Source organism: Coregonus clupeaformis, chromosome 13, assembly GCF_020615455.1.
Source record: "Coregonus clupeaformis isolate EN_2021a chromosome 13, ASM2061545v1, whole genome shotgun sequence".
NCBI lineage: Eukaryota > Metazoa > Chordata > Actinopteri > Salmoniformes > Salmonidae > Coregonus > Coregonus clupeaformis.
The window spans coordinates 42,995,970-43,140,148 of NC_059204.1; the positions used below are offsets into that span (position 1 = coordinate 42,995,970).

Below are 144,179 nucleotides of genomic sequence, written 5' to 3' on the forward strand. Positions count from 1 at the left end.
TTGTTTTCATACAGTGTAACCAGCATGAAAAGACCCCAGTTCAGGAATGGCAGAACGTCTCGGTCTACCATAGCAAAGGCCAGTTGCAGTAGAGCAGTAGAGCAACTGTCTTTAGCCAGATAAAGAAAAGTGGAGCACACAGGTCAGGTTCTGAGAGTATTCAGCACTACTGAGTGAGAACAAACAGTTAAACTAGCATGAAACTAAATTAATGAAAGGAGGGCTTGCTTTATATAGCATTTTTGAAATGCTTGTTTTTTCAAGTTGCCCATTGAAGGGATGTTTGATACAATAACCAGGAGAAGAAGGAGGAGTCATACAAAGCCGGAGGGAGAAGGAGGGCAGCAGTCTTTCGTAGCGGGAGGCAGACTGAACCCGCCATAACCCCACTCTAAACTCTTTCTCTCCTGCATTCAGTTAGAGGGGTCATGCCAGGCTCTAGTCTGGCTGTACGTCTGCCTCAGTCTCAACTGGCAGTGGGAGAGACAAAGCACTGACTGCACAGGCACTGACTGTCTATCACCTTACGAAGCTGCAATATCACACACATACACACACACACACACACAGTGCGTGGAGCAGCTGTGATTCACCAGATGTGATGATGATGTGATGATAAGTATCTTTGAAGGAGAGAAAGCACACTACTTCCACACACACATGACATTATCCTCTAGTCTTCTATTGTTCACCATGATGTCCTGGCAGTGTGAATGACTGAGCTCATCCCTAACCCTGGGCCTCTGGATGTAAACCTCTTATGGCTCCTCAGAGCATAAATGGGGTCACATTAGACACACAGTTTAATGGAGGGGTCGTCATCTTAGTGACACTGTCATCACTACCAAACCCTCCCTTTCCAACCAGTCTTCCTTTCTCTGTGGCAACAAACTTCAACCACCTTGGACCCTCTAACCCTTTTGACTTACTTGCCTGTCTGTTTGAGTCAGGGCTGCAGGTCGGGTTGGTGTGATGATGCCCTGTCATGCGTCCTGCTGGTCAGCCTCTTACTGATGATGTCACTGAGTGCTCCAGCAGAGTGCTGACTGAGCTGGGCAGAAGCAGGAAGAGGCAGACTGATGGATCCATTCAGACTGCTGCTGTGATAAAAAGCACTAATCAGTTTCCCAGAGTCACATTAGCTCATCCACTCGATCCACAATGAATTTAAAGAGATTCTCCGGTACATTTGTATACTTTTTAGCCAGTAGTTGTGAAAGTAGCTCTCACTAGCCAAAAGTGGTCCCTGAAAAATTGCGTACTACGCCACATATGTGCAAATATGTGCACCACGTCATTGCTCTCTTGCCCACGTGGGGGAAAATGTAGGGAAAATGGCGCAACACAGCTTCCAGAAAAACAGTCGCTTTCAAACTATTGATTTTGTGGCTAATTGAGGTAAAACAGTAATTCTGCTCAGAGATTATGCATGTATGAACATTGACACATCCAGCCCAAAGCGGGAGATTTAAAAAACACTTAGTAGTCACCAAAGTTCCGGAGCATGTCTTTAACATAAAGTATGAATGAGATGCTGAAATATAATCAATAAAGAGAAAGGGAAAGGGGGATACCTAGTCAGTTGTACAACTGAGTACATTCAACTGAAATGTGTCTTCCGCATTTAACCCAACCCCTCTGAATCAGAGAGGTGCGGAGGGCTGCCTTAATCGACATCAATAAAAGTAACATCAAAGCGATCTTGCTGATGACTTTTATCATGATGAGATTCATTATCAGTGTATTCGGACTGAAACCTGTGATGCATGATGGGTAATTGTATTAACATGTCCATGGTTGATGGACTGACTGACTGACTGTCAGACTTTACACTGGAGACCATGATAATATCAGCCTGATACACATGCAGGCACTCATTCCAAACCCACTGTGAAAGAGGAGTGACCAGACTATATCTATGCTATCTCAAAACGCAGCAGTCTCACCAAACATTTAAATACAACACAGTTGAAATTTACATCACTTAACATTTATGAAGAGAAATATGTACAGTATATATGTAATAATATGCATCATTAACTTTTTGTATGATCGGATCCTTTGTGACATAATAGAGGGAAGCATCTGGTGGTTTTCTAGAAACACACACCACCAGGGTAAAAAAATGAAATTTAGCACAAACTTAATTGTGGGATCCATTTCCAGGATAGAATCCTTATTTGATCACGGCTGAAACCAAAATAAATGTTTTCATGAGTATGGTTTCATTGACAGCATGGTGGATGATGAGACACAACAGCTATAGTTGTCACGGTTCACTACGACAGAACCCAGAAGCAGACCAGGACGAGGTGAGTTGAACGAAGGTGAGTATTTATTAACAGATTCAAAAAAGATGCAGAGTAATCCAGGAGACGGAGCGGGCGGCGGAGATGAGTTGGTGGAGGTGAAGTGGCAGATCCAATGATGGCACGGCAGCCGCCGACAACCAGGCAGGGGTTGGGTGAAGGTCCCGGGAGAATGACTGTAGACAGAAAAAAACGGAGGTAAGTACACGGCAGGCCAACAAGGTGCAAAACAACAAAACTAACGCTAGTAACTCAGAGGCTGATACGCTGACAAAACATACTGTTCATGGCTAACGATCCGGCAGGGAATGGATGTCAGGTCAGAGCTTATGAAGGGGTGATGATCAGGACCAGGTGTGCCGAAGCTGATGAGAAGCAGGTGCGGGTAATCGAGAGATCACCCGCCTAGCACGTCGCCCGGCAACCGGACAGGGTGCGTTCAGGAACCTTCAGGAAACAGGAGATTCAGAGCAGAAAAACGGCAACACAGGCAGGAACAGACTCAGGACGCAGGGTTCATGACAGTACCCCCCTCCGACGAACGCCACCGGGCGGACTACCCGGAGCGGTAGAAGTCACGAAGGAGGTCAGCATCAAGGATCTGACGCCGAGGAATCCAACTCCTCTCCTCAGGACCATACCCCTCCCAGTCCACGAGATACTGGAAACCCCGGCCCCGCCGTCTGGAATCCATGATGCGGCGCACCGTGTAGACAGGACCACCTCCGATCATCCGAGGAGGAGGAGGAGGAGGCGGAGGGGGCAACAGAGGGCTGAGGAGAACAGGCTTGAGGCAGGAGACATGGAAGGTGGGATGGACTCTGAGCGTACTAGGCAACTTGAGTCGAACCACAACAGGATTAATCACTCTCTCCACCACAAACGGACCAATGAACCTTGGCGACTGTTTCCTTGACTCAGTCCGCAGAGGAAGGTCCCGTGTAGCCAACCAGACCCTATCTCCGATGGCATAAGCGGGGGCTGGAATACGGCGACGATTCGCCTGGAGCTGATACCGGTCAGAAACTCTAAGGAGGGCCTTTCTGGCCCGATGCCAGGTCCGGTGGCAACGACGAATGTGGGCCTGGACAGAGGGAACCGAGAGATCCTTCTCCTGAGAAGGAAACAAGGGGGTTGGTAGCCGTATAGGCACTGGAAGGGAGACATCCCAGTGGCAGAAGTAGGGAGAGTATTGTGGGCATACTCAACCCAAGGCAACTGAGAGACCCAAGAGGTGGGGTTGGAGGAAACAAGGCAGCGCAGCGTGGATTCCATCTTCTGGTTGGCTCTCTCCGCCTGTCCATTAGATTGGGGGTGAAATCCAGATGTGAGACTGACTGTAGCTCCAATGGCCAAACAGAAGGATTTCCAGACAGCAGAGGTGAACTGAGGGCCACGGTCGGAAACAATGTCACTGGGCAATCCGTGGACCCTGAAAACCTCCCTAACCAGGATCTTGGACATCTCAGAGGCAGAGGGAAGCTTGGAGATGGGCACAAAGTGGGCGAACTTGCTGAATCTGTCCACAATAGTCAGAATGACCGTGTTCCCCTCAGAAGAGGGCAACCCAGTGACAAAGTCCAGGGCCAGATGCGACCATGGTCACCGGGGGATCGGTAAGGGGTGAAGAAGTCCAGAGCTGGGCCGATTGGCACTCTTGTTCTGCGCACAAACTGGACAGGCAGCAACAAACCTCCGAGTATCCTCTCCCATGGCAGGCCACCAAAATCGTCTGCGTAGAAGCGCCATCGTCCGAGCCACGCCAGGGTGACAAGCCATCTTGCTGGCGTGGGACCATTGGAGGACAGCCGAACGGACCGACTCAGGCACAAACAACCGACCGGGTGGACCGTTACCGGGGCCGGGCTGCGTCCGAAGGGCCGCCATAACCTCCTCCTCAATCCTCCACATAACGGCTCCCACGACAAGGTTCCGGGGAAGAATCGTCTCAGTCTTGGCCCCACTCTCCTCCGTCTTGGAGAACATCTGGGACAAGGCGTCCGCCTTGCCGTTCTTAGACCCCGGTTGGAACGTCAAGGAAAAATTTAAGACCGATCATATCTCTCAGGACGTCATTCACCAAACTCTGGAACACGGCTGGGGCATTGGTCAGTCCAAACGGCATCACCTGATACTCGAAATGACCCATCGGTGTATTGAAACCAGTCAACCACTCGTCCCCCTCTCTGATCCGGACCAGATGATACGCATTGCTTAGGTCCAGCTTGGTGAACACAGTAGCACCCTGTAAGGAGTCGAAAGCAGAGCTCATCAAGGGCAGGGGATACTTGATCTTGACCGTGATATCATTCAACCCCCGATAATCAATACAAGGTCGAAGAGAGCCATCCTTTTTACTCACAAAGAAGAATCCTGCCCCCAGGGGTGATGACGAGGGACGAATGAGACCAGCAGCTAGGGACTCCTTTATGTAGGTCTCCAAAGCCTCACGTTCAGGTCAGGAGATGCGGCAACCGGACAGGGTGCGTTCAGGAACCTTCAGGAAACAGGAGATTCAGAGCAGAAAAACGGCAACACAGGCAGGAACAGACTCAGGACGCAGGGTTCATGACAATAATATTGGATATAGTCTAGTATCAACCATTCCTTCTGTTTCCCCTGTCTTATAGAATAATTGTGGGTGAGTTTCTGTGGGCATATGTGGATCCTGATGTCAGGAATACCCTGCTGGGTCTCACATTCACTATGTGGTCTAAGCAGTACCCTCTTCCACCTGTCTACTATAGCTTTACCAGCCTGGGCCTTGCCTTTTTCTGACAGCCTGTTGGACATCTGCCTCCATGACCCATCGTCTGTTTACATCCTCGTTCATTCGTCGTCATAGCAGCCCCCCTCACCAAGATAACATGCCCCTCCCCATTGCAAGCCCTCCTCCTTTTTATCATGTTTCCCAAAAACACCAGCTGTGAGTTACTCAGTCTCAGTCATGTCCCACTCACCCCTGTCAGAGAAGCAGTACCTCCATCTGAAGAGCTGCTCCCTACTATTTGGTGTTTATTAAAGTGTCTACTATTCCTACTAGGCACAATAACATCTAGTTCACTGTAAATAATATGTTCATCATTTGAACAAATTGCTAATTGACTCATGCTGAAATAGTATGTGTACAATAAGCCAGGAGTCAAAGGAAAACACATACAGTAAACTTAGTTTGATTTAGGTTCTCTGTGATGGTAAACTTAGTCAAAATTATTTTGAAGTGAAGCCCAAAGAAGATTAATCCACAACAGCTTTTGAATGAGGCACAGCACGTGTTCAGTTTGCCCAAAGCATTATGTGACACAGCACCCCACTGAGTGGCTAATGTCCAAATCTGCCCCTCTTCCTGTGCCCGCCCCCCAACCAAATGTACCCGCTGCCCCTCCTGTCTGTGGATCGGCGGTCTGCAGGCAAGAGGCAGCCCCTCTCAGACAGCTGAGGGAGGTGCTGAGGAGGCAGCGGTCAGACTGAATTAGAGTTATGTGTGACATGCATAGGAGAGGCTCCAGAATGCAGCAACAGCTGAGTCCGAAAGTGTATTTTACGCCTGAGGGGAGGGGGGGCAGTCAAAACCACAGTGACCCCTCTAGAAAGGGCCAATCATGTTAGCTTTCTAAGGCGACCAGTCTTATCCTTGTATTATCCCTCTAAAACAACCAACTGTGGTTAAGTCATTTCACAGAGTTAAATAGGATGAACATTTGTAGAGAAGAAGTTAGGTGTTCTATTTTCAGGGCTTTTGAACTCCATGGGATTTACATACAAACTATTCTCTGTATCTACCAAAGAAACACAATGGATAGGGAAACAAATGAAAGCATACAAAATAACGGCCCTCCACCCTTCCTGTGTTCTGGGCACCAACATTAAACAGTAGTACTGCTCTCTCTTGTCACAGTGGCAGAGCTTGGGGGTTTCTGTGGTATGAAAATGGGCACAGGTCATTTCTTATTGTGAACTACAAGATCAATTAGAAACTATTTCCTGAAAAGGTTGTTGGTGGCAGTTTCTTTGAAAATATATTGGAAACTCATATCCAACTGAAATAGTTTCACAAATGGAGAAAATCAACATTCACTTTGCTCCAGCGGTCCACATGGTCCCACGAAGTCCCCACCCACTGTTTCAGTGTTCATACCTGGCTGGGTAGGTGTTTTTGTGTTTTTTTCCTCCTTGACACACTTTGGCCTGTTGATGGGTCATAGGAGAAGCAGGGATCAAGTGCCCTGGAGTAGCGTTCTAAAGATTTAGGTTGCGAGTTCGAAACTCATCACTGACTATTTTAGCAAATGTTCAACTACTTGCTACTTTGCAACTACTTAGCATGTTAGCTAACCCTTCACCTAACCCTAACCTTAACCCATTTAAGCTAACCCTTCCCCTAGCCCAAACCCTAACATTTTAACCTAACTCCTAAACTTAACCCTAACCTTAACCCTAACCCCTAACCCCTAGCCACCTAGCTAGAATTCTTAACATATCATACGCTTTGCAAATTCGTAACATATTGTAATATATAATACTAATTATAATTCGTAACATATCATACAAAATGGGAAATGGACATCCACAAATGAATACATACCATACAAAACGGAACATATCAAACTAAATGGCTTGTCTCAGATTTACGTACAGAATAATACGAAACGCTCTGAGACTGGGTTGGACCTTGTCTACACTTTATGCCTGCACTGCCATGTCAGATGATGCCACTAACATCAATAATACATTACACCATACTCTTATTTTATGATACATCGTACATAGCCAATAGGTGAGAAATACGTTGACAGTACAGCCTGTTAACTCAGTATGACATCAGCTAGATCAAATTATATAGGGACTCTATTGGACAGAGTCCAATGGATCCTTTATCTGATGGAGAGCTGTATTGTTATTGATGGTGACAGGAGCCTTATAAAGAGGTGTTGGTGTTTATTTGATACCATGTCAGCACAGGGTGATGTAGTGTGTGTTGTTGACTGGGCCAAGACACAGATTTTATTTAAAGGGCCTGTTTTTCTTCAAACCTGAACTCCACAGAAGGAAAGCAGATTGGACAGATGTATTAAGGTGTTTAGGCTTTTATTCATACTCCCCATAGAGGCCCAGCATCACAACGTCATTACTGATTAGTCTCAAAGAGATGCACTCTGATGACTTTGTCTCAGTTCACTACACACAAGACAGGATTGTATGATAAGTTAATAAAAACACACACTCGCAGACACATCTAAACACAGATTCTCATAAACGCCTCCACTTGCACCTGATACACATGCCAGATGCAACCCATATACAGAGGGTGGGGGTCTGCAGTCCTGATTTGTCATGTCATAGTCTCTTATCTGGAAGGACATCAGCTCTTAGAGCTATCCTCTCTCCTCTATCTCTGGCAGTGGTGTACATAATGGGCTTAACCTTCTGAAGCAAGCTCACGCAAACACACAAATACACACACACACACGCACACATGCATGCACACGCAAACACACACACACACACACACACTCAAGTGCAAATGTATCAATTTATAATCCTGCTGTTTCTGCCTCTGGAAATATACAGTAACATGTATGGTGTGAATAGAGGCGCAACATCCAATCTGTTGGAAGGGATTATCAACACAACATTACTTTACCAATAGAAGTGGTAAAAGAGTGGAAAGAAACTGAGGCATGATTTTCTCAAAACACAGGGATCAAATAAACTCAGCAGATTTCTTTCTTCAAATTAGTATTTATAATTCAATAGGCAGCATTATAGCCCATGGATATTTCAATTAATGAAAAATTTTTAATCATGACACAGTAAGATTGCGAAAGTAAACCTTTTACAGCGTTGAAAAGGTTTACGTCATCCTTTTGAGAGAAATACCCCAAAATACCGGTCTGTGCCATTGCCATACTAGGGCGGTTTCAGCAGTCGGCTTTAGGACCCAGCAGTGCAGCCGGTCAGGTAGGCGCAGCTCATGGACTTGAGAGAGGCAGACAAAGGCAAAAAGAGCTCGTGCAGCTTTCCTGCAGCATCCACACCCACCCACTTCACTCCATACACTCCAGCGCGGGTGAGTACCGTTAGTGGGAGACTTTATATCTGGGTTAAACATAATTAAATGGCAAAAAATATGATGTCAGTATTTTACTTCTGTTTCTGACGATGTGTTGATTTGTTGATTTTAGTATTTAACATTTTTGAGGATTGCTCTAATTGTAAGCTATTTAGGCAGTTAGCTGAGCAGGTGGTTGTAGGTGTGCGCGTACCCGTTAGTACACTACTAACACAGCTCATCTGTATGCAGGGTACTACGCCCACCGCACTTTTCTAAGATAATGTGGACAACTGATGCGTTTTCTTGTTATTGTAATGAGAGAGGGAGTACAGATCAACTTTGTTCTTTTTTTGAAAATGACTGATTAAAACCAGCGAAGACAGGCTTAGTGTTACACAGATCAGCTGTGGTGAGGATACAGGACGCTGGTGGTGGTGGGAATGGTGGTGGCACAGACCTAGGCTCACATCTCTGTAGTGCAGTTAAGACATGTCACCTTCACACAATATAACTGTCTATCTGCTGCAATGTTAGGGAAGCCTGGTGAGAGCATGCATTATTATACACATTCATAGTTTTTTTTTTATATTCAGGGTTTGAATGACATTAACTGTCCTATGAGTAAGGGTCTGGACCTTATGGGGATGGCAATATAAATATTTCAATAGCTAGGGGCCACTCCTGTAATTTAAGCCCTGCTGATGGGAATGCACTGGGGTGAGTCATTAGTCTAGTAATAACACTAGTATTGATACATTATATTAGTGTGCTCATGTTTGAATGCAGTTTTACTAATAGTGCAGTTCTATGTGCAGTTGTAGTTGTATCTGTGTGTGGTGTAGTGTAGTACTACAGTAGTAGTAGTAGTAGTAGTAGTGATAGAGTAGTACTACAGTAGTAGTAGTAGTGGAAGTGATGAGGAGAGGGTCAGTGATTTACCTCTCGGTCCATTATGGGAGCAGATGGATTGGGAGCCAGGCCCTTGTCTGTCAGGAGGAGTACCACTACCCATAACCCATCCCACTCTGGTCCCTCCCTCGGTCCCACCCCCATCCCCGTCCCATGCATCCCAGGGCCTGGCTGTCATAAAACCCCAGTCAGACTCCGGGCTCTGCAGGTCGAGGGTGGGCGGGGGATGGGTGGTCCCAGACACATCCCTGGGTGGGGACAATGTGGTCCTCTCTGTTTGTCTCCATGAAGGGCACATATGTGATCGGGCTATGGAGAGATTAGGGGAGGAGGACATATAAATCACAATCAGTATTTCACCATTAAAAGCAGTGAGTTTCATGGCCTTTGCCATTGGGGCGTTGCCAGTTCCACACAATCACTGTTTAAGCAGAAATGAGTTAACACATCCCTGTTAAATCATGGAGTCTAAATGTGGTTACCATCACCCAGCAGCTGAGCCATGTGTGGGCATTGTATGTGGAGAGAGTTGGGGGATAGAAGTGTGGAGATGTTGAGGGGTTAGACTGCCTGCATGTCTTTGTCTGAGCCCATCGAGGTGTGGTCACTGTTCACAGCCACTAGGTGAGGATTTGGCAGGAAGTGGACAGGCTTTAATTGGTAAAGCTGTTTCAATTCTTGGCCCAGCCCTGGACTCTGTCTGTCTGTCTGTCCGTCCATCCCCCTGGCACAGATCAGAGCTTTAAATGTCACAGGGAGCAGCCTCCAGTCTATACACTAATGGCCTAGATGGACTGAATGTGTTGACATAACAATGTGTGCCAACTCCTGTGTTGGTCAGTGGTCAGATATAAACTAACCTCATCTCCCTCCCCACATGTGGGTCTGTGTTTTTGTACAAAGTGGAAACTGTGTTGGGTAGGGGCATGGTGAATAGGGCTGCTGCAGTGCTACTCTCAGGAGGTGGCTGTTTTTTTTAGATAGGGGATTTCAGTCCTACCGATAATCAAACTGACAACCCCAGATCTAACCCCTAGAAATCCAATAATTGTCCAGCTAAATATAGCTAGAACACAGGGTTTATGTGCTATTTAAAAGTTGATTCAACCACATGGTGCATTGAGGTGTACTATAAGGTGCTACCTTAGAATGTGACATTGTTACACATTTCATCCAAGACTCACTCTGTATCAATGAATTACTGAATCGTTGATCATCTACATATCAATCAGTGTTCACAAATGATAGTCTTAAAAATCTATTTGTGCAGTTCATTGTACCTGATAATCTTGTGTATCAGAGTGAAGCAGGCCGCAGCAGCAGCTCTGTGAGGGTGTCAGTTAGTCACCAGTGAATCAGTTGTGATTCTCCTCCTCTAATCCTATTCTTAAACACAGGCCTGGTTCTGCTACATTTCCCCAGAGAGCAGCACCTCCAGCCTCGCTCTAATAGTAATACTGCATTAAGAATTTAGCAGACAAATCAAATTCTCGACAGGATATCGAAGTGCCCCAGGGGGCTCACAACAGGAACAATATATTTTTAAGGGGGGATTTTTTTTTAGGTGGGATGAGTTAAGGTCACATGAAAAGGGCTTGTCCTGGGATGTCACCAGGCAGGGGGATGTGGTGTTAGTAGGGGGGTATAGGGGGTGCTGTTATGTTTCTTGTTCCCTCTGGCATCTGTTCTGTTGTGTCCACTCCAGGAAGGGGATGTGGTCTCTGTGGGGCTCCAGAGGACGGGGCTCAGTGGGCTGTGGGGAGGAGGTCAGGCTGTCAAAGATGACTGTCATTTATCACACATCACCAGCTCCTGCCTCCTGTAGCCGCCACACCTCCTGCCCACTTTAACACACTACTGGCCCGTATCTTGGGACTTAGACTGTGGGGCGATATTGACAAATGCTTTGTTTGTGAACAATGGGCCTGAAAGCCTATAGGATTATTGACGAGTAGTTATTGATCAGCATTGTTTAGAAGAGGCCATTTTGGGCAACTGAGTGTGAGGGGCTATTGATGATGGTTGAAAGATGTAGGAAAATGCATCATGGCGTTGAGTAGGACTAGGCCTGGAGCTAGACAGAGCACACTAGCCTATTGGGTGACACAGTGTATCCCATATTGTCCCTAGAGTGGTGAGGCTGTTTTACGTGATAGTTACTGGACTTCGATAGAAGACGTTGAAGGAGAAAAAGATGACAGACCTGGTAACTTGCATTGTTAAAAACAAAGCCACTAGTTCATGTTGTCTGCTGTGTGTCTTTACAGAGAAGCCTGATACAAATACAGCCAGACAGCCCAGACATGGGTGTCAGCACATTCTAGGCAGGTGTGGATGAGGTTCGTCCCGCTGCAGCTAACCTCATTCACAGGTCATGGACAGTACAGTATGGCTGCTGTGTCTGTGTCTGTGTTTATGTCTGTGTTTATGTCTGTGTTTATGTCTGTGTTTATGTCTGTGTTTATGTCTGTGTTTATGTCTGTGTCTGTGTCTGTGTCTGTATTTGTATTTGTGTCTGTGCTGGACCATGTGGATACCGCTATAGTATTGCAGTGAGTCTTTGTTCTGTCATAGAGCAGCTAGCAGAAAGCTCTACTGTGCGGTCATCATAACTGCACATTTTCCATCTCATACAGAGGAATTCTATTCATTTTGATTAGATCACACAGAGATGGCTAATGAGATTCATTAGAAAGGGGGTTTTGTGTGTCGCTGTTTCGACGCAACCTGCCCCACTGGAGTAGAACGACTCTGACGTGTTTCTTTGTCTGCTCTGCAGTCGGCTAGTTTCACTGAAACGCTCGTTCCACTCCGGAATGCCCGCCATCGAAAGGTTTGTCGGAACAAACAGACAGACTATCAGTCTGACCAGGGCAGGGCAGGTCTCCCAGCATGCACCAGGGTAGGGCGTGGCACCAATGACCTTCCCGGTGTCCTCTTTCCTCCTACGGCGGAGAGACTCATGACTGGGATAAGATGTGAGACATAGCAGAGAGGGTGGCTGCTGAGTGCCCATTCAGAGTGGCACAGTAATGGGTGCTCTCTGCCCTTTCAGTGGCTGATCTCCTCATTATTCAAACTGCCTATTGCAAAGTTCCAGTACAAACTGGGTAGCAGCAGACACTTCTCTGGTCAGCCAGCCAGCCGGTCAGCCAGCCAGCCAGCCAGCCGGTCAGCCAGCCAGCCAGCCAGCCTGCCAGCTCCTCCCACCATGCTTTCTTTTCTTCTGTCTTTTTGCGGAGGGGATAAAAAGGTCTGTTTGCGTTTAAAAAGAGCAGATGTTAGTGGAGAGTTTTGGCACAGCGTGCTGTGCTTGCTACCCCTCGCAGCATCTAGCTGAATGCTGTATATTCACTACAGATTGTACAGAGAGGTGAGACCCTGAAAGAGACCTGCTCATGTCTTTACACTAGTTATCCTATCTATCAATAACCAAATAAAAACCTTAAAAAAAAGAAATTGAATCGTTTTTTACCCTCAACCTTAGTACTGTTCTCTCTTTCAGTGACTTGCTGTTATTTTTAGACAGGGTTCAGTTGCACATTGGATAATGCAAACTTGTGGGTGAGTCACGCCTGTACCTTTACCCTGTAGTGTAGAGGATGAGTAACCATTGAAAAGTGTGAATACACCCTCGCACATGGTGCTCAGCACCACAGAGAAGACTGTGATACCATCTACTTTACATCAGTGAATAACGCTCCAAATGTTCAGCTCAGTTCTAGTCTGTCTTGTCCAAGAGCCCTTAGCTGACGGTGCGGAGGTGGATGATGATGCTACAGGAGCTACATATCCGTCCCAGTCTGCCTGCTCATAGCTCAGACTCTGGTGTGTGGGATGATCCTCTGATTCGGATGCTCCTAGGCTTATTTCTGCCATATCTGTCTTTAAAAAGACAGATGAGGTGAAACACTTTTCATGTAAGATATACGACACATCACAAACAGAAACCAGAATCACACTTTTTCACGCATCCTGGAGCCTGAGGAAAAGTGTCTTGTTTCCCAGCCTGTGAAACATCCTGGTCAGACCACAGACAGCAGCTCACTCTGATGAAAGACCTTTTCTCCAAAATATCACACATCCACCGGGGCTTCTTAATAATAGCCCCTTACTGGCCACGCTTCCATTCAATGTAGGTCAGGACACAGGCAGACTTACAGGCGGAGCAGCCCCAGCTCTACATAAGACATGTGTACAACTGATGTAAATGTTTAGTCCATTTGGTCCATAATTGTATGTATGTTCAGAGCTAATGGCCTTAGTTTTAGGATCACTAAAGGGTTGTAGGGCCTACATAGGACATGTACTACTGAGTATACAGCAGAGTGATTCTGTTCACTGGACATAAAATATTGATCCCCTGTTCAACTAGGAAACTTCCCAAATGAGGCTTGTGTTTCTGTCGCAGCTCCGTCATGGCAGAGTGTTCTCCAGTTGCTTCACACACTTAACGCACGCGCACACACACACACACACACACACACACACACACACACACACACACACACACACACACACACACACGCACATGCACATAGGGGCGGGAGGTTAACACACCTCTGTGTGTGTCTGTAAGGGGGTGGGCTAATCGATAGTGAGGGCTGTAATTGATTGGGCTGGCCCGGAATCTCTTCATCCTGCAGAAACCAAACACCCTCTGGAGAGACGGGGGAGGGCTGGCTCGGTTTACTGCATGTGAACCCCAGCACACCCGTGGTGCATGGTACACTACTGTATTAGAGGGATGGAGATGGAAAGTGATACCCACTGCAAGGGAATTTCACAGTAGCTAGATGGTGGAATGTTGAGGGATTTATTTACCACTTTGGTATTCTGTCATTGAGAGTCTATGAGTTAATCCATGAAAATATATTTACCAATTCACCTTTTCTATACTGTATATAACATAATTATAACTCTGTTGTTTTATTTATCTCAATGCTAGACTCCCCAGAGCTCTCCACATCCAGCACCCATCTACCACGGACCCTCCCGGACCTCTGTTGCCATGGAGCTGGACTTCGGCCATTTTGACGAGCGAGACAAGCCCCGTACCCCACGGGGCGGGCGCATGAACGGGCTGCCCAGCCCCACCCACAGCGCCCATTGCAGCTTCTACCGCACGCGCACCCTGCAGGCCCTCACCAACGAGAAGAAGGCCAAGAAGGTGCGCTTCTACCGCAACGGAGACCGCTACTTCAAGGGCATCGTGTACGCCGTGGCCGTCGAACGCTTCCGCACCTTCGACGCCCTCCTGGCCGACCTGACGCGCTCCCTCTCCGACCACATCAACCTGCCCCAGGGGGTCCGCTTCATATTCTCCATCGACGGAACACGCAAGATAACCACCATGGACGAGCTGGAGGAAGGTGAGCTCACATGGGGGCTGGGTGGTAGGTAGGGAGTGGGGGTTATTATACTTTAGTGTTATTACATGTTTATACTCATTGTAGGATGTTTTTGTGATTAGTTTCCTCAGTAAGTGAACCTTATCATTCTAAGGTATGTTAATGTGATTATGAAAGGTTACACAGCAGTAGTCTGATGGGGATCACCAACTGTGTGTGTCATCACCTGTAACGCTGGGAAGATTGGGATGCATAAACGTCTTCTGCTATGAGATTAAGAGTCTGTCTGGCCGGTCTAGCCGGCTGTAATCTCTACATATTAGATATGATAATCTGATGGTTTGCAGGGGGATGGAGCAGTGGGAAGGTATGCTATGTTAGTTTACACAGTGTCCTCCAGAGGCTCTGCCACTCTGCTAAATGCTGGTAGTTAGCGAGCAGCAGAGCAGTCACTACAGTAATACTGTTTAGTCTCAATAATTCATACCAGTGATTCACTCAGCGCCCCAGGAGCCACAGAGCAGTGGGTTCAGTATGTCTGGAGCAGACCTATCATAGCATCAGAACATCAGCTAGGTTAAATGTCCTAACATGTGGAGCTGAGGTTGTGGTAGAATACTTCTATGTTGGCTTAACACTTTACTACACTCTTAGAAAAAAGTGTTCCAAAAGGGTTCTTCGGTTGTCCTATGTAGAGCCCTCTGTGAAAAGGATCCTGCATTTAACCCAAAAGGGTTCTACCTGGAACCAAAATGGTTCTACCTGGAACCAAAAAGGGTTCTTCAAAGGGTTCTCTTATGGGGAGAGCCGAATAACCATTTTAGGTTCTAGATAGCGCCTTTATTTTTAAGAGTATACCACTACTATGACTGCTTTACTGTTCCCTGGGTCTTTTTGAAGGCTGATGGATTTTATCATCATCATCATCATCATCATCATCATCATCGTTGTCAGTAGGGTGGACACAATTGTCATTGATATGCATGGTGTAGTAGTAGTCTGCTGCTCTCATTGTGTGAAACCCTACACTGTTATTAGAGATTCTCACTGAGGTTTTTATCCGGTCACTGACTCTCATTGGCATGTACACATGTGGAATTCTCCCCACAGAAGTGGAGACTAGAGCCTTACAGCAGTGAGAGTGCCTGGCAGCCAGGAATTATAAAATGGTTCCTAAACGGAGCCTGTTGGAACCATCCATCCCCCTGGAGGGTGGAGCTCAGGCAGCATTCTGTTTGATGAGCAGACAGACGTGGTCTCTGCCCGTTTCCTTGGTGTGATGTAATGTAACGTCTCCTCCCCTCATTAGGGGGACTCCTCCACCTTTGATGTGAGCACTGAGTCTCAGACTCTGCATACTTATCCACACGGGAGTCTTCCAACCAGCTCAGCAATCTCCCTGTGGCTGAAGCAGAATATCATGAAGGCTGCTGGATCTCTTACTGTGTCATATTAATACCCCCTCAACAGCAGGAGTATCTGTTATTCCTTGTTTGAAAGTGGTTCTGTAACTGTATATGAAACAGGCTCTCCTGGGAATGAAGTGATACACAGTCTGGGAAGACTGACAGGTAGGTGGAGCAGAGCCCCCCCCCCCCCAGCTGGTTCCCCATACAGGGAGAGGGAAACAGGAGGCGTCCCTCCCCAGCTCCATGTAATGTTGCTGCCTTCCAGGGGAAATTGATCATATTGTGGCCTATGAATAGAATATAAATAGATCTTACTGCTGCTTAGTGTTATGAAACGTTTCAGCTGATATTATGCTGCCAGATTGTGCATTTGCCAGCTGGGAAAGGCTCTACGGTCGTTAAAAGGGATGATTTGAGGAAAAGAAAGAGAGCATGTTTGGAAAGATACAGTAGAAGCAAGGACAAGTGAAAAAACTATGAGGGTAGGACCATGTGGTGAAGGAGAAAAATAAATGAGGAGTGAATTATTCTAGTTATACAGCAGTTAGTTTGCTATACTATGCTGTTCTATGTGGACCTTGTCAGTAGATTTGACTTTTGGGTTCATTACCTTGAGACCACACCCCTCAGAGTAGGAGAACCCTGTAATCTTATACACTTCACTGATGCAATTACTCTTCCTCTTGACTCATGTAACCTGGGAATTCAGTGTCCTCTGCCAGTGTTGTTTAAGTCTCTCCCTCAACGCCATCTGCCCCGGAGGCAGAGTTTTTCAATTACACTCAACACCCCTGGCTAATTGTGCTGTTCACTTCCCCTCCCCTGGATGCCCTCACTTCCTCCTTCCTCCCTCTCTGACACATCAACCCTTCTGTCTTCTAATCTTTCTGCTCATCTTTTTTATGACTGGCATGAATAGGAACAGAATTGGCAGAATTATTTTCCAAAAAGCTTGGAAGCCCTCAGGTTTTTTTTTTCTAGGGAAGGGGGTGGGTGGGGGGATTATACAAATTAAACAAAGAGATAAACCCTGGCTTAATTTGATCAAAATGAGGTGATCATCTCTTCCATTTGAGCTGCTTAGGAATGAGAGGGGGGCGTCCGGGTGGGGCCGGGGGGTGTTTATATACTGTATGTGTGGGGCGTCTGAGGCTGAGGCCAGAGGAGACAAGGTATGGCACAGCAGGGAGAGTGAGTGAGATTGTTTGCTTGTTTGTGTGTTTGTGGAAGAGAGAGAGTTGTATGTATTTGGGGTGGCGAGAAGAGGGGTTCATCCTGCTGCTCTTCCTCTTTCAGGAGATAATGAACTCCTCTGCACTGTATTATCCCCACTGTCCTTTGTCTGGTGCTGCTGTGGCACAGGGTGGGAGCCCTCTCTCTGGATCTCCCTGAGAGAGCCTCTACACTGCGGTGTCTGACTGTCTGGGGACATGATGGAGGAGAGACCAGGGAGACATGGAAATGAAGGAACGATTGGTAGAGAATTTACATTTTGAATATTTATTAGGAAGAAAGATGGAGGGTATGATGAAAAACAGATAGAGGATGGGGAGAGGATGGAGGAGGTGTGGCTGGCTGCTCCTCTTTCTCATTTAGGTCACTTACACAGTGCAGTGCATGTAGGGAAAGCAGCCCAGACTGCTGAGGAAGGCTTACATGATACAGTATTAGCCTGAGCCAGCTGCCGCACCACCTTACAGGCCTCTAGTTCTTACTGTCCTGTACCATAAAGAGTCATAAAGAGCTCAGCCCAAGCTGCCAGTCCACCCAGGCAGAAGGCTTAGGCTTAGTGGGACTGGCTGACTCTTACTGCCTGTCCTTAGGTGAAATCAGGACCTGCTTACCTGAATGGAAGAGTCGAGCACTGCCATTTACACTGTTGCTAGGCAGTATGTCCTACAGTATAGATTTGCTCAGCTATAGTAGTAACTAAAATGTCAATGTAATGTAGGAGGTTGTTTTCCTCCATCCTTCTACTGAATCTGTAAGATCTGATGAAAGAGCGTTGAGAGTAAGCAGTGCCCTCTAGGTAGATGCTGTCATAACACTCTTTGAAAAGCTGTCTCTGCTGTCTCGATGCACTGTTACACAGGACAGCCACAGTTACAGACGCAAGGTTCTCTCTCACATGTGCTAGCGTAATTTATTCACTTTCCATTGGAAAAACATCTGCAGAAATATATTTATAATACGTTGGATCTCATGACACATATCATAATTTTTAGCAGCACATGTAGGAAGACAGACATCCAGCAGAAATTCTGATTAGTATTCCAGCTAGACATGGAATATTATATTATAACAGCGTTTTGATGCTCAAAGTGCAAATTTTAGACTTAACTCATTCATGTGCTTAGCCAAAGTCCCCTCTTTTCTGAGGGTACATCTAAATTCCTTTATGAGTTCTCCAGGGATGTGCATGCTACAGTAGGTTATATATGATCATGTCTCAATGACAGCACTGGCTTTGCCTTCACCGTGTGCTGTCTGGAAGAAATGCAGTGAATATAATGAGTATCCCTGTCAACCATGGAGAATGGAGATGCCTGTGCACATACACCCACCCACCCACACCCACCTACACAGGCAGGCAGATCTGGGAGAGTTGTGGGCTGACTATGAAGCCCACTGATTTTCTAAGTGAATAAAAGCATTGGTTTGTAATATTTCAGTATTTGGTTAGCATTATGTTACATTATCTGTGTTACAAAACCACCTAGCTAACCTACTGATATTGCTACGCTCGCTAAGTCTAGGGGTCCTAGGCCTAAATGGTCTGTAACCTGATTTAAGGTGTGCATTTATGTGAGAAGTCAGAGGATGCAGACCATGTTGTATGCATGTGCCCCCAGGAGAGAGGAAAAAGTCCACAGCTTTACTTTGTTTGAGTGGTTGCAGACAGTACACTGTGATGTGACACTATTTCAAATGTCCTTACAGATGTAGGATGTTAATTTGATCACTCTTTTGTTGCTGATAATTTTCCTGCACTACAGGAAATGCAAACTTGTAGTGTATTCAAGGTTTAAAACGGCTTCTAAAGTTTGTAATTTCCACTTTAAAATGTCAGACTTGAGTGCCTTAACGAAAAATGTATCAACCCCTACAAAAAAATTCCATTAATTAGAATACACATAATAATTCACATTTCCTGTTGCTGCAGGAGAAAACTGGCTCAAATTAAGATTCTACATGTGTATATAAATTGTTAATCGTTTCTACTTGTCATCGGATCCCCTGGTAGCACTGCTCTGCTGTCTCTGTTGTATCATTGCTGCCCTGTCCCCTAGCTAGCTCTCATCACCAGCCTCACATTACTGATGAGATTTGTCTCCCAGCTGTCGCTCCTGTTTGCAGGTTCCATCTATCTTTTCTCTGCTTCACTTCCTCTCTCAGACAGGGATCATCAGTCTATCCACTGACTGTCCTGCCTGTCCTCTCCTCTAAACATTCCGCTCTCCTCTCCACCTCAGGGTCATGTGGTGTGAATAGTAATACCTCATTTCCAGCCCCTTTTTATTTACCTAGTGTCTCTGTATATCAAATGTTTATCCCTGAGTCTCTTAACTGGAGGGCAGTATAGGCGATATCCTGTCAGTGGTCTATAGCAGTGGTTCCTAACCTTTTTCTGTCACTGTACCACCAACTGAATTTTGCTCTGCCCGGAGTACCCCTGATTTACCCCCTCATGTGCATTTTACCAGTAAGCCTATGGTCTCATGAGTCTTCTCAAGTACCCCCTGTGGATAGGCCAAGTGCCCCCACGGGTCCTAGTATCCCTGGTTGTGAACCACTGGTCTATAGAGAAGACTATAGCTGGCCTGGAGTGACGAAACCGCTGATCCACAGTGACAGGTCCCATTACACTCTCCTCCTACAGCATACTACCTACATGATCACTGTTTTTAAAACTAGGACAAATGGGAGATCATTACTACTTCTAGGATCTATGATAATTCCATCATCTGATGTTAAAAGGCCCAGTGTAGTCAAAAACTTGATTTCCCTGTGTTTTATATATATTTCCACACTATGAGGTTGGAATAATACTGTGAATTTGTGAAAATGATGATAATGCCCTTTTAGTGTAAGAGCTGTTTGAAATGACTGCCTGAAACTTCAGCCTGTTTGGTGGGATGGGGTTTTGGCCTGCCTTATGACATCACCAGGCGGTAAATTAGTTAATAGACAGAAAGAGAGTTCCAAACCTCTGCCAATAACAGCTAGTTTTCAGTTTGCCCTTCCCACTCAGACCACTTCCAGACAGTCCTAGCACAATTCTTGCTTGAGAAATTTCTCTGTGCTACGAAGCAATTTTTTCCCCCTTTTTGACAATTTTCACTAAAAACAATCACATATTTCCAATGCGAATATTCAAAAATCGGCATAAAGAAAATATGCGCATTGTCCCACGATTGGTGTGTTTCCACCAAACGTACGTGTTGCAGATAAAAATCAGTGCGTGATGACATAGTGCACACAAATGTACTTTTTCGCTTAAGTTTTCATGTACCAAATAAAAATTGAATGTTCAATGTGTTTCCATCGCATTTTCAACTGTACCGATAGTTTTGTCACTAAAACTGTTGTGTTAAATAGCAAATGTGCCTACACATCTTTTAAAAATATATTTTCCTTTATTATTTTCCCCTAACCCTACCACCCCTCCCCTAATTGGAGTAAACTACTGAACAACAACACTTAGGCTTCTACTTCCAGCTTATACACACTATATACATATTACGGATACAATCTATTTTACAATAGCTATATAAATATATGTGTGTGTATTTATATGTATGTATATGTATGTGTATATGTATGTATATTTATATATATATGTGTGTAAGTATGTATGTGTATATCGTTTTCTCGATTGCTATATTCCATCACTGGCTGGCATATCTCTGACGGAGCAGTCTCCTCCTGCTGTTTGATGATTGGGGGAGAGTTCAGTGCATGGGTCACCACGCTTTGGATTAGGTTAATGGAGATTCTATAGCAATTACAGGAAGCACAGGTCACTGGCCCATTTATAAACTTATGGGAAAATAACTGCTAGTTTGTCGACACTATCAGATTCAGTAGAGCTAGATTGCACTGTTTGAGTATGAGGCTGTTTTTCCATCCTCTTCACAAGTTTATGTTGTATCCATGCATTTAGTATCATATATAGTAGCATAGTATGCATAGTTTACATAAGGATGTCCCCTGTAGCTCAGTTGGTAGAGCATGGTGCTTGCAACGCCAGGGTTGTGGGTTCGTTTCCCACGGGGGGCTAGTATGAAACATTTATGCACTCACTAACTGTAAGTCGCTCTGGATAAGAGCGTCTGCTAAATGACTAAAATGACAGGTCATAATACCCCACCTTTCCCCAATAGTATTGATGTCTCACATTGAAGCCAATCTTTCCTCAGGGAGTTGGAAACCAATGGGGACCTACTGAGTTTTTGAGATGTCAAACAAGGTGAATACTTCATATTCCTCACAGCGTTTCTCTTTCTCTCTGTCCTCTCCTACACCCTCAGGAGAGAGCTACGTCTGTGCGTCCGAGAACTTGTACAAGAAGGTTGACTACACAAAGAATGTCAACCCCAACTGGTCTGTGAACGTGAAGGCCTCTGCCAGCCAGAAGAACCTGCAGAGCCTAGCCAGTAAGCAGGCCAGCGAAGCCCGGGAGGGTAAGGAGTTTGTTCGGCCCAAGCTGGTGACGGTGATGCGGAGCGGCGTGAAGCCGAGGAAGGCCGTCCGCGTGCTGCTCAACAAGAAGACAGCGCACTCCTTTGAACAGGTGCTCACCGACATCACAGAGGCCATCAAGCTGGAGAGCGGCGTGGTGAAGAGGATCTACACACTGGACGGAAAGCAGGTAGGACACACCCTTACACACCTCACCTCATCACCCAGCCCACTGGGCACAAACTGGTTATATCAACGTTGTTTCAACGTATTGTGATGTGGAATCTAAGTGGAAAATACATTGGATTTGAAAAAAGTCAACTGTTGTTTTCAGGATAAAATTTCAACCACAGAATGATGTCATCATGGTAACCAATTTTCAACATAGACAAAACTTGTATAAAATATTTTGAATTTGTACCTTTGAATCAATATCAGATAGTCAACGTAATATCCACTATAAGAAAAAAACTATAGGCTGAGCAGCAACTCCTACTGGAGAGTTGATCCATCTACAGCTATCCCTTCGGTTTCCCATCCAGGGTTTTAACCAAGCCCAACCCTGCTTAGTGTTGATATTTGTCACTGACTATTACCAATGTGCTATTGTGAGAATGATTGTTGAGAAATGTCCACTTAATAGATTCACTGTTGCTATCAAAGTCATTCCAAAGGGCAGGTTCAACAGAGCAAATGAAATGTAACCATACTTTATCAATCATATATCATCAATTATGCTGTTTAGGCCTATATAGCATTTGGGAAGTTATCAACAGCTATTGTTTCAATTCAACCCTGTTCCTGGAGAGCTACCGTCCTGTAGGTTTTCAATCCAACCACTGTTTAACTAACCTTATTCAGCATATCAACCAGCTAATTAGAATCAGGTGCTCTAGTATAGGGTTGGAGTGAAAACCTACAGGACGGTTGCACTCCAGGAACAGGGTTGGAGGGTTTCAAGCTTTGGTTGATTTCAAATGGAATCTACAAGTTAATAATAAATATGTTGGATTCACGTCTCCATTTCAACCAAAAATACAAGTTAAAGAATAGGATTAAATCAAATCAAACTGTATTTAAAGTGCATTTGATTTGGTTAGTTCTTCAACTTAGGTTTTGGTTGAAATGGAGACGTGAATCCAACAATTATTAATTTGTAGACCAACTGGAGTTAAAGCCAGACTCAGTGGCACAGATGGAGCTATCAAAGCAGAAGAGCCATCTCCTTCAAAAATTGACCTGGAATGCTTTCCCAACACATTTGCTGAGCACTTGTTGGCTGCTTTTCCTTCACTCTGCGGTCCGACTCATCCCAAACCATCTGAATTTGGTTGAGGTCGGGGGATTGCGGAGGCAAGGTAATCTGATGCAGCACTCCATCACTCTCCTTCTTGGTAAAATAGCTCTTACACAGCCTGGAGGTGTGTTGGGTCATTGTCCTGTTGAAAAACAGATGATAGTCCCACTAAGCCCAAACCAGATGGGATGGCGTATCGCTGCAGAATGCTTCGGTAGCCATGCTGGTTAAGTGTGCCTTGAATTCTAAATAAATCACAGACAGTGTCACCAGCACAGCACCCCCACACCATCACACCTCCTCCTCCATGCTTTACGGTGGGAAATACACATGCGGAGATCATCCGTTCACCCACACCGCGTCTCACAAAGACACGGCGGTTGGAACCATGAATCTCCAATTGGGACTCCAGACCAAAGGACACATTTCCACCAGTCTAATGTCCATTGCTCATGTTTCTTGGCCCAAGCAAGTCTCTTCTTCTTATTGGTGTCCTTTAGTAGTGGTTTCTTTGAAGCAATTCGACCAGCTAATTAGAATCAGGTGCTCTAGTATAGGGTTGGAGTGAAAACCTACAGGACGGTAGCTCTCCAGGAACAGGGTTGGAGAGGCCTGGTCTAGGGTAAAGAAAAATCCTTGAATGAGTAGGTGTTCTAAAACCTTTGACTGGTAGTGTATAACACATAATAAAACAAAAGACATGACGATGTTCAGGGTTATTATGTAATCATATAAAGCGTGCATGTTCAAGATAGAGTGCATAGGTTGTCGCAGGTCTGTGGAGATCTTCACAATTGCTGTAATAATCTGTACAGAATCTCAAACGGCATTGATCACTTGTACCATGTACTTTTAATGTAATCTCAACTGGAATCCAGGTCATTTGGTCCTGCTATTAGATGAAACACAGTGATAACACATTAAGTTGTTTTATAAATAAACAAAATATATGACATTGTATTCCCATTTGAACTTTGGTGTGCTTTTAGATGGTTGAAAGCATAGTGATAACACATTGGGAATTCAACAAACTTATGGCTGTCTTTTTGAGTGGGTGAAAATATGTTGGAATCTCATTGATCAGCGTATCTACCAAATATTACCCAATTCTCCACGTTGAAATGACGTGGTGTGCCCAGTGGGAGGTGACCTCCATTATGTTAACAGACATCAGACTGAGGTCACATTCAGCACTGCCAAGTCATTATACAAACATCTAAAACAAACTTTGAATGAAAAACATACCTAAGAAGTGTCTTGTGTTTAGTTCTGTCACTGTCGATATTGAGAGACATTCTGACAAAGACCTATACTGTAGTCCCAGACGTGAAAAAAGTGCTATCTAGAACCTAAAAGGATTATTTGGCTGTCCCCATAGGAGAACCCAGGTAGAGCCCAGAGGGTTCTACATGGAACCCAAAAGAGTTCTACCTGGAACCAAAAAGGGACAGCCGAAGAACCCTTTTGGAACCCTTTTTTCTAAGAGTGTAGTCTCTATTGAGGCTCCAGGGAACATGCAAACTGGAGTAAGAGAAGGATTAAAGCAAAGCCACAAAATAGGAGGCCACTGTGGTCAGGACAAAGCCCACATTCCCCCCCAACCACAGACTGTTATCTTCATTCAGCATCAAAGGAAACAGAAGCAATCACTATGAATGTCCCGTTGGTAGGACAACCTTAGTCTTAGGTCATCCAATTTGTTTTCAATAGGAGTGGCGCCAGAGAAGATGGCTGCCGTTTTACAGCCCTCTAAACAATTGTACTATTATGTGTGTTTTTTCGCGTTATTTGTAATTTATTCTGTACATAATGTTTCTGCCACCGTCTCTTATGACCAAATAGAGCTTCTGGATATCAGGACAGCGATTACTCACCTCGTTTTGAACGAAGATTTTTTCTTCAACGAGTCGGACGCAACCCAACCAGAAGCCATGGCTTACAGGCAACATCCGCACTGAGCTAAAGGGTAGAGCTGCCGCTTTCAAGGATGCTTATAAGAAATCCCGCTATGCCCTCCGACGAACCATCAAACAGGCAGAGTCAAGACTAAGATTGAATCGTACTACACCGGCTCTGACGCTCGTCGGATGTGGCAGGGCTTGAAAACTCTTACAGACTACAAAGGGAAGCACAGCCGCAAACTGCCCAGTGACACAAGCCTACCAGACGAGCTACATCACTTCTATGCTCATTTCGAGGCAAGCAACACTGAAGCATGCATGAGAGCACCAGCTGTTCTGGATGACTATGTGATCACGCTCTCCATAGCCGATGTGAGTAAGACTTTTAAGCAGGTCAACATTCACAAGGCCGCAGGGCCAGACGAAGTGTCTTCACTGACGTTTTAAACATGTCCCTGACTGAGTCTGTAATACCAACATGTTTCAAACAGACCACCATAATCCCTGTGCCCAAGGACACTAAGATAACCTGCCTAAATGACTACTGACCATAGCACTCACGTCTGTAGCCATGAAGTGCTTTGAAAGGCTGGACATGGCTCACATCAACACCATTATCCCAGAAACCCTAGACCCACTCTAATTTGCATACCTCCCCAACAGATCCACAGATGATGCAATCTCTATTGCACTCCACACTGCCCTTTCCCATCTGGACAAGAGGAACACTTACGTGAGAATGCTATTCATTGACTACAGCTCAGCGTTCAACACCATAGTGCCCTCAAAGCTCATCACAAAGCTAAGGATCCTGGGACTAAACACCTCCCTCTGCAACTGGATCCTGGACTTCCTGACGGGCCGCCCCCAGGTGGTAAGGGTAAGTAACAACACGACTGCCACGCTGATCCTCAACACGGGGGCCCCTCAGGGGTGCGTGCTCAGTCTCCTCCTGTATTCCCTGTTCACCCATGACTGCATGGCCAGGCACGACTCCAACACCATCATTAAGTTTGCCGACGACACAACAGTGGTAGGCCTGATCACCGACAACGATGAGACAGCCTATAGGGAGGAGGTCAGAGACCTGTGGTGCCAGGATAACAACCTCTCCCTCAACGTGATCAAGACAAAGGAGATGATTGTGGACTACAGGAATAAAAAGAGGACTGAGCACGCCCCCATTCTCATCGATGGGGCTGTAGTGGAACAGGTTGAGAGCTTCAAGTTCCTTGGTGTCCACATCACCAACGAACTATCATGGTCCAAACACACAAAGAAGTCGTGAAGAGGGCACGACAAAACATATTCCCCCTCAGGAGACTGAAAAGATTTTGCATGGGTCCTCAGATCCTCAAAAAGTTCTACAGCTGCACCATCGAGAGCATCCTGACTGGTTGCATCACCGCCTGGTATGGCAAATGCTCGGCCTCCGACCGCAAGGCACTACAGAGGGTAGTGCGTATGGCCCAGTACATCACTGGGGCCAAGCTTCCTGCCATCCAGGACCTCTATACCAGGTGGTGTCAGAGGGCCCTAAAAATTGTCAAAGACTCAAGCCACCCTAGTCATAGACTGTTCTCTCTGCTACCACACGGCAAGCGGTACCGGAGCGCCAAGTCTAGGTCAAAAAGGCTTCTCAACAGCTTCTACCCCCAAGCCATAAGACTCCTAAACAGCTAGTCATGGCTACCCGGACTATTTGGACTGTAGGGTTGGGCGGTATCCAGATTTTCATATCATCATACCGTTTCTGTAACCAAGAAGCTTGATCTTGACATCTAGCCACTTAGCTAGCAAGTTAGCAAACCAAATACTTAGCTGGAGCTCTGAGCTGGACATAATTTATTTGACACATCTTAGATTTCTGATAGTTATACTTAACTTATAGTTAGTTATAAGCAGTGGGGTAGCACGCACCCTCGCAGCCCCCGCGAGGCCCCCAACCTAAAAACCCCAGTATATGGTATAAGCGGTATATCGCCCAAGCCTAGTGTACTGTTGACTTGGGAGAATGAAGTCATGCTATGTCATCCCAAAGACGTTTCCTATTACCACAGTAAGGTTTTAACTGGGCCGAGCTCTATTGCGTTTGTGCCGGTTGATCATCCCATTTGGGTGGTTGTTAGAAGCTGTGTAGAGAAACCAACCATTCCACAGCAGCACCGGGATGTGAAGTTGAGTCCATGGATCAGGGGCGACTCACTGACAGGGTCCAACTCTCATCTGCCTGTTGAGACACACACACACATCCCTGACCTGACCAAGCAGCCCACCAGTCGGCTAAGGTGGGAAACGTCATCAGGTGCAGAGGGCTGAGATCAAAGCAGCTCCTTCAGTAGGCCAGAGAGCTGGACAGACGTCAGAAACATCAGAAACTCCCACAGTGATCCATTGATCACTCAGTCAGAAAGGAAAGCAGACAGAGGGATGCAGGAGATCTCCTTTGCTTCATTGGCTCCCTGGCGTGCTCTGGTTGACTAGACCTGCCGTGGAGTGGACACACCCATATAGTTAATGTAAATCAATATGTGAATAGACTCTCAGTTTCATCGTGATCTTCATGACTCAGATGAGGTAGGATAGAGCTCTACATCCCAAACGTGAATAGAACATTGCCTGTTAGGAGTGGTTGTAATGCACCATTAGGCATATTCATATTTTAATAGCCAATATCCACGTTCATCTGTTTATACTGCCAGAAGGCCACTCAAAGTGCAGCAATTAGCAGCTGTAAAGACAAATGTCCAGCTGAGTCTTCAGGCTCTTAAAGCAGCTTTACAGGCTTTAGGAAGAGTAGAGTAGTAGATATGGAGGTAATGAAAGTGTGAGGGCTCCTCTGATAGGTTAAAGTGTCTCTACCTCAGCAGCAGGCCACAGCCCTGGTCTGGCATGGTCAGTCCCAGAGACACACAGAGGACACGTCAGGAGGTACAAACAACCCTGATGACCTGACATATGACTTCATTATACCCACACCCTAAAGTGTGTTGGCAGTGATAGAGCATCATTTTATTTTTAAAAGATGGCATTGTTGATTTCATATCATTGCTGGAAGCAAAAGACAATTCTGCCCGACATATTCCATCTGACCTTATTCATTAGATTGCCCTCTTCTCCTGGCAGTCCAACACTACCCAGTGCTGCTAGAGGCCTGGCTATATCAGGAGTATAGACCAAGCCCCAGCCATGCTGATTGTCTACAGCTGTTCCTCAGGCCCACCTTTTTGATACGCCTAAACTGACTGCTAATCCCCCGTGTCTGATTGTATCAGTCATCACACATGCATCTGGGTCCACAGTCAGCAGGCTAACCAAGGAAATTCCCCTCTTTCTCTGCCTTTGAGGACAAGTCAGATTTCCCCTGCTTTTTTGTCTGGTGATTAAGTTAAGGAGAAAGAGATTGTGCTCCCTTTTTCTTTCATTTCTTCAAGAATATTCCTGTTAATAACATCCACATCCGAGCCAGCAGGGTTTAGAGGAGGGCAGAGCTGCAGTGTGGAGATAGCAGGCTGATATTACTTTAATATCCCACCCTATGGGCTCACTGTATCGCTGCCCTAGGTCACTTTGTGTAGTAGGAACAGCCCTTTTTTCTAGGGGTGTAGTCTCTATTGAGACTCTAGGGAACATACAAACTGGAATAAGAGAAGGGTTAAAGCAAAGCCACAACATAGCAGGCCACTGTGGTCAGGACAAAGCCCACATTCACCCCAACCACAGAGACTGTTATCTTCATTTAGCATCAAAGGAAACAGAAGCAACCACTATGATACCTATGGAAATAATCATGCAAATGTTTCCCAAGAAATGCTGATAAGTTCAGTGGATAGCAAATAGTGTTTTTAAATAGACATAATAAAAGTTAATTTGTTTGTTGCCTGTAGCCCTAAAGCAATGATATTGCTACTGTGTACTGTAGGGTTGGGGCGGGAAGTCAGGAAGCAGGTGCAGAAGGTGAGTTTAATAAAGAAACGATACCGATGAACAAACATGAGAAGTGTACAGAACGTGAGAGAAAATAGTACTACCTAATGACTGAAGGGGGAGGGCTAAAGGGGGAGTAATCACGGAGTAAATAATGACCAGGTGTGCGTAATGATGGGGAACAGGTTGCGTAATAATAGTTGCCAGGACCGGTGGTTAGTAGACCGGCGATGTCGAGCGCCGGAGGGAGGGAGCAGGAGTAGGCGTGACAGTACCCCCCCTGAGGCACGGCTCCAGCGGCAGGACGACGCCGGCCAGGAGGAGCGGGCCGGACCGGATGGCAGAGATGGAAATCCCGGATGATGTTGGGGTCCAGAATGTCCGCCACCGGGACCCAAGAGCGCTCCTCAGGACAATACCCTTCCCAGTCCACCAGTTACTGGAGCTGACCCCCCCCCCCTCCCCAACATCGGGAGTCCAGGAGGGACCTAACAGCATAGGCGGGGGTCCCCACGATGTCCAGGGGAGGCGGAGGGGTGTCGCGGGGGAAGGCATCAGCCAGGGGACCAAGAACCACCGGCCTGAGGAGGGAAACATGAAAGGAGGGTGAGATCCAGTAGTTGGTGGGGAGTTTTAAGGCGATAGGTTACCTCATTGACCCTTCGGAGGACCTTGAAGGGCCCCACAAACCGGGGGCTCAGCTTCCGGCAGGGCAGGCGGAGCGGGATGTTCCTGGTGGAGAGCCAGACATGATCACCAGGATGGAACACGGGAGCCTCACTGCGGTGGAGGTCTGCCTGATCCTTCTGACAGAGGACGGCGCGCTGGAACCACTCGTCCACTGCAGGGGCCTCGGTCTGGCTTGGAGTCCACGGAGCCAGGGCCGGCTGATATTCCAGGACGCGCTGGCAGACCCGCAACGTAAATTGAGGACCACGATCGGAAACGATGTTCTCCAGAAGGCCATAGTGCCGGAAGACCTGCTGGAATAGTGCGTCAGCGACCTGGAGAGTGGTAGGTAGATCAGAGAGAGGGATAAAAAGGCAGGATTTTGAGAATCTGTCAACAACAACCATAATAGTGGTAAAACCATCAGAAAGGGGGAGATCAGTTACAAAGTCTATGGAGAGATGTGACCAATGCCGCTGAGGCACGGGAAGGAAAAGTCGTTTCCCTGCTGGAGAGTGCCGGGGAGATTTTTATTGGGAATATACGGAGCATGAGTTGACATAGTGGGCAATGTCCTGCGCCAAGGTGGGCCACCAGTATTTATTGGAGAGGGATGGTGCGGGTGATACCTGGGTGTCCAGCGCCTAGGGATGTGTGTGCCCAGGGAAACAGCCGATCTCTCACCCCCGTGGGGACGTAGATGCGCTCTGGAGGGCAGGTAGCAGGAGAAGGTTCCCTCTCCAGAACCTGGCGGATGTCCACATCTACGTCCCAAAACACGGGGCCAACGATATGGGATGACAGATTGATGGGCTGGAGGACACTCACAGGACCCTTCACCAAAGTGGAACCACAGGGTGCGGGAAGCAGGACCTCCGGCATCCTGGTCCCCAGGCGGTGATTCTCATCCTCGACCAGGAGATGGTGAGGTTATGAAGTTGAAGCCACGGGAGGCCGAGGATGACTTTGTGTACGGGTGCAGTGATGATGAGGAAGGGAAGGCTTTCCTGGTACATGGGTCCCACGGTGAGGGTGAGTGGTGCTGTGATGTGCGTAATTGTGCCGGAACCCAATGGTCACTTATCCAGGGCTTGGACAGGAAAAGGAGAAGAGAGCGGGTATGAAGTTATGTTCAGGGAGCTGTAGAGACAACACCTGAGGGACAGCCAGCCAGTGAAATGGGAACCAGAAAGGGTTTGGCGGAAAATGATGATGATGGAATACTCACGCCTACTCTGGGAGACGGAAGATCATGGTGCCGCCCCTCTGCTCTAGTGGACCCCGGGTTAGGACGCACCGGACACCGCTGAAGCTGGTGCCCCTCCTGGCCACAATAGGGACAGAGACCCAGCTGTCTCCAGCGATGCCGCGATGCCGCGGAGAGGTGTGTGGCCCCAACCTCCATTGGTTCAGGCTCTGCCTCAGGACAGCCAAAGGAGGGAGGCGAGTAGCGACGTGGGCACCGGCGCTCCCGAAGAAGGTTATCCAGACGGATGGCCATCGAGATGAGTGCGTCCAAGGATAGGTTGTCATCCCGACACGCCAACTCCGTCTGGACGTCTTTGCGCAGTTCTCTCTGGAATAGAGTGAGGAGCGCTGGCTCATTCCATCCGCTGGAGGCTGCCACTGTCCGAAAGGTGAGGGCGTAATCCGCAGCGGTCTGGGCACCCTGCTGGAGTTGGAGAAGTCGCTCACCTCCCTCTCTGCTCTCTGGAGGATGGTCGAAGACCGCCCTGAACAGAGCCATGAATCTCTCATAGGAACCCAGCTCCTCCTCTCCTCTCTCCCAGATGGCCGTAGCCCACTCTATCGCCCGTCCGGTCAGCAGGGAAATGACTGTGGCACCCTTGGAACTCTCGGTGGTGGGGACTCCCGTCTGATAGACGAAATAGAGGGAGCACTGGATTAGGAAGCCATGGCATTTCGATGGACTACCGTCATACTTCTCCGGAAGGGACAGTCTCTGGGGGACTGGCTCACTGTGACGACCCGTGGTAGGAGGCCCTCTGTTAGGGGTATGGAGAGCCTCGCTGGTGGTGTTGAGGTGGTGGAGAACGCAGAGGACCTCCTCCATGGCCGTACCCAGTTGTGTCAGCTGGTCGTGGTGTTGGTGGAGTAGATGACCCTGTTCCTTGACCTTCTGGAAGTTGGTGTTATCCTCCGCTGCTTCCATTTTTCAGAGGTAGTATTCTGTAACATATATGCTGGGAGTCAGGAAGCAGGTGCAGAAGGTGAGTTTAATAAAGAAACGATACTGATGAACAAACATGAGAAGTGTACAGAACGTGAGAGAAAATAGTACTACCTAATGACTGAAGGGGGAGGGCTAAAGGGGGAGTAATCACGGAGTAAATAATAACCAGGTGTGCGCAATGATGGGGAACAGGTTGCGTAATAATAGTTGCCAGGACCGGTGGTTAGTAGACTGGCGAAGTCGAGCGCCGGAGGGAGGGAGCAGGAGTAGGTGTGACATATCCAGATTTTCATATCGTCATACCGTTTCTGTACCATACCGGGGTATACTGTATTTCCAAATGTGTACACAAGGGGCGCTATGAATTAATTAATTGGGGGACGCACAAAACAATTAAGACAACAAGGATCTTGATCCAGGAGGGGATTGAATGTCTCTGCTGTAACCAAGAACCTTGATCTTGACATCAAGCCACTTAACTAGCAAGTTAGCAAACCAAATGCATAGCTGGAGCCCTGAGCAGGACATAATTTATTTGACACATCTTAGATTTCTGATAGTTATACTTAACTTATAGTTAGTTATAAGCAGGGGGGTAGCATGCACCCTCGCAGCCCCCGCGAGGCCCTCAACCTAAAAACGGTATTGAAGATCATACTGTCTGTATTTCGAAATACCCCAGTATACGGAATAAGCGGTATATCGCCCAAGCCTAGTGTACTGTTGACTTGGGAGAATGAAGTCATGCTATGTCATCCCAAAGACGTTTCCTATTACCACAGTAAGGTTTTAACTGGGCCGAGCTCTATTGCGTTTGTGCCGGTTGATCATCCCATTTGGGTGGTTGTTAGAAGCTGTGTAGAGAAACCAACCATTCCACAGCAGCACCGGGATGTGAAGTTGAGTCCATGGATCAGGGGCGACTCACTGACAGGGTCCAACTCTCATCTGCTTGTTGAGACACACACACACACATCCCTGACCTGACCAAGCAGCCCACCAGTCGGCTAAGGTGGGAAACGTCATCAGGTGCAGAGGGCTGAGATCAAAGCAGCTCCTTCAGTAGGCCAGAGAGCTGGACGGACGTCAGAAACATCAGAAACTCCCACAGTGATCCATCGATCACTCAGTCAGAAAGGAAAGCAGACAGAGGGAGGCTTCGATCACTCAGTCAGAAAGGAAAGCAGACAGAGGGATGCAGGAGATCTCCTTTGCTTCATTGGCTCCCTGGCGTGCTCTGGTTGACTAGACCTGCCGTGGAGTGGACACACCCATATAGTTAATGTAAATCAATATGTGAATAGACTCTCAGTTTCATCGTGATCTTCATGACTCAGATGAGGTAGGATAGAGCTCTACATCCCAAACGTGAATAGAACATTGCCTGTTAGGAGTGGTTGTAATGCACCATTAGGCATATTCATATTTTAATAGCCAATATCCACGTTCATCTGTTTATACTGCCAGAAGGCCGCTCAAAGTGCAGCAATTAGCAGCTGTAAAGACAAATGTCCAGCTGAATCTTCAGGCTCTTAAAGCAGCTTAACAGGCTTTAGGAAGAGTAGAGTAGTAGATATGGAGGTAATGAAAGTGTGAGGGCTCCTCTGAGAGGTTAAAGTGTCTCTACCTCAGCAGCAAGCCACAGCCCTGGTCTGGCATGGTCAGTCCCAGAGACACACAGATTACACGTCAGGAGGTACAAACAACCCTGATGACCTGACATATGACTTCATTATACCCACACCCTAAAGTGTGTTGGCAGTGATAGAGCATAATTTTATTTTAAAAAGATGGCATCATTGATTTCATATCATTGCTGGAAGCAAAAGACAATTCTGCCCGACATATTCCATCTGACCTTATTCATTAGATTGCCCTCTTGTCCTGGCAGTCCAACGCTACCCAGTGCTGCTAGAGGCCTGGCTATATCAGGAGTATAGACCAAGCCCCAGCCATGCTGATTGTCTACAGCTGTTCCTCAGGCCCACCTTTTTGATACGGCTAAACTGACTGCTAATCCCCCGTGTCTGATTGTATCAGTCATCACACATGCATCTGGGTCCACAGTCAGCAGGCTAACCAAGGAAATTCCCCTCTTTCTCTGCCTTTGAGGACAAGTCAGATTTCCCCTGCTTTTTTGTCTGGTGATTAAGTTAAGGAGAAAGAGATTGTGCTCCCTTTTTCTTTTATTTCTTCATGAATATTCCTGTTAATAACACCCACATCCGAGCCAGCAGGGTTTAGAGGAGGGCAGAGCTGCAGTGTGGAGATAGCAGGCTGATATTACTTGAATATCCCACCCTATGGGCTCACTGTATCGCTGCCCTAGGTCACTTTGTGTAGTAGGAACCCCCCAAGATGTCTGTCACTCTTGGGTCGTTCCATTTGATTTCAATCACTTTTTAACCACACCCCTTTTGATTTGAACTAAACTTTGTATACCTATTTGCCCATGGTAGAAGTGGTCGGAAAGGAACTTTTTGGACCTGAATGCCAAAACATTTAGGAGATAGAGGTGCTCAAAGTTTACCCATTTTGCATACCCCAGCCTACCATTTTACCTTTAACCTCAATTAACTAAAATTATGTTGTAGCTTAGAGCCCTTGATTTTTTCCACATTTTATTACATTACAGCCTTATTCTAAAATGGATTAAATAAATAAAAATCCTCAGCAATCTACACACAAAACCCCAAAATGACAAAGTGAAAATATTATTTGAAATTTTAGCAAATGCATTAAAAATTTAAAACAGAAATACCTTATTTACATAAGTATTCAGACCTTTTGCTATGAGACTCGAAATTGAGCTCAGGTGCATCCTGTTTCTATTGATCATCCTTGAGATGTTTCTACAACTTTATTGGAGTCCACCTGTGTTACATTCAATTGATTGGACATGATTTGGAAAGCACACACCTGTCTTTTAAGGTCCCACAGTTGACATTGCATGTCAGATCAAAAACCAAGCCATGAGGTCGAAGGAATTGTTCGTAGAGCTCAGAGACAGGATTGTGTTGAGGCACAGATCTGGGGAAGGTTACCAAAACATTTCTGCAGCATTGAAGATCCCCAAGAACACAGTGGCCTCCATCATTCTTAAATGGAAGAAGTTTGGAACCACCAAGAATCTTCCTAGAGCTTACCACCCGGCCAAACTGAGCAATCGGGGGAGAAGGGCCTTGGTCAGGGAGGTGACCAAGAACCCGATGGTCACTCTGACAGAGCTCTAGAGTTCCTCTATGGAGATGGGAGAACCTTCCAGAAGGACAACCATCTCTGCAGCACTCCACCAATCAGGCCTTTATGGTAGATTGGCCAGACGGAAGCCACTCTTCAGTAAAAGGCACATGACAGCCCGCTTGGAGTTTGCCAAAAGGCACCTTAAGACTCTCAGACCATGAGAAACAAGATTCTCTGGTCTGATGAAACCAAGAGTGAACTCTTTGGCCTGAATGCCAAGCATCACTTCTGGAGGAAATCTGGCACCATCCCTACGGTGAAGCATGGTGGTGGCAGCATCATGCTGTGGGGATGTTTTTCAGCAGCAGGGACTGGGAGACTAGTCAGGATCGAAGCAAAGATGAATGGAGCAAAGCACAGAGAGATCCTTGATGAAACCCTTCTCCAGAGCACTTAGGACCTCAGACTGGGGCGAAGGTTCACCTTCCAACAGGAGAACAACCCTAAGCACACAGCCAAGACAACACAGGAGTGGCTTCGGGACAAGTCTCTGAATGTCCTTGAGTGGCCCAGCAAGAGCCCGGACTTGAACCCGATCTAATATCTCTGGAGACCTGAAAATAGCTGTGCAGGAACGCTCCCCATCCAACCTGAGAGAGCTTGAGAGGATCTGCAGAGAAGAATGGGAGAAACTCCCCAAATACAGGTGTGCCAAGCTTGTCATTGCCAAAGGTGCTTCAACAAAGTAAAGGGTCTGAATACTTACGTAAATGTGATATTTCAGTGTTTTATTTTTAATACATTTGCAAAAACTTCTAAAAACCTGTTTTTGCTTGTCATTATGGGGTATTGTGTGTAGATTGATGAGAGAAAAAAAACATTTAATCAATTTTAGAATAAGTCTGTAACGTAACAAAATGTGAAAAATGTCAAGGGGTCTGAATACTTTCTGAAGGCACTGTATTTTAAATCATCTGAGGTGTTTGTGTTGTACCTGCCATCGGTTGAGACACAGCACTCTTGAATGCAGGTTGGGTGTCATTTCAATCATAGAAATAGAATTCATAGAATGGACATATCCCTTCAGACCACTGCAATTTAGCTGGTACATCATTGAAATTAAAAAAAAACTTCCAATTAATACCACAAAGATGGCCGCTGGTCCACCCACCGTCGAATGTCAACTTAAAAGGGCAATGTCTATTCTATGATCTATATTTCAATAGATTTCCTATGGAAAATTGACAGTATAATTTCAAACAGCTGATCTTCCCATCCAAGTCAACATTCTCTGATGTGTGGACCTCTGACCATTTTTATGCTACCATTTGAAAGTTGTACATTTCAATTGTATTCCCATTTTAGTACATTTATCAGCCAAAACATGACAACCACCCTATCTATATTCAAGAGCATGCTGTGTCTCAACCGATGGCGGGCACAACACAAAAACCTCAGATGATGTAAAATAGGTTCTAAGCTACAACAAAAGTGATTGAAATCAAATGAAATGGCCCACTTGTTCTAGGCAGTGTTGTGATGGCTGGACATATTTTACTCTACATATTTTTTGGGATATAAGGTTGGTGTTGATACACTGATATGGATGGCAACATGCTGGGCTGACTGTATGTTTGTGCATGTGTGCGTGTAATAGGATAAACAGTCTCACCTTACTGAGTCTGATCAGCATATTACACTGACCTACCCTGAACAGTCTCACACCAGGGCCTCTAAAACCACTGGGAAGGACAGTAATAATATGCCCCACATCTGCTCTGCCAAACCTCGGAGATAGCGTTCATGCAAAATGGGGATGTTTTCCCTAAACGAGAGACGGTGTCAAAAGTTCATCTGCTTGAAGGCACTAGACCCCTCTGTTGGTTTGTGTCTCAGATCTGTTGTCTCTCTCTCTCTCTCTCTCTCTCTCTCTCTCTCTCTCTCTCTCTCTCTCTCTCTCTCTCTCTCTCTCTCTCTCTCGCTCTCTCTCTCTCTAGGAACTGTTAGCTGTTGCATGCTATACATTTTTTATGAGAATACATTCCACACTGATTTTAATGCTGGCTATATGATTGCATGTGCCATATGTACAGTACAGTTTGATGTGAAATGATTGTACTTTTCATATGTGGTTTGTTTTTACCTCAGTCAAACCCACACATTTGCTTTGGATCTGGTTATTACCCGGCACGCTGTTAAATCCACATAGTTCTCAGAGGCCATATTGTGGATCGCTAACACTCACACACACCAACCATGTGTTCACGACACCAGCCTAATCAAAGTGTATTATTATATGTGTCTCTGTCTCAGAATGTGTCTCCAGGCCTGAGGTTCATTGTAATGCACAGACACAGGGTTCACTTCCTGTTCTGGAGTGATGGAACACTAATGTGATGTGTAGTATTAGGGCTCTTTGTGTGCTGAAGCAGGTGAGGAGGGCTGGCTAGGCTAGCTGCAGACTGCAGGCAAGGCAGGAGCGATGTGCTGCTGGTGAAATGGTAGAGGGAGTCTTGATGCAGTGCCAACCCCTCCCTGATCCTGCACCGTTCCTCGTCTTCCCATTCCTCACCGACAGCTGGTGTGACTAGTTGCTAGGAGACCATATCCGAGGCACAAAGAGAGCCCAGCTGGTGTGGCCTGGTCTGTCAGTCACCACATCCTGTGGTGTGTGTGTGAGAGTGTGTGTTTCAATATCAGCTGTCATGTATGTTCACTGTACACTGTCTGGGTACATGTGTGTGTGCATTGCATAAGCATTTGACTGTGAGAGAGAGAGAGAGAGAGAGAGAGAGAGAGAGAGAGAGAGAGAGAGAGAGAGAGAGAGAGAGAGAGAGAGAGAGAGAGAGAGAGAGAGAGAGAGAGAGAGAGAGAGAGAGAGAGAGAGAGAGAGAGAGAGAGAGAGAGAGAGAGAGAGAGAGAGAGAGAGAGAGAGAGAGAGAACCAGCTCATTGCATGCTATGATATGGCTATTTGTCCTTGAATGCAGACTTCACCACTGTCTGTGTGAAGCTAGCCCCTCAAGCCGCCGCCCCCCTCCTTCGCTGTCACTGAGCAAATCGCCCCCATTTTCCCCTGTGCATTCAGACCCATGGAGAACGGGGGCGGGGTGATTGGGAACAGGATACATTCTCCAGTTTAAAAGACAGCAAATTGGAATCTGTTTTATATTCACTGCAGGGGATAATTATTCCTTCATTCGCCCTCAGCATCTCTACAGGGTACATCAGGGAGGAGAGACTTCTTTCCCTGGCAGCCATTTTGTCCCTATTTCCTCCTGATAGCTGTATTCATGGAAGAGTGACTCACTGACTGGCACTGTCCTTTAACTAGATGGCTCGCCCAGAACAAATGTTTTTTTTTTGCTTGTCTTTGGCTTATAACAGCAGGTTCCGGCAAATTGTTGATCAGATTCTTTTTGGCTTTCACAACAATCGTTTTCTAATATCACTCTATTGGGAGTAGCGATCCAGTCTTACTTTGAATCACATAATCATTCAAGGACACGATGAGTACACTGCATTGCAGCCTGCTCGCTTTATAGTGCTCGTTATTGCATCAAGTATGAAAATGTATGCACTTACTAACTGTAAGTCGCTCTGGATAAGAGCGTCTGCTAAATGACTAAAATGTAAATGTAAGGTTCTGAGCTGAGCATGGCCATGTCTTTTAAACTAATTTCCTACAAATTGGCACTGAGTGTACACAACATTAAAAACACCTTAAGAACACCCTCCTAATATTGAGCTGCACCCCCTTTTGCCCTCAGAACAGCCTCAATTCGTCGGGGCGTGGACTCTACAAGGTGTCAAAAGCGTTCCAAAAGGATGCTGGCCAATGTTGACTCCAATGCTTCCCAAAGTTGTGTCAAGTTGGCTGAATGTCCTTTGGGTGGTGGACCATTCTTGATACACAGAGAAAACTGTTGAGCGTGAATGACCCAGCAGCATTTCAGTTTTTGACACACTCAAACTGGTGCGCCTGGCACATACATATACTACCATACCCCGTTCAAAGGCACTTAAATATTTTGTCTTGCCCATTCACCCTCTGAATGGCACACATACACAATCCTTGTCTCAATTGTCTCAAGGCTTAAAAATATTTTTTTTACCTGTCTCCTCCCCTTCATCTACACTGATTGAAGTGAAATTAACAGGTGACATCAATAAGGGATCATAGCTTTCACCTGGATTCAGATGGTCAGTCTATGTCATGGAAAGAGTTTTGTACACTCAAGTCTATACGCTAGTTGGAACTCAATTCATTCTCATACAATCTCATGTTCTCTGCACAAGGTCATGCTGCTATTGTCTTAGCACAATAGAGACCCATCCATTTTGGCCGGTGAATCACAGTGGATATTCACAAAATAGGAGATTTTATGATTTAGATATGCTTCATGTTTAAATGTTCCCAGGTTGAATGCATGAAAAGCTGCCTTTCTCTGGTGATTCCAATGGTTTTTCTGTCTGCCTGTTCCTCCGTTCAGGGGAGGTTTTGCAAGGCATGCAGAGGAGGCGGTTGTCATGGCAATTTACTCTGCAGTGATGGACTCGGTATCCGTGACAATGGCTGTGCAGTGTAATACGCTGAGTTTGCTCTTTACATTCTGTACATGCTGCCCTCGCTACCTACAGGAGCTCCTCCTCACCCTCATCCCCCCATGTGACGGAGCTAGCCGCAGAACTCCTAACCTGTCACATACCCCCAACACACATTCACATTTGCATTCACAGTCATTCCTTCCTCCTACCCCAGCCCGCTGGTACAACATTTGAGCGAGAGAGAAATGGATGAGCTGACCAAGGGGCGTGGCTCACATTATAAAGCATCCTGACCGAGCAGACATTGCAGCAGGCATCCGGTGCTGCCCCCACCTCCAACCCCGACCCCCATATCTAGCCCACATCAACAAGTGACCACAATTGAATCTAATAACAGCAGAGCCACATCAGTCAGAGCCACATGGCCAGCCTGGTCATCTCCATGGAGATAGCATGGAGGCAGCAGTGTGTGCATGGCGGAACCTCAGAAGCATTTGGAGCCCATTAGTGGCATCACGGCTATGATGTGTGACCCTGGGGGCCTCCGGAACATCAGGCACCAGCTGGCCCCCAGGACTCTGAAGATCTGGCTGCCTGGCTGACTGACTCTTCGGTTTTACTGCTGCCCTCAACACCGTTGAAAGCACCAAGCATGGGCCAATTAGAGATATTTAATAGGCTGATCGTGGTCTTTTACAGGCAGGGATCTCCTCATTGAATGGTTAGCTGGTGCTTAAGGAAGAAAGGTTCATGGTGATGTTGTATTATCTGACCAGTGGACAGATAGTAATGATAATGTAATGATTTGAGCATGGTTTGTTTCTGTGGGTGTGGGTCCAAAGGCCATGGTTGTGAAACACTAGACCTAAGGATGTTTTCATTATACATCATAGTCTCCTTTCTTCACCCCTGGTCCCTCTATGTGGGCTGCACTCAACAGTTATCTCCTGTCCCCAAGTCTGTGATGATTGTGGCCACTCCCTAGGACCTATATGTCCTTATATGGAAAAAGCACAGAAATCAGAAATTCTCCTCTAGACCTTTTAATTTGATAGATAACACGATTAGAAAAAAAGAAGGTGAAGCGAGGCATTATGCAAGTTAGGAGAGAAAATACGAAAAGTCTCATGACCTAGTAAACCACCTGAAGGCATATCACTTACATTTGTCTCTCGCAACCAACTGTGTCATTATTTGAACAAAAATATTTTCCTGTGAGTGATCTCCTTGACTTGAGTATGTATTTTGATTTTTAGGCTGGGAAATGTTTCAGTGCTCTATGTTAGGGGGGAGCGTAATCAGGCTGAAGGTTGAATGTCATAACAACCTCAACCCAAATAAGCCCTTGCAGCCTCAGCCTTCTCTCTGCTCCCTCTCTGTCTGGTGCTTCTTGATACACAGGACCAACTCAATTACCCAAGTGCAGGAGAGAGGGATGGGGTTGGGGGGAGGGATGATATGCGGTCCATGGTACTGACCCTGGTAACAAAGAGAGAAGGTTCACTGCTCCCTGAACAGTGATTACTCTGTGTGTGTGTGTGTCTGCACACCTTTATTTGTGTCAGCTGTCATTGTAGTAATGAATAATCTAGTGTACTACCAAAAGAAGGGCTCATATGTCTGATTGAGAGGGCAGTTATAGGAACCAGTGCTCACTTTAAGTCCTGCTAAGTAGCGTGCTCTACTTAGAGTATTTATCCAACTCTGCACACTGGCAGCAGGGGAGAAACCACCCAGAGAGCCGGTTACAAACATGGTTAATACTGCACTAAACCCGCCACAAAGAGCCTGTGAGCAGGCTCACCATTCTCCCCAACAATATGTGGAGACTGAATCTCCTGATGAGCTGTATGCCAGGTTTTGTCCCCTGCCCTGTTTACTGTCTGTTTGCTGAATGACCCAGGCTTGTTGACCCAGGCTGCTTGTTGACCCAGGCTTGTTTCTCGCATCCCTTATTCTGGTGGTCTTTCATTTCAAAATCAACGCACTGTATCCATGTCGGAGTGTCATTATTGTACCAGAATTCTCGCACCATTTGAACCTCATTGAATTGAGCTCACCGCTAACGGGAATTTCAGAATATGGTTTTCTTATTTGCTGCAGAGTCCCCTCCCTTACAGTAGCAATGCGCTGTCAACAGAGCTGGTAAACACTTTGATTAACCAAAGTTGCGTCTCGATATCAATCAATCAATCAATCACATTTTATTTATAAAGCAATTTTTACATCAGCAGATGTCACAAAGTGCTATACAGAAACCCAGCCTAAAACCCCAAACTGCAAGCAATGCAGATGTAGAAGCACGGTGGCTAGGAAAAACTCCCTAGAAAGGCAGAAACCTAGGAAGAAACCTAGAGAGGAACCAGGCTCTGAGGGGTGGCCAGTCCCCTTCTGGCTGTGCCGGGTGGAGATTATAACAGTACATGGCAATTAAGGCCAGATTTTTCTCAAAGATGTTCAAACGTTCATAGATGAACAGCAGGGTCAAATAATAATCACATTGGTTGTAGAGGTTGCAACAGGTCAGTACATCGGGAATAAATGTCACTTGGCTTTTCATAGCCGGGCATTTAGAGGTTGAAATAGCAGGTGCGGTAGAGAGAGAGAGTTGAAAACAGCAGGCCTGGGACAAGGTAGCACGTCCGGTGAACAGATCAGGGTTCCATAGCCACAGGCAGAACAGTTATAACTGGAGCAGCAGCATGACCAGGTGGACTGGGGACAGCAAGGAGTCATCAGGCCAGGTAGTCCTGAGTCATGGTCCTAGGGCTCAGGTCCTCCAGGATGGGAGGGACAGAGAGAGAGAATTAGAGGGAGCATACTTAAATTTACACAGGACACCGGATAAGACAGGAGAATAACACCAGATATAACAGACTGACCCTAGCCCCCCGGCACATAGACTATTGCAGCATAGATACTGGAGGCTGAGACAGGGGGGGTCGGGAGACTGTGGCCCCGTCCGACGATACCCCCAGACAGGGCCAACCAGGCAGGATATAACCCCACCCACATTGCCAAAGCACAGCCCCCACACCACCAGAGGGATATCAACAGACCATCAACCTACTACCCTGAGACAAGGCTGAGTATAGCCCACAAAGATCTCCTCCACTGCACGAGCCCGAGGGAGTGACAAACCGGACTGATGCACCCCTCCTAAGGACGGCATTGAAAGCACCAGTAAGCCAGTGACTCAGCCCCCGTAATAGGGTCAGAGGCAGAGAATCCAAATGGAGAGACAGGAACCGGCCAGGCAGACACCAGTGCCTTTCCGTTCACCTTCGCACCCCTGGGTCAGACAACACTCAATCATAGGACCTACTGAAGAGATGAGTCTTCAGTAAAGATTTAAAGGTCGAGACCGAGTCTGCGTCTCTCACATGGATAGGCAGACCATTCCATAAAAATATAACTCTATAGGAGAAAGCCCTGCCTCCAGCTGTTTGCTTAGAAATTCTAGGAGCAATAAGGAGGCCTGCATCTTGTGACCGTAGCGTACATGTCGGTATGTACGGCGGGACCAAATCGGAGAGATAGGTAGGAGCAAGCCCATGTAATGCTTTGTTGGTTAGCAGTAAAACCTTGAAATCAGCCCTAGCCTTGACAGGAAGCCAGTGTAGAGAGGCTAGCACTGGAGTAATATGATCACATTTTTTGGTTCTAGTCAAGACTCTAGCAGCCGTGTTTAGCACAAACTAAATGTATTTAGTGCTTTATCCGGGTAGCCGGAGAGTAGAGCATTGCAGTAGTCTAATCTAGAAGTGACAAAAGCATGGATTAGCTTTCCTGCATCATTTTTGGACAAAAAGTTTCTGATTTTTGCAATGTTACGAAGATGGAAAAAAGCTGTCCTTATTCTTGATATGTTCGTCAAAAGAGAGATCAGGGTCCAGAGTAACGCCGAGGTCCTTCACAGTTCTTTGAGACGACTGTACAACCATCAAGATGAATTGTCAGATCCAACAGAAGATCTCTTTGTTTCTTGGGACCTAGAACTAGCATCTCTGTTTTGCTGCCATCCACTTCCTTGTCATTGTCTTATTTGGAGACCTACTGTAGTTGACCTTTGTCATATGTGTGCCACCCTTATTACAGAAGCTTCAAAAGATCACATACAGTATGAAACGGTCATTAAGCCAGAGAATACTTGTATTTACCTCTGACCTCAAAGTAACCAATGGTGTGTGTGATCTCACTCCCCGTGGAGCGTTCACAAAGTCATCATCTCAGCTTTGGGTTCTCATAACATTTCAGAACAGTGACTAAGATAGAAACAGTATATTTTGTGATGTGAGCTGCACACCCACGATGCTGCCTCTAAATCCTGCTAATCCTTCCCTTCCATGGGCCTGTCTTATCCCTAAACCCGCCAAACCAGCCGATTCGCTTCCTCTTCTCTGGCTTCAAAGCGCCGGTCGCACCAAAAATATCACAGGCCTACTCCCCAGCTCCCCCAGGAAAATACACAAATGACTGCTGGTATAGATAAAGGCATTTGTAATTTAAAAATAGGTAATTTCAGCTGCCTGTTTGGAGGGTAATGGAGCGGAGAGCTGGTTCTAAAACGAGGAATAAAATATTATGATTCTAATTCCCGTTGAGGTACACATCTGTTCCATTGTGAAAGGAGCCACCATCCTTTCATAGCTATAATTTCCCAAATATCCTAATATTGTGACACTACCTGTAAAATGATGATATATTGGAACAATTGTTATTGTAAAAAGTGACATTATTGGGGAACATTCGTGTTTGACTTTAACAGAGTCTTTGGTAAAAGTGTCCAGGATGCTGCTTTGCTGACACGCCTGAACCCTTCCCAAACTTTCCGGGACCAAAAAGCTATTTCAGCTGTCAGAGAGCTGACTGTGGACTTTGAGGTATTGCAGAGGGTTTCCCCCCCAGAGAATGCTGATGTACATTAATATGAAATCATCTATTTTTCAATGCCCGGTCTGGATTAGGCTCTGACATCAAAACACGTCTCAAAGCCACATGGCATCAGCGGAGAAGTATACAGTGTTACTGGCCACCAGTCCCCTTCAGTTGTTCCCAGATCTATATTCTGTGCAGATATAAATGGGACATAGAATCGGTGTCCAATCACTCATATGTGTGCAATGCATGTTTATGTTTATTGCCCCTGTAGTTTTATTGATCATGTGTAGCAGGAAAAAATGACATATCAATACAGGCCTTCCTGGCATGAGAGGAAACAGCTTCACAGATACAGTCAAATACTGCTGTAATACTGCTGTATTCTAATTCTGAAGAGGAACACCGCTCTTTGAGAGAGAGACAGGGACAGAGACAGAGACAGAGACAGAGACAGAGAGAGACAGAGACAGAGCGAGACAGAGAGAAACAGACCCCACAGAGCCCCAGGACAACAACACAATTAGACCCAACCAAATCATGAGAAAACAAAAAGAGAATTACTTCACACATTGGAAAGAATTAACAAAAAAAACAGAGCAAACTAGAATGCTATTTGGCCCTAAACAGAGAGTACACAATGAATACCTGACCAAAGTGACTGACCCAAACTTAAGGAAAGCTTTGACTATGTACAGACTCAGTGAGCATAGCCTTGCTATTGAGAAAGGCCGCCGTAGGCAGACCTGGCTCTCAAGAGAAGACAGGCTATGTGCACACTGCCCACAAAATGAGGTGGAAACTGAGCTACACTTCCTAACCTCCTGCCAAATGTATGACCATATTAGAGACACATATTTCCCTCAGATTACACAGATCCAAAAATAATTAGAAAACAAACCCAATTTTGATAAACTCCCTTATATACTGGGTGAAATACCACAGTGTGCCATCACAGCAGCAAGATTTGTGACCTGTTGCCACAAGAAAAAGGCAACCAGTTAAGAACAAAAACCATTGTAAATACAACCCATATTTATGTTTCTTTATTTTCCCATTGTATATATACATAATATGACATTTGAAATGTCTTTATTCTTTTGGAACTTCTGAGTGTAATGTTTACTGTTAATTTTTATTGTTTATTTCACTTTTGTTTACTATCTACTTCACTTTCTTTGGCAATGTTAACATACATTTCCCATGCCAATAAAGCCCTTACATTTAAAATTGAATTGAGAGAGAGAGAGACAGAGAGAGACAGAGAGAGAGAGCGAGACAGAGAGAGACAGAGAGACAGAGAGAGAGACAGAGACAGAGAGACAGAGAGAGAGACAGAGAGAGACCGAGAGAGAGACAGAGACAGAGAGAGACAGAGAGACAGAGAGAGAGACAGAGACAGAGAGAGAGAGACAGAGACAGAGACAGAGAGAGAGAGAGAGAGAGAGAGACAGAGACAGAGAGAGAGAGACAGAGAGAGAGAGAGAGACAGAGACAGAGAGAGAGACAGAGACAGAGAGAGAGAGAGACAGAGACAGAGACAGAGAGAGAGAGAGAGAGAGAGAGAGAGAGAGAGAGAGAGAGAGAGAGAGAGAGAGAGAGAGTCTTGGCCATTATGACTGCTCACATCGTTTTCACCATCTTCATATTAACTGCTATTGCTCTTAGTCAGAGACCTGGAGGGATTACATCAATCTTGCTCTTTCTTTATTACTGCAGCACATCTATTCCCAGAATAATCCCTGGCATAGAAATTACCGGCGGTATAAGCAATTCATTTGCTTACAAATCCCTTCCTTTCAATTAAAATAACTGAAACAAACGTGTTGATTAGGAGCCTAGTGTGATTTAGGCTGGTTGAGAAAGGTTGTAATCCATTCTGCTTAACTTTTACAGAGCAGATGTCATTAAGGACTAAAGCACGAAGAGTATTACCTTTCATACAATCAATAGGAAAAAGTATCACAGTGCTTTATCATCTGCACTCAGGCAGTGGTGAGGGAAATGCAGTGTTTTTGGGAAGATAAAACTGTCCTGTTTTATGCAGGCTTCAGAGCTCACACTATCGATCATGGTGAAGAGTCTGCAGAGGGAGGAATAGAGTGGGAGTTGGCCTCAGGGCAGCGGAGCATGGCCAGGTACAGGTTCTGTCTGGAATCAGGCTCAGGATTTATCCTCTCAGTAATATCTGAGACAGTTTAAACATAAAGACATATTGTTCTGTTGCATGTTCCTAACTGTTTTACAAAGTAAATGACTAATGTCATTTTTATATTAACAGTTGGACGTTGTACAGGATATGCACATGTATGGTTTTGTAAAAAAAACCTAGCCATGTCTTTTCCACATGCATGCCGGCCCCGCCCACTGCCGCGCTTCTCCTCTCCAGGGGACGATGCTCTGCTCCTCTTACCCCGACACTCTCCATGCCTCTGAGAAAGCCTAGTGCAGCAGAAACTGCTGCAGCATGCACTCTGCTCTGCTACAGCCCATATCCCATGTTCCAAGGGCTTTAATATTTCACATGGCTCTTGCTTTGTTTCACGATATAATGGCCTGTATGTACTGAGGCAGATGATAGAGTGAATCTGAGATGTTTGTTAAATTGCTCTTTGAAGAGCTGCCCGAAATGATTTAGCATGGCTACTTGGGTCTGTAGATAGAAGATCCCTCTTTTGTCGCCCCTCGCCCCTCTCCTCTCTCCTCCTGTAGAGTACAGCAGTGGTGAGAAGGCCTACTGGCTGATACTGTGCTGGCGCACACAAACACAGTCTGCAAGTGTTTTATACAACAACAGCTAACAAAGCCCCACAGGCCCACGTACAACCCCCGGCAGCTCAATAGTATCACAGGCTACCGATTGGCCTCATCTGGCAGTCCTTGCTGACTGAAATACCCAAGACAACTCCAACAAAGTTCTCTCAAAGTTTACTGTTGTTCCTTTTGACTTATGCTAAGCAATATGAGTTACGTATATCTTTGTATGGTAGTTTGATAGTATGATAAATGTGGACGGGGAGCACTGGATGCATATGAAACAGCTGCATCCTGTAATAGAAGCAGACATGTATCTGACTGTCACCAACTGATGTCTGTTTTTCTGGGGAAATAGGAGCAGATCTCTGATAATGACTGTAATCACTGATGGTTTAATCATTGATTCCAACGTAATGCTCTTTTGATTCCTCATTAACATTCGTTGTGAGTCTCAAGTGTTGGTAAGATAAGTGAGATCCCTCCCATGTCTGTGCTCCTTCCTGATTACATTAGCCACCCATCTCACCTCTCAGCCAAAACGCAGTAATTGCTCTACTTTAGTCGTGCATGGAGATTAATTAACATGGTTGCCCGGGGCAACAGTAAGGATGGCGTCCAGGCAGAGACAGAGAAGAGGTATCTCAGGGCTCATAATTTGTTCATTCATTAATTTCCGGCCAAAAGAGATATGGGAATAAATGCATTCAAGACAAACCCCTGTGGTGGTTGTACAAGAAGGGAAGATTCCAGAGTGGGGATTGGGGGAAATGCTTCCTGCTGCTTGTCAGATTTGGCACAAGAATCAAGGTCAGAGTCAAGGAACTGGTGTTCAGCTATTATCTGGCATGAAATCCTATTGCTTTATTCTGAAGTCTGATGTCTGAAGTCTTTGTTTCTCAGACAAAATGGTAAGAAAGGTGGTTCACTATGTATTGACGTGTATAGATATATTTTTATTGGAATTCCAATCTGTCTTTCAGCACTGTGGCTAGGTGCATTTTTATTTGAAACCAGCTGGCATTGGTGCTGACTTATAATTAATAGTCCAATTATGGACCTTTTTTTGTAGTACATGTTGTTTTAAATATTTTAAGCGGTCAAACTGGGAATAATACCCCTATCTGTTATCTGAAAAATTAGGGAGGCATATATTTTCTGTTGTTCTTATTGGCTTGTATAACATTAATCATATCATACCGACAATAATCCACAACATTCAACCACAGAATGAGGATACACAATAGAGTGTATGTGTAATTCCTGTTACAGGATATGAGCTCTCTTCTGGGAGGTGATCTATAGTACCTTCTCTTAGCCATGCCTCTAGCAGCTTTGTGAAAAGGTTGTGAAAAGGAATTCCTTAAAAGGCAAAGCGTCTGGGCCTAGCACTAGGTAATTGGGTCATGTTACTCCACTATTTCTTTAGACTGGATATTGGAAGGAAAACACATGTTTTTCACTGCCTCAGAGAAATGATAGCATTTTCCATCGGCTTGAGGGCACTCTCCATTTTTTTTTCTGAGATAAAAGTAGTGTAAAAGAATACACACATTGACTTTATTACTTTACTCACTAATCCACTGCTATCAGATTTTAAAGCATCTGGGACTACGAGCCATTGTTTGGAATTGTGTCATTCAAGAAAAGGGCTTTGAATAATTCAGTTGCTGTAGTTGTGGGGTCCCTGCTTGGCTGCTGGTGCTGGTTGTGGTAATAGTTTGGGGGGCCATGTGGCCCTGACAGCTGGTAAGGCAGGGATTAGGGGTGGGCTCTGTGGGGCAGAGGGGCGGGGAGAACCTGGAGTGAGGGAGTGGCCAGACTCTCAGCAGGACACCTACTACTGTTGCTGTAGAGGGAGGGGGGCTGAAAACCCAGACACACTTTCTTCATATTGGCATATTGACATAGACTATGCAGTGTAAATACTGTGGGATACTGTACTGTGGTACAGAGCGTACATGAAGCCTATGTTGACAAATTTAAATAAACATACATAGGTATTGTATGTAGAAGATACAAAGATGAATATTGAAACATCTATAGAGTGAGTTTTGTGTCACCCCACCACTTGTCTGGATATTGTTGCTAGGTGACTCTAGATGACAAGGTGGCCTGACCTTTTCAGACATGATGCTCATCTTCTCTAATATGAATATTCCTCAAGCTGGCATGCCCTTTCTTAACTACAGCCATGGCTCTGAGGGACTGTGACATTTCACATTTCAGCTGCAGGTACGTGTCTAGATATAGACGACAACTCTCAGAAATGATGGTTTGTTTACAGTCGTCTGTCTTTTTGTTGCATCTGTCCCAAGACGTGTAAAGATGATAGTGCATTCATGCGTTTGTCTTATACCCTGTCAGATTCTGTCACATTTGAATGTTGCCTCTAGTGTATGTTTTCCAGATTCTCAGTATCCCCTTGTACTTCAAAAACATACACAATAAATATGGGCCATATTCCTCAAGGACACATTGAGTTTACATTTGTTTGATCAACTCTATAAAGAGCGGCTAGATACAGCAGGCCACATGGGACCACACTGCTGTGAGGAAGACTGCTAGAGGAATGCATCCCCACCCCCATCCCAGCCCACCCTACCCCTCCAAACAATGCATACATTTCCAGTATTGGGAGAGAGTTGCAGGAGAGTGTGAGCTCTCTCACTTCCTCGACTTACTCCTGATTTATGGAAATCACAGCGCAAACACCCTGTGAGCAGCTGCTGATAAGGATCCATTTAGCATATGTCAGCTTTTCCTTGGCACCCCTGAGAGCCTGAGTACAGGACTAATCATTCTCCTGCTCGTAACGTCTAACAGGGAGGGGATTAGAAGAAGGAGCTGCAGCAGCACTGGCTCTGTCTCTGTCTCTCTGGGCAGCCTCAGCCTCTGCTGTAACTAGTCTCCTTTCCAGGCCCCAGTCAGTCACACTGCATAAAGGCTACGGTCAACAGACTCGTTGTTGCCGATTCTCTTCCTTTGAAGAGGTTATTAGTTTTGTCTCAGACACACGTTGGCGCCTAGTGGAAGACTTGCTGTCTCTGTCCTTGGCTGGCCAGGGCTTTTTGTTGGTCACTGGTTTCTGTTTAGGAAATAAAGGGATGTTGATCATCAAGAATAAGAGACCTAGTCCTATCCCATTGCATTGTTCTCTTCCTCTTTGGCTGGTTTCATACTGTACATTCAGTAACCAAAAACAACAGACTGGAAAATGCAGTGTGCCTCGCCTGCAGTCAGAGAACAAAAAAAAAGTGAATTGTTTCATTAATATTAATTAAGATACAAATGTTTGCTTGCTCAGTTACATAATTTGTTTGGGAGATCCTTCCAGTCTTTGTGATTGCAGGGGATACTGATCGACAGAGCTGTGTCATGTTTATGTATGATGGCTTAATCATGTGGTTCTGTCTGAACGACAGGTCAGTGGGGCAGTATGGTGGAGGATTATGTCTGTGTTAACCTATCAGATTCCCAGGGGAAACAGCCAGGGGCCAGAACAGCACAACACTGATTCTAGTGCCATTATCACTGCTATTCATTTACTCAAGCAGAAGTGCTGTATAGCATACAATGTATGGATCAATTGCTGTTTAGTAAAACACTTTAGATCGATTTTCACTCATGTGCTGCGCATATGGATGTCTTCTTATAGTATTACAATAGGAGCCTAGCTGTATGCCGTACAATAGGTTATAGTGAGACATGTAGCTGGAATATTTAGACCTCATTTGTATGGATCACATTTCTACCTAACTGTTGAATGTAAAACAAGCATACGTCCTCTGTCTCCATAGCAACGGGGGAAGATGCAATCCTATGCTTTCACCATTCAGCTGTGTGGTGTAGAAGCTGCTGCAGCTCTCTACACTCTTAGTGAACACCCCTGGCTGTATCTCCACCAGTGGTGTGTATTCATGGATGCTAAGGGAAGCCTGGCTTCCCAAAAACATTTACCAAGAAAAAAAGAAAAAATTGTATCTTTCTACTCTCGGTGTTTCATAATTTTCCTTCAGTCTACAAGAGACTGAATGTATCTCACCGGAGAAAGCATCCGAGCGAGCGAAACAGCGCCCCTCTGTCTCTATAGGCCATCTATCTGATGCTGTCTGGTCCAAAAGAGAATGACATTGTTGCCACCCGTAGCATTGAATGCAAGGGAAGCCAGCGAGCATTTGGCCTCCCATGATAAAAAAGGTATAAAATAATAGCCAGTCAGTGTTGAGCTAAACTGAGTGAGCTCAAATGTGAATGGTCCTGGCGCACCCACAAAAATTGTCAAGGGAAACCAGCTTGGATTTGGCGTCACTCCTATCAAATCGCATTGAGAACATACGTCATTGACAGAAACAACTTGAATTTTTGCATCTCGTTGTGTTGTTGTCCTCTGGTGGCTAGCTAGCTGAAATTGTCCCTTTCCTAAATTAGCCATGGATGGAGATAGGGATTTGGACTTGTGGTTTTACTTAATTCTCCGTACTGGCCAATGATTATAATGGCGATTCTGATCCAACCATTAATTCATACATTGTGCCCCTGGCCTGAGAGGATGGAAGTTCAATATGTAGCTAGATGTTGAAGGCTAATGTTAACTATCTAACGTCGTCCATGAAAGGAAGTTAGGCTAGTGAGCAAGCAGTTTAGCCAGGTAGCCTAGGACAACAAAAAATAAAAGTGTGTACTGTATGACAGAGTGATAGACTGTTTCATCAACATGAAAGAGAGGAGGATGGCATTGGCATTTCTCTACAAGTAGGGTGAGTCAACATGTTTTTCTACTTGCACGAACGCGCAAGCACACACACGCACACAGAAATCAGACCCATAGACATCCACATCATATTTAACTTACGTTGATTGGACTAAATAGTTTTGGGGATCTTTTAGTTGTCACTGTATTAGACTAAGCATAGCTGATTTGATGATGTTGAAGTTGAAATGATGCGGGAATAGTGCGATTTGTTTTCTTTGCGACTTGCGTTAACTCTCCTTGGTTCTAAATCAATAGTTGTTTATTGGTCCGAAAATGTCGGAAACATTAATTTGCTTGACCATGCTGTAGGTCATGTAACTGTTTGTTACATGCAATATGCTTTGTGGACATGTTGCTCTCTGGTGTTGTGATGAAACAAAGGTGTGGTTGAATTTATTCTGCCACTGTGTCTTCTTATTGTCTCGGCCTTAGGCCTATTTATCACAGTGGCAAGGCATACAGTATGAACTAACAGGTTATAGAGCAAACAATGCAATTATCACAACACATAGGTTGTAATATGGCTTTTTATTCTGTCTTCCCCAGTGATTTTACCCACACACCGCTACTGATCACCACAGACCGGTCTATACGGTGAAACAATGGACCTGTAACAAGGTTGGCAAGCACTGTGTGTGTGCTGTGCTGTGTATGACCTCAATCACCCCTCAGCCACTATGGGCACTGTCCCAGGATACACTTGGATAGGATTAGCCAAAAACACTATTTTCTCAATATGATAATGAGAGCTAATGTTTGGATTACATGCATTCTCAGGGCCCACAAGCCATTCACAAAGCCAATCGGCATGTTCGGATGTCACTCTACCTCTACATCTCAATTAGTGGAGGCATCCTAGCCCCGCTGTGTGCCCTCACCCAACCCTACCACTCACAGAGGCATGGCAGGTGAAAGAGAGGGGGTGGAGGGGTATGGAGCAGGGAGCTGTACCCAGGAGAGACGCACCGAGCCGGGATTAGCTCTAATGGGATTACACTGGTACAGCCATTTTAGCCAGGCAGGCCGGGAGGGAGCAGGCAGATTGGGATGACATCATCTCCTGTCCTGGCTGCTGCTGTCTGCCGCTGCATTCTGTCTCCCTGGACCAATGGGGCTGCATTCTGACTCCCTGGACCAATGGGGCTGCATTCTGTCTCCCTGGACCAATGGAGCTGCATTCTGTCTCCCTGGACCAATGGGGGTTGAGTGCATGTTAAGACATAATGAAACAACATTTGACCCCAGCAATCCTCTTAAGTGATATTTCACCAAGTGGCCAGTTGTCTTTAAGACTGAAGAAGATGCATTGCTGCAATGTGAAGTCTGTGCCTGGGAGATTTCTGGGAAGCCCTCCAGTAGTAAATGTCCTCTGGTGTAACCTTGACTGCTCTGCATACTGCAGTAACCTTGACTGCTCTGCATACTGAAGTAACCGTGACTACTCTGCATACTGAAGTCGCCTTGACTGCTGTAGTGGACATACTGTAGTAGGAGGGAGTGAGAATCTCTGTTCAAACCTCCAGACTGGAGATGAAATGGGATGGGCAGAGAACCTGTAGTCTCAGGCTCCCTGCACTGTGTGGAGCCTGTGTGTCTGTTGCCGTGGTTACCCTGCTCATTGATTTCGTGTTTGCTGCTCAATGTTTTATGAGTGCTAGTGCTCTTACAGCTCCAATGTGTTTCTAGATGAAGTGTAAATGTAATTATGGTAATGTCCCAGCTTGTAGATTGGAGCTGTCTGTCAGTAAAATGTAAATGTAAGAAAGGTATATGGCTGTCTCCCCCACCCCCCAGTGAACCTGTCCAGTACTTCCCTGTGCATAGAGAGGGGGGATGCAGGCACAGGCAGTATTGGTGCAGTGCTTCATCACTCAGAGCACACACATACATACACACGTCTGTTTTACTATCCTTGTGGGGACTGACCAAATGTATTCCCATTCAAAATCCTATTTTTCCTAACCCTAACCTTAACCCAAGCTGGTTGAGAGAATGCCAAGAGTCTGCAAAGCTGTCTTCAAGGCAAAGGGTGGCTACTTTGAAGAATCTCAATTATAAAATATATTTGGATATGTTTAACACTTTTTTGCTTACTACATGATTCCATATGTGTTATTTCATAGTTTTGATGTCTTCACTATTATTCTACAATGTGGAAAATAGTAAAAATGAAGAAAAACCCTTGAATGGGTAGGTGTGTCCAAACTTTTAACTGGTACTGTACAGTGCCTTGCAAAAGTATTCATCCCCCTTGGCGTTTATCCTATTTTGTTGGATTACAACCTGTAATTTAAATGGATTTTTATTTGGATTTCATGTAATGGACATACACAAAATAGTCCAAATTGGTGAAGTGAAATAAAAAATTAATAAATAAAAATAACGGAAAAGTGGTGCGTGCATATGTATTCACCCCCTTTGCGATTAAGCCCCTAAATAAGATCTGGTGCAACCAATTACCTTCAGAAGTCACATAATTAGTTAAATAAAGTCCACCTGTGTGCAATCTAAGTGTCACATGATCTCAGTATATATACACCTGTTCTGAAAGGCCCCAGAGTCTGCAACACCACTAAGCATGGGGCACCACCAAGCAAGCGGCACCATGAAGACCAAGGAGCTCTCCAAACAGGTCAGGGACAAAGTTGTGGAGAAGTACAGATCAGGGTTGGGTTATAAAAAAATAGCAGAAACTTTGAACATCCCACGGAGCACCATTAAATCCATTATAAAAAATTGAAAGAATATGGCACCACAACAAACCTGCCAAGAGAGGGCCGCCCACCAAAACTCACGGACCAGGCAAGGAGGGCATTAATCAGAGAGGCAACAAAGAGACCAAAGATGACCCTGAAGGAGCTGCAAAGCTCCACAGCGGAGATTCGGGTATCTGTCCATAGGACCACTTTAAGCCGTACACTGAGCTGGGCTTTAGGGAAGAGTGGCCAGAAAAAAGCCATTGCTTAAAGAAAATAATTAGCAAACACGTTTGGTGTTCGCCAAAAGGCATGTGGGAGACTCCCAAAACATATGGAAGAAGGTACTCTGGTCAGATTAGACTAAAATTGAGCTTTTTGCCCATCAAGGAAAATGCTATGTCTGGCGCAAACCCAACACCTCTCATCACCCCGAGAACACCATCCACACAGTGAAGCATGGTGGTGGCAGCATCATGCTGTGGGGATGTTTTTAATCGGCAGGGACTGGGAAACTGGTCAGAATTGAAGGAATGATGGATGGCGCTAAATACAGGGAAATAATGGAAACTTGTTTAATTCTTGCAGAGATTTGAGACTGGGACAGAAGTTCACCTTCCAGCAGGACAATGACCCTAAGCATACTGCTAAAGCAACACTCGATTGGTTTAAGGGGAAACATTTAAATGTCTTGGAATGGCCTAGTCAAAGACCAGACCTCAATCCAATTGAGAATCTGTGGTATGACTTAAAGATTGCTGTACACCAGCGGAACCCATCCAACTTGAAGGAGCTGGAGCAGTTTTGCCTTGAAGAATGGGCAAAAATCACAGTGGCTAGATGTGCCAAGCTTATAGATACATACCCCAAGAGACTTGCAGCTGTAATTGCTGCAAAAAGTGAATAGTTATGCACGCTCAAGTTTTCAGTTTTTTTGTCTTATTTCTTGTTTGTTTCACAGTAGAAAATATTTTGCATTTTCAAAGTGGTGGGCATGTTGTGTAAATCAAACCCCCCAAAAAATCTATTTTAATTCCAGGTTGAAAGGCAACAAAATAGGAAAAATGCCAAGGGGGGTGAATACTTTCGCAAGCCACTGTATCAAGAACCTGATTAAACAGCAGGATCATTACACAGGTGCGCCTTGTGCTGGGGACAATAAAAGGCCACTTTAAAATGTGCAGTTTTGTCACACAACACAATGCCATAGATGTCTCAAGTTTTCAGGGAACATGCAATTGGCATGCTGACTACAGTAATGTCCACCAGAGCTGTTGCCAGATAATTTAATGTTCATTTCTCTACCATAAGCTGCCTCCAACGTCGTTTTAGAGAATTTGGCAGTATGTCCAACCGGCCTCACAACCGCAGGCCACATGTAACCACGCCAGCCCAGGACCTTCACATCCAGCTTGTTCACCTGCGGCATCGTCTGAGACCAGCCACCCTGATGAAACTGAGGAGTATTTCTGTCTGTAAGAAAGCACTTTTGTGAGGAAGAACTCATTCTGATTGGCTGGCTTGGCTCCTCAATGGGTGTGCCTAGCTCCCCAGTGGGTGGGCCCATGCCTTCCCAGGCCCAACCATGGCTGCGCCCCTGCCCAGTCATGTGAAACCCATAGATTAGGGCCTAATTAATATGAACTGTAACTCAGTAAAACGTTGAAATTGTTGCATATTGCGTTTATATTTTTGTTCAGTATATTCTCTGTGAAGGAAAACTATAGTTGCATGTCCCTGATCACTCTATTGAAGCAAAAATATATTGTAGACTTTCAATATAAAACACGACCCCTGTCAATACACAGTTGGACACACCTGCTCCCGCTTTCTCCCGTTGTGGTATTTACAAACAAACACGAGACTGGCTCAACTGTTCTGGGGAACTACGGTAAGCTTCATAATGTAAAATAACGTAACAGGTGAAATGAAGAACGCAATCTGCTTTATCTCCTAACGTATTGCACAAGTTTACTGCAGGTATTTCCTTAAAAAGTAGCTACAAATATTACAATTTATTGAAAAACTTCAAAGAAATAGTTTCAACGGTATTGACAGTATTTTAAAACCAACCCAGGGCTATTTCTAAATACCCCGGTATATACGGTATACCGCCCAAGCCTACTACTAATAGTATGAAGGCTAAAGGATTAACCCATTAAGTGCTCATTCACACAGCCCTCTGAAGTGGAGGTCTTAAGTTACAGTGTTAGCTACTAATCCAAATACACAGACCAATGGTAGAGTAGTAAGAAAGGACTTGGGCCAATAGAAGAGTAAGTAAGGCTTGTCTGCAATTGCATGAACAGACATAATGCATTGCCATCGACCTGTCATCTCACGCCATCAGTTTTAAACTTCCTTTCTTATTTTGCTTAGATCCCTCTCTCTGAGTGGTGTGAGGATATGTCAGTACTGCTGCTGAGGACTACAGTCTCTGTCCTCTTATTGGCTGGTGTCTGATATTGTCTGTTGGTGACCTAGCTCTAGACAGTGCCTGGCTCCAGCTCTGTGTGTGTGTCTTCTGTGCTGGTGGCGAGTCTGACAGGCTCACCCACGTTGAAGGTCACCCCCTCCTCCCTGGTCCATGTTTGTGGGGCGCTCTCTCTCCCATCCACTCGGATCACATCACATCACCACTGTCTGCTGCCCTGTCAGCAACAGCCTCATCCTACAGTACTACTGTGCTCCCGAACCTTTCAGTCTCACTGTGTGAGCCCTAAGCAAAGCCATTAATATAGATGTAGAGATGTGCCTCTGGCTTTCCAGCAGTAAGCATCATATGATATCTGGAGAATGATCTCTCTCAGACCCACTATTATCCTTGGAATGTATACGTTTCCTCTTTAATCTTCAGTGATAAGTCTTGGCTGAGAGGAGGGTCTATGAACAGATTTAGCTGTATGTAAGGGTATATTTAGATATAATTTAGTATCAATGTATTAATACTACACTGTAAGCACATACACAGTTTGGTCGGAAAATCAAACAGCAGTTGGGGTGTATTGACTTGAAAAAGGTGACAACTGTAATCTCTCTGGATAAGTACTTTAATAGGAGTCAAGAGAAAACAAAAGCATGACTGAAATGACCCATACAGTATCTCCAAATAGATATTTGATCTTAGTGTAAGTAAGTGTACAGTGTGTCTCTGATTGGCCCCTGTCCTCCACATAGTTAGTGAGATGTAATTGGCTGGCTGGTCGGTGTAAGCTGTGGTGTCTGCGGGGCTGAGGGGTGACAGGAGTTGACAGATAAGGGTCAGTGGCCCCACCTTACCTTGGCTATCGTGACACAGGTCCTTATATGAGCCCAATCAGGATTAACCTGGTCTACAGGCATCTTGTCTTTCTCTCTGCTGTCTCGAACCTGATCTGCTTCGACTCCCATCAACACTATCTCTCTCTTTCTGTTTATCGTTCTCTCTTTCTATCTCTCTCTCTCTTTCTCTCTCTGTAAGACATCTTTAGCAAAACAGGATGGAGGACAGGACAACCCAGCGGGCAAAACTGGTTGTAGTGACATCATAATGACTGTCCCACCTGCCTTTGGGTTAGTGCTATCCGGCACCCTTGAGACATCCCTACCCTAAAACCTAACCCTAACCTTAAACCCTACCCTAACCCTAACCTTAACGCTTACCCTAACTCAAACCCTTACTTAACCCTAACCCTTACCTTAACCATTTTAAATTTCAACTTCAAAGGGGTAGGGACGTCCCAAGGATCCCAGATATAATTTTTTTGTATAAAATATTTGTAACCTTTATTTAACTAGGCAAGTCAGTTAAGAACAAATTATTATTTACGATGACGGCCTACCCCGGCCAAACCCTCCCCTAACCCGGACGACGCTGGGCCAATTGTGCACCGCCCTATGGGACTCCCGAACATAGCCAGTTGTGATACAGCCCGGGATTGAACCTGGCGATGCAGTGCCTTAGACCGCTGCGCCTCTTAGTCCCCAGATAGCAAGGACCCTGCCTTTGTCTCCAGGTCCTCCTTCACCGCTGGTTCCTGTCCCTTTCCCTCTCCTAATGCACCTGTCCCTCTACTACTGTCCCTGTCCCACCTGGACCTTCCTTGGCCATGTGTGTCACAGTAACAGTGCTGTCAGATCAGACAGGCATCTTCATAATCAGGAACTCTGCAGTCAATTAGCTCTACGCTTGTGTCAGCACAAACCCACACACAGTGGCGGTCACACTGGATGACATGACACCTCCTCTAGTCTAAAGCACACTGGTGTGTTGGGCGGGCTGCCTATAGCAGTTTACAGCAGTGGCTGCACTCATGTCTGAGCATAAACATAAACATGAAGTTGTATTAGGTGATGATGTAGTGCTTTTCAATGGTAGATGGGTATACTGAGACAGACTTGCTTCCCTGGTGGTAATGGTAGTGCCGTATGACCTGTCGGAGGAAGAGATCTCTGGAAAGGAAAGGCGGACTATCTGGGCCTTCCTGTGGTTCAGAGTATTTTATTTCCATTACTGCAGCAACCCAGTAATATGTTTAATATGTTTTCTATTCAGCCCACATTCACACACCACATCTGGTTTCCAAAAGGCTTCTCGCTGGCTATGAGTTCCAATGTTTTTCTCTGAAATTGATTCCTTCACAAAATAACTGTGTCTTATCATGTCCAGGATCACTAATTGTATTGATGATCTGATTTCATACATGGGCATGTTTGGATGCCCTCAGGTCATTCTAAAGTAATGGACTAGATAGATAAATAAATACATTGAATTGTACTAATGTTGACCATCACTGCATAAAGTGGTATATGTATAGCTTAGTTTCTATAGACCATTATCTTTTCACTAAATGTTTCTCAGTCTTCTAAGCAGTTATACTGTATCACTCCTTTCTTCTGTCTGTTGGATTCTCATCACTCTAATGACCTCTGCCTCGTCCTGACCCTAAACAAAAGCATGGAGGTTGGGTGTGGGGGATGGACAGAGAGAGACTGATATGAACCATAGTCAAACTGGGGCCCATCTATGGCCTCCCTCATGTGTCCTGCTTAGCCCCATCGGCCCCCCTCTCCTCTCCTCCCGCATTGCATTGATTTCATTACCAGTGCAGCTGGGGAGCCCAGCCAGCCTTGATGGGCTGTTGTCATCAGAGGGATTGACACATGGACCCCCCAGAGACCACCAAAGAACTCATTTACATCCCCTCTCCATCAGCACCACCTAGAGATGTGGTGGGGGGCTGGGTGGGGGGCAGGTTGGGGGGCAGGCAGACCCCATCACGCTTCCCATCTGACACATGATTGACAGCCCGAGAGGCATCCTTAAAATGTCACCATTATAGCTACATCCCTGCTAAATGCCACACAGCAATTGTAACATTGAAGATAATAAATAAATACAATATTTTTTTAAGCTCACAATATTGACAGTTAAAGAGACACTGGAAGACTGGGTGAGTTAATTAGAGGTCTACAATGAAAAAGCAATAAGAATGGGATTATATATGGTAATTTCATCACTAGGGTTTGACCCTAGGGTATGTGCCACTCCTGCCCCCTGTCTATGGCCTGGACCCGTGGGACATGGAGGTGGTACAGCTGGCAGACGCCATGCCGACCAGACACTCCTCCACTTTTAGCAGCATTTCCAGTAGAGAAGACAAGCATCATGGCAGCTGCTGGGGTGGGGTGCTCCAGAATTAGCATCAGCTCATAGTTTAGAAGTGTGTCACCAAGAAGGTTGTGATGTATCCTGGGTATTACCCTCCAGGTTCTGAACCTCTGGGGCATGGCGTGGCCCCCTGGACCCCTGTCACCAGGGAGACCAGAGAGGAAGACTCTGTGTTTTGAATGTGAGGCGGGGGAGGGCCTAATAAACCTGCTAGTTCCAGTAACATAGTTTTTCTATTGGAGGGTCATCAGTGAAAGGGGGTGTGGCCACAGACATCTGTCCAGTAAGTAGATTCTGACGTAAACAGCTGCAGTGAAGGGGATCAAACCCCTTAGAGGAGTGGGCTAAACTGAGCTCTGTGATACACAATTATTAGTCATTATGAAAGACTCAGTAGCGTTAGACTGTGTGTGTGTGATTGTGACATGTATGGCTCTAATAGCTGTTGGACTATATTGAAGGCTGAAGGAGGTCTGCCTCATTAGATGTAATCTTAGATAAATTCACCTCTGTCTCCTTATACTAAAGATTTCAGTTCCTCCTAATAATAGGTCTTTATCTAAAGTAGGATGTTACAGTCTTATTATATCCCATGTCTTAGTCCTTTGCTAGCCACAGATTTTATCATCAGCAACCATCTCCAATTTAAGCAGTATTAAACACAGGATTTTAGATAATAGCCCCACAGCTATTAACTAATCTCATACTTCGCACAATTATATGCAACTTTTTATCATGGTTGAATGCAAGTATATTATCTTTTTTAATTAACACACAGTCAGCATTTTAAAGCAGTTTAGCGAACTTGAGAATGTTAATGAAGTATGAGACCCTCTTTTTGGGGCACACATTGCTGCTGAATTTCTTTGCTCTATCTGTGTGTTGCTGTTACTGTAATGCTGTTACTGACATGATTTGACCTGGGGGAAAATGCAGAGTCAAGGAGGCAGTAGTGCTGAGATGTCGCACTGGTCACTGTCTAAGATGAGTGTATTTTATATCTGATATGTCATGTTAAGATCCCACTGAGTTGTATGTATGCATTGTTGCAGAGCTGCATTCTCTCATGGTCCCGTGTTTCTCTGCTCCACCAGGTCACCTGTCTTCAGGATTTCTTTGGTGATGATGACGTCTTCATCGCTTGTGGCCCAGAGAAGTTCCGCTACGCCCAGGATGACTTCTCCCTGGATGAGAATGGTGAGAGCAACCACATCACTAGTAACCTACTACACCACTGTAACATCACTAGTAACCTACTACACCACTGTAACACCACTAGTAACCTACAACACCACTGTAACATCACTAGTAACCTACTACACCACTGTAACATCACTAGTAACCTACTACACCACTGTAACACCACTAGTAACCTACAACACCACTGTAACATCACGAGTAACCTACTACACCACTGTAACATCACTAGTAACCTACTACACCACTGTAACACCACTAGTAACCTACTACACCACTGTAACATCACTAGTAACCTACTACACCACTGTAACATCACTAGTAACCTACTACACCACTGTAACATCACTAGTAACCTACAACACCACTGTAACACCACTAGTAACCTACTACACCACTGTAACATCACTAGTAACCTACTACACCACTGTAACACCACTAGTAACCTACTACACCACTGTAACATCACTAGTAACCTTCTACACCACTGTAACACCACTAGTAACCTACTACACCACTGTAACATCACTAGTAACCTACTACACCACTGTAACACCACTAGTAACCTACTACACCACTGTAACATCACTAGTAACCTACTACACCACTGTAACATCACTAGTAACCTACTACACCACTGTAACATCACTAGTAACCTACTACACCACTGTAACACCACTAGTAACCTACTACACCACTGTAACATCACTAGTAACCTACTACACAACTGTAACATCACTAGTAACCTACTACACCACTGTAACACCACTAGTAACCTACTACACCACTGTAACATCACTAGTAACCTACTACACCACTGTAACACCACTAGTAACCTACTACACCACTGTAACACCACTAGTAACCTACTACACCACTGTAACACCACTAGTAACCTACTACACCACTGTAACATCACTAGTAACCTACTACACCACTGTAACATCGCTTTTTGTGAAATTAGCTCTTTCTGGCAATGTGATTGTGCTACTATACACCGAGTGTACAAAACATTAAGAACACCTGCTCTTTCCATGACATAGACTGACCAGGGGAATCCAGGTGAAAGCTATGATCCCTTATTGATATCATGTGTTAAATCCACTTCAATCAGTGTAGATGAAGGGGGGGAGACAGGTTAAAGAAGGATTTTTTAAGTGGAACTGATAGCGTTTTAACTACTTTGCATATATGAAACAAACAGACAATCATAATATCAGTCAAACATATCAAATTCCCAGTTTATGCAACAAAACTTGCTTTATAAGAGGTTTTAAAAATACTGTAGGTTCTATTTGACTCAACATTCCATGACGTACACAAAGACATTGTTGGCAGATTAGATGGATGCAGTTCAATGCATGATTAATATAATTCACCAATACATTTCTTAGTGGTCCAAAAAAATATTGTTATCAGGTTGTAAATCATAGCTGGCCTGGTACAATGTTTGCTACCTCAGTTCGAGATGCACTGTTTCAGTTTCAATGACTCAATATTTTGGAGAAAAACGGACAAAAGTAACTAAAGCTGGGAATGTCAATACAATCAAACTAGCAAGGGCAATGATCACAAGTCAATCATAACGTGGCTAATAGGCTAGCGTATCTATTTATGTAGCAAGCTAAAAACATGGAGCCTAACGTTAGCTAGATAGCTAGCTAGCTGCTAGGAGGATGTCATGTCATGTCATTGGAGGAGTGGGTGAGTGACTGACTTTTTCCCCTCATTGTTTTTCGATGGCTATACACAGCTAGAGATGCAGGTGTCATTTGGTTAGTTAGCAAGAACTTGAACGACTGTTATCCAGTTAGCATATCTCTTGGGTTCGCAAATTCACTCTGGATATCTACTCCGATTTCAGAGCACTCTCGTCTGAGTGTGCCAATGCACAGATTAACTGATTAAGTTATGCAACACCCGCTGAATATGGCCGGTGTCAGTAAACTTATGCAAAACAATAGTTAGTCACGCTCTAGATAACATGTAAACAGCTTAGCTAACCAGCTCTGCTAGGGCGAGTAAAATGGTCAGAGTGAGGTGTTCTCTCATTTGTGTCTGGAAGTAGCTAGCTAGCAAGCTAGCCAACTTTAGCCAGGCAGGCAAGCTGCAGAAGGACGTGTAGGCTACAATTCCCCATCGTTTATTAGTACAATTTTGACGGCCAACTACCTGAAAAAGCTAATCTTGCTCAGGCTATCATTAGTTCTTGATCTTGTTGTTGTTGATACATAACTGAGGGAGAGAGAGCCTACCTTTTCATGTTGTTTTTTTTATCAATATGACTGTAAAGTTACAAAATGTAAGAAGGCCTACTGTAGCTCTGATTTGCTATGGTACACTGTTCTGCGTAGACTTCGGTCCTGGACTAGACAGATGTTTTTATTAGGTTTTATTTCTTGCAGTGTCCAAACGCATGGCCACTTTCCCACTCTATACTGCTATAGAATTTTCACAAATGGCTTGGTATACGTAATTCCCAAACAATCTAAGAATTTATTTAAACGTGAAAATGACCATATCTAACTGATCGCTTGTAAGAAAATGTTTTTAAAAGTGTAATATTCTTCCTGGGGGTGTTTATGAACAGATTTTAATGAGATTTAATGTTGCTAAAATGCTGTCAGTTCTACTTTAAGCCTTGAGACAATTGAGACATGGATTGTGTATGTGTGCCATTCAGAGGGTAAATGGGCAAGACAAAATATTTAAGTCCCTTTGAACAGGGTATGGTAGTAGGTGCCAGGCTCACCGGTTTGTGTCAAGAACTACAATGCTGCTGGGTTTTTCACGCTCAACAGTTTCCTGTGTGTATCAAGAATGGTCCACCACCCAAAGGACATCCAGCCAACTTGACACAACTGTGGGAAGCATTGGAGTCAACATTGGCCAGCATCCCCGTGGAACGCTTTCGACACCTTGTAGAGTCAATGCCACAACGAATTGAGGCTTTTCTGACGGCAAAAGGGGGTGCAACTCAATATTAGGAAGGTGTTCCTAATGTTTTGTATACTCAGTGTATGCTCACTACTGTATATTTAATTCTCTCTCACACCCACAAGTGCAGACAGGAACTCACAGGTCTGATTTCTGATTTAGAAAGTAAAGAATCTATCTGAAATAGAAAGTTAAATAAATATCTGCACCATAGTAAACCCAGATTTTGGCTAGAGTTAACATAGCAGCTCAGTCCACATGTAGGCTAGCTAGCTGTTCAATGGAATGACTGGTAAATACATCACATAGCACATTGTCACGATCGTCGTAATAAGTGGACCAAGGCGCAGCGTGATATGCGTACATCTTTTAATGAGTACTTTATAACATGAACAAAACGATACGTGAAGTCCTAAGGTTAACAAAACACAAACCTCTCCGGAACAAGATCCCACAAATAACAAGTGCAAAACAGACTGCCTAAGTATGGTTCCCAAGATGACAACAAGCCACATCTGCCTCTGAATGGGAACCACCCCGGCCAACATAGAAATACATGATCTAGAACCTGACAAAGAAAATTCAACATAGACAATCCACACCCTGGCTCAACATATAAGAGTCCCCAGAGCCAGGGCGTGACACACATCTCCTTTTGTCTCTTTTTGCCCAACGCTTAGGTCTTTCACATCAGTACTGAACTAGAGCTCATTATTTAGATGGAGTTTATGTAAATAAGGCTTTAGCCATGTTAATGAGCGATAAGTAGTCTCTAGGGTGCCTCAAATGCCAAACAGGATCAGGCACCACCAGGACCATATGGGAAGGACTCTAGAATGGCCATTTTATGTTTTCATCACATTTCAAAAGACGGACCTACATAGAGGACAGGTATTTCCAGGCTACACTAGAACAGATGACTCTTACATACCAGAGTAAATGTATCATTCTTCTCAGTGAATGTGTGGCTTTGTGTATCTATGTGTGTGTGGGTAGTGTATGTTAATGTATAGGCCTGCTGTGTGTGTTGTGTGCAGTAAGCAGCAGGGAGGCATAAGCATGGGTAGAGGAACAGCCATTAATCTTGGTGGTCACAGGTTTAGGTCAGATGATCCAGTGGTGCTGATACTGACTCTGAATGGAGGAGAGGAGTAGAGCACCACTGCGAAGCTTCCCTGGCTACTCCCTACAGGCTTCAAAGCCTATTTTTGCATAAAGTAGCTACACAGGCTCCCTCTTCCATACCTCCACACATCTCTCAATAGCAGAGAGCTCAGAAATACAGTGCCTTGCAAAAGTATTCACCCCCCTTGGTGTTTTTTCTATTTTGTTGCATTACAGCCTGTAATTTAAATGGGTTTTTATTTGGATTTCATGTAATGGACATACACAAAATAGTCCAAATTGGTGAAGTGGAATGAAAAAAATAACTTTTGAACAAATAAATAACGGAAAAGTGGTGCGTGCATATGTATTCACCCCCTTTGCTATGAAGCCCCTAAATAAGATCTGGTGCAACCAATTACCTTCAGATGTCACATAATTAGTGAAATAAAGTTAACCTGTGTGCAATCTAAGCGTCACATGATATGTCACATGATCTCAGTATATATACACCTGTTCTGAAAGGCCCCAGAGTCTGCAACACCACTAAGCAAGGGGCACCATGAAGACCAAGGAGCTCTCCAAACAGGTCAGGGACAAAGTTGTGGAGAAGTACAGATCAGGGTTGGGTTATAAAAAAAATATCAGAAACTTTGAACATCCCACGGAGCACCATTAAATCCATTATAAAAAAAATGGAAAGAATATGGCACCACAACAAACTTGCCAAGAGAGGGCCGCCCACCAAAAGTCACGGACCAGGCAAGGAGGGCATTAATCAGAGAGGCAACAAAGAGACCAAAGATAACCCTGAAGGAGCTGGAAAGCTCCACAGCGGAGATTGGAGTATCTGTCCATAGGACCACTTTAAGTCGTACACTCCACAGAGCTGGGCTTTACGGAAGAGTGGCCAGAAAAAAGCTATTGCTTGAAGAAAAAAACAAGCAAACACGTTTGGTGTTTGCCAAAAGGCATGTGGGAGACTCCCCAAACATATGGAAGAAGGTACTCTGGTCAGATGAGACTAGAATTGAGCTTTTTGGCCATCAAGGAAAATGTTATGTCTGGCGCAAACCCAATACCTCTCATCACCCCGAGAACACCATCCCCACTGTGAAGCATGGTGGTGGCAGCATCATGCTGTGGGGATGTTTTTAATCGGCAGGGACTGGGAAACTGGTCAGAATTGAAGGAATGATGGATGGCGCTAAATACAGGGAAAGTCTTGAGGGAAACCTGTTTCAGTCTTCCAGAGATTTGAGACTGGGACGGAGGTTCACGTTCCAGCAGGACAATGAACCTAAGCATACTGCTAAAGCAACACTCGAGTGGTTTATTGGGAAACATTTAAATGTCTTGGAATGGCCTAGTCAAAGCCCTCAATCCAATTGAGAATCTGGTGGTATTACTTAAAGATTGCTGTACACCAGTGGAACCCATCCAACTTGAAGGAGCTGGAGCAGTTTTGCCTTGAAGAAAGGGCAAAAATCCCAGTGGCTAGATGTGCCAAGCTTATAGAGACATACCCCAAGAGACTTGCAGCTGTAATTGCTGCAAAAGGTGGCTCTACAAAGTATTGACTTTGGGGGGGTGAATAGTTATGCACGCTCAAGTTTTCTGTTTTTTTTGTCTTGTTTCTTGTTTGTTTCACAATACAAAATGTTTTGCATCTTCAAAGTGGTAGGCATGTTGTGTAAATCAAATAATACAAACCCCCCAAAAATCCAGTTTAATTCCAGGTTGAAAGGCAACAAAATAGGAGAAATGCCAAGGGGGGTGAATACTTTCGCAAGCCACTGTAAGGGGAACTTATAATATATACAACTACTGTACAGCATCAGTGTAGGTGTGATGTGTTTAGACAGGGTCCATTTCCTGACCCGCTGCCTGCCCTCTCACTGGGTCCTTGTGTGAAGGAGTTGACCCGTGTGCTTTAATGTTGTGGTTCCTTTCTTTCAGCACACTACCCCTCTGGAACCAAACCCAAATCAGCCCAGGGGGCCTATAATAACCAAGGTCAGTGGGGTCATGCCAACATAACACTGACATCATATCATGTCTGCTGGAGACCACCCACGGCCTGGGTGGGGCCAGGGGCAGGGGAAGGAGTGGGCCCTGTCTCTACACACAACACTGACTGCACTGGTCGAAGCTGATACAGCGTTTTCACATAGATAGTCCAATCATTACCATACACAGACATATTTGGTATAGATTTGGATCCTGTTGCTTTATCAGATTTGCACATCAAAGTTCAGCCAGATTTGATGGGCATTGCAGGAGACAGAGGGGAGTGTATGTAGCTCAGTATTTAATAAGCATCACTAAAAGCCGAATTGGATCCAATTCAAATAGTCATGGCAAATGTGGACTTAACTCAATGCCCTTTAGTTAAGGCCTGAATACATTATACATAAGCCTTGAGCAAACATCATAAACATGTTGCCAAACACAGTATGTTGTTGAACTAGTAACTGTTTTAGTTAGGGCATAACATGCCCATTTTCAGATTAAGCCAATCTTGCACTTCTGTCACCTTTGGGCGATGCCATTCCTCTCCTTGGGGGAGGGGGGCGGGGGGGTGCAGCAGAGCAGGTGTCTCCTAAACACTTAAGTCCATAGCCTAAACCACTCTGCCAGAGAGAGAGTGGGTGAGAGGGGTGTTAGAGGGGAGGTGAGTGTCTGATGTGTTCTTTGAATGTGAATGATTTTTGAATGCCCGGTGGCATTTCACACTAGCGCTGGCACCCAGGCATCTGGCTGTGTGTGTGACTCCTGATGGTGCGTAAAGGTTAGGAAAAGGGAGACAGCCAGACAGACACAGTGTGATCAGCTCTCAGCAGACAGGAAGGACAGACAGACAGTGGGATTAGCATTTACAGAGAGAGGAGGGTGGAAGAATAGAAAGGTTGTGCATTACTGAGAGCACAGAGGTGGAAGAACAGACATTCTGAGGGAGGAGAGAGGATGGTGGAGGCATAGAAAGGCTGTGTGGTACTCAGAGGAAGGCGGAGGCACTGTGTGGTACTGAGATCAGAGAGAGGAGGGGGAGTGGAGAGGAAGGGGAAGAAAGGGGAGGGAGGGAGGGAGGGAGGATGTCTACGAGTCTTTGTGGCTGTCGGCTTCATGCTTCACTGTTTACCCTGATTAATGCAATAACCCAGAATAAACCGCATGGCATACACAACTACTGTACATACAGCAAACCTCAACGCTTTACATACACACAATAGACTGCATGCCATACAAAGCTAGCACCAAACTACAGTACAATATCACCAAACTACAGTACAATATCACCAAACTACAGAACGTAGAATTGCTACACACACAGAAGTCACATAGACTGAAGCTCACTATGAAACTACTCTTTGTACAACAGACACTACCAAACTATCACCCAATCCCCCTTACTGAAAACATTGCAGCAACAATGGACTTCATGAAATACACCTATGTGGCCATAAATGACCATTTACAGTGTCCAGGTTCTCATTAAGTCAGTCTGTTTGTATGAATGTCTGTTTCTTTGTCAATGCGGCCTTTCATGTGGAAGATACTACTGTAGTTTCTGTGGCCTTTGTTTTGTCTTATGCTCACACACTGTGTGTGTGTGTGTGTGTGTGTGTGTTTGTGTGTGTGTATTTCTCTCCACAGAAGGGTGCAGGATGATGAAGAAGAAAAGTCCAGGTCCGATCCGGCGCAGCAAGTCTCCTGCTGAATCGAGTGAGCTCATTATTGTCTGATCTATAATGTGACTGTCCATGGTAGCCCACACCCGACATAGACTGGCTTCATCACATAGACTTTATTACAGAGTTACTACTACTACTCACTTCCTTACTATCAGCATCCATCCACCCTAATTCTAAATGCAGCTAGATTTAAACCAACTGATATGGATGCATGTGGTTATTATTGTTTTTACATGACATTAACATGATGTGAGTTTTTCTGTTGTTTTGATTTGGTTTCATTTCTTTTTTTTTCTTCTGTTGAAATATACTTTATGTCTGTAATCTGAATGTTGTTGTCCAGGATTTTATTGCTCAGACAGGGTATTTAAACCCTGGTGCTCATTGTCTGTCCTGTGAGTGAGACAGTGAGGCAGACAGTGTTTACTGGTGGGAACTGTCCTCTAATCTTAACGCAACACCTTTTGCACGCCGCGCCACCCCAAACCCCCAAACCCCAAACCCCCACTAATACATAGAAATGGGGACACAAAAAATCCAGCCTTTGTTTGATCAGGATAATCTGAACAGATTACGAATTACAGAATGATACTAATCCAGATCTGCTGTCCTTAAGCATTGATCAAAATATGAAATATGAAAAGAAAACAAAGGTAGCGGAGGATTGTAAATATCTGTCTGTAGCATTTAGAGCAGTTATTATCCTTGACATACGCTGTCTGTGTCAAAGAGGGGGTCAACGAGATATACAGAGATTTCAAGAGAACACTCAGGAATGGGCAGCAGTTATAACCACTGATTATATAGGTCAGAGGGTTCACTACATGGGTCAAGGGATGATGGCATAAGAGACCGTTAATTAGGCACTTTATTCTCACACCTTAAACAGTTATTAAACATCAATTCTTCCAGCGACGTGTACACATTGGCTAAAACACACACACACACACACACACACAGGTGCTATCCTAGCTGACGTGTCAGGCTGGGGTGTAGTATAGAATGCTTCTTGGTGTCCCCCTGTCACCCTGTGTCACTCCACAGTGAGGTGGCTGGCTGGTGGCGGGTGGATGTGAGGTCAGTGTGTCCTCCCAGCCAGACTCTGCTGCCCGACTCCCTCTCTCAGTGCTCTTTAATATTTCAGTGAGAGCTGGTGGGGGTCGGGGGAGGGCTTGCCCTTAAAAGCAGCAGATGGACAGCCAAGTGGCTAGTAGTCCTCCTAATGTGTCCAAGGTTAAACAGCCTCTTTACAGTCAAGAGGGTAGGGTGGCCGCCCGGGTGGGTGATGGTAGAGGGATCAGTAGGGGTGGGGAAACACTTAGGGTAGAGGTTACCAGTGTGGGCCTGTTATGTCTGGGCTGATGCAGCCATAACATGAGCAGGAGAATGTGAGACAAATGGCTCAAAAGATTTATGCACCCTGAGTTTAGACATTCACTATCTCCACAGAGGCCCCAATTTTACACCGCAGTCAGACACATTATCAAAATAGTACGCTTTTAAATGACACCATCACATTGTTTTCTGTTTGGTTTTTCATTATTGTACATGTAAGACATCCAAAATATAGCCCTTTAACAATCATACAGTTTTGTATGGAGTACTGATACACTGATTACTAGCCTTCATAAATGGAGGCAGAAATACTGTACGTTGCTGTTGTTAGGGCTTGGTCTGAAATGGTTCCTTGTATATTTCTGATATGTTTATTGGTCTGGGTAACTGATATGGTTTCAACCTGTCAAGCATCTCCTCTTATGTACCTACCCCAATATTAACCCCTCTAACTCCTTCCTCCAGTGGTGGTTTGGGTTTTACTATTTTATTAACGCATTTGTTTTGTTGTTTATGTTTGTTTAGTTGTATTGCAAATGTTTTGTTCTTTTGAAATAAAAGCCATGTTTTCAGTTATCAGTGGTGCATGTTTCTGTTTAACCCCTGCTTCAAAATATGATGTATATTTAAAGACTGGAATCAGACTAACAGTTGGCTGTATGTGACAGGAGAAGTTAAGCTCCTGGCCATTATACTGTCTTATAGCATATATAAATACACCCATAGACCAATCTTCTGAAATAGGCATTGACTAGAATAGATTAAGCATATCTTCATTGCCTTCCTCACCTAGTTCTGTAGGTACTGCTTTCATGTCATTCTCTACATGACACTGCTACATTTGAGGCCTTCCTTGGCTTTTTAGTTTAGTTTTTCTGGTTGAGTTAAATATACATTTTAGGTCTGGATGAAGTAATAATAAAGTAATATGCCATTTAGCAGACGCTTTTATCCAAACCGACTTACAGTCATACGTGCATTATTTATTTATTTATTTTTTTAAAATTATTGTATGAAGATATGAACTTCATTGCATTAGAGTTGGCTTAATCTGTAAAGCTCTTCCTCCACTGTACCTGTTTACAATTCAGACTGGCTGAGAGGCTAACCATCTGTTTCAAAGTCTTTCCTTAAGGATTCTGTTTTTCTCTTAAAGACAAAAGCCTTTTAAAAAGTCTTACTACACAAACTACGACACATCACACCACTCTCAGATGTAAACACTGTCTAGGCCAGGGGTATCCTAGCAACCTGCCACAGCTGTAGAGTAATGGCCAAACGTCCTCCAGCAGAGAACAAACAGGGACCCGGTCAGTCAGTCAGTCGCCCAGAGAGACTCTGTCTACAACCAAATGAGGGCAAGGGCCAGGAATGACCCTACTCTGGGGCCAAGGAGTCCTGGCATACACGCTGTCTAATTCATTGGTCTCTCTCTCTTTCTTTCTCCATTTACCTCTCATATTCTCTCTCTTTACACCTCCCTTTCTTTCTCACTCCATCTGGGTTCTCACAGCCAATGGGACGGGCTCCAGCAGCCAGCTCTCCACCCCAATTTCCAAGCAGTCCCCCACCTCCACCCCCAACAGCCCAGGCATCCACCGCAAGCAGAAGGTACCCCATCCTGTCCACTACCTAAATATCACTACCGATCCCTCCCTCTCTCTCTCTCTCTCTCTCTCTCTCTCTCTCTCTCTCTCTCTCTCTCTCTCTCTCTCTCTCTCTCTCTCTCTCTCTCTCTCTCTCTCTCTCTCTCTCTCTCTCTCTCTCTCTTCTCTCTCTCTCTCTCTCTCTCTCTCTCTCTCTCTCTCTCTCTCTCTTCTCTCTCTCTCTCTCTCTCTCTCTCTCTCTCTCTCTCTCTCTCTCTCTCTCTCTCTCTCTCTCTCTCTCTCTCTCTCTCTCTCTCTCTCTCTCTCTCTCTCTCTCTCTCTCTCTCTCTCTCTCTCTCTCTCTCTCTCTCTCTCTCTCTCTCTCTCTCTCTCTCTCTCTCTCTCTCTCTCTCTCTCTCTCTCTCTCTCTCTCTCTCTCTCTCTCTCTCTCTCTCTCTCTCTCTCTCTCTCTCTCTCTCTCTCTCTCTCTCTCTCTCTCTCTCTCTCTCTCTCTCTTCTCTCTCTCTCTCTCTCTCTCTCTCTCTCTCTCTCTCTCTCTCTCTCTCTTCTCTCTCTCTCTCTCTCTCTCTCTTCTCTCTCATACTGCACCTAAAGGCCCAATAGCTTAGCTCAATAGCTTAGCTCAGAACTCATTGAAGAGGATCTGTCCCCTAGCTCATTCAGATAATGATCCTCCATGTTTTTCTCTGTAGGATCTCTACCTGCCCCTATCTCTGGATGATGAGGATTCTCTTGGGGAGTCCATGTAGAGCCTCCTGTCTGTCAGCTGCTGCCTGCCTACCCGTCTCCCCCTGGCCTGCCACTCGGAGGTATCTCTGGTGCTCTCCACCTTCACTAACGGCCAGCGCCCTCTAGTGTACTGTCCGGGAGGACTTCTCCATTTGATCTCTCCCTGGTGCCACATGTTATGTCTATCTGGCCTTGGCCACCACGGCTGTTCCACCTTTTGCTGCTTGAGAATTCACCACTAGATCTTGTTTTTTATATCCTATGTTGTTAAGAATGTATATGCTGGGCGTATACGACAATGATATACGAATTACCGCATCTAACAAATTCGCCAAATCATTTTATTGTGTGAAAGTCCAATGTTTCTTGTTATGCTCTCAGAAGGGGAGAGACATAATTTACTAACAAGCAATTTCAAAAAGGCAGTTCCCACAATGTAACTACAAAAGTGTATTTTTTTCAGTTGAAAACCATTCATTCTGATATAGGGCAAATCACACATTTCTAAGATTTTCCAAATTCAAGTGCACAATTCCAAGCAGCAAATGGACTATTTCTCTGGGGTGTAGTAGTCAGTAGTCAAGTTTTGCTCATAATGTCCCTCTGTGTCCTCTCTCTTTCTGTGCTATGGTTCAAGCTGTTAAAAGTAATGAGAACATTTTTAGGGGAAGGCTCTTTAGCCATGAGAGGTGAATGTCCTCCTTTCATCTACTGTAAATACTGTGTATAGCCATTGCAACATCCCAGCTAATACCTAACATTCATAACTATGCTTTCATAAAACGTCAATACAACGTCTGCCAAACGTTGAAACAACATAACATGTTTTCTGTGTATTATCTATCTATGAGGTCTTCAAAAACTGCAAGGCACAGTGGAGCCAAGCAGCTCTGAAACCGTGGGCATATAAAGTAGGGGTACTGGGGGAAGTCCTATTAGTGTGTACAGACCAACCAAAGCCAGAAAAAATGTGGCCCTTTTTAAAACAAACAAGCACATCTTTTTTTAAATTAAATAACGGTTTAGGATTCTTAAATATATTTTAGTTATGATTACTTTAACTCCTTCTTTTAACTGGTTCTAAGATGCAGACTTCAATGGAAATGTGATAAAGCCAGGTGTACTATATTGAGGGAAGTTTAGAATAAATTATCATTACAATAAAAAAATTCAAAGCCATAGTATATATTGTATCAAGCAACATGGAAATCTAAAATGTAGATAATCTGTAATTCCCCCAGTGGAGACATACCTGTCTGCTACATGTACTGTCTGTTTGTTACTGGGGCCTCCCATGAGGCCAATCTGACCAGACCATGTCCATGTAGGGTAAATAGATTTTCACCAGCACAAAAAACAATAAGTAGAGCTTCTCACATTTTGCATGGCTAAATCTTTTTTCGTAGTGCTTAATGATTGAATACAAAGTTTAGATAGGAGGAAATTGAATTTTTTGTTCCAAAAAAGTACCATAAAAAAATTATAATGTTAGAAGTAATATATATGTCTAAAACATTGTTCCTTTTCTTGAATAATAACACATGAATGGTTATAGTATCGGCAAAATCTGATGAACACATCATTGTGTTACAGAAAGTGAATTAGTGCAGGCACAGGGACATTTTTCTGTGGCAGTCGTCCCAAAGAATAGTGTGAAATACTAGCCCAAGTATTACGTATGTAAGGTGATCCAGTGTGAACCTCTCTCTGGATCTGACCCAAATGAGCAGCACAGCACACTCTCGACTACTTACACCCTCCACCTGCAGGGAGTGATGTCACTGTGATGTCAGCACTACAGCTGCAGGTCCACTTTTACATCTTCTGGGAATCAACACTTTGTAAAATAAAAGTCTTTTCTGGAGAATTCAGTTCTATTTTATCTCACCAGCTGTTCGATATCTTGTCTCTTTGCCCCAGATTTTCTACAGCTGAACATTAACAGTGTCAGTCAGTTGTTTTGTGTGAAGCTGCCGCCACCATATAACACAGGAGGTGTGGACCAAGCTCTCACCTCCAGTGGTGCCTTTTTTTTGATTGCCGTCTTTTGATAAAAAATTAATAAAAAAACAGGAAAACTAAGACATGTCCTCTTTGTTAACAAACTATCTGTAAAGCATTTTTAAATGTCTTGAATTGTAGAGCTGCCGTCAGCGCAGTGTGAGCTCTCATACATTGTTTTGTAGAATGCCAGGGTAACTTTATCATAGTGCAAATGTACTCTCTTTCTGTTCTCTATGAATGCATTTCTGATGGAATGACTTGGGTTACTGGGAAATGTACAATGTCCTCTTTAATGGTGTTTTTGCAATGTCACAGTGGCTTGTTTCAGTGCTTCATTCTATGTATTAACCAATTCCCTTTTGCAATTAAAAGAGTTGTATTCCACCTCCCGTTCTGGCTGTACTCCAATGATGGCTGTTTGCTCAATCTTAATAGAACAACACAATTTTACATTTCTGTCTCATTGTTTTAGTCACACCACCACCATACATACATACCAATCCATATTCATATCCATCAATCTTATCACGATGAAGTCGCATCACAGTCCATCTCCAAGCTGTTTTTGATCATTACTACTTAGTGAACAAGGCGTGGTCTGTGCTGCAATGAATTCTACTGTGTAATATTTGCAGCAGTTCCTCTTCACTGTATTCTGAAGACATACAACCTTGAGTGAACTTAGAAGGAATTTTAAATGATCATATCACCCTTTAAAAATAGCAAGGGAAACAACTATGATAAGTGACCATGGTAACACAAAACAGGCCCTATCCTATACCTATGTCCCTTGGTACAGATTTTGGGGTTGTATTTGATGGTGTCCATGTGAGTGTATTTTATTCTTTGTGTGTGCGCATGCATGTGTAAATGCATGCATGTGTGTGTCTGCATGCGTGTGTACGCATGTGTGTTTATGGTAGGGGGAAGTCTGGATGAGACATCAAGAGGAACAAAAGAGCAGACACTGTGTGAAAAGCATGGTATTACTATTCTGTTCATGATCACCATTTTGGCCGTCTCCATCACCATGGTAACTGGGAGTCTCTCTCAAAAGTAAACATTAATCTCCAATTTAAACAGGGTGTCTGGGAAATGAATTGCACTGTACACTACTGGGGACTGCTCCCCACATTTACACTGCTTTCAATGCAGCTGAGACAGTGGCACATTAGTAGACCTGCCGGAACTACTGCCAAGCACTGAACCACTGCTACTGCTGTTCTGTACTGTTTCCTCTGGTAAAACCTAACCAGACGTCTGGAAGACATTCTGTCTCACCAAAGACCACGTGTCCAAGACAGTCATAAAGACAGAATAGCATGTCAATTATTTTCAAGTAGTAAATGCATCTATAGACAGACAAAAGCTGTCTAAATCCATCATATAATTTACTACAGTATATCTTAAATGTTAGTGATGATTTACCAAGATTTAGGAGAATGCAAGTGCAACTAAGGGCTCTATTCAATCTGTATCGCTGAAGATCGCGTTACATATTGTGCAATAGAAATGTTAAGGTAATTTCCGATTGAGCCGACATATGCAGAGTTTACCATGAATGCAGTCTCCGCTAACGCGGGAACATTGCCTTTAGCTTTCAATCACGCTGTAACGCTGAACTTCCGCCATTCGGATTGAATAGAGCACTAAAACTGCAGTAAGACAATTCTAAGAAAAATCATTTTTCAACACATGCACTTAACCACCTGTACGGGCTAAATACATCCACAAAACTGTGTACCTTATACAATTCAATACAGATGCATGTAATTCATCCACTTGGATATGACATACTACAGGTATAAACTCAGGCATTCTTTTAACTTGGTGCAAAAACCAATTGGTCCTCATAGACCCCAGCACACCTGCTGAGAGATGGTCAACACTAATGACTACCTTATGCAATCATACACACACTCTCAACATAAATACACACATGCTTGCACACACACACACACACACACACATACACTCATACACAGAAATACTCTACACACCATATGACAAGGTTGATTGGAATTGGACAGGGCTTTTGGATAAATCTATAAATATTCTCTTATCATACTCAACATTCTACCACGGTGCTAGGAATTCCCTAATAGAGTCAATTCAAGAGACCATTCAAACCTTTATGCAATACTGTAAGCAGGGGTGATTTTTTTCATGAATAACCAATACTATCATCAATGGGGTTGTAAAGAAATGTTCCTCACTACAATATTACTCAACAATAATAAACAGATTGATAAAATTGTTAATTTGTTAGATAATGTAGCTAAGTAACTAAACATTGTTTTCATGCATTATTTGGAACAACCCGAAGTCCAGTTTACCTTAGAAGGCTAGTCAAAAACAGAATAAACAGACATTAGTCATCCCCTATCAGACATGGATCATAAAGCTATTCATCTGTGGTCATTAGTTAAATAAAGGTTCAATAAAAATGTGAAAATTACTGAACATCATTACTGATCATAATGACTGATAAACACTGAAAATGTATAGCACATTAGTCAACAGTTGGCCCAATCTGCCTTCATATACATCATGTTTCAGTAAAAAACAAAACAATCATGATTGTCTGATCATCTCATTTGCTGGTTTAGCTGTCCATGTGTACGATTCTCAGTCATGCCCTCTTTTTTGCCTTTGTTTACATTAATATTTATTGCGAGATATTCATTTTACACATGGATATTTCTACTGTTATAGACTTTAGAAGGAAAAGAAACAAACGTTCTGTAGTTTAGAGGATTGTTTGCAAAATTATAGAATTAGACATGTGGCTTGCTGAGATGACGTATGTCCTTTTAATTTCTCATATGTGAGTTTTGTCTCCAAAAAATAACTTTTGTAAGTAAGATTGCATGCTTTAAATCCCATTAGTAGGCTACATTGTACCAATATTGGGGTAGATTGGGTTTTCTATGGTCCTTACACAACTGTACAATGTAAAGATCAAAACTGAGTGAAATTAGAATACCAAGCTATCATTTTTGTGAACATTGCTGTCATATAAAAAAGATCAACAACAAATAAATTTGATTACAAAGAAAACAGGATCTGCTTTGTCTGTGTCCCTGGTATGTTTCCCTGGTGAATGCTGTCACCCCCTTTATAACATTTGTTATTTCTGTTAACAAGTAGCCTACATGGAAATATAATACATCCACACTATAATACATCCACACAATGCATCACAATTTTCCTACTAGTCCAGGGCCTTACCCACTGGGCACAGACGTCAATTCAACGTGTATTCCAAGTTGGTTTAACGTATGCTGAACAAAAATATAAACGCAACATGCAACAATTTCAAAGATGTTACTGGAACTGGACCACGCTGTCGTACACATAGATCCAGAGCATCCCAAACATGCTCAATGAGTGACATGTCTGGTGAGTATGCAGGCCATGGAAGAACTGGGACATTATCAGCTTCCAGGAATTGTGAACAGATCCTTGCGACATGTGACCGTGCATTATCATGCTGAAACATGAGGTGATGGCGGCGGATTAATGGCACGACAATGTCTCACGACTTCCTCCGAAGCTGCCTCCCCTCCTTGTTTGGGCAGGCTTCGGCGTTCGTCGTCACCAGCCTACTAGCCACTGCCGCTCCATATCTCATCATTCCATTTGTCTTGTCTTGTCAATTACACACACCTGGTTCATATCCCCTCATTAGTCCATGTATAAGTGTTCCCTCTGCCCCCCTTGTCCTTGTGGGTGATTGTTATTTGTGAGTTGAGTGTAGCTCGGTTGAGCTACCCGTACCTTGTATTTCCGGGGATATTGTTCCCCGTGTGCCTGTATTTTGTTGACGCTATCCAGCGTAACTGTGTCCTACGGATTAAACTCTGTATTCGGTGATTTACCCTCCTGCGCCTGACTCCTTCAAATCACATTCTCACACAATGGGCCTCAGGATCTCGTCACGGTATCTCTGTGCATTCAAATTGCTATCGATAAAATGCAATTGTATTCGTCGACTGTAGCTTATGTCTGCCCATACCATAATCCCACCGCCACCATGTGGCACTCTGTTCACATCGTTGACATCAGCAAACTGCTCACCCACACGACGCCATACACGCTGTCTGCCATCTGCCCGGTACAGTTGAAACCGGGATTCATCCATGAAGAGCACAGTGGCCGCGAAGGTGAGCATTTGCCCATTGAAATTGGTTACAACGTCAAAATGCAGTCAGGTACAAACCCTGGTGAGGACAACAAGCACGCAGATGAGCTTCCCTGAGACAGTTTCTGACAGTTTGTGCAGAAATTCTTCGGTTATGCAAACCCACAATTTCATCAGCAGTCTGGATGGCTGGTCTCAGACGATCCCGCAGGTGAAGAAGCCGGATGTGGAGGTCCTAGGCTGGCGTGGTTACACTTGGTCTGCGGTTGTGAGGCCGGTTGGACGTACTGCCAAATTCTCTAAAACGGCTTTGGAGGTGGTTTATGGTAAAGAAAATAACATTAAATAAAAAATCAGCATGCCAATTGCACGCTCCCTCAAAACTTGAGACATCTGTGGCATTGTGGTGCGTGACAGAACTGCACATTTTAGAGTGGCCTTTTGTTGTCCCCAGCACAAGGTGCACCTGTGTAATGGTAATTGGATTCTCTTGGCAAAGGAGAAATGCTCACTAACAGGGATGTAAACAAATTTGTGCAAAATAATTGAGATAGATAAGCTTTTTGTGCATATGGAACATTTCTGGGATCTTTTATTTCTGCTCATGAAACATGGGACACTTTACATGTTGCGTTTATATTTTTGTTCAGTGTAATTTCATTGAAATGACGTGGAAATTGTGTGTGCCCATTTATTAGATTGTATTTGATTTATTCTCTCTCGTTTCATGATGGGTATGGACACATGTAGCCTACATCATGAAGGGGTTTTACTCACGTCCAAAGCGTGGCTAAAATAATGTAGGCCTTCCTACAATACATAGATAAAAAGGGAACGTCAGCTCACTGTTTTGCTCCTCTCAAACTTCATATTTTAATAAAGCTTTGGTGATTGAAGATTTATTTCCAAGTGGTCTCACGAGCAAAACACTTTATTGACGGTCTTGACTAGCCTACTTGATTAGCTACATTGGGCAGGACAAAAAGAAAACACTTCATTGAGAGGAGCGGAGGCTATACTTGGTTACTAATCAAATAAAACAAAATGGGGAAAATGCATTAGTGTTTTATGTTTCTAAATACAAAGTATACAGGCACCGAATCACATCTTGTTCCACGCGCATATGGGCAGTGTGCATCATGGCTTGATAGGCTACGTTTCCGCTGTCAAAATCCATGACATAACCTACTGCGTTACTGCTAAAACCAGCTTTATAAAGAATACAAAGAAGATAGTCTACACGACTCAATGAGAGAGAAGCGAGGAAAAGGCATCTGAAAGAAAGTTGGGAAGACAACCAAGCGTCCATGTAAGTTCTCTGACATTCTCAGAAATCCTAATAACAAACAGGAGCTTTTCAAAATGTTGACACAGAAGGTGTGCCAATGAATTTGAAGATGTAAAATAGATATTTGCTACAATTGATGAGTCTGTGGTCACAAAGGGCTCTCTGACATCAATGGTGGAATGTGACCACGAAGAGGCAGATACAAGAGTATGCCTTCAATTTGAACAGTGGATATAGACATCATTGTCCTCCTTGCTTGGCTGTTCTTCCATCTTACCAAGGATTATCCAACCACAAAGCTGTGGGTTGCTTTTGGTATGGGTAATAACTAGCAGGAGATTTGCATCAACACCATCTACGAGAAGCTTGGAATACACAAGAGGTTGGCTTTGTCAGGCTTCCACGCATTCACAGGTTGTGATACAACCTCACAGTTTCATGGAAAGGGCAAAAAGACAGCTTGGAGGGCATGGAAGTCATTTCCAGAGGTGACTGATGCCTTCATTTTCCATGGCAGCAGATCAAGATGTTGGTTGTCTCCCCAACCCCTTGATCTGGATTGAAATGAGCACCTCTTCTAGGATGTTTTCATATAATCTGAGGAATGTTTGTATCAACTGTAATGATTTTATCTGTTGCATAATGTTTTTTTTATGTCAAATACCAGTTATTATTGCAGCCATTTCAAATGTTTGTGATAACTCGCTTCCGTGTTCAGTTTGAAATGGGCACCCCTTCTGGGATGTTTTAATATTACCTGAGGAATGTTTGTACCAAATTTCATGCTTGTATCCACTTCGTAACGTTTTTTTCCCGCTAAGGCCCTGGACTATTGTGAATAATCACGATTAACTCATACACAACAACACATGACTCGCAGGACACAGATAAAACAGAGAAAAACACAAATGAGTCCTCCCTAGCTTAGGCCATGTCCCTCTGATCTGATGGCCATGTGGTGTGAATGTGTGGCTCTAGTGCCCTCTGCTGTAGGACTGAAGCTCTGCCATGGACAGATCCCAGCATGAGCCATAGGCCTGATGTCATGGTGCTCTTGGCTCTGGAGACTCACAGCCAGATCTTGCTGCTGTGGAAGTTGAACTGACTCCCTCCCTAGCATTAGGGTTATGGCTATGGTTAGGGTTATGGCTAGGGTTAGGGTTGAAGTTAGGGTTAGGGTTGTGGTTGAGGATAGGGTTAGGGTTTAACCGGGATGTGGACATAAAGCTAGGGTTAGAGTTAGGTTTAGTTCAACCCTAGCTCAACCATAACCCAAACAATAACTTCATGGCCACACCCCTAATCCTAGCCTCAACCACAACCCTAATACTAACCAACCCTTACCCTAATTTGGCCTTAACCCTTATTTTGGCATAACCCTAAACCAGTTTATCATACATGTATAGTATGTTTTTTAATCACCACTGGCTAGTCATGACATTGGCCAGAACAACATCATGGCTTGTCTGCCATCTGGCATGACGAGTGCATCCCTTTATTTGGAACCTTTCCCTAGGAATGTGTAGGACTTGCCACTTCAGGGTGTAGTTGTCTAAGGGCCCGATTCAGACAGGACATTTCAGTCATTCTACGCAGACCTTTCCTACGCACTTCTCAGCTGAAAACCCTCCCACTTGCTGGCCAACAGATTTTCTTGTGGATTTTTCATTCAATAGGGTTTTCAGCACATTTATCTAAAGCCATTCATTCAAATTTGGTGTACCTTTAATTAGAATTTTCTCGACAGACTCACTAGAATATATAGAGAGAATGGTTCAGAATATTAGGGATCAATAAAAGAAAGCCATGTAAAAACACACATATTGGTCTCCTTTCAACACCAATTGCTAGAGTTTAAAATATTCTTATCTTGTATATTATTTAGGGTTAGGAAAGTATTTATGAATAATACAAAGAAAACTGGTTTGGAGAGCCTTTACTCACTAAATATATTGGTGAATAAAAAATACATTGGTTTGAATCATCCTGAAAGTTGCCATATTCAATTGTTCAATCCAGGAAATATTGGAAGTTCAGAAGTGTACAATAGGGGTTGAGAACCTTGTGTCGTTGTGAACCGTGCGTCAGGCTCCAGATTTAAACTGCTACGTTTGGTCTGCATTCCATAATGATTCGAATAGGCTACATGTCCCAAATTATTGCACAGCTTGTAATACGTTAGCCTAATATGATCCACTATTGCTAGCGATCCTCAGGAACAACCACACAAACGTAACAGAGGAAAAAACGTAAACTAACAATGGAATGGAATGATGAAAAATATAAGGAAACTAACACTAAAGTCAGCAACAGTTATAAATGTATGTGGGTATAACTGACGGTGGCTACTGATAGTGGTTAATATTTAAAACGATACAAATTGTAAAAAATACTGTGAAAAGTCTGGGCATATAATTAAGACATTATAGAAATCATAAATCAACTCTGTAGGTTTGGCGTTATACTGTCATTTGTGCATGGCTACAGTAGCGTATAGCTTGGGTCTCCAAATTTCATCCCTGCAACTGCAAGTTATAAGGCCAGCATTTCATAAAAGTCATTGTGGAAAAGGTGATAAGTTGATATGCTTCAGTTTGCTGCCATATGACTGGTTTCACATTTGTCTCCAGCGATCATAAGGTCAAATAGATCTAAAACAATTGTAATTTATATTTACAATCCCCTTATCCAAACAGCTTACTAATTTACCTAGCTCTTATCAATAGCTCTTATCAATTTGTAAATTACAGTGCATGGAGAATGGTTTTATTTCTATCATTAAAAAAATAAAATAGATGTTGTTCCACTTGAAAGCGCCAGGTTGCTCGACCTTATTCATCGTTTCATCGCGCATAAAGGTGATGGAATAATGAGGACATTTTGTTAAGGTCAGAATACATTGTATCTGTAGACACACCTCTGCCACACCTTCATTTCTTTGATCTCTACCCCAAACGAATAGCGGGTGAATAGCATGCTATTCAGAATACACATAGAGAGAGTGCATAAAGAAGGAATTACGTTCCATTTTCGCATGCTTAACTCTGGTCATAATTCCCCCCTAAATAAATCCACTTGGAGTTTGGCATGAGGATCCAAGGTCTGGACTCTATAATTACTGCAATTACTGAAACATTTACAATGATTTAGCTTTGTGTGGACTGCTGAGAATATGGTTCAGCTGTGGTTACCCTAGACGTGTATTTAGAAGGGAAATGGGTTTATAGTTAACAATCGTGTCTTATGGTATTTAACCGGGCACAGGCAAGGCCAGACACAAGTTAACAATAGAGGAGTAACAGTTAACTCTGCAGTAACTACAATAAAAGTGACTTCACATTCACTCAAACTCAGACAGCTTTCATGTTTCTTGTCTCTGTTACTGGAATACACACAGGGGTTATGGAGAGTTTTCAGACTGATGAGAAGGGCGCAGGCTGATTAAGTTATAAATAGCCCTTCATGGGACACATCTCTGCCAGTACACAAGTGGAGGGCTGTGCTTTGTTTGCCTTTGAACACAACGCTCCACATAATGACAGGACATAGCTTTATATTCACCACATGATGTCTGGGAATGAATCAGCAACAATATGAAGCAGTGTCTACCTATTCATTTTTTCTCATGGATTGCACAAGGACCTTGACCTTGTGTACGCAATTGTGTATGCAATTGATGGTGAGAATGTTTAGGAAGGGACATTTTTGAGAGTTGTTGTGTAAGAAGTTCTGTTTAGTCATTAGTTTGAATGACGTTTGAATGACGTTTTTGGAGTAACTATCTGGGTCCCCTAGAGTGTGCCCTGCTGTGCCCTGCCGGTGACATCAGCATGGAGACTACTAGTCATGCTGCGTTACACACAGTGGTGGAAAAAGTACCCAACTGTCATACTTGAGTAAAAGTAAAGATACTATTTGAGTAAAAGTCCAAAAATATTTTGTTTTAAATATACTTAAGTATCAAAAGTAAATGTAATTGCTAAAATATACTTAAGTCTCAAAAGTAAAAGCATAAATCACTTCAAATTCCTTAAATTAAGCAAACCAGATGGCACAATGGTCTTGTTTTTTAAATTTACGGATAGCCAGGGGCACACTCTAACACTCAGACATAATTTACAAACGAAGCAATTGTGTTTAGTGAGTCCACCAGATCAGAGGCAGTAGGGATGACCAGGGAGGTTATCTTGATGAGTGCCTGAATTTGACAATTTTCCTGTCCTGCTAAGCATAAAAATGTAATGAGTACTTTTGGGTATCAGCAAAAATGTATGGAGTAAAATTTATTTTCTTTTCTTTAGGAATGTAATGAAGTAAATCTAAAAGTTGTCAATAATTTAAATAGTAAAGTAAAGTACAGATACCCCAAAAACTACTTAAGTAGTACTTTAAAGTATTCTTACTTAAGTAATTTACACCACTGGTTACACAATCTATAACTGGACCCTTGAGAGAGTTAAACTGGACTGCAGCAACTACATGTACATTAAGTTCATCATAAATCCTCATTCATTCATGCTTAGCTTACAGTGTATTGGGTTGGAACATCACAAGTCCTGCTGGTATTGTGAAATTGATATTGTGAGCTTTGTATAGGATACCTCAGAGGCAGCAGCTCAGATGGCTCGTCTTTGCTCCCATCTCGGTTAATCCAGATGCGTTCCCTTTATTTGGGGAATCTCTTCAGGACATGTGTTTCACTCCAGCATGGATTTGGCCTAATTTGCTGAAGCCATGTTCAGAGTTGTGTGACTGTCCCCTGGCCGAGCGCTTGGCCCTGCAACACACAGATCCAGGCCAGGCAGCCAGACAGAATTTGTGAATCTCTGTCTGCTGGGGCCTAATTTATCAAAGGTGCATGCACACAAAAAAGACTCCAAACCTTACGCGCTCCAGTTTTCCCACAAAGGTTGATATATACATTTTGAATTTGATGGGAAAGTGTGCGTATCTCCATGCAAATCTAAGACCATCAGTATGCACAACTTTTAGTGGTTGATCAAATGTATTGCAAGCAAATGTTGTTATTTTTGAAATGGAGGTGTTTGATGCACTGGAATTATAATAATGTTAGGTTAATAAAAACATTTAAATGTAGGCCTGATTATAAAACAGATGTATTTGCCGTTGGTAAGAAGATTGCATAGCAGCATGTCACCTAATATATTTATTTTACTTTTATTATGTACTGTAGGCCTACATCATAATCATATTGCAGGGCATGTCTCTCCTTTTTTTGTTGCTAGGACTGTCTGGGAGTGGTCTGAGTGGGGAGGGGAAAACTGAAAACTAGCTGTTATTGGCAGAGAGTTTTGAAACTCACTTTCATATTGGTCTATTAACCAATTTATCGCCTGGTGGGATCACCAGGCACGCCAAAACTCCATCCCGCCAAACAGGCTGAAATTTCAGGCGGCCTTTTCAAACAGCTCTTACACTAAAAGGGCATTATCGTAATTTTCATAGTGTGGAAATATGTATAAAACACAGGAAAATCACGTTTTGGACTGCACTGGGCCTGGTTTCCCAAAAGCATCTTAGGCTAAGTTCTTTGTTAGAAACATAGGATCCTATTTTTCTAAGATTAACTTAGCCTTAAGAAGCTTTTGGGAAACCGGGCCCTGGGCCTTTAAGAAATGGACATGGCCCAGTTCCAACATTTCCAAATCACAGAGCAAATGATGGCGTTTTCAAATAAAATAAAATAAAATGTTATTTGTCACATACATGTGTTTAGCAGATGTTATAGCGGGTGTTGCGAAATGCTTGTGCTTCTAGCTCCGACAGTGCAGTAATATCTAACAAGTAATATCTAAGAATTTCACAACATATACCCAATGCACACAAAACTAGTAAGGAATGGGATTTATGAATATATACATATATGGACAAGCAATGGACAGAGCGGCATGGACTAAGATACAGTAGAATATTATAGAATATAATGTTGTATATACATATGAGATGAGTAGTGCAAGATATATAAACATTATTAAAGTGACTAGTGTTCCATTTCTTAAAGTGGCCAGTGATTTCAATAGGCAGCAGCAACCTCTAATGTGCTGGTGATGGCTATTTAACAGTCTGATGGCCTTGAGATAGAAGCTGTTTTTCATTCTCTCGGTCCCAGCTTTGATGCACCTGTACTGACCTCGCCTTCTGGATGATAGCGGGGTGAACAGGCAGTGGCTCAGGTGGTTGATGTCCTTGATGATCTTTTTGGCCTTCCTGTGACATCGGGTGCTGTATGTGTCTTGGAGTACGGGTAGTTTGCCCCCGGTAATGCGTTCGGCAGACCGCACCACCCTCTGGATGCGCTCTGCGTTTGCGGGCGGTGCAGATGCCGTACCAGGCGATGATATAGCCTGACAGGATGCACATTTATTCAGCTTCCTGAGGTTGAAGAGGCTCTGTTGCGCCTTCTTCACCACACTGTCTGTGTGGGTGGACCATTTCAGTTTGTCGGTGATGTGTACGCCAAGGAACTTGAAACTTTCCACCTTCTCCACTGCGGTGTGGATAGGGGGGTGCACCCTCTGCTGTTTCCTAAAGTCCACGATCATCTCCTTTGTTTTGTTGAGGTTGAGTGAGAGGTTATTTTCCTGGCACCACACTCCCAGAGCCCTTACCTCCTCCCTGTAGGCGGTCTCGTCATTGTTGGTAATCAAGCCTACTACTGTTGTGTCGTCTGCAAACTTGATGATTGAGTTGGAGGCGTGCTTGGCCACGCAGTCATGGGTGAACAGGGAGTACAGGAGGGGGCTGAGCACGCACCCTTGTGGGGCCCCAGTGTTGAGGATCAGCGAAGTGGAGATGTTGTTTCCTACCTTCACCACCTGGGGGCGGCCCGTCAGGAAGTCCAGGACCCAGTTGCACAGGGCGGGGTTCAGACCCAGGGCCTCGAGTTTAATGATGAGCTTGGAGGGTACTATGGTGTTGAATGCTGAGCTATAGTCAATGAACAGCATTCTTACATCAAATCAAATCAAATCAAATCAAATTGTATTGGTCACATGCGCCGAATACAACAGGTGCAGACATTACAGTGAAATGCTTACTTACAGCCCTTAACCAACAGTGCATTTATTTTTAACAAAAAAACAAAAAAATAAAAAAAATAAAACAACAACAAAAAAAGTGTTGAGAAAAAAAAGAGCAGAAGTAAAATAAAGTGACAGTAGGGAGGCTATATATACAGGGGGGTACCGTTGCAGAGTCAATGTGCGGGGGCACCGGCTAGTTGAGGTAGTTGAGGTAATATGTACATGTGGGTAGAGTTAAAGTGACTATGCATAAATAATTAACAGAGTAGCAGCAGCGTAAAAAGGATGGGGTGGGGGGGCAGTGCAAATAGTCCGGGTAGCCATGATTAGCTGTTCAGGAGTCTTATGGCTTGGGGGTAGAAGCTGTTGAGAAGTCTTTTGGACCTAGTCTTGGCACTCCGGTACCGCTTGCCGTGCGGTAGCAGAGAGAACAGTCTATAACTATGGTGGCTGGAGTCTTTGACAATTTTGAGGGCCTTCCTCTGACACCGCCTGGTATAGAGGTCCTGAGGGGCAGGAAGCTTGGCCCCAGTGATGTACTGGGCCGTACGCACTACCCTCTGTAGTGCCTTGCGGTCGCAGGCCAAGCAGTTGCCATACCAGGCGGTGATGCAACCAGTCAGGATGCTCTCGATGGTGCAGCTGTAGAATTTTTGAGGATCTGAGGACCCATGCCAAATCTTTTCAGTCTCCTGAGGGGGAATAGGCTTTGTCGTGCCCTCTTCACGACTGTCTTGGTGTGTTTGGACCATGATAGTTCGTTGGTGATGTGGACACCAAGGAACTTGAAGCTCTCAACCTGTTCCACTAAAGCCCCGTCGATGAGAATGGGGGCGTGCTCAGTCCTCTTTTTTCCCCTGTAGTCCACAATCATCTCCTTTGTCTTGGTCACGTTGAGGGAGAGGTTGTTGTCCTGGCACCACACGGCCAGGTCTCTGACCTCCTCCCTATAGGCTGTCTCATCGTTGTCGGTGATCAGGCCTACCACTGTTGTGTCGTCGGCAAACTTAATGATGGTGTTGGAGTCATGCCTGGCCATGCAGTCATGGGTGAACAGAGAGTACAGGAGGGGACTGAGCACGCACCCCTGAGGGGCCCCCGTGTTGAGGATCAGTGTGGCAGATGTGTTGTTACCTACCCTTACCACCTGGGGGCGGCCCGTCAGGAAGTCCAGGATCCAGTTGCAGAGGGAGGTGTTTAGTCCCAGGATCCTTAGCTTAGTGATGAGCTTAGAGGGCACTATGGTGTTGAATGCTGAGCTGTAGTCAATGAATAGCATTCTCACGTAGGTGTTCCTCTTGTCCAGATGGGAAAGGGCAGTGTGGAGTGCAATAGAGATTGCATAATCTGTGGATCTGTTGGGGCGGTATGCAAATTGGAGTGGGTCTAGGGTTTCTGGGATAATGCTGTTGATGTGAGCCATGACCAGCCTTTCAAAGCACTTCATGGCTACAGTCGTCAGTGCTACGGGTCGGTAGTCATTTAGGCAGGTTATCTTAGAGTCCTTGGGCACGGGGACTATGGTGGTCTGCTTGAAACATGTTGGTATTACAGACTCAGTCAGGGACATGTTGAAAATGTCAGTGAAGACACTTGCCAGTTGGTCAGCACATGCTCGGAGTACACGTCCTGGTAATCCGTCTGGCCCTGCGGCCTTGTGAATGTTGACCTGCTTAAAAGTCTTACTCACATCGGCTACGGAGAGCGTGATCACATAGTCATCCGGAACAGCTGGTGCTCTCATGCATGCTTCAGTGTTGCTTGCCTCGAAGCGAGCATAGAAGTGGTTTAGCTCGTCTGGTAGGCTTGTGTCACTGGGCAGCTCGCTGCTGTGCTTCCCTTTGTAGTCTGTAATAGTTTTCAAGCCCTGCCACATCCGACGAGCGTCAGAGCCAGTGTAGTACGATTAAATCTTAGTCCTGTATTGACTCTTTGCCTGTTTGATGGTTCGTCGGAGGTCATAGCGGGATTTCTTATAAGCGTCCGGGTTAGAGTCCCGTTCCTTGAAAGCGGCAGCTCTACCCTTTAGCTCAGTGCGGCTGTTTCCTGTAATCCATGGCTTCTGGTTGGGGTATTACGTACGGTCACTCTGGGGACGACATCATCAATGCACTTATTGATGAAGCCAGTGACTGATGTGGTGTACTCCTCAATGCTGTCTGAAAAATCCCGGAACATGTTCCAGTCTGTGGTAGCAAAACAGTCCTGTCGCTTAGCATCTGCGTCATCTGACCACTTTTTTATTAACCGAGTCACTGGTGCTTCCTGCTTTAGTTTTTGCCTACAAGCAGGAATCAGGAGGATAGAGTTATGGTCAGATTTGCCAAATGGAGGGCGAGGGAGAGCTTTGTATGCGTCTCTCTGTGTGGAGTAAAGGTGGTCTAGAGTTTTCTTTCCTCTGGTTGCACATTTAACATGCTGGTAGAAATTAGGTAGAGCGGATTTAAGTTTCCCTGCATTAAAGTCCCCGGCCACTAGGAGCGCTGCATCTGGATGAGCGTTTTCCTGTTAATTTATGGCCTTGTACAACTCATTCAGTGCAATCTTAATGCCAGCATTGGTTTGTGGTGGTAAATAGACAGCTATGAAAAATATAGATGAAAACTCTCTTGGTAAATAGTGTGGTCTACAGCTTATCATAAGATACTCTACCTCAGGCGAGCAAAACCTAGAGACTTCCTTAGTATTTGATTTTGTGCACCAGCTGTTGTTTACAAATATACACAGACCGCCACCCCTTGTCTTACCGGAGTCAGCCGTTCTATCCTGCCGATGTAGCGTATAGCCCGCTAGCTGTATGATATCCATGTCGTCGTTCAGCCACGACTCGGTGAAACATAAGATATTACAGTTTTTAATGTCCCGTTGGTAAGATAACCGTAATCTTAAGTCATCCAATTTATTTTCAAATGATTGAACGTTGGCTAATAGGATTGATGGAAGAGGCAGTTTACTCGCTCGCCGTCGGATCCTCACAAGGCACCCCGATCTACGTCCACGATATCTCCGTCTCTTCCTCACGCGAATGACGGGGATTTGGGCCTTGTCGGGTGTCTGTATGATATCCTTTGCGGCCGCCTCGTTGAAGAAAAAATATTCGTCCAATACGAGGTGAGTAATCGCTGTCCTGATATCTAGAAGCTCTTTTTGGTTATAAGAGACAATGGCAGAAACATTATGTACAAAATAAATTACAAATAACGCGGAAAAACACACATAATAGTACAATTGTTTAGAGGGCTGTAAAATGGCAGCCATCTTCTCCGGCGGGGATAGGGCAGTGGGATAGGGCAGTGTGCAGTGTGATGACGATTGCATCGTCTGTGGATCTATTGGGGCAGTAAGCAAATTGAAGTTGGTCTAGGGTTTCAGGTAAGGTAGAGATTTGTGTTACCATAAAAGGTAAATGGAGGGTGTTTTCCAGGCGGTGTTGTAGCACTTGTTAACGAGTGCACAAATATAATACGAAACATGCGTATACTGTATGTTGTGTGTGACAGTTTGATAAATCCCAATAATTTGTGGCGCATGCGAATCCCAGAGTCTCGATGTACGCCAGAATTTAGTAAGAAACGTACACACTGTTGATACATTCGGCCCCTGGAGTTTTAGACTCATAACTCTAATATCTTCCTAAAGCTTGTCTCATGGCAAACAGGTCCCACCAGACCACTACATTATGTGGATGACCACACAGCTTATCACATTACCAATGCTACCTCATCAAGACAGTACATGGCTCTGTATACTTAGCCAATATTGTGCTATATTTCCAGCCCATTTACTTTTAATATGGCACTGAGTTTCCACTTAATTAGACTGAGCAACCAGCCGTCAATAAGGTGTAGTCATGCAAACAGTCAGCTTCACAGACAACAGGTGCATGACGAAACATTGAAGGGAACCAGACTGTATTCCTGGAAGTCTGTCGGTGCTCACCGTTTTTTTTCTTCTGGAAGATAACATCTCAATAGAAAACCCTAAAGGCAATCATGCAGGTAGAATTCTGTGGTGTCATCCAAAAGCTGTGGTGTATCCTGGGACTGTTAGCTCTGCTCCATCTGCAACAATGGGACAGGTATGCTAACTGTTGTGGGGATGTGTCTATCAGTAGAAGAGACGGGCACGGGCACGGCCTGACTCCTTTGATCCAACAGAGTGGGAGTAGGCTCTCCTCCCAACTCCTCCTCTTCCCTCCTCTCCTGGCTCTTTCAATACTCCCTCTCTCATCACCCTGTACCTTGGAGAGCCTAACGGCCCCTTACCTCACTAGCCAGGAATGAGGCTGGGAGCCAGCACTTTGCATGATGCCTTCTGTCCCAAAAACTCGTCAGACCTTTTTTCAGTCAGTGTGTGTGTATGAATGTGTTGCGGGGGTACTTTCCTCCTAAGAGTGGAACATAACATTGTGGTGTATCCCAGGTAATCCCTAGGTAAAAAACCTGAAATTCACAAATTGTATTTATCTGGCTGCTCTGCCCTCATATTTAGCCTTGCATTGATGTGTTTTACCATTTAATTATCAGGACAACCAGGGCTACAAGTAGAACACAAAACAATTTGACATAAACCGTTGCATTCATGAGCTTAATTGACAAATGTCAATCAACAAAATAAGATCCAACAACAGGGATCTTACGGGGGTGGATAGAATGTGTGCCACCCTGTTTTGTTTCCCTATAACATAACAAATGGTATATGAATTACAATGCCCGGTTTTGCCAATGTAGCGCCGCCGAGTCTGTAGTGTAGGTTATTCGTAGGTGTTATCGTCAATCAAGGAGTCTGCTTAGACTGGATCGTGTTCAAAGGCCTTTATTCAAACCACGAGGTTCCAGCGTAAGTACGGACACAATATCCGGAGAACCAGACCCCAAATAAATCTTGCTGTATTCTAACTCTCCGTCGTTGCTCCCCCTTTATATAGCCTTCCAAGAGTTGAATAGCTCCCTCTACTGTTCAATCCCCGTATCTTACCACCCACTTCCTGTTTGTCATATGTGACGTCACGCTAAAACCTTCCCTCTTGATAGCAATAATCAACCTTCCATTTCTTCATGAAAAACCGTTAACAAAGACATAATTTTAATATACTACATATTCCCCCTTCGAGACAAAACTAAAAAGTCTCGACAACAATAGGATTATGACCAGTAACAATTTATCTTATTGAGTATCTTTAACCTTAAACCAAAAACATTCTTCTCTAGAGTGTAAATACCTTTCTATGAAATAACTGTTTATGAAGTATGAATACATTACTATGACATATGAAGAAATCTTTATGGAGTGTAAGAGCGAAAAACTGTCTGGCAGCCATCTTTTCAGATATCCATCCATCAATCAAGACAGTAAAATTCTCTTACGGTCCCTCTGCCCCAGGCAACCACCTCGGTACTCCAGATAACCTCATAAACAATGTAAATACATTTGAAACTATAATACAATTAACTACACATGTAAGCCCCTGTAAACAAAATCCTATCCAGAAACATCCACTCTCAGGCTGGTCAACCCATAGGACCTGAAAGGGAATCTCTCCCTGCCTAAACGTCCTTTCCCTAAACCCCATCGAAATAAACAAAAACATCTAAGATCCTCATCTGCATTCAATAACATCAAACATCATTCTACTAAAATCAATACCTAAGAATATGACACAATTATGTATTACACATCAAATATGTCTATATTTCATTGCAGACACTGGAATGTAGTCCACTACACTTCATCTCCTCCGTAGTCTTCACTTCCAATGAATTGTTGATGATGAAATCGGCCACACCCTCCTTGTTTCATCTCCTCCAGTCATATTGTCCCTTCATATTGTCTTTGTTTGAGTATTCCAATCTCCACATGTTCTCCCAAATGCCTCTGGAAGAAAAAGAAAAAGACCAAACAGTATCTTTTCCAAAAAAACACTTTAAAATTAAACATCACTATCCACTAAGACTATAAAACTGATATATAAATGATGCATGAATCACATAAACCCATTCCCCCCTTGATTCATAAATCATACTAAAAATCACACTAATATTGAAAAAAAAAATTGTAAAATGATCAAATAATCAAAAAGGATATTTATCCATCAGTAGTCCATCTAGACCCCTCGTCCATCTTCGTCCAGATCAGGAACAATCAACAACGGCATCTGAGTGTTGTCTCCAGGCATCACAACACCAACCCATCTTAATATCATAGCTTTTGCAAAGGTCAGTAACAAAGTACAAAAGCAAAACATCACACACAGCGCTATCAGAGCTGCGATTAAAATCTGAACCATCACTGCTCCTATTGGGCCTAACTGATCTTGCAACCAAGACTTCGCCGACCATCCAGCTTTCTCAGATCTTCCAAATGCATCCCTGATATTCTTCAAAGCATCTATAACACTTGTGATATTATCGAACTATCTGGGATCAAAGTATAACAATCATCCCCCCGTCAGATTCATAGCCAAACATAAGCCACCTTGTCTTGCCAAAATATAATCAAGAGCCATGTCATGTTTCAACAACGTCAGTCTGTGACTTCTTTGAGCATTTGACAGAAGGTGAAACCCTCTTATTGTTTCATTTGCAAAGCCCTGCAACGTATATGTAATATTATCAATATGATCTGCTAAGAATGTTACACCATACCATGGAAAAAGACCAAGTCCCCACTTCTCTCCCAGACTTATTCTCCAATGGTAGGCTTCAAGATTAGTAAATTTAGCCATGTCTCGTTTAACCCTATTTTCAACAGTAGTTTCAGATTGATCTGGGGTCGGTGCTACTCCTCTTCTTATTGTAAAAACCTCATATGGAAGCTTCAACGTGGACATGTAACAACACCCTTTCCATCCATAGGGTAAAAATATATATGCTTTATCACCACAAACCCACCAAATATCTCTAAAATTCCCAATAGTTGCATTGATAGGGAAAAATTGATCCATCACCATCAAAGTCCTGCCCTTCTTACTACCTGGTGCATAAAAAGTTACATTATATTTGTCACCTTTACCCTTTCGTCCGTGTTTACCCAAAGTCAACATATACCCATCACAATCGGATATTCCCATGAACATACCATTTACCTCATCTGTATTATTAGAACAAATACAAGTTTTAGCTCTCACTGCTCTCACCTCAAATGCTTCAGGGATCACTGTCACCTGACTTTCTTTACCACCCACCATATTCACATAGGGAAATTCATTTAACCAAGAACACTTATAACTAGGCTTATACAAATGGTGTGACAACGACATGTCTTTGTCTGTCAATACTCGTTGATGATACAACAGCCATCTCAACGCATAGGCCTGACACCCACCCGCCAATGGTTGAGCGATCGTCTGTAAAATTGAACCCCACGTCTCTGGTGCTGGAATTCTCAACAGACATGGACCCTCAAGATTCCTCACTGATCTTACAGCATGAGTTAATTGCTGAAACCAAAGATTTCTCCCTGCCCATTGATCTTTAATTTTCAAAACCGCCGAATCAAATCCATATGCTTTCCATTTAGCGTCTCTTTTCCCTACCGAGCGGGATTGATCAGATGTATCTTCTGATGTTAAGTTGAACCCAAAAACCCATCCTGTTCTTCCATGATATTATCCTGTACTATTTCAGATGAACCTATATTGTTTTCAATGACTACTTGCTGAGTCATTTCAGTTACATCGTTTACTTTTAGAAAAGTTGTTGTTGGTGTCGGTATCATACCTCCTACATTTGTTTTTGCCGTCGTACCCCCAAATCCTTCCAAAGTCACCATTAAAGTAGTTGCTTTAGTTAATGTCTTTCGTTCTAACATTGGTGCTGACACTATTGGATCCCTTGTAATCGAATGCGATATATCTATGGCTTTACCAACTGTCAATGTTGAAAGAGTTAAATTGCTTCCCATTGTTGTTCTAACAGACTGACGTGTTGGTGTTATTGTTGTTACTTCATTCCTAGTTTTCGTAACGTTTTGGTCTGACTTTTCTCCTAACTGGTCTAGGCCTATTTTGTCCAATCGAATCACTAGCTTCTCCTTTAACCGAAGGTTGCCCTTGGTGATCTCTGCTGCTTCACATCCCACTGAAATATTCCCTGTTGCTTCTGGGACGTATTGGAAATCAATTTCCCCAAATCCTCCTTCCTTTCCATCCCCTGCATAGTCATCTCTGGCATAATCAGAAGTGTCATCATTATCAACGTTAATCCCAACATTGACAATCTCTCCCTCTTCCTGTTCTCCCCTATCTCCATCTTCTCTCTCTACGCGTGGCACCTCTTCTGTAGGCGCTTTAACACAATGTGACAAATGATACCACGTAGGGAGACCCCTTAACCTGGACAGCTGTTCCAGTACTACGAACCACTTCAAATGGTCCGTCACGACGTTCGTTATACCACTTCCTCCTGAATACCTTTACGAATACTTTGTCTCCCGGTTGTACTGTATTCCTCTTATCCTCCTCAGGCGCCTTCTGCACCTCTTCTTGTCTTTGCCTGTCAGAAACATATGTGGACAACTTTTTATGAAAATTGGCCATATATGTAACGTACGCTCTCATTTCATCTTCCAACAGGGCCAAGCTTGGACCCTTTCCGCTTGTTCGCAAACAAGGCGTTGGCATCCTTCTTCCTGTTACCAACTCATGGGGTGTCATACGTAGATCACGTAACTCACTTGAGCGACACACCATTAGTGCTAAAGGAAGCGCCGCTATCCAGTTTAGACCTGTATGTTGACAAATCTTCACAATGCGGTTCTTCAAGACACCGTTCATTCTTTCACACATCCCCTGACTTTGTGGGTGATAAACTGCTCCAAGACGTTGCTTAATTCCCAATTTTTGCAACATCAATTTTACTGATTTATCCACAAATTCTCTTCCATTGTCTGAGGATATTCGATCGGGTAATCCCCACCTGCTTATGACCTCTTTACATAAGAACTTGGCAACCGACTGAGCATCCTTACGCTTGGTTGGACAAGCTTCCGTCCATCGTGAAAATCTATCTACAACCACCAACATGTATCTTTTTCCCATCAACTGGTTGTATCATATCAACAAAGTCAATGACCAACTCACGCATAGGACCCCTGGGTGTAGGAATGTAACCTGGATGAACAGGTATCCCTCTTCGAACATTATTTTTAAGACAGATAGTGCATCTTCCTATCAAATAATCAATTTGTTCAAACAAATATGGAGCCCAAAAACCATATTCCTTTGTGATCTTTCTGTGAACCTCCCCCCTCGCAACATGAGCTAAGCCATGTGCTTCTTGAATCATCAGACCTAGAAGGTCTAGAGGCGCTACTATCAACCCCTCATGGTTTCTCCACAGACCAGTAGCATCTTTGACCGCTCCTCGGTCTAGCCATAACTGTTGGTCGATCATAGAAGCGGCTTCTTGCATCAAAATTACATCTCGAAGCGTAATTTTGTCTTCCAAGTCCACTACATGAGTGACCAGAAAAACTTTCCCCAATTTATCCGCTCCTGCGACGGCTTTTGCAGCTTCATCAGCAGCTTTGTTCCCTTGTGTCACTCTTGACATATCTGTCTTGTGAGCTGCACACTTAGCTATCGCTATCTCTGTAGGCTTCATCATAGCATGCAACAATTTCATTATTTGTGCATGATGTTGTATCGGAGAACCATCCGATTTCTTGAACCCTCGACCTTTCCATACCGCCTTCAAACAAATGACATACACTATGTGCATATGCTGAATCAGTGTATATGGTTACTCGCTTACCTTCCGCTAACAAACATGCTTCTGTTAGCCCCACAAGTTCAGCAAGTTGTGCAGACGCAGGCTGTGGTATTACTTCAGCCTTTTCAACAACAAATCCCGTCCCTCTGCCTCTAACTACTGCATAACCAGCACATAACTTATCTCCTACCCGATAGCAAGACCCATCAGTCCAATACTCCAGGTCTGCCTCACGTAATGGAAAGGCTTGTAAATCTGATCGAAGCCTCGAATATCTCTCTGCTTCTTGGACACAATCATGTGGCTCACCATCCTCGGAAGTTGGTAAACTCTCGGCTGGATTTACTGTATCACATCTCACAAGGGTGACATCCTCCTGCTCTAAGAGTCTATGATAGTCTCTGAGCCTAGGCATAGTCAATGTATACTTCCCATAGTTCAGAAGATTCCTGAGACTATGATGGGTAAGAATTGTCACGGGGTAGCCCATCGTGACCGATGATGCTTTGTCATACATGGAATACACCCCCACCATTGCTCTGTAGCACAGTGGTAACCCTAGTTCTACCTCTGAATAAGCAGTAGAGTAGTAGGAAATAGGCTGAGGATTCGTCCCCATGCCTGTCGGTTGACAAAGAACCGCGCATGCATATCTACCTCCAGTAGAAGTAGACACATATAGCAAAAAGTTCTTTGAATAATCTGGTAGTGCAAGTGCAGGTGCCTCCTGCAACCTCTGTTTGATAGTTTCAAATGCCACATGGCCTTCCTGTGTCCAGGAAAGATTGCTATGGAGTTGACCACTCTCAGTACCCCTCACCATAGCCCTCAATGGGGCCATCAAACTAGTATAATCCTCTACCCAAGCGGAGGAATAACCAGCAATACCCAGAAATGTCATCATTTCTCTGACTGTTCTAGGTTTTGGAGCCTTACGAATAGTTTCCACCTGCTTGTCCGAAATGTTTCTGTGGCCATGAGTTATGTTTTGACCTAAATATACAACTTTCTCCTGACAATATTGCAACTTTTTCTGTGACACCTTGTGTCCCTTTTCTGTCAATACCTGTAGTAATTTAATTGAGTCCCTATGACATGTTTCCTTATTTTGTGAGCAAACCATTATATCATCCACGTACTGAATGACAGTGCTCTGCAATATCTGATCTATCCCTACCAAATCTTCCTTCAATACTTTATTGAAGATATGCGGTGAATGCCGGTACCCCTGTGGCATTCTATTGTACTCATAGAACTGTCCCTTATAGGTGAACCCAAATAAATCCTGACTCTCTACACTAAGTGGAACACTGAAAAATGCTCCACATAAGTCCAGTACTGTAAAATGTGTCGCATCTGGAGGAACTTGAGCTAACAAGGTATGAGGATCTGGCACGTCTGCTGGAAAGTCAATCACTATCTCATTTACTGCTCTCAAGTCATGAGCTACACGATAACTTCCATCTGGTTTTTTTACAGGCCACAAAGGCGTGTTACTCCGAGGGTGTTTTGTTGTCCTTAAAACCCCTACTGTCGAAAGTCCATCAATTTGTGGTTCAATCCCTTTGATTGCTTCCTCTGTCAATGGATATTGATTTTTCCATGGAGGTTTGGCTCCTGGTCGAAGTTCAACCTTCACAGGTTGAGCTGATTTTACAAGTCCAATATCAGTACTATGTTGAGACCACAACCCTTCTGGAACTTGTTGCAACATCTCCTCTTTCATAGGATCTGAATCAATCTTCATATTGCAAATAGATTCATGTGTCATTCCTACAGCCTGTGGCTCTCCTTGTCCTTGAGCCGAAATCATTATTTTAAGAAATCGTTGATCTTCACTTCTCCAGATCGCCAAATTTTCTTTCGTTGGTCTGAAAGTAAGTTTCTCTGCTTCTGTCATCATTTCTCCTATTTGCTTTTGCTCATAGCCTTCTGAAACCAACAAGGTAACATGTGGCACACTCTTCTCAATCTCAAATTCTCTATTCAGATAATCATCGGTGTTTATCTTCATAGCTGCTCCTTGTGGTCCTAAAATAATGCAACTTGAGCTAAGTTGAACATTCTTCGGTTGATGACTCAACCATTCCTCTGATTGTGGTTGAGCAGCCTTCTTGAAATACTTAAGCGTACAATGGAATGGATATTCCGGAAGCTTCGCATCCGGCATATTTGCAACAATAAATCTTTCCCATATCTTAGCCTGCTTCATAAAATCTTCACTGAGATTTCCAATCCAGAATACTGAAGACGAATCCATCTCCGTCATCATCGACAATTGGTAAACCCTTTCCTTTGGCATTTCTATCAGACAGCCGTCTGGTGTACATCTGATTGTACAGTTCAACTTACACAAGGCATCTCTTCCCAATAATGCAACAGGTGTATGTTCTGATACCAGTATGGGTATTTTAATTTTGTGATCTTTATAGCAGAGCTCAATTGGTTCCGTAAGAGGAATCAGCTGTTTTACTCCCTCAAATCCGATTGTCCTAACGAGTTGATTGGACATAGGGAGATGTGTAGCATCTTCAGGTCGAACACAGGTGAACGCAGCTCCGCTTATCCGCCATTACTTCCAATGGTCGGTTGTTTATTTTCACCTCAATTGTTGGATCTCTTTCCGATCCTGACGCTACCAGCTGACACCCCCTTTCGGATCATCTAGGCACCTCTAGAATCCTGGCTCCGGACCCCTGTAGGGGTTCACCGGTCCTCCCGATGCTTTTGACTGGCCCCTGTATCTTCCTCTAAAATTCCCTCTGATGTTTCCTCCTGACCAATTGCACTCACGGGAAAAGTGACCAACCTGTCCACAACTATAACACACCTCTGGAGACGGCGGGAGGTATGGAAATCTTCCTCCCCTTTCTACTCCTTCTCGTCCTCTTCCTCTCCAATTCTGTGTTTGTCCAGAAATTGGCTGTGGGTATGAATTAACTGGTGCCGCCATTGGTGGCTGGTACAATTGCGGTTGGAACTGTTCTGGTGGAAGCTGTGGCAGCGCTTGTTGGTTCGGTGCACACGGACTCTGCATAACCAAAGCTTGTTTCTTATCCTTTTTATTCTCTCCCAGTTTTATTAGATTAAGTTTCCGGAGAGTTTCTTCGTCCTGCTCTTTCTGGTTGAGTTCCTTCTTCCTGTACAGATCCACTTGATGAGCTATGTGATCTGTATAGACCCCTTTGTCATGCTTCCAAGTCCAACCACTTCTGCCAGTTTGCTTCTTACTGGGGAGGGCAGTCCCATTTGCAGTTTAGCTCTCAAAATTGACTGCTCAATTTGACTCACATCTGGATCATTTCCAGTAATATTTCTCCACACTTGATGAACTCTTGACACATAAGCTCTCGGATTTTCTTGGTGTCCTAGTGGATCAATCAGAATATTATCAGGATGCACATTCGTTGGAAATGTATCTTTCAATGCTCTCCACAGACGATTCCTACTTGCAGCCAACAATTCAGGATCGTTCACTGCCGTCCCAACATATCTCATGAGTCCAGCCCTCTGGAAGACTTCTTCCATATCCGGAATCCCAATGAGATTAGCCAACAGTCTCTTAACGTCTCCTATGGCAGACTGTGTTCCCACCGTAATTTCCTCCAATTTCGAAATCCAAGGATAGGCCCCATTCTGAAGAATAGGCAGCTTCTCAAGTATGTTCGACATATCGGTATTTTGCAACGGCTTATATTCAAAGTTTTGACCTCGAATGATAACTGGTACCATTTTGCTCGTGCTATCTTTCCTTGACCTTAATGCATATTTTGTCTCATCTTTTTCAGACTCTCTTCTCAGCTGTCTCTCCTTCCGTATGGTCAGCGTCTGAAGTTCTTCCTGTAACTCTCTTACTTCTCCTGCAGTCCTTGCACTCTTCAGTTCTGATAAGCATTGGTCTATATCTCCATCTATTTCTTCTGCAACAGTCTTTGCCGGAGAAACTCCTTTCGAATACGCAGCACCTTCAGTCTTCTCTTTATCGCTGTCTTCATCTTTGCTTCCCTCAGCACTCGAATATATTGTATCCTTCTTCTTCAAACCTTCCTTACCCCTTCTCTCCGTTCTGGCCAACCTCCGTTTGATGACCGGATCATATCCACCCATGATCCCTTCTAAATCACTCTGATCATCATCGTCCTTCTCCAATTCCATCCTACTTAACCTCATACCACCCTTAGTTTTCAGACTTCTCGTTTTCTTTCCACCTTTGGTGCTTGGATGCATTTTTACGGTCGTTTCTGCTTGTCCTCTCTCTATAATTTGTTCATCTTCATCTCTGATGTAATAATCCCCCTGTTGGAGGATTACTGGAAGCTGAGGATAAGCATCCCTAAGCTCAACTTCCTTCTCATACGGTGGGGGTCTTCTCGCTGAATCCGTATGTGAGAAAGGTATACCCGACCTCTACCCTCAGTTTCTCTGTCGACGTCTCTTCCTTTAGCTTTTTCTCCATACCTTTGCTTCCCTTTGTCTTTGGTATCTTTCCTCAGTTTTTGTCCTTCATCTTCAAACAATTTAAGAACACCCAGCTCCCTTTGTCTCTCTTCTCTTTACGCCGTTCCTTTTGTTTTCCTTCTTCTGATCTGCCTTGTAAATTGACAGAAGTACTTTCATGATGTTGATAACATCCGGATTAAGAGTCCCTTCCTCTGGCCAGGGTTGTTCAATGTCCGCCAACGTTTGTTCCATTTGCCGGATAATCTCGCAATACCCCTTTAACTAAAGGATTACTATGTTCGACTATATTAACCGGTGTAATAACTTTCATAGCCTTGCTATCCTTTCTCCCCATTGTAAGTCCTCTTTTATCTTTCTTTATTGTGAACTATTTATTTTAGCCTATATAGCCTATGGCTTCCCCCCCTTTAATTATTAATATAACCTAAACAACCCGATATAATTTTTTTTTTTTTTTTTTTTTTTAAATATGAATAGTAAAAAAATTTAAAATATGAATAATAAAAAACTTTTCAAAATCTGAATATTAAAAAATATGAATATTAAAAAAATTCTAAAAATCTGAATTTAAAATTTTTCCAAAAAATATGAATATTAAATTTTTTTGAAAAATATGAATAATTAAACAAATTAAAATATGAATATTAAAATTTTAATAAAAAATAAACCCCCCTAAAAAAAATCAATTAAATTATTCAATTAAAATTTTAATTAACAACCATGAATAATTAAGACCAATTTTTATTTCTACACCTATTTTACCAATTTAGGACCCACTTACCTTAACCCCTCCGGAAAGTGAATACCAGTAGTCAACTTCCACAGCAATCCAAACAACATGGAATTCCAATCTACAACACCATCACCCCAATAAATTCCATTGTTTAATCTGCACCCAAGTATTTTACTATCACAGAATAAAACAATATGCACCCAAGTATTTTACTATCACAGAATAAAACAATATGCACCCAAGTATTTTAATATCACAGAATAAAACAATATGCACCCAAGTATTTTAATATCACAGAATAAAAGACTTCCAATCTACAACAATACCACACCAATATAAACCATTGTTTAATATGAACCCAAATATTTCAATATCACAGAATAATGTCAGTACCTGCTTTCCAACCGAATCCCCCAGTCAGGCCCAGTAATGCACAGAGACCCAAAACTGCAACTTTTATTCCCTGATCAGTCCGTTGCCAGCGTGTAAGAGAGTATCATTGCATCCAACATCCTAGGGAAAGATTTTGTAGACAAAAAAGTACTAGCCTGATTTTGAATGATCCTCTGCCTGCGTCACACCTTGTCACGTCACGCACACGTTAGCCCCCCTCTCTCTCCTTCGCTCCGTTCTATAGCCTCATATAACAAGGGAAGAAAACGGTACAGACCAGCATTTAAAGTTTATACACTTAACCAAGTTATTACATTCAATATTCCCCACTCATATTTGCTACAAAACTGAACCCAGGAAGAAATAAATAGCTCAAAACATTTTAAAACCTGACCCCAGGAATAAATAGATCACTCAAAACATTTTAATATTATTTTAATCCGTCATTCAAATCAATGCATTATACTTCGTCAACATATATTCAATTTATAAATTTACTACATCTCTACAAATAGTTTAACGTTCACATAACCGTTACTTTAACAATTTTATGTCATGAGCCCTCTCACTCCACCGGGTTACCACCTTAATGTGTTTCCACTATCTTCCACTCTGCTCATCTCTCTCTCTCTACTCAGCCTAACGAGCTCCACCTGTTCCTGCTCTGCTCGGCTCTAATTACTCTGCCAGCTGCGCTGCATTACCCACTAACCTCTCCCAGTATTTAAAGTCCCGTCTTTCAGCTCTCCTTTGTCAGATCGTCTGCAAAGCTCACACCCGGAACCTGTGTGCTCGCGCTTCTGGCTCACCCTTGTTTTGTGACCCCGGACCTGCCTGATTCTTGGATACTCTTCTGCCCCAGGAAAACCAGACCTGCTCTCTGCCATTACGACTCCTGACTACTCTTCGACCCCCGGTAACTCTGACCAGCCTTCTGCCTTGCTACAACGTATTTGGATTTCCCTTGAACTGTACTTCTGCCTTGTTTCATCCGCCCCGTTGTGTCTGTGTTTCCTCCCCCCCCAGGACTTCTGGACCACCAACCACCGGCGTCATCGGACGCATCGCTGCCACTGGGGGGGGGCACAGACCCAGCACATTGGACGGGATAACCCCTGGAGCCTTCACTCACTCCCTACTTCCCTTTTCCCTTAAGTTTTAATAAACTTTCTGGTGTGACGCAATTGTGGTCCTCTTGTCGTCTGTCTGAACCGTGACATTTTAAAAGAGTCATGTTCACCTTTCTTTTCCGGTAGCCATTAAACCCCTAAAAGGAAACCCCAAACAATCATATGACCTTACGCCACCATTTTGTTTCGTAGGCTCAGCACGACCGCATGTCGTAGCTCTCGCCCTGTAAAATCACACGCATGCGCACATCCAATCAAAACCACATTTTCACCTCCACGAAACGGATACCAGTCCAGCTGTACCTTCGTTCCCCTCCTAGTCAAACAACATTTAACAGCGCTCACAAAACATACAACCTGACTTACAGACAGTGACAAGTTTAAGAGACTTTAATCCATCGCAATGGAATCTCTAAGGATATCCGTTAGCATGTAGCATGCAACACAATTAGCATTAGCAGTTAGCATTAGCTTAAGGTACACTGTGACACAAAACCCAGTTAGCCTTTAGCCTTAAGCATTAGCATTAGCATTTAGTATTAGCATTTAACCACGATGTACCACGTGGCCCGAACCATACAATCAAGCCTTAGCCACGAGGCACCACGTGGCCTGAAACAATCCAGCATTAACACCAACCTCCAGCTAACTGCAGCCTACTAGCTATACAAATGAACACCCCGCACCGTGGCCAAATCATCATCATCGCCATTATCTCCGTCTAACTTTTTGTTGCCTTGAAAGATGAATCTCATATCAAGCGGTTATCCCCAACATATCTCCCGTCGGCTATAGAAGAAGTATAACATAAATACAACCATTCACTTCATAATTCCCGCTTAAGGAATCAACCTGACCCAGTCTAACTAAGTTCGGATTTGTAGCCCATTCCTAAAGAATCGCCTCGATCAAGAGGTCTTGTCCGTATTCACGGTGCCCTAACTATGCAGACGCCTTCCAACCTTTATTCTCTATCAATCCATTGTCCTAAACATGCTATTATTCCCGTTACCCATAAACCAAATTTAGAATATTTATTATCAGACTCCTAATCGACAACAACACCCCCACATCAACCATGACCCAAGTACTTTTAACTGTACACCGTCAAAGCCCTCTCATGAATCAGCGGGATAACCAATGGCCAAATTTCTTTGTGAGTAATCTCTCACCTTTAGAGCCGGCTTGGCCAGTAGTCAACTCGCGAATCCAGGAAAGGGACCAACAACGATGCAATCAATATCTCAGCGGAGCCTCCATTTGTAGTGTAGGTTATTCGTAGGTGTTATCGTCAATCAAGGAGTCTGCTTAGACTGGATCGTGTTCAAAGGCCTTTATTCAAACCACGAGGTTCCAGCGTAAGTACGGACACAATATCCGGAGAACCAGACCCCAAATAAATCTTGCTGTATTCTAACTCTCCGTCGTTGCTCCCCCCTTTATATAGCCTTCCAAGAGTTGAATAGCTCCCTCTACTGTTCAATCCCCGTATCTTACCACCCACTTCCTGTTTGTCATATGTGACGTCACGCTAAAACCTTCCCTCTTGATAGCAATAATCAACCTTCCATTTCTTCATGAAAAACCGTTAACAAAGACATAATTTTAATATACTACAAGTCTGCCAGTAGTGCAGACTGGGACAGAGGCTATATGCCGGGTGTGCGCTCATGATCTGAGGAGGGAGGAGGGAGGGGGGGATGTAGTAATGTAATTTTTAGTAGTTAAAATACCAAAATACCTTTTGATTGGGAACCTAGCCATGCACTGTCATAAGGTACCACCTTCATTACCTTGTTTAGGAAGCTCATTGGATCCCACCCAGGGCGGGGTCAAATTGACAGTTTTTTTCTCACAGAGAGGGAAAAAATGTGTTCACTTTTGCAAATAATAGGCTAGCTAGTAACTACTAGCTTCGTTCAGGTTTGGTAGCGGTGCGCTGAATAATTATAGCTTGTTAAGCTTCAGCAGGGATATCCGAAATTGTCTGGGCACTACCAAGAACAAAAAAACGGATGACCACCATGTCGAAATGAGAGCGATGCCGAGCTCACTGAACAGCCTGCTGGCCTGACCACCTAGGTTGAGGAGCCTACAGCAAATGTACTACTGGTTGTTTGACTGATTTTTGAATGTAATATATAGTTTAGGCCTTTGCTTTTTACTTCAGTGCATCTTTCCGATTTATCTGTGATTTTAATGTCATTGTATGCTTTTGTGGGTCTAATTGCTATTGATAGCTATACAGCATTGTGCTATTTTATGAGTATGGGACAGTGACCAATGTAGCCTTTTCGTTGTGTGCTGAGGTGAGCCCTGGCGAGGTGCTCCTGGGGTGCATTCAGTTCGCTTGACCATTTGCTACGTTGCAGAACGGTTTGTATTGAACAACACGTTTCCCAAAAACGTTCTTGAAATTCTTGAACATACTTTGAGGTACGTTTGTTCCCATTTGGTGGGTGTGGCGAGGTGTGGCTTGAAGCAATGAGTGATGTATTTAAAGGGCAGTGGCCATGCTGACAGCGTTCCCCAACCCACAACCCAACCCCTCCCCATTTTTCAACTGGTCATTCAGTACAGCACAATTTCCGTTCAGTTGAACATTCCAGAGCTTAAAAACGTACTGAATGCAGCCCCACTCCGGTGGGGCTGAAATTGGCAGTGCATCTAACATTATCCCTTCATCGGGCTGACTGGTGGTAGCCTTCTGTCCATGGTCCTGAATCGATGGTTACGGTGTGTGCTGTTTTAATAAGCACATCTTGGGCTACCAGTCTTCGTGGGGCTTTTCTTCAACATCATGTGCTTTCTTGTCTGTAAAATTACAGTTGTTGTGTATATGGCTGCATAGCCACGGGAAGTAGGAGAGCTGAGGGTGCTGCAGCACCCCCTGATAAAATTATAATAATAATAATAATATTAATAATATTAATAATAACGATAATTGAAAAGTTACATGTATATATAGGACCGTGGTTATGGAGTTGAACTGAGCGGATGTGTTTTTAGTGCTCTCCTGCCAATTTCGGCTAAACTTCTTTTAAATTATTTTAATCTCTTATTTTAAATGCTCGTAACACAAACAGCAATTTTCTTAGACAATTTCAGGCGTATCTACATCCGTTATGAATCGACTTAAACATAGTCCTCCTAAAACAAGAAGAACATCTCACATCGACAACGTGGTCCAGGCTAGGCCAGTTAGCCCTGCTAATTCAGCCAGCTCTACTAACCCAGTTAGCCCTGCAAGCTCAGCTAGCTCCTCACACCACGAGTCCGACATGGCAACCAACGATGTCGACGACCTAAACCAGAACCAGAACCAAGAGGTTTTGGAAGCAATCTCTGCCATGAGGGCGGACTTTTCCACCAAACTCGAAGGTGTCCTAACAGGGATTAGTGAGGTTAAATGTGACCTTCAAGCCTACTCCACGTGCTTGGACGAAGCAGAGGAACGCATTAGCATGGTGGAAGATACTGTCGTCACTGTGAAAACAACGACCGAAAAGTTGGATAAACACCTTACTTCAAAACTAAGCTCGCTTGAGAACCACCACAGGAGGTCTAATTTGATACTGGTTAATCTACCTGAAAAATTGGAAAATGGTGACGCAGTTGCATTTCTCGAGAGATGGCTTCCCGAGGCATTGGAGCCAGACAACTTTCCGGACCCCCTGCGCATTGAAAGAGCCCATCGACTTCCGGCTCCTACAGGCCCAAGAAACTACCCCTCTCTTCGAGTCCTTATCATGAAGTTTCTCAACTTTCAAGACAAAGTCAGAGTGATGCGAAAAGCTAGAGCTAAGGGCAAGGTGATGTACGGGGACCAAAAGATCACGTTCTTCCCTGACCTATCCGCGGACCTGCACCGAATAAGAAAAGGCTACGACCGGATCAAACACCATCTCAGGTCCCTCAACATTGCCTATGGAATAGCCTTCCCAGCTAAACTACGTTTGACTTACAATGGACGGTCACCAAGTTTGAATCTCCCTCTAAAGCCGAGCCGTTCATCCGTGACAAACAATGGGAATCTTCTTCCTAGTCATGTTGCCGCTGTGAAGTTTACCACAACTCTGGACTACGGAGAATTAAACCACCTTGGATTATGTGACTGTTAGCAAACTAACTAACATTAGCTAATTTATTAGCTGCTACTGTAGTATTATAGCTAGCATAACAGTTAAGGGAATAATATGGTGAGCTAGCCCACTCAAAGTTTCCTTCTATTATTTGTAGCCTGTATGTGCTCATCAGTTAGCTCAGTTTCTTCTATATGACAGGTGAGATAGCTGTCCATTGAATGTTGGACGTCATGTTTAAGTTTATTTTTACATCACTTATTTAGCCAGTGAGCCAGCCTTAACAAAGCGGGAACTTATTCATTCATCCTGTACCACCGAGAAGCATCGGGACTACTTTATATGAAGACTTAAGTTTCGATCATATCCTTGGACTAAAATGATTGACACTCACATGCAAGCCTGACATAATGTGCAAAGGGCCATTGGGTAACGTAGCACATATTCAATGGTATCTATTTTTCTCACGTAGCCTGTTCATTTCTGATCTTTGATACTTTTTTTGGTTAATAAACTTATCATGATATACTACGTTAACGCTATATGTATGGGCCATTTTGTTCCTTGGTAGCTACTAGCAGCAGACCCTGTGTTGTGGATCATCTACCACTATTTTGGACTGTCCATACTGTAACGTTAGTCTCAGGCTTCACTAACTAGTCTTACTGTTTTAGGTGGAGTTAATCTTTGCTACTTTTCAAACTAATACTACGTGATATTTCACATAACATCTTGCAAGATATGCCTTTTGTTTTGTTCATGAGGAGTAATGGCAGAGAGAAGGCAGGAGACACTTTGTTTTGTTTAGCGTCGCTTAGGTTAGACTGCTCCCTTTAATGGATCAGTCGTCCACCAGACTACACTCTACGATTAGGGGGCGGTGGGAGAGGAAGCATTGGGTGTCTCAGTTAGGGAGACAATGGAATGGGGTTTAGTGTTTTACTGTTAGGATAGATTTATGTTTGTTTGTCCAACAGATCTTTACATATTTTCCTCACTACAAAATATTAATGCGGTCCTTGTGGTTACCAAACATATTTTAGATATGCCTTTATGCTATAGCTTATTCCATGTTTACATCTTTGGTTAAATTACTTCAAATGTAAAACTGATGTAAATGTAAAACTAAACAGATTATTACTAGGCTTAAACAACTTAATTAATTGTTTGTGTTACTACAAGAAACTCACTTGTTGAAGGATGAGCTACTTAAAGTACATAGGAGATGGCAAGTTCAAGTAATAGCATCCTGTTTCTCCTCTCATTCTCATGGTGTTATGGTTTTAATTCACAAATCTGTTCCGTTTCAAGTGGATAATATTATAACTGATACAGCTGGTAGATACACGTTGATACAGGGAACTCTTTTGAATGAGCGTATTAATCTGGTTAATGTTTATGGTCCTAATGATGATAATCCCAAAATGTTTGAGAATTTATTTCTATTGATAGCCTCCCTTCCTGGTAAAGTCCTAATGGCCGGGGATTTTAATTGCACTCTTGATCCTCATCTAGATCGCTCCTCTGGTTTAGACACTTCCCACTCGCAGAGTAGAATGAAATTACAGCATTTCATTAAGCACTTAAATCTATGTGAACCTTGGAGAACTCAGAACCCGAGGAAAAGGGAGTATTCATGTTACTTGTCGACATTTAAATCATATTCTCGTATAGACTACTTTTTAGTTTCTTGCTCATTGCTTCCCAATGTAGCAGGAAGTGGATATGATAGTATTGTTCTGAGTGACTATTCCCCTGTGTCATTATTCTATAGGGATACAAAACTAGTAAAAGGATCCTCTAGATGGCGTTTGCATCCCAGATGGTTACAGGACCCAGACTTCTTACATTACGTTGGAGTGCATATAGATGTTTATTTTAAATTGAACACTGACCAAACGTCAGCGAGTACCAGATGGGAGGCTTTCAAAACACATATTTGACCAGTTTCAAATCAAATACATTAAATCTGAAAATGAGAGAGATGGACAGCAAAATCAGAGAATTGGAGAGGGAAGCTTTTTTGGATAACTCAGTAGAAGTAAACAAGAAATGATTTGCTCTTAAAGCTCAGTATGAAGAACTTTCCACCTCAAAGGCTGCAAACAGCTTAATGAGGCTGAAACAGTCCTTCTATGATCAAGTTAAAAAACCTGGTAAATTGCTGGCCTGGCACATTAAGAAGTTAAATTCAGACAAAGACATTAATGCAATTCATAATTTACAAGGACAATTATCAATGGATCCTGTAGAAATAAACCAAACATTTGCTTCCTACTACAACACACTTTACAACTCTGAATCTCCTAAGAACTTAACTAATCAGACATCATTTTTGGATGGTCTTGATTGTCCTTCTACAGTGGGGAAAAAAAGTATTTAGTCAGCCACCAATTGTGCAAGTTCTCCCACTTAAAAAGATGAGAGAGGCCTGTAATTTTCATCATAGGTACACGTCAACTATGACAGACAAAATGAGGAAAAAAAATCCAGAAAATCACATTGTATGATTTTTAATGAATTTATTTGCAAATTATGGTGGAAAATAAGTATTTGGTCAATAACAAAAAGTTTCTCAATACTTTGTTATATACCCTTTGTTGGCAATGACACAGGTCAAACGTTTTCTGTACGTCTTCACAAGGTTTTCACACACTGTTGCTGGTATTTTGGCCCATTCCTCCATGCAGATCTCCTCTAGAGCAGTGATGTTTTGGGGCTGTCGCTGGCCAACACGGACTTTCAACTCCCTCCAAAGATTTTCTATGGGGTTGAGATCTGGAGACTGGCTAGGCCATTCCAGGACCTTGAAATGCTTCTTACGAAGCCACTCCTTCGTTGCCCGGGCGGTGTGTTTGGGATCATTGTCATACTGAAAGACCCAGCCACGTTTCATCTTCAATGCCCTTGCTGATGGAAGGAGGTTTTCACTCAAAATCTCACGATACATGGCCCCATTCATTCTTTCCTTTACACGAATCAGTCGTCCTGGTCCCTTTGCAGAAAAACAGCCCCAAAGCATGATGTTTCCACCCCCATGCTTCACAGTAGGTATGGTGTTCTTTGGATGCAACTCAGCATTCTTTGTCCTCCAAACACGACGAGTTGAGTTTTTACCAAAAAGTTCTATTTTGGTTTCATCTGACCATATGACATTCTCCCAATCCTCTTCTGGATCATCCAAATGCACTCTAGCACGGGCCTGGACATGTACTGGCTTAAGCAGGGGGACATGTCTGGCACTGCAGGATTTAAGTCCCTGGCGGCGTAGTGTGTTACTGATGGTAGGCTTTGTTACTTTGGTCCCAGCTCTCTGCAGGTCATTCACTAGGTCCCCCCGTGTGGTTCTGGGATTTTTGCTCACCGGTCTTGTGATCATTTTGACCCCACGGGGTGAGATCTTTCGTGGAGCCCCAGATCGAGGGAGATTATCAGTGGTCTTGTATGCCTTCCATTTCCTAATAATTGCTCCCACAGTTGATTTCTTCAAACCAAGCTGCTTACCTATTGCAGATTCAGTCTTCCCAGCCTGGTGCAGGTCTACAATATTGTTTCTGGTGTCCTTTGACAGCTCTTTGGTCTTGGCCATAGTGGAGTTTGGAGTGTGACTGTTTGAGCTTGTGGGCAGGTGTCTTTTATACTGATAACAAGTTCAAACAGGTGCCATTAATACAGGTAATGAGTGGAGGACAGAGGAGCCTCTTAAAGAAGAAGTTACAGGTCTGTGAGAGCCAGAAATCTTGCTTGTTTGTAGGTGACCAAATACTTATTTTCCACCATAATTTGCAAATAAATTCATTAAAAATCCTACTATGTGATTTTCTGGATTTCTTTTCCTCAATTTGTCTGTCATAGTTGACGTGTACCTATGATGAAAATTACAGGCCTCTCTCATCTTTTTAAGTGGGAGAACTTGCACAATTGGTGGCTGACTAAATACTTTTTTTCCCCACTGTATTTCAGAAGACACAAAATTGGATCTGGAGAAGGAATTGGATGGTGTTTAAATATCTGATGCCATTTTCAATATGAAGGGTAAAGCGACAGGTCCAGATGGGCTCCCAATAGATATTTATAAGATATTTAAGGACAAACTTCTAGGTCTACTTTTGGATGTGTATGCTGAATCCTTTCAGCAAGGCTGTTTCCCCCCCTTCTCTAAAGAGGGCTCTAATCACTCTTATTCTGAAGCCTGATAAATCCCCAACAAAATGTGAAAGATACAGACCGATTTCTCTTCTGAACTCCGACTCAAAAAGTATTGCTAAAACCTTAGCCAGGAGATTGGATAGAGTGCTCCCATATCTAATACACGAAGACCAAAATGGCTTCATGAAAAACCGTCAAGGTTTTCACAATGTGAGGAGAGTACTAAACATAGTGCACATGTGTGAAGGGTCCCCTGATACTGCCATACTCTCACTTGATGCAGAGAATACTATTTTTTTGAAGTGCTGTAGAGATTTGGGTTTGGGAACTACTTTTGTAAATGGATTAAGATATTATATACCAACCCCACTGCAGAAGTTGCCACTAACAACTTGATTTCACAACCTTTTAAGCTTTTTCGGGGCACGAGACAAGGATGTCCGGCCAGTCCAGGATTCTTTATTTTAGCTATAGAACCCTTTGCCATTGAAGGGCCCACCCGGCCAATTAGTGGAATTAAAACATCCGATTTTGAACATTGAGTGGCCCTGTATGCCGATGATACCCTCTTATTCCTAACAGATCTATAGAATTATATCTCTTCCCTCGCCAATTTAATTAATAACTTTGGTCAGTTTTCTGGGTTTAAAGTTAATAAAACCAAATCTTCCATCCTTTTCCTCAACAAGCAAGAGAGACTGAATCCAGTTGTACAGCATCCATTTGTGATTACAGAACAAGGTTTCACATATATTGGTATTCAAATCACACCAGAAATTAGCTCCTTGAGTTCAACAAATTATGAACCCATGATAATGAGTGTAACATAATCCATCAACAGATGGACATCATTGCCTATATCTATTATTGGTAGAATAAATATCATTAAGATGAATATTCTGCCCAAATTTCTTTATTTCAATCAATTCCTCTGGCTCCACCACCTTTATTTTCCCCAAAGATCAGAAAGATACTCTAAAATTGTATCTGGAGCAACAGAAAACCAAGGTTTAGACTCTCTTCTTTATTTGCCCTATGACAGAGGGGTTTGCAACTTCCAAACCTACAGTGGTATTACTGGGCTGCACAACTTAGGGCTGCAATGTTTTGGTTCTCCAAGAAACCATACTTACCCTGGCTGCAGACTGAAATGCTATCCACAAAAGGCTTAACTTTGGATGGATATTTGTACTGTGGTGGCCGAACAACGATGCTGTAATGCTGAGTTGATAAGGAATCCGCTGACACTGTACTTTGATTATAAAGGTTTATTATATCAAAAGATTTCAGAATCAATTTACAGATTTCTGCAGAATCTGGAGAGCAACTAACCCAATCTCAAATATGAACACTCTCCTCGTCCCTTTGTTCAAACATGGTATATATCCTATGTAACACAAAATGGCATGTTTTGAATAGACCAATCCCTGGCCTCCACATATCCCCATGTCCACTATCTTAGGGGGCCCCTATAGTAATACTTTCCAGATGTTTCAGCAAAGCAAAGCAAAGTCCATTTAACCAACAATGGCACAAAGTACAGCAATATCTGGGCGAATCCCCTGTATTATCCAATTTTACACCATTTTGGGGCAATGATAATTTCACACCTGGTAAAAATGACTTGGGGTTTAAAGAATGGGCAAGAAAAGGTTTTGTTAAAGTAATGGACTTTGAAGAAGTCATGTCGTTTGAAGAACTGAAGGGAAGATTTAACATTTTTCAAATACTTACAATTGAGAAGCTTTATTTTTTCTAGGCTGAAACAATCTGCCCTACAACCTCCTTTGACCCCTTTGGAAACGTTCTCTGGTAATATGTGTTATGGGAGAGGTCAAATTACATCATTATATGGGAAAATGGTAGCTACTCATAAAGACAACTCTGATAGTAAGAGACTTCAGTGGATACAAGATATGCAGGACGATATTTCAGCAGAGGACTGGGGTATGATATACTCTAGAGCTCAGATACAGACAATAAACACCCGCCTGAGATTGTTGCAATACAATTGGATGATGAGAACAAATATCATCCCTGTTAAGCTCCACAAATTTGACCCTAATATCCCAGACCTGTTTATTAAATGTAACACTCATTTAGGCACCTTGTATCATTGCCTGTGGGAATGTGCTGAGATACAAAGGTTTTGGAGCTCAGTACTGCGCTATATCTCTGAGATTACCTCTACCCCAATACCACTAATCCCTAAACTTTGCATCCTAAATCTTTACCCAGAGAATATCTCTTTACATACGAGAGAGAAGAAAATGGTTGCTCTCCACTGAAAGTATGTCAGTTCCCCCTCACTTGGTCATTGGTTAAAATAATTAACGTCAAGCCTGGCTCTTGAAAAGTTGACTTACATAGTGAAAAATAAAGCCCCAGAGTTTCATGATATTTGGGAACTGTTTTGTGAGTTTTTGCAAACCGGTGATATTGTAGAAGTAATGGAACTGTAAATCTGTATATTCTCTATTTTTTATGTGAATATTGTCTATAGTCTAAACATAATCTGCATTATCTGCGACTGCACTATTTTTGGAAATGTGAGGATATTAATTTTTTCTGTTCATGTTTGGTTGTTATGTTTTTGTCTATCTTTGGGTTGGGGGTGGGTATGTGTGAAAAAAACAAAACAAGAAAATTGTATTTCTGTGATTGTTGATTGTCCTATTTGGATCTAATAAATATATGTGTAAAATCATTTCAGATTTTAAAAAATGCACATTTGAACAGTATAGGACCAATCTACCTTGTGTTATTAGGGCTCTAAAGCAATACTAGTTGTGCCACCCCTGTGTCAGACACGTCTGTCTGGACCAGGAGTTTTTTTGAGAAGTCCGGGGTGACAAGTACCGGGTGCGAACATAGCGTGTCCTTCAGGGCCTGGAACGCCACCTCTGTGTCCTCCGTCCATCGCACCGTCTGGGATAGGCGTGCCTTCGTTATGTCTGTGACGGGAGAAGCTATTGCGGCAAAGTTAGGCACAAATCGACTGTAGTAGCCTGCTAACCCCAGGAACGACTTCACCTGCCTCTTGGTTCGAGGGACCGGCTATTCCCTAATGGCAGCAATTTTTTTAAACAAATATTTCCCCACCCGATTCGATAGCCCAGCTTGCACTTGTGGGGGTTCGCGGTCAGCCCTGCATCCCTTAGCGCATCCACCACCGCCTGTAACCTACAGAGATGGGACTCCCCAACTGTCACTGTGCATGATTATATCATCCAAATAAGTAGCAGCGTACTCACAGTGTGGGCGCAGGACAAGGTTCATGAGTTGCTGGAAGGTCGCTATGGCCCCGTGGAGCCCGAAAGGAAGAACCCAGTAGTGGTATAGCATCTGCTTTAGGTTCTTATTGAAGCGTTCGACTAGCCCGTCCGTTTGTGGATGGTACACACTGGTCCTCACCTGTTTGATTCGTAAAAGTTTGCAGACATCTTTCGTTACACGAGACATGAATGCGGTGCCCTGGTCCATCAGGATGTCCTGCAGAATACCCACCTGGCTGAATAAATGGAAGAGCTCCCGTGCGATACCTTTCACTGACGCCGTGCGTAACGGATCGCCTCCGGTTACCAGGTGGCGTAATCCACAATTACCAGGATATATTGGTGTCCCCTCATGGTCCTCACCAACGGACCCACCAGATCCATCGCCACCCGCTCAAACGGCAGCCCTATAATGGGCAAGGGAACCAAAGGGTTTCTATAATGTGCCCTCGGGGCTGTGATCTGGCACTCCGGGCAGGTACGGCAGTAGTCCTCCATGGCGCGCTTGACTCCGGGCCAGTGGAACCGATTCCCGATCCGCTCCCTGGTTTTCTCCATCCCCAGGTGTGCCCCAAGCAGGTGGGTGTGGGTGAGCTGCAAGACAGTCCTAACATACTGGGTGGGTAGGAGTAACAAGTCTTTCATCTCCCCATTGTGCTTTACTACCTGATACAATAAATTATGTTTGATGGTGAAGTGTGGGAAGCGCCACTCACTTACCCCGGGTAATAGCGCTCCATCCACCACGATCACCTGGCCCTCGCGTTCTGGAGGTTGGGATCCTCTAACTGGGCCGTCCCCAACTGGCCCCTGCGGATTCCCATGTCGGGCTGCCCGTCTGGTGCCTCCACCTCCATAAAGGGGAGCCTAAGGTCCTCCTCGGACGATGGCTCGCTTCCCGGTGCGGGGTCGTCTCCCTCCTCCTGGTCCGACTTGGGCCCAGTGGACACCTCTCGCGGCGGGGCGTGGGACCGTGCTTTTTCCTCTCCTTCCTACCTCGCGCGCACGCCTCCCCAGGTCCCTCCTCCACAGTGCCTGGAAGAAAAGGCAATCTCTACCGAGGAGAATGGGCATGGGGTGGTTATCCACACCGGCATGGTTGGGTACTCTTCGTGTCCCCGTGTACACAGGACACTGTCATCTCCTCTTCCCCAGGTTTATCTTTCCCCTCACGTGTGAGCCACCGCGGTTGGGCCAGGGTCACCATGCTGCAGGAGTCCAGCAGAGCGCTGATGTCGACGCCATCTATTCGTACTGGAACAATCGGAGGGGCCGTCTCGGTGTGTGCCCAACAGGAGGTGACATATCTCGCCATCAGGGTTACCCCGGAGCTGGAGGAGGGCATGGACTCCTCCCGGCCAGGGCAGCTCCACGCGAGGTGTCCCGGCTCGCCGCACTCATAGCAGCGCATCTGATCTAGGTCTAGCAGCAGACATCGTTGTTGGTTCGGGTCGCCCTCCTGCATCACAGCCTCGGCTGGTTCCGTCCGGGCCCCCTTCAGCCCCTCACCTCTCTCTGTGCTTTTATTTCCCCTCCCCGCGTCCGCTCTCTCCACCCAGGCCCCTTTCAGCAGGTCCTGGGTGTTCTGGTGTGTTTCCACTGTGGTCAATAATACCTCTAGGCTCTGGGGGTTCTGTAGGCTCGCTGCCTTCTTCATCTCATAGGGGAGGGCCCGAATGTACCAATCTAGGACGACCTTATTGATTATCGGGAGGGACGGTACATCAGTCAGTAGCCAGCCCTTGGTAAGGCGCACCAGGTCGCTCATCTGAGCGCGGGGAGAGATGGTGGAGTCAAAGGCCCAGTCGTGGACCAGTTGTGCACGGCGTGCGAGGCTGAATCCATAACGGCTCAGTATCTCGCGTTTGAGTCCCTCATAATTCGCTGCCTGGTCAGCGTTCAAGTCGAAGTAGGCCTTCTGGTCGTTCCCGGAGAGGTAGGGTGCCAAAAGGCTGGCCCACTTGGGCTTGGGCCATCCTTCCCTCTGCGCCGTCCTCTCGAAGGTGCACAAATACGTCTCCACGTCATCTTCCTCCATTAGCTTGACCAGGAACTGATTCGGGCTAGACTCCTGAGCTGTCCCACCCTTCAACTGGGCTACCTCCGCTACCAGTCTGAGGTTTTGTCGGCGCTGCTCCTCCAGCGCTTGCTCCTGGAGAGCCTGTTGCTTCTGCTGGCAGAGGATAAACTGAGCCCCCTGTTCCTCCATTTTAATCTCCGTATGCTCGACCCCACGGCACCCAAAGCTACTGAGTTGCCCGCATTCTCCACCATATGTGGTAAACTGTGGGTTGTTGGGTTGAGCGTGCAGAGATGAACACAGAGACAGGGAGGTTCTAGTCAGGAAAACACGACTTTACTAGGCAACAAAATAAACATAACAACAAAAATAACTTAGGTTTGGCTTGGTCCTTCTTCTCAGATTCGGCTCCGTGCCTTCGGGAGCTTTGTTTCCCTCCGTAGGCTCACTGCTTGCCTCTCTCTCTCGGTCTTCCTTGCGGTGTGCCACGGTGCTCCCTTTATGTGGCACTCTCCCCTAATTGCCTCTACTTGGGTCCATCAGCGTCGGGTGCCCAGCCCGTGTACTCCCAGCAGAGGGAGCAAACATCGCGGCACGTACCTCCCCTCTATCACCAACTCCCCGGGGTAGACCTCACGGGAAACCACACATCCTGAGGCCTGGCCTGTCCGCCAAGCAAAAACCTGATAGAAAATGAATTTATAAGATTGCTGTAAGTACAGAAATGGTTTGCTCAGTTGGAAATTAAACTAGTCAGTTTGTGACAGCAACTATGTGAACTTATTTTAGTATTATAGACACTATGTCCTGGGATGTCCAGTGATCTTCTATGTGGAAGAACCCTTACCTTCTAATGACTCTTGTGTGGCTCATGAGTGTCATAGAGCAAAACAGATTACATGCATGTTTGTGTGAGTCTCAGCTTTTTATAGTGGAGTCATAATAGTTTGTAGCTCTATCTGTTCGGACTTTGCAGACATTTTTGTGAGAAGAACCGTTTTGGGATACACCCTTGTCTCACAAACACTGCTATAGCTCAGCCCCCGTTAATCGCACAGGCTAATGGTTGGTATCAGTGGATGCAGAAGTCTGTAGCTCAAACACAATGTTTAAAAGGGTCACTAAAACGTGCCGACGTTACCGTGGTACTCAAAGCGCTAGTAAGTAGGAGTCAAGTGATGCAGACTGTTGTCATAGGGAGGAGACAGAAAGGAGGACACAACCCTTTGGCTGTAGTTGGGACATCCCAGTAGAACTTGACAAGGCGTATCAGAGGTGGCATCTTAACAATCCTGTAAGGAACTCTAGGATTTCCATTGGGATTTTAGGACAAGAACAGGTAAGAGCCACAACACTGTGGAGAAGTAGGCCTACGTTTGGTTTAACATTAACTTGAGACATTTTTCTTGTGTATGAAGTTGTCAAATTGTCTTGTTTAAGAGGGCCACATAACATGTACTCCCCTTTAGAAGCAGTATCAATCCATTTCTTCAGTAACAGTTGTAGAGGGAATGGAATGCTGTCTATCACAGCCTCCATGAAACAACTTGCATCTAGGGCAGCTCTGCTATGCTAAACTGAAACCCAATTGGATGTGTTGACCTACGTACTCCCACTGGGATAGTAATTATAGCATTCCAATGACAACATTTTTCATACAGACATTATAACAGTGAATTAAGCTTTTAGTTTTGCCACCATTCTTTTTCTAACTGTGTTAGTAACAAAACCTTTGATAATGCATACTGGTGAACTTACCAAAATCATTTAAACAGCAACAGCTTTTTAGTAGATTATTGGTGACCACCAAGTCTAAGACTATTGTATCAGTGTGCACTAAAATAGACCGTTATAATAGTAAACACAACAACCGTTATAAGTAGAACAGCGACAGTACAATTTGATTGATAATCTTCAGATTTCAGCTTGGCCTAGTTTGGGTGGCTACTGGCTATATGTCTTAAGATAAGCCGCTGTAACATCACACTGCCTTCAATATTATGGGATAAAGATGTAACATATTCTGCCAAATTTATTACGATATTTGTGAGGAACAACAATGACCAAAAATGTATGCAAAAAATATTTTGGAGGTATATTATACCACCACCCAAAAGACCACTTTGGAGACTGGAAGGGCAAATCTAGAAAGTTTGGTTATGGTAATTTCTGTTCATTCAAACAATATATTATTACATTCATACCGTTCTCATTTTCAAAGTGGAAACGTGTGGAGAGCTCAAAAATGGTGCAACTCTTGTGCTAAATAAGCTTGGTTCATTTAATTATATTTACCAGTTCTGTCAACTTCTTAATTGTCTTTGGAGAACATGTGTCTGGTTTCTCTGTCTTGTCCAATGTTGTTTGAACACCCATAGATGTACCTGGCCTGCGCGCCAGAATAGATGTGGCTTCTTGCATATAAAGTGTCCATTTGGGTGTGTTTCAGCAGATCACTTTTGGGAAACTTAAAGGGAGGCAGTATCTGAGCTGAGCCTGGTAGACTCCACCTGTGCCTGGTATGGTTAGTACAGGTTTTGCCTGAGAGGTTTTGTCTTTTGAATAGGGAGTCTAGAACGTTGTAAATATAATTGAATTGTACATTTATCACCATCATCACCAGCGCTGTGTAAATACATTGAACCACAATTTACACCTCTACCTGCCTGCCTCCTGCTGAGGCATTTGGTGTGTTATAAATGAATTATGAAAGTAATGTAATGGCCTTTTTTCATTTTGAGCACATGCCCCTGAAATGTCTGTGCATGGCCCTCGCTACCTGGCTGGCAATGAGCACTCTGCAGCCTGCAGACCAGCCTGGTCTCATAGACTAGACATAACATAGTAAATATACATCCTAGACACTCAAATTAGTATGATATGTTAGGTTTGGTATGGGTGGGCGTATAACTCGAATGTCTAGCAACCCAAAGATTGCGAGTTCAAATTTCATTATGGACAACTTGAGCATTTTAGCTAATTAGCAACTTTTCAACTACTTACTACTTTTTAGCTACTTTGCAACTACTTAGCTAACCCTTCCCCTAACCCTAACCTTAACCATTTTAGCTAACCCTTCCACTAACCCTAACCCTAACCCTAACCTTAACCCTTTAACCTAATTCCTAAACTTAACCCTAACCTTAACCCTAACCACTAACCCTAACCACCTAGCCACCTAGCTAGAATTCAGAACATATCATACATTTAGCAAATACGTAACATATTGTACGTTTGCAAATTATAACATATAACATATAATAGGAATTGTAATTCCTAATATATCATACAAAATGGGTGATGGACATCCACAAATTAATACATACCATACGAAGCCTAACATATCATCCAAAATGGAGTGTCTCGGATTTACCTACAGAATCATACAAAATGCTCTGAGACCAGGTTGTGCAGAAAGGCTGCCCTCCAAAGTGATGGCGCGGTGCAGACAGAACATGCTTTCTATCCGATTCTGCAGCCTCCTCTACAAGTAGGCCATATGAATTTGCTTGCTCTGGGGCCTCATTTATCAAAGGTGCGTGCACACAAAAAATACTCTCTTGCGCCAGTTTACCTGCAAAGGTTGATATTTATAAATTTTGAACTTGACGGGAACGTGCATGTGCGTATCTCCACGCACATCTCATACCATCCATGTGCACAACTTCTAGAAGGTTGATCAACTACTGCAAGCAAATAGGCTTATTGTTCATTTGGGGGAAATGTGAGGTTTTTGATGCACAGGAATTATAATAATGGCAGGCTAATAAAAACATAAAACGTAGGCCTGATAAAGCAGATGCATTTGCCATTGGTAAGGAGATACACGCATAGCAGCATGTCATATAATATGTTTATTTTACTTGTATTATATAGGCCTAAATCATAATAATATTGCAGGACATGTCTCTCCTTTTCTGAAATGACTGGTTTAAATGATTCCCGCTTCACAACAAATAGTAGGCTACCATTTATCAATCGCTCATTCAATAGCCAAGCATGATCTAAAGTAAATAGACCCGTAGCCTTGACAGTAGCCTATGTGACAGTGTGGGTAGGCTATAGTATTGGTGTGCAATAGGATTAGGAGCGTGATATCATATTTTAGCCTATTTAATTTCAGAGCCCATAGCAAGGCAGGAGATATAAACAAAATAATGCATTAATAAACAAAATATTGAACAACAATTAGTCTTTTGCGTAGAAGTGTGGGCTGTAGCCTTATAATTTTTGTGATATCCAATGCGATCTTGTCTCGTAGTTGCAACTCCCCAACGGGCTCGGGAGAGGCAAAGGTCAAGTCATGCGTCCTCCGAAACATGACCCACCAAGCCACACTGCTTCTTAACACCCACTCAGTAGTGTAAAGTACTTAAGTAAAAATACTTTAAAGGACTTAAGTAGTTTTTTGGGGTATCTGTACTTTACTTCACTACATTCCTAAAGAAAATATTGTACTTTTTACTCCATACATTTTCCCTGACACCCAAAAGTACAAATTACATTTTGACAGGAAAATGGTCCAATTCACACACTTATCAAGAGAACATCCCTGGTCATCCCTACTGCCTCTGATCTGGCGGACTCACTATAAACAAATGCTTCATTTGTAAATTATGTCTGAGTGTTGGAGTGTGCCCCTGGCTATCCTTCAATTATTTTTTTATCAGAAAATTGTGCCATCTGGGTTGCTTAATATAAGAAATTTGAAAGGATTTATACTTTTACTTTTACTTTTGATACTTAAGTACATTTGAGCAATTCCATTTACTTTTGATATTTAAGTATATTTAAAAGCAAATACTTTTAGACTTTTACTCAAGTAGTCATTTTCTATTAAGGTATCTTTACTTTTACTCAAGTATGATAATTGAGTACTTTTTCCACCACTGCACCCACCCACTTACCGTTCATCTGATGACCGTCGTCAGCTTGCAGGTGCCTGGCCCGCCACAAGGAGTGCAAATTAGCCAAGTAAAGCCCCCCGGTCAAACCCTCCCTAACCCGGACAACACTGGGCCAATTGTGCGCTGCCATATGGGACTCCCGGTCACGGCCGGTTTGACACAGCCGGGTTCAAACCCCAGGTTGTAGTGACCCTGCAACACTGCGATGCAGTGGCCTTAGACAGCTACGCCGCTCGGGAGGCCCCAGGCTGTAGCATTGACTTAGAAATTGTTCAAAAGGACAATCAATCTTGCACGGTCAGTATTTGACACTAGCTAGGCGGCATGCATTTTTAGTTTGGAAAAGTCACTGCAACATTCTGCCCACACCTCTACAGAAATGTGATCAAATTTGTCATTGAGCTTTCTTTTAGGAACTATCATGGCCAAGTTCCAACATCTCCAAACTTTTAAACTGTCGCACGCAACATACAGTGCCTTGCAAAAGTATTCACCCCCATTGGCATTTATCCTATTTTGTTGCCTTACAACCTGGAATTAAAATGGATTTTGGGGGGGGGGTTGTATCAATTAATTTACACAACATGCCTACCACTTTGAAGATGCAAAATATTTTTTATCGTGAAACAAACAAGAAATAAGACAAAAATACAGAAAACTTGAGCATGCACAACTATTCACCCCCAAAGTCAATACTTTGTAGAGCCACCTTTTTCAGCAATTACAGCTGCAAGTCTCTTGGGGTATGTCTTTATAAGCTTGGCACATCTAGCCACTGAGATTTTTGCCCATTCTTCAAGGCAAAACTGCTCCAGCTCCTTCAAGTTGGATGGGTTCCGCTGGTGTACAGCAATCTTTAAGTCATACCACAGGTTCTCAATTCGATTGAGGTCTGGGCTTTGACTAGGCCATTCCAATACATTTCCCCTTAAATCACTCAAGTGTTGCTTTAGCAGTACGCTTAGGGTCATTGTCCTGCTGGAAGGTGAACCTCCATCCCAGTCTCAAATCTCTGGAAGACAGAAACAGGTTTCCCTCAAGAATTTCCCTGTATTTAGCGCCATCCATCATTCCTTCAATTCTGAACAGCTTCCCAATCCCTGCCGATGAAAAAACATCCCTACAGCATGATGCTGCCACCACCATGCTTCACTGTAGGGATGGTGTTCTCGGGGTGATGAGAGGTGTTGGGTTTGCACCAGACATAGCATTTTCCTTGATGGCCAAAAAGCTCAATTTTTGTCTCATCTGACCAAAGTACCTTCTTCCATATGTTTGAGGAGTCTCCCACATGCCTTTTGGCGAACACCAAACGTGTTTGCTTATTTTTTTCTTTAAGCAATGTCTTTTTCTGGCCACTCTTCCGTAAAGCCCAGCTCTGTGGAGTGTATGGCTTAAAGTGGTCCTATGGACAGATACTCCAATCTCTGCTGTGGAGCTTTGCAGCTCCTTTAGGGTTAACTTTGGTCTCTTTGTTGCCTCTCTGATTAATGCCCTCCTTGCCTGGTCCGTGAGTTTTGGTGGGCGGCCCTCTCTTGGCAGGTTTGTTGTGGTGCCATATTCTTTCAATGTTTTAATAATGGATTTAATGGTGCTCCGTGGGATGTTCAAAGTGTCTGCAATTTTTTTATAACCCAACCCTGATCTGTACTTCTCCACAACTTTGTCCCTGACCTGTTTGGAGAGCTCCTTGGTCTTCATGGTGCCACTTGCTTGGAGGTGCCCCTTGCTTAGTGGTGTTGCATACTCTGGGGTCTTTCAGAACAGGTGTATATATACTGAGATCATGTGACAGATCATGTGACACTTAGATTGCACAGGTGGACTTTATTTAACTAATTATGTGACTTCTGAAGGTAATTGGTTGCACCAGATCTTATTTAGGGGCTTCATAGCAAAGGGTGTGAATACATATGCACTCACCACTTTTCCGTTATTTATTTTGTAGAATTGTTTTTAACAAGTTATTTTTTTCATTCCACTTCACCAATTTGGACTATTTTGTGTATGTCCATTACATGGAATCCAAATAAAAATAATTTTAAATTCCAGGTTGTAATGCAACATAATAGGAAAGACGCCAAGGGGGATGAATACTTTTGCAAGGCACTGTATGTTGTGTGGGACAGTTAAAACATTTTTTTGATTGATGTATGCATGGCTGATACATCAATCATGACTAGGCACAAATCTGTGCGTAAACCATGCATGGGATCATTTGCACACAAAGTGTGAGATTTATCAATATGAACGTTTGCTTGAGAGTGTGTGTAAATGTATGCACAGCCATGACCATGCGTAGGCACACTGCCAAGTGGTGGAATAAGGGAACTGCTTGTCAAGCATTGAATGGGGAAAATATATGTTGATAACGTGTGAAATTGTGAGAATAATAATTTAAAAACTTTTGGATTTCATTGTATTTCCATTGTGAATTCATGCAACATCTCTTGACATGCTATAATTGGACCACATCAGTGTATTTGTTACAATAATAATCAACATAAAGTACAGTAATTTGTTAAATTAGAGGTACATGTGAAAGTGAAACCATTGTTGAAATACTATAAAACACTAAGATAATGGGAAATCGAATGAGAGATATTTAATTTGGCACACGCTTTTTTGAAGATTTGGCACATGCTGCATTCGCAGAGAGCGCGTTTTTAGAGACAGGTGGGACTTTTTCTGAAGTACAGATTGGCTCATCAGATTTCGTTTCCCAAACCAATCCTAAAGGATTTTTGCGAATGATTTATGAACTACTATAAAAAGGCAAATACATGCCATTCCAGTGCACATCCAAGTGCTATCCTCCCTCCGGTTTTTGAAAACGGGCCCTTTTTAGAGGGAGCTTGCGGATCGGCATCTCACAGCCCTCGATGAGCCAATGTTTTGGATGCAATCATCAGCAAAACGAACAGTAACACACACGATTTCCATTTTCAAGAGGGGTTTCTTTGCCATGATGCCATCAATGGGTTCCCAAATACAAACAAAGCAATAGATGGCACCCACATCGCCATAAAATCACCATCACAAAATGATTTCAACTATGTGAACAGAGAAGGCTTCCACTCTTTATGTGCAGGTGATAGGTTATGTGATGCGCAAAAGACGCTGCTTGAATGTGATGGCAAGGTGGCCAGGTGGAACGCATGACTCTTTCATTCTGCAGAACAGCATGCTGGCCTATACGCCAACAGGAGGGATCTGTGAGGATGGATGGCTTATTGGTGAGCGTTGCCTACTCATTTGAAGTATATTTGCCATTGCTAAAGCAACTTGAATTGTCCTAATGATCCTCTCTTTTCTAGCTATGTTTTTATTTTTATTGGTCAAACCACAACTGAGCGAGCAAAATAAAACCTTTTGGTTGTTCTCAATCTCTGACACTAGCACCTCTATTTCAGTCTAGGAAATAAAAAAATGTCTTAGCTTTTTTTGGTTGCGCCATTGTATTCCATGATACGGTGTTGTATAATCCCCACGGGTTTGAAAGGGATGATTTTAACCATATTTGGTTAATTAGGGGCGTTTCGAAATGCAAATAGCCAAGATCGTGCACGAGCACTGAGGCTGAGAATAATATGCCATTTAGCAGACGCTTTTATCCAACGCGACTTACAGTCATGCGTGCATACATTTTTGTGTATGGGTGGTCCCGGGGATCGAACCCACTACCTTGGCGTTACAAGCGCCGTGCTCTACCAGCTGAGCTACAGAGGACCACCAATTGGTATTTATCAATGGTTATCTCCTACTAGTGTGCTTATTACGGTCGTAGGATTATTTGATACATCACACCTTTTCTATGCATACGAACATTCTAAATTCCATTTGTAAGCAGTATTTTAGAATAGTTTCTACACAATATTGATAAATGAGGCCCCTGGACTCCAGAGAAGTGACATGATATGTCCCCAGTTGATATTGGCTGCTAAAATAAAGGACTTTCAGCTCCAAATGCAGGTGTAAAACGCAGTTTATTTCGTTTTGCGTTTTGTAAATGCATCACCATTTATGGCTGTAATGACAGGCTACATTCGCGCAGCAATTGTGCGTGTCCACACGTGCATGTGCGTGCCTGGAGGTCGCAAGTTTTGTACCACTACTTTTTGAGGGTCACAGATCAAAAAGTTTTAAAAGCACTGGGATAAATGATAGTGGCAACAAATGGAGTTGGGTTCGATATAGTAACGGTAGGCTACAGTATTCCTTAAATATCTTCTATTTTGACTAGAATTGTGTTGGTCATTGTTAGTAAGTGCAGAATTTCTTACAGTTCAAAATACTTTAGCAAAATACTTTACTCATCAGATTGTGCTGCTTTCCCTCTTATTGTAATACTTGCGCAAAGAATCTGTGTCCCCGGTGGCAGGGATATCTTTTTTATGGTGTACTTTTTGTTTTTGTAGACAACTTGTCCCCCAAAAGGTCTGTGCACAGCCCTGGTAAGTGCCTCTACTCTACTGCTCTTTGCCACTACGCAAATGCAATGATATGCATACAGTGCTTTATTATAAATGTTTTTAAAAATCTCATGAGTTCCGGTACTTCAGACCTCCCCAGGTCACCCCCTTCTCGCGCTCACTTTTTGTTCCAGCACCTCCCGATTTACAAAGTAAGCACTGAATACAGGTAGTATTGACTCTAGCTAACCACCATATACAATATCCACACAACAAGCCACTAGCCAGCCAGCCATACACTCACTGGCCAGTTTATTTGGTAGACCCATGTAGTACCGGATCAGACTGGATTCTTCGGGGCATTCTACAAGGTGTCGGAAACGTTCCACAGGGATGCCACCAATTTCTATGAGTGAAGTATAGTAGACAGTTTTGCTGAGTTTTCTTTTAAAGATACTTAAATTGGGAATGTTTGGTATAGGACTACCCATACATAAAATATATGCAGCATGACTGTTAGTCGCTTTGGATAAAAGCATATATTATTATTCATTTAGCAGGTTGGCATTTATTGTCATGCGTCTTGCCCTGGAGGCAGCTCTGCAGAGTTCATGGTCACTAGCTGGCACAGCCACAAAGTCATAAAATCTGACTTTAAACCTAACCCTAACATTAACTACACGGCTAACCCTAATGCCTAACCTTAAGACCAAAAAGCTAATTTTTGTTTTCATGAATTTTTACTGTATAGACAATCTTGACTTTGCAGCTGGCCCATCTAGCAGAAATTTCTCTGTTCTGCCTCCAGGGCAAGATTCTTGACAATAAACATTTATAATATAAATAATACAATAAACCACCTGCATATATTTAAGTATCTCTTTGCTTTCTTAGTCTTAGTTTGAGGAAAATACATACAATCAATATACAATGTGGTTGTTCTGTGTGTGAAGGAAGGAGAGAGAGAATGTCACAATCGTTATTAGATGAAGACCAAGGCGCAGCGTGATAGGCGTACATCTTTTAATGAGTACTTTACACAAATAACAAAACAACAAAACGATACGTGAAGTCTACAGGTTCACCAACACAAACCTATACAGAACAAGATCCCACAAATAACTAGTGCCAACAGGCTGCCTAAGTATGGTTCCCAATCAGAGACAACGAAATCAGCTGCCTCTGATTGGGAACCACCTGGCCAACATAGAAAACACGAACTAGAACACAACATAGAAAATCACACATAGAAAATCCACACCCTGGCTCAACATATAAGAGTCCCCAGAGCCAGGGCATGACAGAGAAGGACAGAGTAATATACAAATATTCTAATTTATTCCACTAATTATTCTAGCGCATTGGATGTGGATGCTTTTCTGCTTAATATTCTGACTGAAAACTGAAGGTATCAGTGTGTTGAACTGCCTCTCACTGTGTTCCTAATGGGCTTCACTCTGAGAGGGATTTTCTAAAGTGTGTAATGTTTTTGGGAAACATGTCATTACCGACAGCTCACTGGGAGTTTAGAGCTTGATTGCTCTCCGGTGGCCACAAAATGGAATTCCTTTGGAATTTTATTATTTGTGTCTGTGTTATTCATGGCAGACAGCAAAAGGACATGACTGCAGTGACAGACAGACAAAATATCAGATCTAATCTTGTTTATAAAGAGCTTGACCTCTGGGGCCAGGGGTCAGGGGTGATAGGGTAAAGTGCACTGTACCAGTCATAGAGTTAGAATATCATAATATTCCCAAAGGGCAGAAGATGTTTTGAACAATATGGTTTTCATCTAAAAACTTGGCACACATGGGATGTTTCCATCACAAAACCAGTAAAAGGTTAGCCTTTTGCTGTTTTGGTAATACTTTATTTTAAGGGTCCATAATAAATAATTTACAAGGCATTTATAAAGTGTGTGTTCACCATATATTAATCATTACTCCCACAAACCATTTACTAATCATTAGTAAAACATTTTTGCAGCCCCTAATCTAAAGTCAGCGCTATTTATGCTTTTTAAATACTTTATAAATGTTTTGAGTGACCAGTGTAATTTCTCACAAAAAGGTGGGCATGCCATTGGTAGACATTCCAGCAGTACCTGGTAAAAGAATAAGCACACAACACAGGATATTTAAGGAAATATATATACATTTGTATGTATATGCAGCTTACTAACCATTACAAATCTGGGAGTAATGATTAATAAATGGTGAACTGTTTGTAAATACCTTATAAATGGTTTATACATTTGTAAGTTGCTCTGGATAAGAGCGTCTGCTAAATGACGTAAATGTAAATGTAAATAAATTCCTTATACATTTTTTTACAGACCCTTAAAATAAAGTGTTACCGCAGTTTTGTGTCAAAGGTACAGTAAAATCCATGGTTGACCATAACTTTGAAAGTGATGTAGAGTATTTGTTTGTAGATTTTGTTTGTAGAAGACTGTTTCTACTTCCATTTATTAAAATATGCACAATAGTTAGCATATTGGGTATTGGATGTATTTATCCTAAGAGCAGTTTATTCCCCTGTGGGAGTTTGCCTTTGAGACTATATCCAAACTACGATGATTCAGAGGAAAAATGCCATTACAACATTTCCCAAGAAAGAGCTACTCTGAGATTTATTGGGTGTATTAGTGTACGGTATGCTGAGCTCACTGTCCAGACACCCAGAGTCAAAGGTGAACAATGATAGACCCTCAGCTGACAAGGACTTTCCAGATAGTCTGCCTATAAAGTAACATTAAGTCTTCTTCTGTGGTCAGTTTGCAGTTTGGAGGTTGCAGCGTCTGAACCATGTTCTCCACGGCCACTTCATACAAGAACCAGCATTACTCTGACCTGAAGAAGGAATGTCTGGAGGACAAGAAACTGTTTGAGGATCCAGAGTTTCCAGTTACCAATGCATCCCTGTTTTACAGGAAACCACCTCCTGGTATCGTGGAGTGGAAGAGACCAAGGGTGAGTGACTGAGACCACTAAACAGAGCACTTGACTCATTCTAAACTTTTCTATTTGATTTTTGATTCACCTGAGCAGTCATCTTTATTTCAGGCAGATTTGACAAAGAGAAAAATACACTTTTGTGCTTTATTTTTTTACAGTGAGGGAAAAAAGTATTTGATCCCTTGCTGATTTTGTAAGTTTGTCCACTGACAAAGACATGATTAGTCTATAATTTTAATGGTAGGTTTATTTGAACAGTGAGAGACAGAATAACAACAAAAAAATCTAGAAAAACGCATGTCAAAGATGTTATAAATTGATTTGCATTTTAATGAGGGAAATAAGTATTTGACCCCTCTGCAAAACATGACTTAGTACTTGGTGGCAAAACCCTTGTTGGCAATCACAGAGGTCAGACGTTTCTTGTAGTTGGCCACCAGATTTGCACACATCTCAGGAGGGATTTTGTCCCACTCCTCTTTGCAGACCAAGTCATTAAGGTTTCGAGGCTGACATTTGGCAACTCGAACCTTCAGCTCCCTCCACAGATTTTCTGTGGGATTAAGGTCTGGAGACTGGCTAGGCCACTCCAGGACCTTAATGTGCTTCTTCTTGAGCCACTCCTTTGTTGCCTTGGCCGTGTGTTTTGGGTCATTGTCATGCTGGAATACCCATCCACGACCCATTTTCAATGCCCTGGCTGAGGGAAAATCACCCAAGATTTGACGATACATGGCCCCGTCCATCGTCCCTTTGATGCGGTGAAGTTGTCCTGTCCGCTTAGCAGAAAAACACCCCCAAAGCATAATGTTTCCACCTCCATGTTTGACGGTGGGGATGGTGTTCTTGGGGTCATAGGCAGCATTCCTCCTCCTCCAAACACGGCGAGTTGAGTTGATGCCAAAGAGCTCGATTTTGGTCTCATCTGACCACAACACTTTCACCCAGTTCTCCTTTGAATCATTCAGATGTTCATTGGCAAACTTCAGACGGGCCTGTATATGTGCTTTCTTGAGCAGGGGGACCTTGCGGGCGCTGCAGGATTTCAGTCCTTCACGGCGTAGTGTGTTACCAATTGTTTTCTTGGTGACTATGGTCCCAGCTGCCTTGAGATCATTGACAAGATCCTCCCGTTGTCAGTGGGTGCTGTAGGTGGGTGTGGTGCAGGAATCAGGCGCAGGACGCAGAAACTTAGTCCAAAAGACTTTAGTGAACAATCACTTAGAACACGAGCCAAAAAAGCCCGGAGGCGAGAAAATATGCACACAGGCGTAAAACAAAATGCGCACTAACATGTGCGAGAACCCTCACTCAAACAGAGGAGGAAACAACGAAGCACAAACAACCAACAGTCGCGCAATCACACACAACACCTGACAAGCACAACGAGAACTTATAGGACAATAATTAACGCTAAACGATAACAGGTGTACAACATCAAGACAAAACCAAACGAACATTGAAACATACAACGGTGGCAGCTAGTACTCCGGAGACGACGACCGTCGAAGCCTGCCCGAGCAAGGAAGAGAGGCAGCCTCGGCCGAAACCGTGACAGTACCCACCCCCTTGACGCGCGGCTCCAGCCGTGCGCCGACCCCGGCCTCGGGGACGACCAGGAGGATGCGGAGCAGGGCGCGTCGGGTGACTACGGTGGAATTCTGTCAGGAGAGACGGGTCCAAAATGTCTCTCCTCGGCACCCAGCACCGTTCCTCCGGGCGTACCCCTCCCACTCCACGAGATATTGGAGACCCCCATCCGACGTCTCGAATCCAAGATGGACCGCACGGTGTACGCCGGTGCCCCTCGATGTCCAATGGGGGCGGAGGAGTCTCTCTGATCTCATCTTCCTGGAGTGGACCAGCTACCACCGGCCTGAGAAGAGACACATGGAACGAGGGGTTAATACGATAGTCACTAGGCAGTTGTAATCTGTAACACACCTCGTTCAATCTTCTCAGGACTTTAAACGGCCCCACAAACCGCCGACCCAGCTTCCGGCAGGGCAGCGGAGGGGCAGGTTTCTGGTAGAGAGCCAGAATTGATCACCAGGTGCGTACACCGGCCCCTCACTGCGGTGGAGATCGGCGCCCGCCTTCTGATGACGGATGGCCCGCTGCAGGTGGACGTGTGCAGCGTTCCACGTCTCCTCCGAGCGCCGCACCCACTCATCCACCGCAGGAGCCTCGATCTGGCTCTGCTGCCATGGTGCCAGAACCGGCTGGTAACCTAACACACATTGGAAAGGGGTTAGGTTAGTTGAGGAGTGGCGTAGGGAATTCTGGGCCATTTCTGCCCAGGGAACATACCGTGCCCACTCCTCCGGCCGGCCCTGGCAGTATGATCTAAGAAACCTACCCACATCCTGGTTCACGCGTTCCACCTGCCCATTACTCTCTGGATGGTAACCCCGAGGTAAGGCTCACCGAGACCCCAAACGCTCCATAAATGCTCTCCAGACTCTGGAGGTGAACTGGGGACCTCGATCAGACACAATATCCTCGGGTACCCGTAGTGCCGGAAAACGTGGGTGAATAGAGCTTCGGCAGTCTGTAGGGCAGTAGGAAGGCCCCGGCATAGGGAGCAAACGACAGGCCTTAGAGAACCGGTCCACAACGACCAGTATAGTAGTATTCCCCTGCGAGGGGGGAAGGTCAGTGATGAATTCCACCGAGAGGTGAGACCATGGTCGTTGTGGAACGGGCAGGGGTTGTAACTTACCCCTAGGCAGATGTCTAGGCGCCTTACACTGGGCGCACACCGAGCAGGAGGAGACATAAACCCTCACATCCCTGGCTAACGTGGGCCACCAGTACTTAGCACTAAGGCAGTGCACTGTCCGGCCAATACCAGGATGTCCAGAGGAGGGTGACGTGTGAGCCCAATATATCAATCGATCCCGAACCTCGAGCGGGACGTACGTCCGACCCTCCGGGCATTGAGGAGGACTAGGGTCGGTGCGCAACGCCCGCTCGATTTCAGCATCGACCTCCCACACTACCGGTGCCACCAGACAAGACTCCGGCAGTATGGGGAGTGGGCTCCACGGACCTCTCCTCCGTGTCATACCGCCGAGACAGTGCGTCTGCCTTACCGTTCTGTGACCCAGGGATGTACGTGATCTTAAATACGAACCGGGCCAAAAACATGTTCCACCGCGCCTGGCGAGGGTTCAGTCTCCTAGCTGCCCGGACGTACTCCAGGTTACGGTGGTCAGTCAAAATGAGAAAAGGGTGTTGAGCCCCCTCAAGCCAATGCCTCCACACCTTTAGGGCCTGTACCACGGCTAACAGCTCCCTGTCCCCTACGTCATAATTTCCGCTCCGCCGGACTGAGCTTTTGGAATAAAAAGCACAGGGGCGGAGTTTAGGTGGCGTGCCGGACCGATGCGAAAGCACGGCCCCTATACCCGGCCTCTGACGCGTCCACCTCTACCTGAAATGGTAAAAGCGGGATCCGGATGCGCCAGCACCGGAGCCGAAGTAAACAGGTCCTTCAGTCTCCCAAAAGCCCTGTCCGCCTCGGCTGACCACTGCAAACGCACCGACCCCCCTTCAAAAGAGACGTTATGGGGAGCTGCCACCTGTCCAAAACCCCCGGATAAACCTCCGGTAGTAATTTGCAAACCCCCAAAACTGCTGCACCTTCTTTAACAGTGGTTGGAGTCTGCCAATTACGCACGGCTGACACCCGGTCAACTTCCATCTTCACCCCTGACGCAGACAACTGATAACCCAAAAAGGAGATCGACTCCTGGAAGAACAGACATTTCTCTGCCTTGACATACAGGTCGTGCTCCAACAGCCTCCTCAACACTCGGCGCACCAGGGCCACATGCTCGACTCGGGTAGACGAGTACACAAGAATGTCATCTATGTACACGACCACCCCCTGCCCCTGCATGTCCCTGAAGATCTCATCCACGAATGATTGGAAAACTGAAGGAGCGTTCATCAACCCGTATGGCATGACAAGATCCTCGTAATGACCCGAGGTGGTACTAAACGCTGTCTTCCATTCATCGCCCCCTCTAATGCGTACCAAGTTGTAAGCGCTCCTGAGATCTAATTTTGTGAAGAAACGCGCCCCGTGCAATGACTCCGTCATGGTCGCAATCAGAGGAAGTGGATAACTGTACTTCACCGTGATCTGATTGAGACTACGGTAATCAATGCACGGGCGTAACCCTCCATCCTTCTTCTTCACAAAAAATAAACTCGAGGACGCAGGGGAAGTGGATGGCCGTATGTATCCTTGTCTCAGAGATTTGTCTATGTAAGTCTCCATAGCTCTCTTCTCCTCTTGAGACAGAGGATACACATGGCTCCGTGGGAGCGCAGCTCCTGCCTGGAGGTCTATCGCACAATCTCCCTGCCTATGAGGAGGTAACTGCGTCGCCCTCGACTTACTGAACACAACAGCCAAATCCTCATACTCGGGGGGAATGTGCAATGCGGGCACCTGGTTTGGACTCTCCACCGAGGTAGCCCCCACGGAAACACCTAAACATCGCCCCACACACTGGGCAGACCACTCCATCAGAGCCCTCTCCTGCCACGAAATAGATGGATTATGGATACTCAACCAGGGCATTCCCAGCACCACCGGATACGCAGGCGAGTCGATCAGATATAGTTGGATAATCTCCTCATGACCCCCCTGCGTACACATCCTAAGTGGTGCTGTGACTTCCCTGATCAAGCCCGATCCCAACGGACGGCTATCTAGGGCATGAACGGGGAATGGGACGTCAACAGGAAGAAGGGGAATCCCTAATTCTAAACAAAATTTTCTATCAACAAAATTCCCAGCCGCGCCTGAATCTACTAGCGCCTTATGCTGGGAATGAGGTGCAACCTGTGGAAATAGCACAGGTATACAGAAGTGCGCAACAGAGAGCTCTGGGTAAGTGGGGCGCCTACTTACCTGGAAGGACTCCCCAGTGCGGAGCCTGCCGTCTTCTCCCCTAGGAGACCCTCCCCAGCACCTAGCCGCGGTGTGTCCTCCACGGCCACAGTTGGTGCAGGGGACGGCCCCCCTCGTGCTCCGACCCCTCCTCTCTCTAGCGCCAGCACCCCCGAGCTCCATAGGGCTCGGCTCGGAGGTGCTGGAGGATGGAATGGACGGACCCTCCTCGGAACGTCCGCGGGTAGCCAGCAGGGTGTCCAGCCTGATGGACATGTCCACTAACTGATCGAAAGTGAGGCTGGTATCCCTGCAGGCCAGCTCCCGACGGACGTCCTCTCGTAGACTACAGCGGTAGTGATCGATGAGGGCCCGCTCATTCCACCCTGCATCTGCTGCTAGAGTTCGGAATTCTAAAGCGAACTCCTGGGCGCTCCTCCTCCCCTGCCGGAGGTGGAATAGCCGCTCTCCCGCCGCCTTCCCCTCAGGTGGATGGTCAAACACAGCCCTGAAGCGGCAGGAGAACTCTGAGTAGGTGATAGTGGAGGCGTCTATTCTCCTCCACTTGGCGTTGGCCCATTCCAACGCCTTGCCGGTGAGACAGGAGATGAGGGCGGACACGCTCTCGTGTCCCGAGGGCGCCGGGTGTACGGTGGCCAGGTATAGCTCCACCTGTAGAAGGAAGCCCTGACACCCGGCAGCGGTCCCATCATATGCCCTCGGGAGCGAGAGCCGAATTCCCCTGGGTTCCGGAGCTTGAATGGGCTGACTGGCTGATGGTGATGGCACGGAAGGTGGAGGGGTGGGTGTACCTCTGGTCTCCCAGCGTTGAATCGTGTTGATCACGTCCTGAAGGGCGGTTCCGATACGTAGGATCTGGTCGTTCTGCTCGCGGACCCGCTCCTCCAGAGACTCAGGTGCTGCTGCGGCTCCTGCTGATTCCATCTTGGGTGTGTGATTCTGTCAGTGGGTGCTGTAGGTGGGTGTGGTGCAGGAATCAGGCGCAGGACGCAGAAACTTAGTCCAAAAGACTTTAGTGAACAATCACTTAGAACACGAGCCAAAAAAGCCCGGAGGCGAGAAAATACGCACACAGGCATAAAACAAAATGCGCACTAACATGTGCGAGAACCCTCACTCAAACAGAGGAGGAAACAACGAAGCACAAACAACCCACAGTCGCGCAATCACACACAACACCTAACAAGCACAACGAGAACTTATAGGACAATAATTAACGCTAAACGATAACAGGTGTAAAACATCAAGACAAAACCAAACAAACATCGAAAACATACAACGGTGGCAGCTAGTACTCCGGAGACGACGACCGCCGAAGCCTGCCCGAGCAAGGAAGAGAGGCAGCCTCGGCCGAAACCGTGACACCCATGTAGTTCTGGGCTGATTCCTCACTGTTCTCATGATCATTGCAACTCCACGAGGTGAGATCTTGCATGGAGCCCCAGGCCGAGGGAGATTGACAGTTATTTTGTGTTTCTTCCATTTGCAAATAATCACACCAACTGTTGTCACCTTCTCACCAAGCTGCTTGGCGATGGTCTTGTAGCCCATTCCAGCCTTGTGTAGGTCTACAATCTTGTCCCTGACATCCTTGGAGAGCTCTTTGGTCTTGGCCATGGTGGAGAGTTTAGAATCTGATTGATTGATTGCTTCTGTGGACAGGTGTCTTTTATACAGGTAACAAGGTGAGATTAGGAGCACTCCCTTTAAGAGTGTGCTCCTAATCTCAGCTCGTTACCTGTATAAAAGACACCTGGGAGCCAGACAACTTTCTGATTGAGAGGGGGTCAAATACTTATTTCTCTCATTAAAATGCAAATCAATTTATAACATTTTTGACATGCGTTTTTCTTGATTTCTTTGTTGTTATTCTGTCTCTCACTGTTCAAATAAACCTACCATTAAAATTATAGACAGATAATTTCTTTGTCAGTGGGCAAACGTACAAAATCAGCAGGGGATCAAATACTTTTTTCCCTCACTGTATATTTGTTTAATACCAAAAGCAGAGTCTGCATGCAAAAACATGAAACAGGAAATAGAATGTCACAAGCTTTAATGGCTCACTGAAATAATTTGTATTGCTAATGTTTTTCCTAGTAGTTTGGGGAAAATTGTATTGCTTAAAACACCAATTTATAGTTTAATGTTTGATGTTAGTCAAATTAAAGCTTATCAGAGTGCTCTAGACTGCTGTCTGGGACCAGATCATGGCCTGCCTCTGGTGCATTATTGAAACCAATGATGTCATGTTGTCACGATCGTTGGAAACAGTGGACCAATGCGCAGCGTTATTTGCGAACATACTTCTTTTTATTTGGAATGAACACACGAACAAAAACAACAAACGATAACGTGACATCCTCGGTTCTAGCACAAACCTATACTGGAACAAGAAACCACACCAAACGAATGCCTAACGGCTACCTAAGTATGGCTCCCAATCAGAGACAACGAGCTACAGCCGTCTCTGATTGGGAGCCACCCTGGCCAACATAGAAATGCAAACTAGACCCACAACCTACAACACAAAACATAGAAACTAACACCCTGGCTCAACATATGAGAGTCCCCAGAGCCAGGGCGTGACAGTACCCTCCCCCCCCCAAAGGCGTGGACTCCGACCGCGCCAACCAAACACAACAGGGGAGGGACCGGGTGGGCACTCCGCCTCGGCGGCGGATCCGGATCCGGGTATGACCCCCACTCCCTCTCTAACCCCCCCAAAGCGCCCCTGGTCCGGTCTGGCCCTGCTGGCCGGAGCTGGACTGAACACTGGTGGAGCGGATTGCTCTAGCTCCGGAGTGGAGCAGCTGACCGGTGCCGGACCAGGCACCGGTGGAACAGGCACGGGCTGTGCCGGACTGACGACGCGCACCACAGGCTTGGTGCGGGGAGCAGGGACGGGCCGGACCGGGCTGACGACGCGCACCATTGGCTTGGTGCGGGGAGCAGGAACAGGCCGGGCCGGGCTGGCGACGCGCACCATTGGCTTGGTGCGGGGAGCAGGAACAGGCCGGGCCGGGCTGGCGACGCGCACCATAGGCTTGGTGCGGGGAGCAGGAACAGGCCGGGCCGGGCTGGCGACGCGCACCATTGGCTTGGTGCGGGAGCAGGAACAGGCCGGGCCGGGCTGGCGACGCGCACCATTGGCTTGGTGCGGGGAGCAGGAACAGGCCGGGCCGGGCTGGCGACGCCGCACCATTGGCTTGGTGCGGGGAGCAGGAACAGGCCGGACCGGGCTGACGAGCGCACCACTGGCTTGGTGCGGGGAGCAAGAACGGGCCGGACCGGCTGACGAGCGCACCACTGGCCCTACGCGGGGATCAGGAACAGGCCGGACCGGACTGGCAACACACCCCAGTACCTCTCGCCGTGCCTCTACATCCTCCTTCCCCCTGGTGACCAGTGACTCCCGTAACCTGGCGGCCTCCTGCTGCCCCGTCGTCCAATGCGTGAGCCCCCCCCTAAAAATGTTCTGGGCGTCTCTCCTCCCCGTGGGCCAGGCCTCTATAGCTCTCGCCAGACTTTCGCCCTTCTGCTTCCAAGTCCAGCCTCTCTCCTCCTCACACGGCTTGACCCAGTCGAGGTGGCAAAGGAGATCCGCTAGAGATTCCCCTGGTGATGGCTCCTGGACACGCTGCTTGGTCCAGTTTTGGTGGTTTCTTCTGTCACGATCGTTGGAAACAGTGGACCAATGCACAGCGTTATTTGCGAACATACTTATTTTTATTTGGAATGAACACACAAACAAAAACAACAAACGATAACGTGACGTCCTCGGTTCTAGCACAAACCTATACTGGAACAAGAAACCACACCAAACGAATGCCTAACGGCTACCTAAGTATGGCTCCCAATCAGAGACAACGAGCTACAGCCGTCTCTGATTGGGAGCCACCCTGGCCAACATAGAAATGCAAACTAGACCCACAACCTACAACACAAAACATAGAAACTAACACCCTGGCTCAACATACGAGAGTCCCCAGAGCCAGGGCGTGACACATGTCTATGATTGAATTTTCATATGTTCTGGCTTTTACAAGACTTTTACAAGACCTCTTGCATTATATGACTGTGTTATATTTAGCCATATAAAGGTATTGTGAAAGGTGTTTTTTGCTCATATAATATTTTGTGATGGAGTACTTCAAAGGTTAATTCCTTTTGAGTGGTTGTCTCTGAGGATTGTGTTAAAAGTTGTCTATAAGGAACAACAACGCTGGCCTGGGCCATGTATGTCATGGTGAATGTCATCCACAATGGTCATGGTGGTGACAAACATCAAACTGTGGTGTGAAATTGGGGTGAGGGTGTTACTGGAAATGGTCTCGAAGTGTGTACTTTACATAGTGTGTGAGATATACAGTATATGACAGAACATGTGTGTTATGATGAGTTTCTCGGGTATCAAGTAATTAAGGATGTAAGAATATACTTAGACAACTCTGTGGAAAGTTAATACAAAGGTTTAATAGTCGGTACCAGGTTTGTTATAACAAAAGGCATGTGCTTCGCCTCTAGCTATTCCGAACTACTGAACAAAGAAAATATCTCAGCTTATATAGCTTAGATTACACGTTTCTTCAAGAACATCTGGCAACCCTCAATGGGCACTCCCTTCTTTGATGTTATTACCTTGTACCCCAAGTCAGTATATCATGTCCATCAATCATTCTAAGATCAACCTCAGTAATCTCCCTCGACATAATGGAATCCCTTGGTACTCCGACTGTGCGGCGCTCAGAATCGCTTATCTACTAAATTCAACCTGGTTCCCACCACACTATGAAAACATCATAACAATGTGTTGTATCACTGCCATTCTGTTCAGATGTGGGAGACAGAGTTAAAGTATTCCTGTTTAATGTATTCCTGTATCTGTGCTTTATATGGCATATTGCTCAAGAGCTCAAGTGACAAGAAGAGAAAATACATTTTCTTATTTATCACAAAAGTACAACACCTCAAGAGAGTTCCAACTCATTTTAAACGAAAACATGCTCTAAGCCAGAACTATTTGACAAGGATTTGTGACTATTGTTACAAGCATAATGTATCACTGAGCACATTCTAAGAAGTAATTGCATTTTCTGAATCCTCTCGTTGGTACAGGAAATCAGCAATGAGCCTCATCTGTTTGTGGAGGGCATCAGCTCCCATGACCTGAACCAAGGCCTTGTGGGTAACTGCTGGTTTGTGGCGGCATGCTCCTGCTTGGCACTGAAACCAGACCTCTGGCAGAAGGTGAGTTTGGTTTCCTCCTGTCTGGTCACAGTCTGAGATGAGTGTCGCAAGAGAGGACTGTATGTGTATTTCCGTGTGTATCAGTTTCCTTTAGTCCCTTTATGGGTATATACATGGTGCTGTTTGGGAAGGAACACATACATAATGAATGTGAAGTATGTGGGTGGATATCTATGTCATTCCATACTGTTGATACCTGACTCAAGGTTTACGTAACTTTCACCTGAGGGGCTTTTACTGTCATTGAATGGAAAATAGTGTAATCTTTCCTTCTTAAATTACCCTACTACCCCTCAGCAACATTCATATTTTCCTTCAATTCAAATGAACCTGGCAAGGAAAATAAGTACTCGCCAATATTCCCGCCCAAGTTGAAAACTATTAACATTTGACTAGACATGTGGTTCACTGTGAAGCCCTGTGTGTTGACAGGTCATCCCTGACTGGAAGGAGCAGGAGTGGGACTCCAAGCACCCTGAGAACTATGCTGGTATCTTCCACTTCCAGTTCTGGGTGTTTGGGGAGTGGGTTGATGTGGTGGTGGATGACCGCCTGCCCACCATCAACGGAGAGCTCATCTACTGCCACTCCAAACTCAACAACGAGTTCTGGAGTGCCCTGCTTGAAAAAGCCTATGCCAAGTCAGTATACTCTAAACATTACTCAACCCTCCTTTCAACTCCCTTTTTTTGCCCTCTGACCTCTCTGTATCCTCTTCTGACTCTTCTCTCTCTCCTCTTGTCTCCAGGCTCTCTGGCTGTTATGAGTCTCTGGACGGGGGCAACACTGGGGATGCGGTTGTTGATTTCAGTGGAGCCGTGGCAGAGGCCATTAACCTGGAGGCTGAAGTTTTCCACAAAGACCAGGAGAAAATGGACAACCTGTTTGAGGACTTGCTCAAAGTCTACGACAGGGGTGGAATCATCAGCTGCTCCATCAAGGTCTGTCTTCTCAATTGATCATTTTCAATTGGTCAGCACACTGTATATAGTCACAGGTAATTGTCACAGGGACACAACCCACTGGACAAACACTGATTTAAATCAGTGTTGTTTCAACGTAAATTGTCAACGTATTGTGATGTGGAATCAACGTGGATAATACATTGGATTTGAAAAATGTCATCAACCAGTACAGTTTTCATCTCATTTCAACCAGCGTTGTAAACATTGAACTTAAGGTAAAACTTCAACTTAAATACATTGACTTTACCTGAAAAAGTGTATTATTAATATAATGAATTAGGCATTCTATTTATAGGGCTAATGGTAACTACTACTAAACTTCCAAAGCTCCAATCAACCATGGATGAATGATTGCATACCTAGCTACAAGTTGAAAAAATTGTGTCCTTTGTTGGGCAAATCAGATGTCAATATAGTATTTGTAAACCCAACCTCACTCCGAATTTACTGTTAACTGAACAAACAAAAAATTGTTGGCCCAAACTTAGCTCCAACTTGAGAAAACGTTGGCAAAGAAATTCTGTCAATTTAAAATTATGTGTTTGCTCAACTTGTCTAATATGTTCATTCAACTATAAATCATTATTTGGGCATCTTAACTTTTAAAAAAAGTATGCGCAACTGGTTATACACACAGTGCTTTTAATATACAATATTTTCTACTTACATTTTTGACAAACATGATTATATTGTGCATGTTCATTTATACAGCATTATTATTCATCATGTCCTCACCTGGGAGCTGAACTCACAACCTCTTGATTTATGGCGTTCTGATTTTAGGTTTTTCTGTGTAATTGTCTAATGTTGGTGTGGCATATTACTATGTTTTAATGTTACTCCTCAATCACTATGATTAATAAAAGTGTTTTTCTTGAAGGTACTTTTAACAGAGCTGAGATTTACTTTGAAGTGCAAATTGTAACAATACAGGTGAAGTCAGTTACTGACACAGACATGGTGGCATAGCAGAAATATTGTAATGCTGTGAAAGGGAAAGAGAAAGGGAAAGGGTGATACCTAGTCCGTTGTACAACTGAATGCATTTAACTGAAATGTGTCTTCCACATTTAACCCAACCCGACTGAATCAGAGAGGTTGTGAGTTCAAATCCCAGGTGAGGACATGTTGAATATGAATTACTGTATAAATGCACAATGTATGTCAAATAAACTATTAATAGGGCATCTTATTAAAAAAGGCTGTGGATCAAGGTACACACATTGCTTTTAAAGCAGTGTGTGTACCTAGTTCCACAGCCTATTTTTTAGGTAAGATGCCAAAATAATAATTTATATTGAATGAACATAAGAGACTATTTGAGCAAACACGTCATTTTAAGTTGACTGAATTTTTGCCTACGTTGTCTCATGTTGGAGCTAAGTTTGGGCCAACTAAAAATGTTAAGTTCAGGTAACACTTTGACCAAAAGGTTGAGTAAACCCCAAAAAATTTCTGTGCAACCAGTTACTTAATAAAATTTAGATGAAACAACTAGATTTATTTTTACAGTGTATGGAAGCTGATCAATGTCTAAATGGATTGACATGATAGCTCAGCTGAAATGAGCATAGATTGTTTCCAAAGCTAAGCAGGGTACATAGAAGTAGGCATCTGGATAGTAGACTTGTTCTCACTTTAACTGCATTACCCCTCATATACCAGTAGGAGTCACTGTTCAAGTAGAAATAGTTGAACTGTGGCTTCTCATTTTATTTCAATATACCTCTTTATTTACAGTGCCTTGCAAAAGTATTCATCCCCCTTGGCGTTTTTCCTATTTTGTTGCATTACATCCTGCAATTTAAATTGATTTTTATTTGGATTTCATGTAATGGACATACACAAAATAGTCAAAATTGGTGAAGTGAAATGAAAAAAATAACTTGTTTCAAAGAATTATACAAAATAAATAACGGAAAAGGGATGCGTGCATATGTATTCACCCCCTTTGCTATGAAGCCCCTAAATAAGATCTGGTGCAACCAATTACCTTCAGAAGTCACATAATTAGTTAAATAAAGTCCACCTGTGCAATCTAAGTGTCACATGATCTGTCAGATGGTCTCAGTATATATACACACCTGTTCTGAAAGGCCCCAGAGTCTGCAACACCACTAAGCAGGGAGCACCACCAAGCAAGTGGCACCATGAAGACCAAGGAGCTCTCCAAACAGGCCAGGGACAGAGTTGTGGAGAAGTACAGATCAGGGTTGGGTTATAAAAAAATATCAGAAACTTTGAACATCCCACGGAGCACCATTAAATCCACCATTAAATGGCACCACAACAAACCTGCCAAGAGGGGGCCGCCCACTAAAACTCAAGGACCAGGCAAGGAGGGCATTAATCAGAGAGGCAACAAAGAGACCAAAGATAACCCTGAAGGAGCTGCAAAGCTCCACAGTGGAGATTGGAGTATATGTCCATAGGACCACTTTAAGCCATACACTCCACAGAGCTGGTCTTTACGGAAGTGTGGCCAGAAAAAAGCCATTGCTTAAAGAAAAAAATAAGCAAACACTTTTGGTGTTCGCCAAAAGCCATGTGGGAGACTCCGCAAACATATGGAAGAAGGTACTCTGGTCAGATGAGACTAGAATTGAGCTTTTTGGCCATCAAGGAAAACGTTATGTCTGGCCCAAACCCAATACCTCTCATCACCCCGAGAACACCATCCCCACAGTGAAGCATGGTGGTGGCATCATCATGCTGTGGGGATGGTTTTCATCGGCAGGGACTGGGAAACTGATCAGAATTGAAGGAATGATGGATGGCGCTAAATACAGGGAAATTCTTGAGGGAAACCTGTTTCAGTCTTCCAGAGATTTGAGACTGGGACGGAGGTTCACCTTCCAGCAGGACAATGACCCTAAGTATATTGCTAAAGCAACAGTCGAGTGGTTTAACGGGAAACATTTAAATGTGTTGGAACGGCCTAGTCAAAGCCCAGACCTCAATCCAATTTTTTAATCTGTGGTATGACTTAAAGACTGCTGTACACCAGCGGAACCCATCCAACTTGAAGGAGCTGGAGCAGTTTTGTCTTGAAGAATGGGCAAAAATCCCAGTGGCTAGATTTGCCAAGCTTATAGAGACATACCCCAAGAGACTTGCAGCTGTAATTGCTGCAAAAGGTGGCTCTAGAAAGTATTGACTTTGGGGGTGAATAGTTATGCATGCTCAAGTTTTCTGTTTTTTTGTCTTATTTCTTGTTTGTTTCACAATAAAAAATATTTTGCATCTTCAAAGTGGTAGGCATGTTGTGTAAATCAAATGATACAAACCCCCCCAAAATTAATTTTAATTCCAGGTTGTAAGGCAACAAAATAAGAAAAATGCCAAGGGGGGTGAATACTTTCGCAAGCCACTGTAGGTTGATAGCATGATGTTGAAACAATGAAGTTGATTCAAACATATCATTTTACTATCAACATTGAAACAAGGTCAAATTAAATGTGTCTAATCAAATAAAAATTAAACATAATTTCAACCATTTCTATGTGGAATTTTCAATGCAATTTTAACTTATACATAGTTCTGATAATTATGTTG

At 44.2% G+C, this 144,179-nt stretch overlaps 2 protein-coding genes across 4 annotated transcripts in view; both read left to right on the forward strand.

Annotated features, from left to right (window-relative positions):
* The first annotated feature begins 8,278 nt into the window (after window positions 1-8,278).
* On the forward strand, window positions 8,279-75,164 carry LOC121579524 (neuronal migration protein doublecortin). 3 transcript variants are annotated; one of them, XM_041894178.2, is made up of 8 exons: window positions 8,279-8,379; window positions 14,222-14,645; window positions 21,565-21,905; window positions 61,262-61,364; window positions 67,365-67,421; window positions 69,063-69,131; window positions 71,949-72,046; window positions 72,735-75,164. In XM_041894178.2, the coding sequence occupies exons 1-8, from the start codon at window positions 8,284-8,286 to the stop codon at window positions 72,789-72,791; spliced, it is 1,245 nt and encodes a 414-aa protein (XP_041750112.1). In that variant the 5' UTR covers window positions 8,279-8,283; the 3' UTR covers window positions 72,792-75,164. The 3 variants fall into 3 exon arrangements, with proteins under 3 accessions (XP_041750112.1, XP_041750113.1, XP_041750114.1); XM_041894179.2 differs by lacking the exon at window positions 67,365-67,421; XM_041894180.2 differs by lacking the exons at window positions 67,365-67,421; window positions 71,949-72,046; window positions 72,735-75,164 and having other exon boundaries at window positions 69,063-71,011.
* Window positions 75,165-126,527: 51,363 nt separating this feature from the next.
* The window catches only part of LOC123492193 (calpain-5-like), a gene marked incomplete at its 3' end in the record, with an annotated part of 18,025 nt that continues 373 nt past the window's right edge, over window positions 126,528-144,179 (forward strand). The window contains exons 1-5 of the mRNA XM_045224485.1: window positions 126,528-126,564; window positions 129,302-129,497; window positions 139,528-139,659; window positions 140,092-140,300; window positions 140,408-140,600. Coding sequence (XP_045080420.1) covers window positions 129,333-129,497; window positions 139,528-139,659; window positions 140,092-140,300; window positions 140,408-140,600 — 699 coding nt within the window. The remainder of the gene's footprint in view (window positions 126,565-129,301; window positions 129,498-139,527; window positions 139,660-140,091; window positions 140,301-140,407; window positions 140,601-144,179) is intronic.

Excerpts from the sequence above, each read along its gene's own strand:
- LOC121579524 (XM_041894178.2), top strand. The coding sequence starts at position 8,284 with ATGGACTTGAGAGAGGCAGACAAAGGCAAAAAGAGCTCGTGCAGCTTT. Across the intron at positions 8,380-14,221 it reads CTCCATACACTCCAGCGCGG|ACTCCCCAGAGCTCTCCACA; the intron begins GTGAGTACCGTT and ends TCTCAATGCTAG. Across the intron at positions 69,132-71,948 it reads CAAGTCTCCTGCTGAATCGA|CCAATGGGACGGGCTCCAGC; the intron begins GTGAGCTCATTA and ends GGGTTCTCACAG.